We start from the raw sequence: 144,179 nt of genomic DNA, 5'->3' as shown, positions 1-144,179 counted from the left end.
TTTTTACATGGTGTTCCCTGTACTTAGAATAACCTCCTTTTACCCCTCCCACTAGCTTAATAATGTCATTCATCCTTCTGCTCTGAGACTTGACCTCCCTGGAATTAGGTATCTGTTATAAAATGTCTACCATCCAGAGTAGTCTTCTCAGTCCTCCCGAGGTGACTCAAGGTACACCCCCCCAACACCACCACCAAAAACAAAAAGCCTATCTGATGAGTATGGAGAACAAAAATAGAAAGGGGAGCCAGGCGTGGTAGCTCACGCCTGTAATCTCAGTGCTATGGGATGCCAAGGCAGGTGGATCACTTGAGGTCAGGAGTTTGAGACTAGCCCGACCAACGTGGTGAAACCCTGTCTCTACTAAAAATACAAAAATAAGCCTGGCGGTGGTTGCATATGCCTATAATCCCAGCTACTAGGGAGGCTAAGGCAGAAGAATCGCTTGAGCCTGGGAGGCGGAGGTTGTGGTGAGCTGAGATTGTGCCACTGCACTCCAATCTGGGTGACAGAGTGAGACCCTGTCTCAAAAAAAGAAAAATAGAAAGGGGACCCCATTGCTCTCCCACCCTTGTTCTTGGCATGGCATTCTCCAGCTGTGATGTCTGCAGCTAGTAAGAGATATGAGTATTGTGATTGCTCTTCGGGCATTATTTTTCTATGTAAATCCTTGCCAATGCTTCTTCCCAGCCAGGGCAAATAAAAAGAGTTGGATGCAGGGAGCAGGAAGATTGTTGCAATGATAAAAGCCCAACAAGTGACCTGATCTTACCCTCACCTTTGTCCATCAAATGCAAGGCTACTGCTCACTGATCTATCTCTCCCAAGGTTGTAATAATATTAGAAACCACAGCTCATCTTTCATTGACTTTTGAGCCTGACTCAGAAACAGGAGTATAATTATTAATGGCTAAACTACTTTCTCTTATCTTGGGAGAAAAATTTCAGTCATATTAGATATCAAAACATTTTCAGGGCACACGTGCAAGATAATATGTAAATAACACCAGTGAGACATTTAGTTTCATTCTATAGATTTTGGCTACAGGAATTGCCCATTCCATGGTTCAAGAAAATTGCTATTAGTAGAGCTTTCACATACTGAAACCTGTTTTTCTACTGACTTTCATAATGAAATTAGAGATGTTTCTGTAAAGTTATATAATGAAATTATAATAAAATGATACATTTTTAAATTATAATTTTTTAAAAGAATACAAAAGTAGTTTGGAGTTTTTAATACATTTTTTTCTTTGTGAGACAGGGTCTCACTCTGTTACCCAGGTGAACATGGCTCACTGCAGCCTCCACCTCCCTGAGCTCAAGTGATCCTCCTACCTCAGCCTCCAGAGTAGCAGGGACTACAGGCACATGCCACCACGTCCAGCTAATTTTTGTATTTTTTTGTAGAGATGATGTTTCATCATGTTGCCCAGGCTGGTTTCAAACACCTGGGCTCAACCAATCCGCCCACCTCAGCCTCTCAGTGTGCTGGGATTACTGGTATGAGCCACCGTAACTGGCCAAATACACATTTTTAATTACAAAGAAATACATGTTTGTTGTAGAAAAGATGTGGCTAAACAAAAAGAAGAAAATTCTTAAATTCACGGTGTTAATACTTTGTTGTATGCCTCCTAGACTTTTTTTTTTATAGACACATTTGTTTTTATTCATTTTTCATTTTATAGAGATAGGGGTCTCACCATGTTGCCCACACTGGTCTTGAACTCCTGGGCTCAGGCAGTCCTCCCACCTTGGCCTCCCAAAGTGCTAGGATTACAGGCATTAGCCACCTCACCTGGCCCACCCAGATTTATTTAACAAACATTCATACAGTACTTAATATTTGCTAGGCACTATTCTAAACCCTTTACAAATAACTCATTTAGTCTTTTAAGTCATTTTTTCCTTGTAGTGACCCTATGAGCTAGATACCATTAGTAATCCTATTTTAAAGGAACTGAGGCTAAGTTTACACAATAAATGCAGACCTGGATTTGAACTCAGCCAGTAATTGGTAGAACTAATATTCAAATTCAGGCTCTTTAGCCATCCTATCAGGATTGGCTGGGATAAACTATGATAACAAAATCTCTGTGTCTTTACCCAAGAAGGATGTATTTTTCATTCATACCACATATCTGTCCAAATTGCTATGACTACTTCACATTACCATCATAACCATGACTTAGCCTGACTGGTTAGCCTCTACTGGGAACATAGCTGGTCTCCTGGCAAGGGAAAAATTGGCATGGCAAACTACCAGCTAGTTATTGAAGATTCAGCTCAGATGTGATACACATTACTTCCCTTATTTTGTTGTCTAAAATGAGTTATATAGTGCCTCCTGATATTAATAGGGTGGGAATATATAGCTTTATATAATAATATAACATGCCACCCACAATGTAGTTGAAGGAAGAAAGGGAAGGAGAGATGAGGGGAAAAGACAAAAGTAAAAGACCATCGTATATTCCAGTTTGGAAATAGAGTTCTTACATGCCATTGATTTGGTGTAGGGCATTCTCTCTAATCCATCAAAGAGAAGGAAGGCATGTGCTATAGGCATTTCCAGCTATGGTTTTCCCCACCTTATCAGCAGAAGATATGTTCCAAGATCTCTAATAGATGCCTGAATCCTTGAATGGTACTGAACCCTATATATACTGTGTTTCAGTCTGATAACCAAGATGGCTACTAAGTGGCATGGTTAGCTTATGTAGTGTGGATACACTGGACAAAGGGGTGATTCAAGTCCTGGGCTGGACGGAATGGGACAGCACAAGATTTCATCACTCAGAAGCATGAAATTTAAAACTTATGAATTATTTATTTCTGGAATTTTCCAATTAATATTTTCAAACCACAGGTAACTGAAATGGTGGAAAGTGAAACCATGATTGAGAGGGAATTAACTATATTGTTTTGTGAACTTTCACACTTACCTTTAGAAGGTTGGAGAAACATTAAATGGAGTTTCAAATTTGCAAAGTCCATTTCTGACTCATGTATTAAAGTATTTGACCTATAGTACCAAATATTCCGTTAAGAAGGTACAAGTTTACACTCCTACGAGGAATATATGAGTGTTTATTTCCCTAAACCCTTCATCGATACAGGCATTATCAGATATCTCTTTAAATATTGGCCAATTTAGTGGGCAAAGAATGCTATCTTGTATAAAAGTATATGATTGCATACTTTTTCATGTTTTTGCACAATTTATAATCTGAGTTTTCTAGGCAATTATTAATTAATTTATTTAATCAACACATTTATTGAACTTTGAGCCTAGGCATTGCATTTATGTTTCTTACTCATTTTTTACCTGGTACTTTCATCTTTCACATAAATTAATAAAAGTTTACGTGTGGATTAAAGACTTTTTATTACATTATCTTTTTCTGAGTTGGCCTTTATGGAGGAAGGTGTTGTTTTTTTTTAGTTTGCTATTGTAAAGTTTAAAATATATGTCACTTTCTTGTGGTTTCTCAGAAAAAATTCCCCCCCAATTAAAAAATATCTGTATTTTTGAAATTCTAATTCTTTAATAGTTTTAGTTGTTACATTTAAATCTTTAAACTACCAATAATTTCTTCTGGTTGGTAGTTTGAGGTGGAAATCTAATATTCCTTTTGATGTTAGTTACTTTTCAAAATACCATTGTAAAAAAGCCAGATTTGTATCAGATTGATTTGAAGTGCCAGTGCCTTTATTACGTATTAAGTACACCAGGGACTTTCTTCACTTGCATTCTGTTCTTTTATTATTATTATTATTTTAATACTGTAAGTTCTAGGATACATGTGCAGAACGTGCAGGTTACATAGGTATACATGTGCCATGATGGTTTTCTGCACCTATCAACCTATCATCTACATTAGGTATTTTTCCTAATACTATCCCTCCCCTCGCCCCCAACCGCCAAACAGGCCCTGGTGTGTGATGTTCCCCTCTCATGTCCATGTGTTCTCATTGTTCAACTTCCACTTATGAGTGAGAACATGCAGTGTTTGGTTTTCTGTTCCTGTGTTAGTTTGCTGAGAATGATGGTCTCCAGCTTCATCCACGTCCCTGCAAAGGACATGAACTCATTCCTTTTTATGGCTGCATAGTATTCCATGGTGTATATATGTCCAATTTCTTTATCCAGTCTATCATTGATGGACTTTTGGGTTGGTTCCAAGTCTTTGCTATTGTGAATAGTGCTGCAGCAAACATACATGTGCATGTGTCTTTGTAGCAGAATGATTTATAATCCTTTGGGTATATACCCAGTAATGGGATTGCTGGGTCAAATTGTATTTCTGGTTCTAGATTCTTGAGTAATTTGTGGTCCACAATGGTTGAACTAATTTACAATCCCAACAACAGTGTAAAAGTGTTCCTATTTCTCCACATCCTCTCCAGCATCTGTTGTTTCCTGACATTTTAATGATCACCATTCTAACTGGCAAGAGATGGTATCTCATTGTGGTTTTGATTTGCATTTCTCTAATGACCAGCGATGATGAGCTTTTTTTCCATATGTGTGTTGGCCACATAAATGTCTTCTTTTGAGAAGTGTCTGTTCATATTGTTTGCCCACTTTTTGATGAGGTTGTTTATTTTTTTCTTGTAACTTTGTTTAAGTTCCTTGTAGATTCTACCTATTAGCCCTTTGTCAGATGGATAGATTGCAAAAATTTTCTTCCATTCTATAGGTTCCCTGTTCACTCTGACAATAGTATCTTTTGCTGTACAGAAGCTCTTTAGTTTATTTAGATCCCATTTGTCAATTTTGGCTTTTGTTGCCATTGGTGTTGCTATTTTAGTCATGAAGTCTTTGCCCATGCCTGTGTCATAAATGGTATTGCCTAGGTTTTCTTCTAGGGTTTTTATGGTTTTAGGTCTTACATTTAAATCTTTAATCCATCTTGAGTTAATTTTTGTATAAGATGTAAGGAAGGGGTCCAGTTTCAGTTTTCTGTATATGGCTAGCCAGTTTTCCCAACAACATTTATTAAATAGGGAATTATTTTCCCATTGCTTGCTTTTGTTAGGTTTGTCAAATATAAGATGGTTGTAGATGTGTGATGTTGTGTCTGAGGCCTCTGTTCTATTCCATTGGTCTATATATCTGTTTTGATACCAGTACCGTGCTGTTTTGGTTACTGTAGGCTTGTAGTATATTTTGAAGTCAGGTAGCGTGATACCTCCAGCTTTGTTCTTTTTGCTTAGGATTGTCTTGGCTATATAGGCTCTTTTTTGGTTCCATATGAAATTTAAAGTGGTTTTTTCTAATTCTGTGAAGAAAGTCAATGGTAGCTTGATGTTGATAGCACTGAATCTATAAATTACTTTGGGCAGTATGGCCATTTTCACGATATTGATTCTTCCTATCCATGAGCATGGAATGTTTTTCCATTTGTTTGTGTCTTCTCTTATTTACTTGAGCAGTGGTTTGTAGTTCTCCCTGAAGAGGTCCTTCACATCCCTTGTAAGTTGGATTCCTAGGTATTTTATTCTCTTAGTAGCAATTGTGAGTGGGTATTGACTCGTGATTTGGTTCTCTGTCCATTATTGGTGTATAGGAATGCTTGTGATTTCTGCACATTGATTTTGTATCCTACTACTTTGCTGAAGTTGCTTATCTGCTTAAGGAGTTTTGGGGCTGAGACGATGGGATTTTCTAAATATACAATGATGTCATCTGCAAATAGAGACAATTTGACTTCCTCTCTTCCTATTTGAATACATTTCTTTCTCTTGCCTGATTGCCCTGGCCAGAACTTCCAATATTATGTTGAATAGGAGTGGCAAGAGAGGACATCCTTGTCTTGTTCCAGTTTTCAAAGGGAATGCTTCCAGCTTTTGCCTATTCAGTATTATATTGGCTGTGGGTTTGTCATAAATAGCTCTTACTGTTTTGATATATGTTCCATCAATACCTAGTTTATTGAGTGTCCTTAGCCTGAAGGGGTGTTGTTGTATTGAAGGGCTTTTCTGCATCTATTGAGATAATCATGTGGTTTTTGTCATTGGTTCTGTTTATGTGATGGATTACATTTATTGATTTGTGTATGTTGGACCAGCCTTGCATCCCAGGGATAGAGCCGACTTAATCATGGTGGGTAAGCTAAATTTTTAATGTGCTGCTGGATTCGGTGTGCCAGTATTTTATTGAGGATTTTCATATCAATGTTCATCAAGGATATTGGCCTGAAATATTCTTTTTTTGTTGTGTCTCTGCCAGGCTCTGGTATCAGGATTATGCTGGCCTCATAAAATAAGTTATGGAGAAGTCCCTCTTTTTCTATTGTTGGAATAGTTTCAGAAGGAATGGTACCAGCTCCTCTTTGTACCTTTGGTAGAATTCAGCTGTGAATCTGCCTGGACCTGGGCTTTTTTTGGTTGGTAGGCTATTAATTACTGCCTCAATTTCAGAACTTATTACTGGTCTATTCAAGGATTCAACTTCTTCCTGGTTTAGTCTGGGGAGAGTGTATGTGTTCAGGAATTTATCCATTTCTTGTAGATTTTCCAGTTTATTTGCATAGAGGTGTTTATAGTATTCTCTGATGGTAGTTTGTATTTCTGTGGGATCAGTGGTGATATCCTCTTTATCATTTTTTATTGTGTCTATTTGATTCTTCTCTCTTTTCTTCTTTATTCGTCTGGCTAGCAGTCTATCTATTTTGTTAATCTTTTTAAAAAACCAGCTCCTGGATTCATTGATTTTTTTGAAGGGTTTTTTGTGTCTCTATTTCCTTCAGTTCTGCTCTGATCTTAGTTATTTCTTGTCTTCTGCTAGCTTTTGAATGTGTTTGCTCTTGCATCTCTAATTCTTTTAATTTTGATGTTAGGGTGTCGATTTTAGATCTTTCCCGCTTTCTCTTGTGGGCATTTAGTGCTATAAATTTCCCTCTACACACTGCTTTAGCTGTGTCCCAGAGATTCTAGTACATTGTGTCTTTGTTCTCAGTGGTTTCAAAGAACTTATTTATTTCAGCCTTAATTTTATTATGTACCCAGTAGTCATTCAGGAGCAGTTTGTTCAGTTTCCATGTAGTTGTGCTATTTTGAGTGAGTTTCTTAATCCTGAGTTCTAATTCGATTGCGCTGTGGTCTGAGAGACTATTTGTTATGATTTCTATTCCTTTACATTTGCTGAGAAGCATTTTCCTTCCAATTACATGATCAATTTTAGAATAAGTGCTATGTGTTGTTGAGAAGAATGTATATTCTGTTGATTTGGGGTGGAGGGTTCTGTAGATGTCTATTAGTTCCACTTGGTCCAGACCTGAGTTAAAGCCCTGAATATCCTTGTTAATTTTCTGTCTCATTGATCTGGCTAATATTGGTAGCAGAGTGTTAAAGTCTCCAACTATTATTGTGGGAGTCTAATATAGTGTGTCTCCCACTATTATTATGGGAGTCTCAGTCTCTTTGTAGGTCTCTAAGAACTTGCTTTATGAATCTGGGGTGCACCTGTATTGGGTGCATATATGTTTAGGATAGTTAGCTCTTCCTTTTGCATTGATTCCTTTACCGTTATGTAATACCCTTCTTTGTCTTTTTTAATTTTTATCGGTTTAAAGTCTGTTTATCAGAGACGAGGATTGCACCCCAGGCTTTTTTTTTTTTTTTTTTTTTTTTTTGCTTTCCATTTCCTTGGTAAATATACCTCCATCCCTTTATTTTGAGCCTATGTGTGTCTTTGCACGTGAGATGGGTCTCCTGAATACAGCACACCAATGGTTCTTGACTCTTTATCCAATTTGCCAGTCTGTGACTTTTAATTGGGGCATTTAGCCCATTTACATTTAAGGTTAATACTGGTTTTTTTGTTTGTTTCTTTTGTTTTATTTTTTGAGACAGAGTCTCACTCTGTCATAAAGCTGGAGTGCAGTGGTACAATCTCAACTCCCTCTGCTTCCCAGGTTCAAGCAATTCTCCTGCCTCAGCCTCCCAAGAAGCTGGGACTACAGGCACGTGCCACCATGCCCAGCTAATTTTTTTGTATTTTTAGTAGAGATGGGGTTTCACCACGTTGGCCAGGATGATCTCAGTTTCTTGACCTCATGATCCATCTGCCTCAGCCTCCCAAAGTGCTGGGATTACAGGCGTGAGCCACCGCTCCTGGCCAAAGGTTAATATTGTTATGTGAGAATTTGATCCTGTCATCATGATGCTAGCTGGTTAGTTTGCACATTAATTGATGCAGTTTCTTCATTGTCATTGGTCTTTATATTTTGGTATGTTTTTGCAGTGGCTAGTACCAGTTTTCCTTTCCATATTTAGTGCTTCCTTCAGGTGCTCTTTTAAGGTAGGCCTGGTGGTGATAAAATACCTCAGCAATTGCTTGTCTGTAAAGGATTTTATTTCTCCTTATGAAGCTTAGTTTGGCTGGACATGAAATTCTGGATTGAAAATTCTTTTATTTAAGAATGTTGAATGTTGGCCCCCACTCTCTTCTGGCTTGTAGGGTTTCTGCAGAGAGATCAGCTGTTAGTCTGATGGGCTTCCCTTTGTAGGTGACCCAACCTTTATCTCTGGCTGCCCTTAACATTTTTCCCTTTGTTTCAACCTTCATGAATCTGATGATTATGTATCTTGGGGTTGCTCTTCTTGAGGAGTATCTTAGTGGTGTTCTCTGTATTTCTTGAGTTTGAAGGTTGGCCTGTCTTGCTAAGTTGAGGAAGTTCTCTGGGATAATATCCTGAAGTGTGTTTTCCAACTTGGTTCCATTCTCCCCCTTACTTTCAGGTACACCAGTCAAATGTAGGTTTGGTCTTTTCACATAGTCCCATATGTCTTAGAGGATTTGTTCATTCCTTTCATTCTTTTTTCTCTAATCTTGTCTTCACATTTTATTTCATTAAGTTGATCTTAAATCTCTGATATCCTTTCTTCTTCTTGATCGATTCAGCTATTGATACTTTTGTACGCTTCACGAAGTTCTTGTGCTGTGTTTTTCAGCTCCATCAGGTCATTTATGTTCTTCTCTAAACTGGTAATTCTAGTTAGCAATTCCTCTAACGTTTTTTCAAGGTTCTTAGCTTCCTTGCATCTGACTAGAACATGCTTCGTTAGCTCAGAAGAGTTCGTTATTACCCACCTTCTGAAGCCTACTTCTGTTAATTCGTCAAACTCATCCTCTGTCCAGTTTTGTTCCCTTGCTGGGAGGAGTTGTGATCCTTTGGAGGAGAAGAGGCATGCTGGTTTTTCCTCATCTTCATGGATTTATCTACCTTTGGTCTTTGATTCTGAGGACCTTTGGATGGGGTTTTTGTGTGGGTGTCCTTTTTGTTGATGTTGATGTTACTGCTTTCTGTTTGTTAGTTTTCCTTCTAACTGTTAGGTCCATCTGCTGGAGTTTTCTGGAGGTCCTCTCCAGACCCTGTTTGCCTGGGTATCACCAGTGGAGGCTACAGAACAGCAAAGATTGCTCCCTTCTCCTTCCTCTGGAAGCTTCCTCCCAGAGGGGCACCCACCAGATGCCAGCTGAAGCTCTCCTGTATAAGGTGTCTGTTGACCCCTGCTGGGAAGTGTCTCCTAGTGAGGAGGCACAAGGGTCGGTGACCCACTTGAGGAGTCAGTCTGTCCCTTAGCAGAGCTCAAGCACTGTGCTGGGAGATCTGCTGCTCTCTTCAGAGCCAGCAGGCAGGAACATTTAAGTCTGATGAAGCTATGCCCACAGCTGCCCCTTCCCCCAAGTGCTCTGTCCCAGGGAGATAGGAGTTTTATCTATAAGCCCCTGACTAGAGCTTCTCTCTTTCTTTCAGAGATGCCCTCCCCAGAGAGGAGGAATCTAGAGAAGCAGTCTGGCTACAGTGGCTTTGCTGCACTGTGGTGGGCTCTGCTCAGTCTAACCTTCCCTGAGGCTTTGTTTACATTGTGAGGGGAAAACCACGTACTCAGGCCTCAGTAATGATGGACGCCCCTCCCCCATCCAAGCTTGAGTGTTCCAGGTCAACTTCAGACTGCTGTGCTGGCAGCGAGAATTTCCAGCCAGTGGATCTTAGCTTGCTTGGCTCTGTGGGGATGGGACCCACTGAGCAAGACCACTCAGCTCCCTGGCTTCTGTCCCCTTTCCAGGGGAGTGAATGGTTCTGTCTTGCTGGGGTTCTAGGTGCCACTGGGGTATGAAAAAAAAAACTGTAGCTAGCTCAGTGTCTGCCCAAACAGCCACCCAGTTTTGTGCTTGAAACCCAGAGCACTGGTGGTATAGGCACCTGAGGGAATCTCCTGGTGTGTGGGTTGCAAAAACCATGGGAAAATCATCATATCTGGGCTGGAATGCACCGTCCCTCACAGCACAGTCCCTCACAGCTTCCCTTAACAAGAGGAGTTCCCCAACCCCTTGTGCTTCCTGGGTGAGGCGACACCCCACCCTGCTTTTGCTCGCCCTCCATGGGCTGCACCTACCATCTAACCAGTCCCAGTGAGATGAACGGGTACCTCAGCTGGAAATGCAGAAATTACCTGCCTTCTTCATTGATCTCGCTGGGAGCTGCAGACTGGAGCTGTATGTATTCAGCCATCTTGCTGGTGTTTCCCACAGTCTGTTCTTATACCAGAACCACACTCACTCAATTATTGCAGCTTTCTATTAAATTTTTACATCCAGTGGGCTGTTTTCTGTTTGGTAATCATGTTAAGGGTTTTTGAACTGAGATACATAGAAGGTATGAGCTCTCCTGAAATTGTACCAAGTTTTTCAAAAATACAGATGTATGGATTTTCCTGAAGAGATGGACCATAATTTTAATTAGATTCCTAAAATGATCCATGACCCAAAACATTAAATATCACTAACCTAAAGGAAGCAAAAACATTATAATATAATTCAATGTTCTGCAGTAAGAACTTAGCCAAATATTAAAATATTTTCTACCAATATTTACACAAAAAGTTATGTGCTTTTGTAAAACTCCTTTTTCATAGCACTATAGGAAAGCAAGGTTTTGTTCATTTGCTTTCGGTTTTTTGTTTGTTTGCTTGCTTTTAGACATGGTTTATCTGATCTCAATAACAACAGTATAAAATCAAACAAGAAAACAAAATTCAGCAGCAAACAGAAGAGTATATTTAGTGGATGACTCATCTAAAAAGTCTCGAAAATTTCCAGTGAGTCAGATATTGTGTTAGTTGCTGTCACATACAAGAAGAAGCCTTTCCGTCCAACAAAAGTGTTCTCTCCCAGTTACTCTCTATTTCCTCACAATACATTTGTGTATATATTTATTTTGTCTTCCTCACTAGAATGTAAGCTCCAAGCAGTCCATTTTATCCACCATTATACTCTCAGTACTTAATTCGGTGTCAGGTACATGGTAGGAATTCAATAAATACAGAATGAGTAATATATTTTAATCTCTTTCATGTGGGGAATTCTGTTGCTTTGGTTTGTATTGTTTTATTTTGCTTAATGTCCTTAAAATAGACTGAGCAAATCAAATGCTAAAGAACATAAAGGAGTAACAGTTACTGCCTTATGTCATCTGAATAGTTTTTATAAAGAGGATGCTGGTCAATTATATTCCCTGTCCATGAAGAAAAAAGCAAAAGGGCTTTTTTGAGTGAGTTTATGCCGAAGTGAAGAGAGAAGTTTCTCAAAAAATGTTAGTTTGATATTTACCATCATAAATCTGGCCCAGCATAGAGCATGTCTCAAACTAGGTGCTTAATAAATATCTGTTGAATGAGTGATACTGAATGACCATCAAGGGAATAAGACAGTGAAATGTGCAGTCTGTAGGGCATGCCACTTCTCTGTCACTAGTACATCTTTAATAAGAAAAGGGAGGTTAAGGTGATTCCAAGATGGCCGAATAGGAACAGCTGCAGTCTACAGCTCCCAGCCTGAGCGATGCAGAAGACAAATGATCTCTGCATTTCCAACTGAGGTACCAGGTTCATCTCACTGGTGATTGTCAGACAGTGGGTGCAGGCCAGTGGGTGCAGCACACCAAGTGTGAGCCGAAGCAGGGCGAGGCATCGCCTCACCCGGGAAGTGAAAGGGGTCAGGGAATTCCCTTTCCTAGACAAGGAAACGGATGACAGACTGCACCTGGAAAATCGGGACACTCCCACCCTAATAATGCGCTTTTCCAACGGTCTTAGCAAATGGCACACCAGGAGATTATATCCCGCGCCTGGCTCAGACAGTCCTACGCCCACGGAGCCTCGCTCATTGCTAGCACAGCAGTCTGAGGTCAAACTGGAAGGTGGCAGCAAGGCTGGGGGAGGGGTGCCCGCCATTGCTGAGGCTTGAGTAGGTAAAGAAAGAGTCCTGGGAGCTTGAACTGGGTGAAGCCCACCGCAGCTCAAGGACACCTGCCTGCCTCTATAGACTCCACCTCTGGGGGCAGGGCATAGCCAAACAAAATGCAGCAGAAACCTCTGCAGACTTAAATATCCCTGTCTGGCAGCTTTGAAGAGAGTAGTGGTTCTCCCAGCACACAGCTTGAGATCTGAGAACGGACAGACTGCCTCCTCAAGTGGGTCCCTGAACCCCGAGTAGCCTAACTGGGAGACACCCCCCAGTAGGGGCAGACATCTCACACGGCCGGGTACCCCTCTGAGACAAAAATTCCAGAGGAACGATCAGGCAGCAACAGTTGCTGTTCACCAATATTCACTGTTCTGCAGCCTCCGCTGCTGATACCCAGGCAAACAGGGTCTGGAGTGGACCTCCAGCAAACTCCAACAGACCTGCAGCTGAGGGCCCTGACTGTTAGAAGGAAAACTAACAAACAGAAAGAAAATCCACACCAAAACCCCATCTGTACATCACCATCTTCAAAGACCAAAGGTAGATAAAACCACAAAGATGGGGAAAAAACAGAGCAGAAAAACTGAAAATTCTAAAAATCAGAGCGCCTCTCCTCCTCCAAAGGAATGCAGCCCCTCACCAGCAACGGAACAAAACTAGAAGGAAAATGACTTTGACGAGTTGAGAGAACAAGGTGTCAGATGATCAAACTTCTCTGAGCTAAAGGAGGAAGTTCGAACCCATGGCAAAGAAATTAAAAACCTTGAAAAAAGATTAGACGAATGGCTAACTAGAATAACCAATGCAGAGAAGTCCTTAAAGGACCTGATGGAGCTGAAAACCATGGCACGAGAACTACATGACAAAAGCACAAGCTTCAGTAGCTGATTTGATCAACTGGAAGAAAGGGTATCAGTGATTGAAGATCAAATGAACGAAATGAAGCGAGAAGAGAAGTTTAGAGAAAAAAGAATGAAAAGAAACAAACAAAGCCTCCAAGAAATATGAGACTATGTGAAAAGACCAGATCTACATCTGATTGGTGTACCTGAAAGTGACAGGGAGAATGGAACCAAGTTGGAAAACACTCTGCAGGATATTATCCAGGAGAACTTCCCCAATCTAGCAAGGCAGGCCAACATTCAAACTCAGGAAATACAGAGAACACCACAAAGATACTCCTCGAGAAGAGCAACTCCAAGACACATGACTGTCAGATTCACCAAAGTTGAAATGAAGGAAAAAATGTTAAGGGCAGCCACAGAGAAAGGTCGGGGTACCCACAAAGGGAAGCCCATCAGACTAGCAGCTGAACTCTTGGCAGAAATTCTACAAGCCAGAAGAGAGTGGGGGCCAATATTCAACATTCTTAAAGAAAAGAATTTTCAACCCAGAATTTCATATCCTGCCAAACTAAGCTTCATAAGTGAAGGAGAAATAAAATACTTTACAGACAAGCAAATGCTGAGAGATTTTGTCACTCCCAGGCCTGCCCTACAAGAGCTCCTGAAGGAAGCACTAAACATGGAAAGAAGGAACAACCGGTACTAGCCACTGCAAAAACATGCCAAATTGTAAAGACCATCGATGCTAGGAAGAAACCGCATCAGTCAATGAGGAAAATAACCAGCTAACATCATAATGACAGGATCAAATTCACACATAACAATATTAACCTTAATGTAAATGGGCTAAATGCTCCAATTAAAAGACACAGACTGGCAAATTGGATCAAGAGTCAAGACCCATCAGTGTGCTGTATTCAGGAAACCCATCTCACGTGCAGAGACACGCATAGGCTGAAAATAAAGGGATGGAGGAAGATCTACCAAGCAAACGGAAAACAAAAAAAGGGAGGGGTTGCAATCCTAGTCTCTGATAAAATAGACTTTAAACCAACAAAGATCAAAAGAGACAAAGAAGGCCATTATATAATGGTAAAGGGATCAATTCAACAAGAAGAGCTAACTATCCTAAATATATATGCACCAAATACAGGAGCACCCAGATTCATAAAGCAAGTCCTTAGAGACCTACAAAGAGACTTAGACTCCCCCACAATAATAATGGGAGACTTTAACACCCCACTGTCAACAGTAGACAGATCAACGAAACAGAAAGTTAACAAGCATATCCAGGAACTGAACTCAGCTCTGCACCAGGCAGACCTAATAGACATCTACAGAACTCTCCACCCCAAATCAACAGAATATACAATCTTCTCAGCACCACACCACACTTATTCCAAAATTGACAATATAGTTGGAAGTAAAGTACTCCTCAGGAAATGTAAAAGAACAGAAATTATAACAAACTGTCTCAAACCACAGTGCAATCAAACTAGAACTCAGGATTAAGAAACTCACTCAAAACCACTCAACTACATGGAAACTGAACAACCTGCTCCTGAATGACTACTGGGTATGTAACGAAATGAAGGCAGAAATAAAGATGTTCTTTGAAACCAATGTGAACAAAGACACAACATCCCAGAATCTCTGGGACACATTTAAAGCGGTGTGTAGAGGGAAATTTATAGCACTAAATGCCCATAAGAGAGGGCAGGAAAGATCTAAAATTGACACCCTAACACCACAATTAAAAGAACTAGAGAAGCAAGAGCAAACACATTCAAAAGCTAGCAGAAGGCAAGAAATAACTAGGATCAGAGCAGAACTGAAGGAGATAGAGACACAAAAAACCCTTCAAAAAATCAATAAACCCAGGAGCTGGTTTTTTTGAAAAGGTCAACAAAATTGAAAGGCCGCTAGCAAGACTAATAAAGAAGAAAAGAGAGAAGAATCAAATAGATGCAATAAAAAATGAAAAAGGGGATATCACCACCGATCCCACAGAAATACAATCTACCATCAGAGAATACTACAAACACCTCTACGCAAATAAACTAGAAAATCTAGAAGAAATGGATAAATTCCTCAACACATACACCCTCCCAAGACTTAACCAGGAAGAAGTTGAATCTCTGAATAGACGAATAATAACAGGCTCTGAAATTGAGGCAATAATTAATAGCTTACCAACCAAAAAAAGTCCAGGACCAGATGGATTCACAGCCGAATTCTATCAGAGGTACAAGGAGGAGCTGGTACCATTCCTTCTGAAACTATTCCAATCAATAGAAAAAGAGAGAATCCTCCCTAACTCATTTTATGAGGCCAGCATCATCCTGATACCAAAGACTGGCAGAGACACAAGAAAAAAAGAACTTTAGACCAATATCCCTGATAAACATTGATGCAAAAATCCTCAGTAAAATACTAGCAAACTGAATCCAGCAACACATCAAAAAGCTTGTCCACCATGATCAACTGGGCTTCATCCCTGGGATCCAAGGCTGGTTCAACATATGCAAATCAATAAATGTAATCCAGCATATAAACAGAATCAACGATAAAAACCACATGATTATCTCAATAGATGCAGAAAAGGCCTTTGACAAAATTCAACAGCCCTTCATGCTAAAAGCTCTCAATAAACTATGTATTGATGGGACATATCTCAAAATAATAAGAGCTATCTATGACAAACCCACAGCCAATATCATACTGAATGGACAAAAACTGGAAGCATTCCCTTTGAAAACTCACACAAGACGGGGATCCCCTCTCTCACCACTCCTATTCAACATAGTGTTGGAAGTTCTGGTCAGGGCAATCAGTCAGGAGAAGGAAATAAAGGGTATTCGATTAGGAAGAAAGGAAGTCAAATTGTCCCTGTTTGCAGATGACATGATTGTATATTTAGAAAACCCCATCGTCTCAGCTCAAAATCTCCTTAAGCTGATAAGCAACTTCAATAAAGTCTCAGGATACAAAATCAGTGTGCAAAAATCACAAGCATTCTTATACACCAAAAACAGGCAAACAGAGCCAAATCATGAGTGAACTCCCATTCACAATTGCTTCAAAGAGAATAAAATACCTAGGAATCCAACTTACAAGGGATGTGAAGGACCTCTTCAAGGAGAACTACAAACCACTGCTCAACGAAATAAAAGAGGACACAAACAAATGGAAGAACATTCCATGCTCATGGATAGGAAGAATCAATATCATGAAAATGGCCATACTGCCCAAGGTAATTTATAGATTCAGTGCCATCCCCATCAAGCTACCAATGACTTTCTTCACAGCATTGGAAAAAACTACTTTAAAGTTCACATGGAAACAAAAAAGAGCCCGCATTGCCAAGACAATCCTAAGCCAAAAGAACAAAGCTGGAGGCATCACACTACCTGACTTCCAACTATACTACAAGGCTACAATAACCAAAACAGCATGGGTACTGGTACCAAAACAGAGATATAGACCAATGGAACAGAACAGAGCCCTCAGAAATAATGCCACACATCTACAACTATCTGATCTTTGACAAACCTGACAAAAACAAGAAATGGGGAAATGATCCCCGATTTAATAAATGGTGCTGGGAAAACTGGCTAGCCATATGTAGAAAGCTGAAACTGGATCCCTTCCTTACACCTTATACAAAAATTAATGCAAGATGGATTAAAGATTTAAATGTTAGACCTAATAACATAAAAATCCTAGAAGAAAACCTAGACAATACCATTCATGACATAGGCATGGGCAAGGACTTCATGACTAAAACACCAAAAGCAATGGCAACAAAAGCCAAAATTGACAAATCAGATCTAATTAAACTAAAGAGCTTCTTCACAGCAAAAGAAACTACCATCAGAGTGAACAGGAAACCTACAGAATTGGAGAAAATTTTTGCCATCTACTCATCTGACAAATGGCTAATATCCAGAATCTACAAAGAGCTCAGACAAATTTACAAGAAAAAACAAACAACCCCATCAAAAAGTGGGCAAAGTTTATGAACAGACACTTCTCAAAAGAAGACATTTATGCAGCCAAAAGACACGTGAAAAAATGCTCATCATCACTGGCCATTAGAGAAATGCAAATCAAAATCACAGTGAGATACCATCTCACACCAGTCAGAATGGTGATCATTAAAAAGGAAACAACAGGTGCTGGAGAGGACGTGGAGAAATAGGAACAGTTTTACACTGTTGGTGGGACTGTAAACTAGTTCAACCATTGTGGAAGTCAGTGTGGCGATTCCTCAGGGATCTAGAACTAGAAATACCATTTGACCCAGCCGTCCCATTACTGGGTATACACCCAAAGGATTATAAATCATGCTGCTATAAAGACACATGCACATGTATGTTTATTGTGGTACTATTCACAATAGCAAAGACTTGGAACCATCCCAAATGTCCAACAACGATAGACTGGATTAAGAAAATGTGGCACATATATGCCATGGAATACTATGCAGCCATAAAAATGATGAGTTCATGTCCTTTGTAGGGACATGGATGAAGCTGGAAACCATCATTCTCAGCAAACTATCACAAGACCAAAAAACCAAACAGCGCATGTTCTCACTCTTAGGTGGGAATTGAACAATGAGAACACATGGACGCGGTAAGGGGAACATCACACACCAGGCCCTGTTGTGGGGTGGGGGGAGGGGGGAGGGATAGCATTAGGAGATATGCCTAATGTAAATGACGAGTTAATGGGTGCAGCATACCAACATGGCACATGTATACATATGTAACAAACCTGCACGTTGTGCACATGTACCCTAAAACTGAAAGTATAATAATTAAATAAATAAATAAGAAAGAAAAGAGAACCTTGCTCTTCCACATGTCTGATAACTAGGTTCAGTCACAGATCTTTTCTCACCATCTGCTTGTGTTTCAGTCAGAGGGAAAACATATGCAGAGCCTACAGACTAATTTTCCTGCTGGCTGTTTTCTCCTTTACATAGAACAGCTAGCTCAATTATCTGAGAATAATTGATAACTCAGTACAATTTTGGAATGTAGCACATATTTTGTTGAGAACAATAACTTTATCCCTTAAAATGTTCTCAGTAATTAGAAAAAGTAAGCTAGAACTTCTTGGGTGGGCAAGGAAACCCAGCGTAGGATTAAAATTTACCATGGACAATTAAAACCATGGTTTATATACATAAAGAACTGGGAATTGACTATATATAGTAATAAGTGATTTTTATACATATATTTTGTCACTGCAAATTTATAAATGATCATGTCAGTTATTTGATTTAAAACTTTTTCATATTAGATCCCTCACAAATCATCCCGCAACTTACTTTAAAGTTGAATGAGACTAAAAAAACAAGTACATTCTTGAGTATGGAGTGACTGCTCTTTTCTTACTATATTTTGAGTTCAGTACTGCCACAATGCAGAGTGATGTCACTGATACTCTGAGTAGGCTTTTAGCTGACTACGTGGAGGCATGTTTGTTACTGAATTAAGAGCAGCCAGTTGCTTTGGGAAAGTGTGTATGTATTTTGGGAAATGAAAGGGGGTGGTGGGGAGAGAGGAAACAATGCACCTGAATTACTAAAGCTTGATTTTTCCCCCAGTCTTACCATAAGAGAGTATCTTTGGATTATTTCTAGGATTGCACAACTGGAAATAGTTCATGTAACTAAATTGTGAATTTCCAGCATCTTCATTAAACTTCCAAATTTTCTGACAGAATAAAGTCAATCTGATTTTTAAAGATATCCAGAGCAAAAACTTTATCCTCTCTCTCAGTAAATCGTTAGCATATTTTCCATAGCTCACCTCAAGGAAATTCTATTTTAGACAAACTCTTCATGCTATTAATACATTTAAAATGCATCTTAGAAACTAGGCACAGTGTCTCACACCTGTAATTCCAACATTTGGGGAGGCTAAGGCAGGAGGATTGCTTGAGCCCAGGAGTTCAAGACCAACCTGGGCAACATAGCAAGACCTTATCTCTACAAAAAATAAATTAGCCAGCTATGGTGGCACACACCTGTAGAGCCAACTACTTGGGAGGCTGAGGTTAGAGGATTGCTTAAGCCCAGGAATTCGAGGCTGCAGTGCGCTATAATCATGCCACTGAACTCCAGCCTGAGTGACAGAGTGAGAACCTGCATAAATAGATGATAGATGATAGATAGATGATAGATAGATAGATAGATGATAGATAGATAGATAGATAGATAGATGATAGATAGATAGATAGATAGATGATAGATAGATAGATAATTGATAGATAGATGATAGATAGATAGACAGACAGATAGATAGATAATATTGGGAAAAACAAAATGCATCTCTCAGGTGCTTATGTCAATAGAAAGGGACAACAACTATCAACTAAATTCCCTTGCTTTAAATTAGAATGTGCTTCAAAAGTACTATTTTTAACCTGTGTTTTCTTTATTATTGTTTATATAGTAGTGTTAGAATTATCAGACTGAGCAGTCCTAATTTTACTTTTTGAGTCTTATTTCCTACGTCTTCGAATATTTCTAAGGCTATCTACCAAGTCTAGCCCAATTTTCAATTTCTTCTTGGCTATAAATCTTACAGAGCTAGTAAGTGATTTGAACAGAATAATTAAGGTCAATTATTCATTCTCTTAATTACCTAAAACTCTGTAATTCTTGTTGTCTGACAGAGAAGCCCTGCCTTGTTCTTCCTTGTAATAGTCTTGGCTATTCTTGTCCTTTTTCTCTTCCATCTGAAATTAAGATCTGCTCTCCATGTACCATGAAAAAGCCTTTAGGGATTTTTACTGGAGCTGCACTCAATTTAGAGATTAATAGGGAAGAATTGACATCTTCTTAAGTCTTCTTATTCCTGAACATGGTATATATGAACAAGATAGTTCCCTTCAATTCCTACTTTATCATGAACAGATTGCCAATTTTAGTATCTACTGAGGTGATCATCTAGGTTTTCTCCTTTTGGTATCTTTGGTATCTTAGTGAGGGTAATTCCATATATATATATATTCCATATGTGTATATATATATATATATATAAAAAATTTTTTTTGAGGTGGATATACTCTATATAAGGGTGGATCATGACACATCACTGGGACTACAGGTGCCCGCCACCACGTCTGGCTAATTTTTTGCATTTTTAGTAGAGACGGGGTTTCACCATGTTAGCCAGGATGGTCTCAATCTCCTGACCTCATGATCTGCCCGCCTTGGCCTCCCAAAGTGCTGGGATTACAGGCTCCATTAATATATTTTATAATGCTAAATTGTTTTTATATTCCTGGGGAAAAACTTAACTTGCTCAAGAAAAGGTTTTTTCCAGTTACTAACATTTTATTTTTAATTTTAATTTTATTATCTTTGTTCCTAAGTGTGATTGGACTTTCTGATATTATCCTGATCTGTTTTGAATCAAGATTATTCTAGCACCATTAACTGATCTGAAGAATATTTTTTCTATTCCCTGGAACTGCTTTTATAAAACAGGGATAATTTTTCTCAAATGCTTGGTTCACTGGCCTATAAAACCATCTAGCATATTTGGGGATGGGAGAAAACAAGTTACATTTTAAGCTATTTATTAAATTTCCTTAATTGTAATTGGTATATTCAGGTTTTCCATTTCTTCTTGAATCACTTTTCTAAGATGTATTTTTCTAAGACATTGTCTGGGTTGACTTTATTTCTTTATCTAGGCTGGTGATGAAAACTTAAAACAAAAATCTAGGCTTCTATCTGACTTTGAAAAACACCTTGTATTATATTTTGACCCTCTAGCAGTTTGTGTTCTCACCTAATAGTTACGCTGTCTAGACCATATTTTCTAAATTTATTGCCTTGTACAAGTGAATCACCTAACCTTCCTAGAGCCAAGATAAATTATAACTATCTCTTCTTTCTGATCTACCTGGGACTTTTATCCTAATAGATCAGGTGAGTCTGACAGTGTTTATTCTTCATGAAGAGTTGCTGGCAGCTATCAGCAAGGTGCTTGCAAGGTTTTTTCTTCAATGATTTTTAAAGGTACAGACATTTACTGTATAGAATTTATACTCACCTTGCTATAGTTCTTGGAGGCTTTTACTATGAATATCATCAAAAGTGTTTTTCAAGACCAAATTTTAGAAACAGTAATAGAAAATGTACAATAGAATGAAAACTTGAACAGTTTTTTTGAAGAGGCACATGATCCTTAAGAAGATATGGTGGAATGCAAGTCCAGAGTAATTTATACTCAATCCTGTGTTTTCCTATCTCCCAGTCATATATTAAAATGTACTATAAATTTATGTCACTAGTAAGAAGCAGTTATGGATGTCTCTGATGATGTGCCAAAGCAATTGAAAGAAGATTGCCAGTTGCCATCAGATGCAAATTAAAAGATTATTATCAAATGTCATGGGAGAGGAGAAGCATTTCAGGATCTTTTTTTTTTTTTTTTTTTGGTCCCATCCTAGGGATTCCAGAATGAAGGAGCTATAGCAGCAGCTGCTGTTTTACAATGTATTTGTATGGCCTTCACAATGAATTCACTGATTTTTGTAGTCTGGAGAAAATCTTCCTCTCATCTGTGTTTTCCCCAAAGTCACCCTTTACCTCTCCTTCTTGTCCTTTATACATAGCTTTGTCTTATCGCCAAGCTCAGGCTTTTGGAAGAGGAAAAAAAAAGGGGGGGTCATCTTTAAGTTGCTAAATTTGAATTTCTAAATACATTATCCTGTAACAGTCTTATTTTCAATAAGAAGCCATTCATTTCTTTGAGGAGGGGAGTGATGGATGAGTTTATTTTAAGAAATGGGAAAATCCAATGTATTTGAAATCAAGACTTGACCATGTCACAACAAAATAGATGTGGACTATCTCAGGAGGGGCAGGAACTAGTGCTTCTGGATATCTTGCTACCTGTGGCTGAAATAAATGGGCTGATGCAAATTAAAACAGGTAAAAAAATGTGAGTAATGACTAGCAAAACTTTGACCTGTTGGGGATTTTATTAGGCATCAGGGATTATAAAAGCAAAGGAGTAACCTAATGGAGACGGCATATTTTCTACTCAATTCTAATCAACAATCTCTTCTTAATCTTCAGGTTACCTAAACATTACACATATGGTGAAAGCTGAAATTATTAAGAAATAAAGTTTACTTACGTTACTTGAAAATAATTGCAAAGACACAAATGGTCAACATTTACCTTAAATCGTAACTTGCAAATGAAATGCAATTGAATGGGTTTTCTTACTTTCTGCCTCATGCCTTACACTTTTGGTGACTTTTCCACATGAGAAAAATAAATGAAAATAGAAAAATTTAGCTTTCCTACTATAAAATTACTAATTTTTTACCTCACTCTTTGATAACTAGTAACTAGTATATTGCTTTGTGGTACTAGTGTTCACAGCACAAGTGTTTTTTCAACTGTTTTCTTGGGAAAGGCATGCTGCTTTCTGACTGTACAAATCATTTATATGATGCTCAATCTATCATTCTGGATCAAATTGCCTTTGGTCTTTTTATATTACTGCTCTTGAAGAACATAGGGTCCTTGCAATGACATTTGTGCTGCTTGAAGTGGGGACCAATCCTTCTGGGTAACCTTTTATGAAATCACTGAATGGCAGCTTCTAATACTGGTTGTCCTCCTTTAGGCAATGACATTTGAGCTGCTGTGATCTTCATCTTGCAGCATCTCAAAGCCAATTATTCATCCAGGTTTTCAGCAGCATTAGCAATGATTCCTTCTTTTTCTTGCTGACTTTATAAAGTGTATTTTGGCACTCTCAATTAGCCACGTATTCAAAAAGACAAGCTTTGGGTGAATGTTGACTCAGGCTCACACCCATGCTAATGATAGAGGTGCTGTAACTACATAGCCAACTCCCCATAATAAGATGGAATGTACACATAAATTGAAAAATTTATTAATCCTATTATTTTAATCATTAAAGTCAAATTTTCAATTATCCATACTAAATTAAGGGAGCAATTTATAGGTAATCCAAAATATCTTTTTGTATTACTTGCTCTTTGCTTGCAATTTACTACAAGTAATACGATACCTGAGAGGTGGCAATGTAAAAAAGCATATAATTCTTGCAGCTGGGATTTAGTAAAAACATAAAAACTTGTTTGCAACCAAAAAAAACTTGGTTTAGATTTAAAGACAGCCATGGATCTACAAAGCAGTCTATGTATAAAGAATGGAGTATATTTTTAAACATCCACTCTAAATTTTTTTTTTCAGAGAGTTTGCTGGATTAGAGAGTCAGTGGGCGTTCCTTAAATTGTCCACACATCCCTTATCCATTTTCTGCCCAGCTAGTGTCCCCAAGAAGCTGACACTGGGAGGCATCAGTAGAAAATCAGAAGACAGAAGAAATAGAGATACAAGGGTACTACTCCCTGCTCTCTGTGTCCATGAAGATGTCTCTGGCACTCTGTATGTCTTAAGAACTATCTGAGGGGCCTTCCTCTAGGGTTGCAGTTGTCAGGGGCTGCAGTTTCCACCTTTGTCCCTTTACACCCAAAGCAGTTTACGTGCTTCCCATTTTTGCTAGTGTCTTTGCACCCCACCACCTCTTATTCCCTTCACTCAGCCTACACATCTGTCCATTGTCCCTGCATTAAAGTGTTTGCATTTGAACCATGCTATGGTCTGAATATGCCCCCCAAAATTTACATGTTGAAACAATTGCCAATGCAATAGTATTAAGAGGTGGGGACTTTAGGGGGTGATTAAGTCATGAGGGCTTCACACTTGTGTATGGGTTTAAAGCCTTATTTTAAAAAGCTTTGCATAGCATTTGCCCCTTTTGCTTTTCCACCTTTTGTTGCGTAGGAATGCAGCAAGAGGTGCTATCTTGGTAGAAGACAGCACCCCTCACTAGACACCAAACCTACCAGTGCCTTGATTTTGGACTCCTCTGCCTCCAAAACTGTGATAAAATAAGTTTTTGTTCTTTATAAATTTCTCAGTCTTCATATCTTGTTATAGCAGTGAACAGACTAAGACAAGCCACCTGATGTTACTTATTACCTGCTGGAACCCTGATTCCTTCAGAGAAACTAAAAATATATAGACATAAACTGCTTTGATTTTATCTTTTTAATTCTCTATCAGAATTGCCTGGAGAGTATTTTTTAAACACAGGTTACTGGGTTCAATCTCAGTCCTTCTGTAAAGGATGGAGCAGATAGGACTAAGTCTGGTTCATTGATATGGTTTGGGTCTGTGTCCTTGCCCAAAGCTCATGTCAACTTGTAATCACCAGTGTTGAAGGTGGTGCCCGGTGGGAGGTGATGGACTGATGAGGGTGGAGTTCTCATGGTTTAGCACTATCCCCCACTTGGTACTGTATAGTGAGTTATCACGAGATCTGGTTGTTTTAAAAGTATGTAGCACCTCCCCCATCTCTCTCTTCCTTCTGCTCCAGCCATGTAAGACGAGTCTGCTTCCCCTTTCCCTTCTACCATAATTATAAGTTTCCTGAAGCCTCCCCAGAAGCAGAAGCCTGTACAACCTGCAGAACCGTGAGACAATTAAACCTCTTTTCTTTATATATTACCCAGTCTCAGGTATTTCTTTATAGCAGTGCAAGAACAGACTAATACATTCATTCATTATTATGTACTCAGCATTTAACACAAGACCCTACATGGTGTACCCAGCATTTAACCCAAGACCTTCAATAATCATTTTTAAAGCATTGTTTATACATAGTAAAACAAATTAAAGTAGCACAATGAGATTCATAATTGGAAGTAAGATTCTACACAGAATGAATGTATTATATAATTATAATAATATAACACATCAATAATTATATATGACACATATAATAAATTTAATAGTTTTTATATCTACTTAAGTATATAGTTCTGGGCTGATATTAAAACATGGTTAATATTGTGGTGATCACAATATTCAAATCTCAGAATTTGTCAAACAACTCTCGTCTTCTCTATACAGTCTATGTTAGGCAAATAGTAATGAAGTTATTTTTTCTTCCAGAAATCTGAATGAATCAGAATGTCTAAAGGTAGAGTCTAGCAATTTATATTTTTAGAAATTCCTTCGGATGATTCCGATGACCAGTTACTTCCACAAACTCTAATCTGTTACTTACAATGTTAGATCTGGAGGAGCATTTAGCCATAATCTAGTTCTACTACTGTGTTTAGAAATTGACCAACTTTAAGTCTGAGAGATTAAATAACTTGTCATATATAATCGTAATATTTTCACACTTAGCAATACATTTGGGGACAAATGACAAGAAATGAGAAATGGAACTAAAAGAAAAAGTTTTTACCAAAAAAGGCAAAAACTAATCTATAGCCTGGCCTGAAGGACTATGAGAGTTCAGCTCTGTGTAGGCTGCAGGACATTCTAAGGGTGGGCGCACCACAGCTCATGCCCACCCTTAGACCCTTGATCAGGATACTGTCACAAGGTAACTAAGGAGAGTTTCTTCCTTCATGTCCTTTCTTTTCTACAGGCATTCATCCAATTATGCCCAATACTTGAAAAGAAGTATCTATATCGACCTTCTCTTCCATAAGAATTTCTCAAACAACTCTTATCTCCATGCAGCATAAATTAGGCAAATAGTAGTGAAGTCATTTTTTCCTCCTGAAATCTGATAGTAATTTAAAATTCACTTGCAAACATAATATTTTGTGAAAATATGCAAAAAATGTTTAATACCTAACCCTCTTACTTCTGCCTGCATATTAACATGATTAGAAAACATTTGTGCCTAGATATTCATCAGAAAGTAAACATTTAGTCACCTAGCTGATATCACAAAATTATTTTACTCTGTTCAAATGGAATTTGCTGCTGACTACAGTAATTCTTCTATCTTTTAAAAGGAGCTCTGTGGTTACTATCTTCAAAAATATTCAATAGCTCCAAATAAATGTGTTCACATAGTTTTTAAAGTACCAATAAAGTAAAATTTAGTATCTGCAAGAAAATGATCCTCATTCTTTTTTAAATTGTCTTAAAGACTGTAAGTATTAATAGGATTAATAGTAATTTGCATTGATAAAACACTACATGTTAGTTATATGCTGAACATTATGCACAGGGTACCCCATTTATACAAAAAAATGCAAGATACTTAGGCAATTATTATTTGTGAATATTTGTGTGTATATATATATATATACACATACATATATGAGCATAAATTATATTAACATTATAAAAGCATAATACTATGTCAATAGTTACATAATGACATGTATTACATTATATACTATTTATAACTTATTTACTTAAGTATAGACAGAAAATTTCTGGGCAGATTTTAAGACACAGTTAATATTGTAGCAATCACTGGTGTTTGCCCACCCAATAGCCATTCTCCTTCTTTTTTGCCAATAGAACAGAGGATGAGTTATGATTGACCTAAACCAGTCATGGCAATCTTGTTCTCTTTTACCAATGGTGAGTCTAGGTTCTTGCCTGGGGATGAGAGATAAGGAGAAGTTTGCTTACAGCTTCTGGAAAGGATTTCCCACCTCATAAAATACAGACGTATGTGAGCATCCTTCCTGCTTAGAAAATTTTCATTTCACTTGAGGCCTGAGTTCGAGACCAGCCTGGCCAACACGGTGAAACCCCGTCTCTACAAAAAGTACAAAAATTAGCTAGGAATGGTGGCACCTGCCTGTAGTCCCAGCTACTCGGGAGGCTGAGGCATGAGGTGGAGGTTGCAGTGACCCAAGATTGTGCCACTGCACTCCAGCCTGAACGACAGAGCAGGAGCCTGTCTCAAAAAAAAAACACAAAAAAGCAGACATGCGCTTGTTCTCTCTCTAGGGCAATTCACTTAAGAAGAAGAAAACTGCTAGGACCTGGAGCTAGGCTCTGAGAAAATAACAGGGGGAAGAATGTGAGCATCTAGCTCAAATGCTTCTGTGTGTAGTCCTTCAAGAAAGGACTAGGTCTTGATACACTACTTTAGTTATTATATATGTGTTACATTTTGGTTGAGAGGCCATATGAATGTGTTGGTTTTAAATAGTTCCACCCCTGACTCTCCACCTTAATGTACAGATGATGCTGTAGCATACCTATTTTTAGCCCTCACTTTTTACCCAGTTGGCTGTGTATAAATGACCTTGAGGCCTTTCCCCAGTAAGAAAGTCTCCAGAATCCCAAAATGTAAAACTATGTTCCTTTTTACCCTATTTTCAATACTGTCAACCCTAGAATACTCAGAAATAGAATTGTTTGTATGTTGTTATTTTTGTATAATCATACTACAATGTCTGTGAGTTTACTTTAGCTATGATAATTCAAACTGAATGTGAGTTTACTACACAAAGCTCTGTTGCCAATATCTATTTTTCCTCTTTTATAGGAGAAAGTGGGTTGTCCAGTTATAGAAATAGAGTGAGAAAATCACTTCCCTGTCACCCCAGCATGCTCATACATACACATACACTCAAAATGGAGCTTTTAAATTAAATTGTGCTATAACTAATTCAAGCCTACATTTTCTTCCGCCCTAGCAATATGTGCTGTGAATCTGCAGTCTGTGAAACCATCAGGCCACAGGGTGTGGTAGACTGAGCCCAGGCTTTGGAATTAGACAGACCTGAATTAGAAACCAGACTTTGCCGTTTACTAGCTGTGTGACCTTGGGTGAGTTACTTAACCTCTCTCGGTCTCTGGTTCCTCATTGGAAAACCAAGGATAACACCGACCTATAAATTGTTTTTCCTAGAAAAGGAACTTAAAAATTTAGCTTATTTATCCAGCTTCCTTTCATTCCCTCTACAAATAAAGGTCAAAAAATAAGTGTATGCCAAATATGAATGTCCAATCAGACATTATAGATACATTTTCTACCCACTTTGGAAAAATGTTGTCATTCATTAAAAACTATAGTTGGATTTAAAATAAGGTATCCTCAAGTATTAGAGCAATATCAAAAAATACCTAATTTTATTTAGTTTTTGGTTGAATATGACAGCTACTAAATTATACACAAAAGTTTGATATTAAAGGATTCAAACATAAAACACTAATCCAATGATACACTGACATTGAAACTGGATTTCAAAAGAAAAACAATCACATATGCTTCAAACACAGAATACAAAATCAAAATAATAGGTGAAAATTAAAATTTTCTTTTTAACTGAAAAACTTAGAGAAAACATTCTAAGTTTCAAAAGTTTCAAAAATATTTTCAACTATGTACTCAAACAAATGGTTTTTTTGCTTGAATAGAAGGAACCATTAATTTAATAAACTGAAGTAAACAATTTAAAATTTAAGAGACTACATATATTTTAATTTAAAGTGATTCAAACTTTATTAAAATTTGATAACATTATTTTGCTATTACACTATTTTGCTGACAGAGGTAAGTTCTGATCCTGAAATGATAGCCCAGGACAGTTGAAGTCAAGCTAGTTGACCACATCCTTTGATGCCCCCTCTGTCTGGCCATCAAATCTGGGCAGGCTGGGATGTAGCTCTGAACTTTGAATCTGTTTCAGGCAGATGGCAGCAGCAGAAGCTGCTTCTCTAGGAACTTTTTGATCCAGGGCCTGTTCTGATTAGAAGCTTACCCTAACCCAGGTAGGTGAAGGTGTCAGAAGAAAGGTGTCAGTACTCTCTGCTGACTCCTCTGGAAGATTTCACATTGTCTCAGTTAAGCTACATCATAACAGCCATTTTGCTTTAAAATCATATGTTGAGACAGGACACAGTAGCGTTCTTGAAGTCCCAGCTACTCAGGAGTCTGAGGTGGAAGATCACTTGAGCCAAGGAGTTCAAGGTCAGCCTAGGCAACATAGAGAGACCCTGTCTCTAAAACAAAAACAAAAATCAGAAAATCATTTATTGATAATTGTTCATTGCATGCACATGAATTTAATATTCTTTTCCTAATGTGTCACATTCTATTGGTTTTAAATACACAACTTCATTGGTGTTTATCCTAAAAATCTTTGGTTAATGTTCAAATGTGTCACTAAAAGTTTTATTTCAGTTTTAGAACGTCATTTCATTGGTAGAGAGAAACCTATGAGTTTAAACCTCATTTGGTGGGGAATAGTTTATATATATTTAAAATTCCACTTTTCCCTTAAGAAGCTTTTGCCAAAACCTGTTCCAATATGTGAACTTGTCCTTAATATTTAAGATTTTGTGAGGATTCCAGGATACTGAAACACTAAGTCCAGATCGTAGTGATTAGAGAGACATTGTGAGATTTCTTCCCAGTTTTCTTCAAGAACATCCTCTCTTCCTCCCTCAACTATAACATTAGCAGTGAGCCCTTCTTCCTACATTTATATCAAATAAACCCAACACTCTCTGATTAAAAAAAAAGGGGGGGTGAACATCTGACCCATGAGCCAAGTCAGTCTGATTATTTTTCTCTTGAAAATCTGATTCCCCATGGCACTCAACAGTCCTTCCTCTCCTGAATTCCATGAGGAGCATCTGTATAATAAATCCTCCTGTATTTTAAGTGGCCAGAATGAGTTTGTTTCTTCCAACCAAATGAGCTCTAAGGCAGAGTGAAGCCATATTCTGTTAAAAATTCTACATGTCTAACTCTGTCCACAGCAAGGGAGGATTTGATAATGACATCTTTGAAATACTTCCATCCAAGATTTGTGTTCATTCTTTTAAGCTACCGACATTTAAACTTAATGTTAATTACAGTATTGGATTAGATATATACGGCCTTAGAGAAAGTCAGACCATCATATTTTGTAATTCAATTCCTTTATAGAGAGTGAGTTGTAAAATTTATGACTCACTTTACATTTGTCCTACTCTTTTCAAAGTGAAGATGCTTCCTTTTACTTGATGAAGAAGAATGGTAGGAGTTGAGTAACTATGCCTTCTTCATAGCATCTGTTAACATTTACTCCTTTTCCAAGCAGTAGGCCTATTCTTTTCATGCTAATTCTTCTTCCAAGCATTGCTAAATAAGCTCTAGTGTTTTTGTCAAGCCTCAACTAATTTGGTACCCGGCAAAGGACTATTAGTTCATTTACCTTTCAATTTGAGGGATAAGGAATCATTTATCTTTCAATCTAAGGTAAGAGTAAATGAATCTTGAAGGATACAAACAAGTTTCTTTCGAAAAAAATGTGTTAAAAATAATTGTGGCAAATAGATAAATTGGGAATTCACCTCATGGAGAAAATACACATGACTGCACAGGTTCTGAAGAATATCCTTATAGCTAAATGGAATAGCCTAAAATTTCTATGATCATTTGCTTTTTCTTGGCATCTCTAGAACTATGATTTTTCACAGCCAAGGTGTTTTAACGGTCACAAATTAGGATGTTTTCAACTTTGTCCTGGTGGAATTGTCCTGTTTCAGTACAACACACACGTGTTATGCAATAGATATCTGTCAAATATCTGTGAAATTATTTATTGAAAAAAATAAATCTCTCTTCAAGACTATAAAGACATTTGAGCTGATTGCACCAGGGATTGACATGAGTTGAGAGAAATCTCCTGCCTGGCAAGCAGCATTTGGCTCTGCTCCTAGAAGCTAAACCTGGATAGCAAGTCCAGCCAGGCTTTTCTTTTCCTTCTTCTGAATTGGTATGTGCCACTTTCATCCCTATTTCATTAAAAATAATAAACTCTTTATGTCTCTAGTTCAGGTGACTCCCTCCTTCTCCAGAAGCTTCCTAAGGCTTACACTGGCTATTCTGCAAGCAGTATTCATACGTGTTGTTGAAAGACAGGAACCTCTGCTTCCAGCTTCTATTAATATCACAGTAAGAGATAAAGCAAAAACAAAAACAAAAACCCTATGCTGAGAGAGAGAGACTCATGAGAATGCACAAACAGTCCAGCATTCCTTCCTATCTAGATGCTGTGGAAAGAAACAGAAGTACAGACGCTCCATTGCTTTATATTCACATATGTCACAGCATACTCTGTGATCTGGATAATAAATGCTGGAGTTATACTTCCTATGTTAAACTTTACAGGTACTGTTAATTGAATGTCATCTATGTAACAGATGCCGTAGTGATGGCATTACATATTTACTCATTAAATTTTAACAATAACTCTGCAAGACACATATTAGTATTTCTATATAATAGAAGAGGAAACTGAATTTCAGAGAGGGTAAATGATTAGCCAGAGTTCAGCTGGTATTTATGAGTGTGGTTAAATCTGCAATTTGACAGACCCTAAAGTACTGTCCTGCATTAATTTTTTATTAAGTAAGATTGTTCAGAATCACACCATACCCCTAGACATACATTTTGGAAGATGAGATAATACTTCTAAGATGATGTGATTTCTTTGATGAAATTATTTTGCAAATAATTGCAGTTAATAGGCACATTACCAGAGTTAAAGATACTATAATGAAAAACATTAATGTACCAATATCCTCCAACTTCTCAATTTCAATGACTTGTACACTTCAGATTATCTGCACTGGAGACTAAGGTCTTGCTCATACAATAGATCAGATAGCTCAAGCTGTGTATAGAATGGTGTTTAGTTTTTGCCACCTTCAATGGAACAAGTAAAAGTAGTCTTAACTTATATAGATTATGCACAAATATCTTTCCAATAAAGAGGTGTGAGATCTTGGAATTTTACTTGCTATTTTTGTCTAGGGAAAGGCAATCTATTCTATGAGAGACAGATTTTACCTTTTAAACTAGGGGCCCTTAAGGGTGAACTGTTATAAATGTGCAATACCTACATATAGGAAAGCTGGTACAATCAGAAATTTTAAATTTTTTCCTAAGAACAGAAGTTGTATTAAGAAACAGGGAAAAAAGGAGGAGGTTCCAAGATGGCCGAATAGGAACAGCTCCAGTCTACAGCTTCCAGCATGAGTGATGCAGAAGACTGGTGATTTCTGCATTTCCAGCTGAAGTACTGGGTTCATCTCACTGGGGCTTGTCGGACAGTGGGTACAGCCCACAGAGCGTGAGCCAAAGCAGGGCAGGGAATAGCCTCACCTGGAAAGCTAAAGGGGTCAGGGAATTCCCTTTCTTAGCCAAGGGAAGCCATGACAGATGGTACCTGGAAAATTGGGACACTTCCACCCTAATACAGCACTTTTCCAATTGTCTTAGCAAATGGCACACCAGGATATTACATCCTGCGCCTGGCTCAGAGGGTCCCATGCCCACGAAGCCTCGCTCACTGCTAGCACAGCAGCCTGAGATCCAACTGCAAGGTGGCAGTGAGGCTGCGGGAGGGGCGTCTGCCATTGCTGAGGCTTGAGTAGGTAAACAAAGCAGCTGGGAAGCTTGAACTGGGTGGAGCCCACCGCAGCTCAAGGAGGCCTGCCTGCCTCTTTAGACTCTACCTCTGGGGGTAGGGCATAGCTGAACAAAAGGCAGCAGAAATTTCTGCAGACTTAAACATCCCTGTCTGACAGCTTTGAAGAGAGTAGTGGTTCTCCCAGCACAGAGTTTGAGATCTGAGAACGGACAGACTGCCCCCTCAAGTAGGTCCCTGACGCCTGAGTAGCCTAACTGGGAGACACCTCCCAGTAGGGGCTGACTGACACCTCATACAGCTGGGTGCCCCTCTGAGACAAAGCTTCCAGAGGAAGGATTAGGCAGCAACATCTGCCATTCTGCAATATGTGCTGTTCTTCAGCCTCCGCTGGTGATACCCAGGCAAACAGGGTCTGGAGTGGACCTCCAGCAAACTCCAACAGACATGCAGCTGAGGGTCCTGACTGTTAGAAGGAAAACTAACAAACAGAAAGGACATCCACACCAAAACCCCATCTGCATGTCACCATCATCAAAGACAAAGGTAGATAAAACCACAAAGATGAGGAGAAACCAGAACAGAAAGCTGAAAATTCTAAAATTCAGAGCGCCTCTTCTCCTCCAAAGGAATGCAGCTCCTCACCAGCAACAGACCAAAGCTGGATGGAGAATGACAAGTTGAGAGAAGAAGGCTTCAGATGATCGGTAATAACAAACTTCTCCAAGCTAAAGGAGGATGTTCAAATCCATCACAAAGAAGCTAAAAACCTTGAAAAAAGATTAGACGAATGGCTAACTAGAATAAACAGCATAAAGAAGACCATAAATGACCTGATGGAGCTGAAAACCATGGCACGAGAATTACATGATGCATGCACAAGCTTCAGTAGCCGATTCGATCAAGTGGAAGAAAGGGTATCAGTGATTGAAGATCAAATGAACGAAATGAAGTGAGAAGTTTAGAGAAAAAAGAATAAAAAGAAACAAACAAAGTCTCCAAGAAATATGGGACTATGTGAAAAGAACAACTCTACGTCTGATTGGTGTACCTGAAAGTGACGGGGAGAATGGAACCAAGTTGGAAAACACTCCTCAGGATATTATCCAGGAGAACTTCCCCAACCTAGCAAGGCAGGCCAACATTAAAATTCAGGAAATACAGAGAACACCATAAAGATACTTCTCGAGAAGAGCAACTCCAAGACATATAATTGTCAGATCCACCAAAGTTGAAATGAAGGAAAAAATGTTAAGGGCAGCCAGAGAGAAAGGTTGGGTTACTCACAAAGGGAAGCCCATCAGACTAACAGCTGAACTCTTGGCAGAAACTATACCAGCCAGAAAAGAGTGGGGGCCAATATTCAACATTCTTTAAAGAATTTTCAACCCAGAATTTCATATCCAGCCAAACTAAGCTACATAAGTGAAGGAGAAATAAAATCCTTTACAGACAAGCAAATGCTGAGAGATTTTGTAACCACCAGGCCTGCCTTACAAGAGCTCCTGAAGGAAGCACTAAACATAGAAAGGAACAACCGGTACCAGTAACTACAAAAACATGCCAAACTGTAAAGACCATCGATGTTAGGAAGAAACTGCATCAACTAACGAGCAAAATAACCAGCTAACATCACAATGACAGGATCAAATTCACACATAACAATATCAACCTTAAATGTAAATGGGCTAAATGCTCCAATTAAAAGACACAGACTGGCAAGTTGGATAGTCAAGACCCATCAGTGTGCTGTATTTAGGAAACCCATCTCATGTGCAGAGACACACATCAGCTCAAAATAAAGGGATGGAGGAAGATCTACCAAGCAAATGGAAAACAAGAAAAAAGCAGGGGTTGCAATCCTAGTCTCTGATAAAACAAACTTTAAACCAACAAAGATCAAAAGAGACAAAGAAGGCCATTACGTAATGGTAAAGGGATCAATTCAACAAGAAGAGCTAACTATCCTAACTATATATGCACCAAATACAGGAGCACCCAGATTCATAAAGCAAGTCCTTAGAGACCTACAAAGAAACTTAGACTCCCACCCAATAATAATGGGAGATTTTAACATCCCACTGTCAACATTAGACAGATCAACGAGACAGAAAGTTAACAAGCGTATCCAGGAATTGAACTCAGCTCTGCACCAAGCAGACCTAATAGACATCTACAGAACTCTCCACCCCAAATCAACAGAATATACATTCTTCTCAGCACCACATTGCACTCAATCCAAAATTGACCACATAGTTGGAAGTAAAGTACTCCTCAGCAAATGTAAAAGAACAGAAATTATAACAAACTGTCTCTCAGACCACAGTGCAATCAAACTAGAACTCAGGATTAAGAAACTCACTCAAAACCACTCAACTACGTGGAAACTGAACAACCTGCTCCTGAATGACTACAGGGTACATAACGAAATGAAGGCAGAATATAGATGTTCTTCGAAACCAATGAGAACAAAGATACAACATAACAGAACCTCTGGGACACATTGAAAGCAGTGTGTAGAGGGAAATTTATAGCACTAAATGCCCACAAGAGAAAGCAGAAAAGATCTAAAATTAACACCCTAACATCACAATTAAAAGAACTAGAGAAGCAAGAGCAAACACGTTCAAAAGCTAGCAGAAGGCAAGAAATAACTAAGATCAGAGCAGAACTGAAGGAGATAGAGACACAAAAAACCCTTCAAAAAATCAATGAATCCAGGAGCTGGTTTTTTGAAAAGATCAACAAAATTGATAGACCGCTAGCAAGACTCATAAAGAAGAAAAGAGAGAAGAATCAAATGGACGCAATAAAAAATGATAAAGGGGCTATCACTACCGATCCCACAGAAATACAAACTACCATCAGAGAATACTATAAACACCTCTACGCAAATCAACTAGAATATCTAGAAGAAATGGATAAATTCCTGGACATATACACCCTCCTAAGACTAAACCAGGAAGAAGTTGAATCCTTGAATAGAGCAATAACAGGCTCTGAAATTGAGGCAATAATTAATAGCTTACCAACCAAAAAATGTCCAGGACCAGACAGATGCACAGCCGAATTCTGCCAGAGGTACAAAGAGGAGCTGGTACCATTCCTTCTGAAACTATTCCAATCAATAGAAAAAGAGGGAATCCTCCCTAACTCATTTTATGAGGTGAGCATCATCCTGATACCAAAGCCTGGCAGAGAAACAACAAAAAAAGAGAATTTTAGACCAATATCCCTGAGGAACATCGATGCAAACATCCTCAATAAAATACTGGCAAACTGAATCCAGGAGCACATCAAAAAGCTTATCCACCATGATCAAGTGGGCTTCATCCCTGGGATGCAAGGCTGGTTCAACATATGCAAATCAATTCATGTAATCCATCATATAAACAGAACCAAAGGCAAAAACCACTTGATTATCTCAATAGATGCAGAAAAGGCCTTTGACAAAATTCAACAGCATTTCATGCTAAAAACTCTCAGTAAACTAGGTATTGATGGGACGTTTCTCAAAATAATAAGAGCTATTTATGACAAACCTACAGCCAATATCATACTGAATGGACAAAAACTGGAAGCATTCCCTTTGAAAACTGGCACAAAACAGGGATGCCCTCTGTCACCACTCCTATTCAACATAGTGTTGGAAGTTCTGGCCAGGGCAATCAGGCAGGAGAAGGAAATAAAGGGTATTCAATTAGGAAAACAGGAAGTCAAATTGTCCCTGTTTGCAGATGACATGATTGTATATTTAGAAAACCCCATCATCTCAGCCCAAAATCTCCTTAAGCTGATAAGCAACTTCAGCAAAGTCTCAGGATACAAAATCAATATGCAAAAATCACAAGCATTCTTACACACCAATAACAGACAAACAGAGAGCCAAATCATGAGTGAATTCCCATTCACAGTTGCTTCAAAGAGAATAAAATACCTAGGAATCCAACTTACAAGGGATGTGAAGGACCTCTTCAAGGAGAACTACAAACCACTGCTCAACGAAATAAAAGAGGACACAAACAAATGGAAGAACATTCCATGCTCATGGATAGGAAGAATCAATATTGTGAAAATTGCCATACTGCTCGAGGTAATTTATAGATTCAATGCCATCCCCCTCAAGCTACCAATGACTTTCTTCACAGAACTGGAAAAAACTACTTTAAAGTTCATATGGAACCAAAAAGCCCGCATTGCCAAGACAATCCTAAGCCAAAAGAACAAAGCTGGAGGCATCATGCTACCTTACTTCAAACTATACTACAAGGCTACAATAACCAAGACAGCATGGTACTGGTACCAAAATAGAGATATAGACCAATGGAACAGAACAGAGCCCTCAGAAATAACATCACACATCTACAACCATCTGATCTCTGACAAACCTGACAAAAACAATAAATGGGGAAAGGATTCCCTATTTAATAAATGGTGCTGGAAAAACTGGCAAGCCATATGTAGAAAGCGGAAACTGTATCCCTTCCTTACACCTTATACCAAAATTAATTCAAGGTGGGTTAAAGACTTAAATGTTAGACCTAAAACCATAAAAACCCTAGAAGTAAACCTAGGCAATACGATTCAGGACATAGGCATGGACAAGGACTTCATAACTAAAACAATCTACCCATCTGACAAAGGGCTAATATCCAGAATCTACAAAGAACTTAAACAAATTTACAAGAACTTAAAGTATAATAATAACAAAAAATCAAACAACTCCATCAAAAAGTGGGCAAAGGCTATGAACAGACACTTCTCAAAAGAAAACATTTATGCAGCCAACAGACACATGAAAAAATGCTTATCGTCACTGGCCATCAGAGAAATGCAAATCAAAACCACAATGAGATACCATCTCACACCAGTTAGAATGGTGATCATTAAAAAGTCAGGAAACAACAGATGCTGGAGAGGATGTGGAGAAATAGGAACACTTTTACACTGTTGGTGGGACTGTAAACTAGCTCAACCTTTGTGGAAGACAGTGTGGCAATTCCTCAAGGATCTAGAACTAGAAACATCATTTGACCCAGCCATCCCATTACTGGGTATACACCCAAAGGATTATAAATCATGCTGCTATAAAGACACATGCACACATATGTTTATTATGGCACTATTCACAATAGCAAAGACTTGGAACTAGCCCAAATGTCCATCAATGATAGACTGGATTAAGGAAATGTGGCACATATACACCATGGAATACTACTCTGCCATAAAAAAGGATGAGTTCATGTCCTTTGTGAGGACATGGATGAAGCTGGAAACCATCATTCTCAGCAAACTATCACAAGGACAGAAAACCAAACACCGCACATTCTCACTCATAGGTGGGAACTGAACAATGAGGACACTTGGACACAGGATGGGAAACGTCACACACCGTGGCCTGTCGTGGGGTTGGGGGAGGGAAGAAGGATAGCATTAGGAGATATACCTAATGTAAATGATGAGTTAATGGATGCAGCACACCAACGTGGCACATGTATACATATGTAACAAACCTGCACGTTGTGCACACATACCCTAGAACTTAAAGTATAATAATAATAAAAACAAGAAACAGGAAAAAAAGAAAAACTGATAGGAAATACCAAAATAACAAATAAACAACTAAGCTGGAGCCTTGAAATCAAACTCAAATGTTAACAGTTGAGGGACTATGTTTTTATCTTCTGCTTATTGAGTTTATTTTAGTCCTGCTTCTTTCTAAAATGGACTTGGAGAAAATCCTCAAGAAATCACCATATAAAATAAGGCTAATAAAACAGAGAGAAAATCAAGACCAGGGCAAGCAGGGAAAGAACACACATGCTAACCTACCCTAAGTGTTAAAATAATTCTTGTGACAGAATTTAACTCTGAGATTCCTAGCAGTCACTTAAAAAAAAAAAAAAAAAAAGACTTTCTTTTTCAGAGTGATTTTAGGTTCACAACAAAATTGAGCAGAAAGGACAGAATCTTCCCATATACTTTCTGTGCCCTCATGCACAACCTTCCCCGTTATCAACATGGTACATTTGTTATAAATGATGAACCTACATTGCCACATGATTATCACCTGAAGTGCATAGTTTACATTAGGTTCACTCTTGGTGTTGTACATTCTACAAATATATATTGGGTTTTGACAAATATAGAATGACATGTACCTACCATTATAGTATCATACGGAATAGTTCCATTATCCTGAAAATTCTCTGTTTTCCGCCTAGTCATCCCTCTCTCCAACCCTGGGAACCACTGATGGTTTTACCGTTGCCACAGTTTTCTGGAATCCACTTTTAAAAGGAAAGTTTGATATAGTACGTTTAACGAGAAAAGAGAAGACATAATATTTTCTCAAAGAGACAGAATTTTTCGTAGCCCTAAATTCTGTAAGAAAACCTTATGGGATCAAGATGGATGCATCAGATAACATCCACAACAGTCTTTCAGAAGGTACATAGGCAGATCTTATTTGACTATTTCTTGTAAAAAAAAAAAAAAAAAAAAAAAAACAGCTCATAAAAGCTAAAGTCCAACTCAGTAAGAGAAGAGTCTTCCAGGTTCCAAATTTAGCTATAAGAGATTAGCTTGATCAAAGGTTAATACCTGTGAAACCCAGAGGAGTTGGCAATGTATCTCCTATCTAGACTCACTTCCATAAATATCATTTATTTTAACAAGGATTTTTACAAGACTAAAGTTTTGTCAGAAAAATAGGTCTTCTGTGTTGTTTGAGAACAGATGCATGTTTTGGAGTCCAGAAGGGTAGAATGACAATTTATTATGAAAGGTGAAAAGCTTAACTAGTACTTTCTCAATGTAGCAGTGGGATGCAAGGGTGTTTTAGGCAACTTTAAATTAGCACAAATACTTTGATTAAAAACTCAGTTGTGATTAGTGATTCACAACACAACATGCAAGACTGGTTTAGGCACAGAAAATGTTAATGCAAGTGTTTTCAATGGTCTGCCTTGGAAATAGAAAAACCTGAGTAGAGAACCATTGAATTTCCAGCAGGAAAGTCTCCACTTGAGTTAAGCAGGCAACCAATATTTGTTGAGTACTTACTACATGTGTCATGTGTGGGGCTACGTACTTTATGCAATTTACCTAGTTTAACTGGGTGAGTTACATGTTAAGAATTCCCCAGTAAATATATTGACTTGCTGTATGATGAGAATCCTTGACTAAATGGAATTTGAAGAATGATTTTCAAAGAAAATATTTTTTTCAGTAATGTCATAATGTTTAGCTTTTTTCTGACAGTAATTAAATACTAAGTTCACTGGCTTCTTGAAGGACATGGAAAAAAGAAGGCTATGCATTCAATTAAAAGTTTTCACTTTCCTCCTTGGCACACTAGAAAAATACATATTCCAGTTTCTCTTGCAGTTAAGTTGGGGGCCCTGTGACTAGGCAGTGGCAAATGGCAGGCCACAGATCCCCAGGTCTGATTGCCTATGTTCTCTCTCTCCCTTGTCCATGTGTCTACAAAAGAACTCCTAAAAGAGAGAATGATGGAAGGAGCTCAGATCCTTGAGTAGCCGCTTACGGAGAGTTGTTTAGGAGAGCTGTCCAACCTGCATTAAACTTTGCACTATTGCAAGGAATTTTTATTGTGTTAAGCCAAAGATGTTGGGAGTAGTGTGTTACAGGATATAACTAGCTTTACCACTCCTGGTTTTATGATACTAAAAATTTATTGTCAACATAGAATAATCTTCCAATTTTATAAATAAAAACATAAATCAAAAATTAAAAAAGTATCAGATCATTGACACAATTTTTAAAAGGCTGAAAGGTTAAAATATAACTACTTTGTAACACTTGAAACTGCTTTCTTGTTGGTCAGCCATTTCTGCCTATTTCAATTCTTCTTGTGATATTAAAATGGAATTAAAGGTCTATTAAATAAGGTCTTCTATTGTCTTTGGCAAAATTATTTGAAGACAGGTGAGAAACATCCACAGTAATAGCTGTGCCTGAAGCTGTTGATTTCTCATGTGCTACATTAGACCAAAAGATCAATGCTGTATTGGTCCATTTTCACGCTGCTGATAAAGACATAACCTAGACTTGGCAATTTCGAAAACAAAGTGGTTTAATTGGATTTACAGTTCCACATGGCTGGGGAAGCCTCACAATCATGGTGGAAGGCAAGGAAGAGCAAGTCATGTCTTACATGGATGGCACACACAAAAAGGGAGCTTGTGCAGATAAATTCCTGTTTTTAAAACCATCAGATCTCATGAGACTCATTCACTATCATGAGAACAGTACAGGAAAGATCTGCCCCATAATTCAATCACCTCCCACCAGGTTCCTCCCATGACATGTGGGAATTGTGGGAGTTACAATTCAAGATGGGATTTGGGTGGGGACACAGCCAAACCATATCAAATGCTTTCAGTTTGTAAAGAGAAAGCCAGCATAAAATTTTGAAGATCAGTCTTCTGAGTTGGTAATTTTTTCATATTTTTAAATTTTTCATATAGATGTGTATTCACCCATATTTAAGTTACCAATTTTTATAACTATGTAGCTTATTGAATATTCTTATTTTTTCCAATAGGTTTTAAGTGACTATATGGTCTAGTTATATAATCATATCATCTTCAGATAATGAGAACTTGGCCTCTTGCTTTCAAGTATTTATATATATTTCCTTGTCTAATTGCATCAAATAATATTTCCAGGATATTTCAAAATAAAAAATAGTGATATCAGCACCCTCTTCTTGTTCCTGACATGAATAAGAATTCTCCCAAGATTTCACCATTATACAGTATTCTGGCTTTTTGTTTCCAATAGAAATATATCTCAATAGATCCATCTCTCTTCTATGAATAGAGTTTTTGTTTTGTTTTAATCTGGACTATCTAGTGCTGATCATAGAGTCTGTAGCACCCTTATGAGGTCTTCTTAGCTTTAAGTAAACTTTCAGGCTCATGAGACTATCATGGCTACATTTGGCATCTATTTATACAGAAGGATACAGGACAGCCACCACAGTTTGCCAGTGTAGCATCAACTGTGACTCTTTGGTGGAACACTTTACATAGCAGTACAGCTCAGGTGTAAGATGTGACCCACTTTACATGGGTGGGAAACTGTCTTGGCTTAATAGACTCATGCCCCTCTGGAGCGTCTCTTGTGACAACCCCTTAGGCATAGTGCTCAGAGTCCCTTCAGGGGATATGCCCCATAAGAGTCACTGTACACAGGAGATCCAGTGGTTTGCTAACAGGTGTATTTGGTTCTTCCTGTTTAAATGTGGTTTACCAATCAGGGGGCCATTTTAACCAGCAATATAGCAACAGATGTAGCCATGCATAGATAACTAAATATAATTTTTATCAATACATTCTAGATATTCTGTAATTTCAGTTGTTATTTATAATTTTTTTATTTTGACTTGAACACTGAATCTAATCTCATCTCACCTCTAAAGTACTTTGCTTTTGAAGTCATTTTCTCTTTTCAAGACAGTAGAATCAGGCTCTCATCCTCACCATCCCACTAAAACTAGCCTTATCAAGATCATCAGTGATCTCCTTGTCAAGTCTGATGATCACTTCTTAGTCCTGATCTTATTTAACCTTTCTATCTTTGGCTTATAAGACAATATACTTGCTTGAGTTTCCTATTACACCACTATCTCCTCCTTTTCATTTTCCTGGGTTTCTTCCCTACTTAAATTTTGGAACGTCCTTAGTTCTTAGTCCTTAGTTCTCTTAATTAGATTTCTTCTCTCTCCCTCCACTCTCTTCATTCTACATCTACATTCACTGTCTCTCATCCAGTCCCAGGGACTTAAATACTGTTGTGACTAACAATTTACATCTTGAGCCCTAGGCTCTCCGAGTTGCACAGTTGTGCAGCATACTGCCTATTTGACTTCTCCACTTGAATGTCTATAAGGCATCTCACACTTCACTTGTCTGAAGTATAACTTCACATAATAGTGTGTGGTGGCGACTATTAATTGCTCTCTAAATTCTGCTCTTTCTTCTTCCATAGTGATAGAAGGTTGAGTTAATGACTAGGCTATATTTTCCAGTCTCCCTTGCAATTGCATGTGACTATCTGATCTAGTTCTTTCTAGTGAAAGGGAACAGCATTAATAGGTGCTATTTCCTGGCTCTAGTCCTTACGAGAACAAGTGTGCCTCCTCCATACTTTCTTTTCCTCCATCTCACTAGCTAGAATGGTAACTGTTAGAGTGACTGTGAAGGTGAAAGAGTCACTGTCAGGCTGGGACCTGAAAGACCTCATGGAACAGAGCTGTCCACCAACCTGATACACTCACTTCAGACTGTTACATGATGAAGAAATAATTTCTATCTTTTGAAAGTCATTATATTTTGGGTCTCTTTATTGTAGCATTTTAACCTTTCACCTTAACTGACACAGAAATTGGTACCAGAAAAGATGCTGTCTTAATTTAAAACCCTGCATTTTCTTAATGGTCAGGCAAATTTGCAATTAAAGATATAGGTAGGGGGACAGAGCAAAGAGTTTTTTTACTCTGCTTATGATGGGAAGTCATTGGAGGGATTATACAGTTGGATTGTGGTTTTACAAGGCATAACTATAGCTGCTCTGTGTAGGCTAGAAAGCTGGTGATGCTTATGCTATTTCATAAAATTGTTATCTATAATAACTTGGAAGGCACATCACATATCTAAGTCAAAGGAATATAGTTGTAAAAATGAGAATGTTAGCATACTTCACTGTTCTTTGTTGATTTAAGTAAGGTATCATAAGAAAGATGAACTCAGGCAAGAACTGGCTGCTTTGCAAGCAGAAATGGAAGGAAGTGAGAATGTCTGAAATTTAGGGCCTCTCAGGGCTGAAGAAGACAGCTGTTTGTGTGACCCAAATATTAATAAAAATGAAGGGATCCAAGCCTTGTGGCAAGGATCAGAGTAAGGTATCGCCCTCCTAAACAACACTATCATTTCAGCTAGCCTCAAGGCGGCCCTCCATTAAGATGAGAAAGTAAAGTATGGATACCAGTAAGCAAAGAAATAAAGCAGGCTTCAGAACTAGGACTAGAAAAGACTTTGCTGTTATTTCCACAAGCAACTGACTGGAAGCAGTTAGATCAGAAGCCTATTATGGTTTTGAGGAAATCTAGTTGCCACAGAAACCATGAATCTGTTAGCTCCTTAAAGCAATACTCAAGCCTTCAAATTTTTACCAGCAGAAAAGGGGTTGTGAATGATATGCAGCCCCCTAGGAAGGCATTTTCTCTAACTGTCACTTCTGATATGGCTATGGAAAATTATGGACAAGGTAGTTCCTCTAAGAGAAGCAGAGTATCCCAATTGTCTAACCAAGGCACTTTCTGCACTGCCAGAACAGAGAGTCTCCATAATTCTTGCTCAGCTGGGAGTCAAAATTGCTGTGAACAAGCAGCTATGTGTATCTTTCTCTTAATAGGAGCTTGTAAAAGCAGTCATCCTATGCCTGTGCCTCTACTGTGTATGGGGTGTGGGAAGAGGGGGAGCAATATCTTGGTTAATGGTTTGTATGACACCAACTATGAGAAGTCATTCCAGAGCTTGATAGAGAAAACACACCGCTCTACTGTCTGCGTGGACATGGGCTGCATCCCACACCCTCATGTGGCTCTCTCCCTCACTTCATTCAGTCTCTGCTCAAATGTTACTTCCCCAAAGGTGACCAAAGCACTCCATCTACAATCACACCTCCATCATTTTCTATAACCGTAACCTCCCTTTATCCTCTCTTTACTCCTTTTTTCTCTACATAGTCCTTTTGTATTGCTCCCCCACCGGAATGTAAACCCTTTCAGGGCAGGACTTTGTCTTGTTCTTAGCTGAAATCCTAGCACCTAGCTAGAAATGGCCAATACATTATAGGTCCTCAATAAATATTTACTGAAAAGAAAAAAGACTATGAGCTTCTAAATCTTAAAGGTTTGAAGTTGTGTTTGTTTGATTCTATTTTGCTATTTATCTGTATCACATTGTGACCAGTCACAGAAAATTATTTGTGCATGAGAAAATTGAGATTACTACCTGCAAGGTGTCATTACCTGGTAAGAAGCCTAATCAAAAGTTTGTCCTCCTGAAAAAGTAGAGTTATTGCTAAAAGCTAGGTGTTTTGATCTCATTCTTGCTCATTTGTTTTTAAGACTGAGATAATGAAATGTCACTCCCATGGCAACTCCGCCTCTTTTTTGGAATGATCATTGGTGGTCATAGTTGCAGCATAATAACCAGTTAGACCTTGGAAGTCCTTTACAGTCCCCTTATTCCATGATTTAACAAATACTGATATAATCAGCTACCTTTTACTCAAGGGAGAAGCTAAAGTTCACCAGGAAGAATTCAATTTAATCCAATCCATCTATTTAATCTTTGCTGAACTTAAGCTTTGTGCCAGGCATTGTGCTGGGGATAAGGGATATAGTGACAAGACAGACACTGCCCTGGCCCTTCTATTGGTTAGACTAATGTCTCACGGGACCCAGAGTGGTAGGGAGGCAATTACAACACAATACATTAAGAGCTACCTTAGAGCATGCTAAGTGTAATAGAAGTATATAAAACACTAGTCTCAGCCAATCAAAAAGTCAGAAAAGGCTTCCTGGGGGACTGTCGGCTAAATTTAAACTCAAAGGGTAAGGGGAGATTGTCCAAATGAAGAAGGAAGAGGAATGGAGTGTTTTCTAGGCCAAAGCAAATATATGGAAAACAAAAGAAAGACGCATGTAGATGGGGTATTACACTTTTTCCTCCAGTTATTTATCCTGTTTTCATCCACCACTCTTCCTCTTTTCCTTAGATCTCCAGTTTTTTAGCCGTATATTACCCTCTTTCTCCCTAATCATCCATTGCTCCAGTGAGGTTTATTTGTAAATCTAACCCAGGCACCAACTAACTAACCAACAAACAAAAACAGCTAAGGAGTAGCCACTGGAACCTGGAACCATGCCTACACTTACAAAAATTTGATTTTCTGCAGAAAAAATATTTTGACTCCTACGTTTTTGGACTTCATTAGAAGGACCTGAAATGGATGACACCAAGCTGTTTGCCTAAAATAATGTCCCAAGCCTGAATTGGCATGGATCTTTCTTGAGATTAAAATAGAAACTTGTTTTGCTAACTGAAAACAACTTAGAAATCAAAGAGCCATTTAAGTTGAAACCATTATTTTTCCTTTCCTTGAAGAAAATTCCTGTTTTTACACACACTGAATGATCAGGATAGTGAGATCACCCTGCCACAGAACATTCCATTAAAAATTTGAAGTTGTAGAAACCTCAAAAAGAAAATGAAGATGGGGGGAAAACGTTTGTAATGTAGCAAATGAATTGAACAAACATTTGTGAGCACCTACTATGTGCCAGGCAGTGTTATAGGTGATAAAGATACCTGCCTTTGTACAGCTTGCATTCTAGCGGAAAGAAAACATACAAACAAAAAATATGCAAGTTATATAGTAATATAAAAGATGAGTGGTATGGAGAAAAGACAAAGTAGGACAGGCCAAGGATCATCAGAAGGAGGGCAAGTTAGAGGTTTAAACAGGATGGTCATGACTGGCCTCTTCAAAGAGGTGTGACATTTGAGCAAAGACTAAAGGAAGTGAGGGCGTGTGCCATGCAGATATTTGTAGAGGGCAAGTTGCAGTTTTAAATAGGATGATCATGACTGGCCTCCTCGAAGAGGTGACATTTGAGCAAAGACTGAAGGAAGTGAGGCTGTGAGCCATGTAGATATTTGGGTCCAGATAGAGAAAACAGCCAGTCACTGGCCCCAAGGCAGGGGCATGCCTGGAACGTGCAAGAAAGGCAAGGAGGCCATGGACTGGACTGGAGGAAGAGAAATGAGGACATTGAGAGGTACGGGAGATGACAGATGATCACTGCACAAGGCTGTCATTCGAGGTAAGGTTGGGAAGAGGGGTGACTTGATTGGGCTTATGTACATCTTAGGATAATCATGTTTTCATTTGAACACAGTCATTTAGTACAATACTTTTTACTCTGCAACAGCTGAACAATGATTACTTAAAATGGTTTCTAAGTGATCCCCTCAAGATCAGGCACCACAACACTACTAGGCAGTAGCAGCCCTTCCTCTCTGGCAGGCACTCATCCCTAGAGGGGCAGTCCTGTCCTAATGTGCTCGGGAGTTGAGCTGATAGAGACAGAAACAGTCTGCTCATTTCTTCTTCAAAACCCGACTGGAGAGCCAAATATTTCTTTTGGTTAGTTACAAAATAAAAAATATGCCTTTGCCAACTCTGCGGGAAAAGCCAACTCCCAGAGTTTGCCTTCGCTAATTTGTCCAAGTCGTGCTGTGGTTTCAGTAAATGCAGACACTGCTCAGCTCCAGCCCCATAAACCTCTCTGCTCTAGGGCTTCTCCGCCCTCCGGTGAAAGCTACTGCTCGCCCCTGCAGTCACCACCTGTTCGGGCGGAACCTGCGGAGCGTGCACCTACGCTTTGGGCTCCTTTCCTCCTCGACTCCTCCTTTCCTGCTGGGCAGCCTGCTTTCCCTCTCCCAGAAAGGGTTTGCAACTTTTCTCCCAGGCTGGGGCTCGCCCCGCTTGGCTAATCCCCAAGAGCCACTGCCTTCCCGCAGCGCCCCTGCCCCCGAGTTGCCTGCCCCGCTGGGCCCCCGGGAGGAGCCGAGCGCGCTCACCCTTCGCCCCGGGCTGGGAGGGCGGCGAGTCGGGCGCACGCGCACCCCTTGCCTGCCCCTGGCGCCCCTCCTCGCGGGCGGTGCAGCTACCCCTGCAGCGCCTCCTCTAGCTAGAAGGGAGCGGGAGGGGGCTCCGGGCGCCGCGCAGCAGACCTGCTCCGGCCGCGCGCCTCGCCGCTGTCCTCCGGGAGCGGCAGCAGTAGCCCGGGCGGCGAGGGCTGAGGGTTTCTCGAGACTGAGAGAGGCGCCTCCCATCGGCGCCCACCACCCCAACCTGTTCCTCGCGAGCCACTGCGCTGCGCCCCAGGACCCGCTGCCCAACATGGATTTTCTCCTGGCGCTGGTGCTGGTATCCTCGCTCTACCTGCAGGCGGCCGCCGAGTTCGACGGGAGGTGAGCTGGGCCCCGGGGCGCCCTCTCCTCCTTCCCGCGCTAATTTCACACTCACTGTCTTGGGTCACTTTTCCCCGCGGGGTTTCGCGGTCAGAGAGGTGTCTCCCCCATCCAGAAGTTGGGCCACCGCACAGCGTGGCGCGAGGAGAGCGGTCCAGCGGCTCCGAGTGCCCGCCCGAGGCGGAGAGGGCGCGCCCTTGCGAGTCTGGGACCCCAGTCGCGGCCCCCCGAGGGCGACTCGCCCCGGCTCGGGAATTAGGACTGAGGGAGAGGAGCGGCTGGAGCCCGGGATCTCGGCTCTGAGGGCGCGGTTTAGCCACCTACGCCGAGGTGACGCGCGGAACATCCCTTACCCGGGAAACTCCCGCGCCTGAACTAGACGGCTCTTCAGTGGGGAAGCTTCCAGGCGCCTGGAGGGAGGCCCGGCTCGGCTCGGGGCTCTTGGGGCCGCTCACACAGAGGGTGGGCGCGAGTCAGCGACTGGGCTACGGGGGAGATTTGTGGGCCTCCCCATTTGGTTTTCTTGAGGGAAGGAGACTCAAAATGAGGACCGGAGGGTGGGGGCTCCGTGAATGTCAGCATGAGTGTGTGGATGTGTGTGTGAGAGCGCACACACTGCGCCGCTCCTCAGACTCCGGCGAGCCTGACGGCGGCGTGCTGTGACAGGTTCCAACAACCTCGGGCCGCGTCTCCGCTGTCACTCAGCCGGTCCTCCCGCGCTCCGGGGCCGCTCCGGTGTGTGAGAGACACTGGGTCTGTCGGGAGGGTGTGCTCGGTCTCCCTCACGTCCAAGCAATTACAGACTAGGCTCCTCCCGGGTGCAGATGGCTGCTGCGAGAAGAGGTTTTACTCTGGCGCACACCGCCGCCGGGTCGCCTTCCTTCAGCGACCCCTGCCCCCACCCCTCCGTGTAGGTCCCTGCCTAGTCCTAAAGAAAGATGCCGCACCTGTTTTACCTGCAATCTTGGAACGAATCAATTCCACAATTGATTCGCTTTCTTGTACCCGGAGGCGAACGGAGGTGAACCAGTGGAGCGCCAAGAAAAAGCACAGCTCCTTGTTCACTACCTGGTCGGAGGAAATAGAAAGTTCGGGGTTATTTTGTATTTTGGGCCTGGGGGTAGAAATGGCAGGTAAAAGAAAAGGGGAATTGAAAAGATAAGGAGACTTTAAGAAAACGTGATAGCAGCCAGAGTCTAGACCTTTTTATTTTATTTTTAAAAGCAATTCTGTGCTCACATTTGGGTATGTTATGCATTTCTTGCACACATATTTGCAACAAGAAACCCATCACAAGATATGTATATGATGTGAATGCATATAGATAGCTTTTTGTAACTTTAAAAAGATGTCTAAAACAGCAAATTAAAATGTTGATACCCAGAGGAAAAAAGTCATTTAGGTGTGACTCTAAACAAGGAAACAATTTGGTAGATAATGTGTCAACGTGTAATCAGGTGGATAAATCTGTATCCTGAAATTACTTTCTTTAGGCATTATTTACATTAGAGAGGAAAATACTATGAATTGTTGATCTAAGCAAATTTCAAACCACAAGGATACTTGAGATATCAGCTACACTTTAAACTCTCTGGTTTTATTTAGACTTTTTTCTAGTATTTTTTTTGTTTGTTTTTTTGTTTCTGCCACAGTTTTGTCTCAAAAAGAGCTCTGTTACACTTGATTTTTGAGAAACCTTCTTTCTGCTCCTTCCCCCATCCACTTTTTATATGAGGCAGACATTTTTTCTGATTTGACATGTCTTATTTAATACTTTTCAGTTTATGGTGAATCAGTCAAACCTGGCTTTCACCCCAGTAACAGGTGTGGGTCTTTGAGGAATCTGTTTTATTTCAAGCTTCAGAAACTATCCTGTGAGTGGCAGCCTTGAGAATTGTTGGTGTTAGCTGGTGCTATTTGTAGTTAAGAAAGCATCTTTCTCTCCCCTTTTTTCTCCTACCCTTGTGTGTTGCAGGATGGGGTATTTAACTGTCTGAAATTTGACATTAGATCATAGCAGAACTATTTCTGTGAAGGGGTTTTAACCTTAAATTTCTGCAGCCATAAAAGAGTTTGTAGAAAATTGTTGGGTGTGGTTGACATTTTTTCTAAAGTAATAATAAAGAGGAAATTACCTTTCTTCTCAAAAGTGTCCTTATTTATTTTGAATCTTTTTTTTGGTAGGTGGCCCAGGCAAATAATGTCATCGATTGGCCTATGTCGTTATGGTGGGAGGATTGACTGCTGCTGGGGCTGGGCTCGCCAGTCTTGGGGACAGTGTCAGCGTGAGTATCAAGCCTGGGGACTTCAGTTCCCTGGGAGGTGTGGCTTTCCACTTGTTCATGGCTTCACCCCATATATCAGAGGGCTCATTACTGAGGGCTCATTACTTGGCCTCACAGGTCTGACTTGGGGATTTTCAGGTACAGTTCAGACTCCTTATTCTGCTTCTTTCCAACTTAAGCCACCTGTATTACGGCCCAGCTTTGTCATGCACAGAGAGCCACCTTAAATGTTTCTTTTAGCATTTTTCCCCCCAAATCCCCAAATCTGCAGCTCCTTCCTGTTTTTTCACCAGGTTTATTCCTTTTCTCTCTCTCTCTCTCTCTCTCACTCGCTCGCTCGCTCGCTCGCTCCAGGCTAGGAGATGGGGGTAAGATAATGAGTCTAGACCGTATTTACACAAAATAAACTCTGAACCTTAGAGTACTTATATAATCCTCACCATAGCTGTTGTGTAAAGTGGCCCATTTGTAAATCCTTTTTTGAAGTAGGGTTGTATTGACAGTGTTTTAAATGGACCACCCAGTATAATGAAACAAAGCCACTGAAACAACATTATTTGTAAGTTCTATAAGTAACCAACCTCATGTAATAAGTACCAAATCAGAAAACTGATTTTCACCTTTTCTATGACCACAAATGGATATTTTAATGGTAAAATTTGGAGCTACATCAAAAGAGTTTGAGAAATTTAGGAAATTTGTCCCCAGCATTTTATCGTGATCTTAAAATTGTGTCTCACTCCTACAGCAAAAAAATAGTCTTCAAATGATCAAGTACATTTCCAGAGCACCCTTAGAGTGCTTGGGGTGGGGGTAGGGGGCACTTCTGGTAAGATGATGGGAACTGAGTTGGGTTCTACGCTGGGATATATATTTTATTGCTAATGAGGAAGGGGCTTAGAGGAAGAGAGAAGGGTAGTTACGAAGGCTAGACTTGGCATTGGAGAAGCCTGCCTTAGAGATGGGTTGCTAGTGTGAGGAGTCAGGCAAATTTAAGTTCAGGAAAGTTAGGAGTTCCCTCTGCTATTTTAATTTTTGAGGATGCTCGCAATGTCTTCCTTAATTTTGTGAGAGGGACAGTGACAGTCACAGATTGACTCTAATTGCGCATAAAGACCACAATCTCTGGTTGGGAATAGAAAGGTAAAGGAAATGAATGTTTGCCTACCTGGTATGGAATTTGAGAACCAACAGACTCTAATAACCAAAATGTGAAGAAAGGACCCTTCTGTTGGCCCAACACACCTACACATAACCCTCCTGAATGAAAAATGAGTAGTTCTGTACCTACAGTCTCCGGCTGTGCAAATACTTCTGATACTATAGAAGACTAAATTCCACCAGGCACCATTCTTCTTTTTTGATCATCTTCCCTTAAAACAATATTGAATAGACTAACCAGTGAGTGCACAGCAGCTTTGCCTACTTCTTTTGTTTACTGGAAACTGGAGTTACCACCATCTCTCTTTAACAGAATGCCATTGACCCACTGTGCAAAGGGTCTAGCCAAGCAGCTCACACATAGCAGTTAGGCAAACATTCGTTTGCTTCACCTTTTATGTTTATACTTCCAAACTCAAAGTAGTTCCAAGGTTCTCTATGTTACAGTGAAATAAAATTCCTTTCAATTAAAAAGGCACAAATGGTTCTTTACTATTAACATTGACGTCAGCAACGTTGTAAAAATTAGCTCAAAGGTGAATGTTTCCTTCTTTGTATTTTATTTTTCCAGCATCTTAGATGGCCCAAATGTCTCTTGTCAGTTCAGAGTTCTGCCTGTCTTTGTTTTGATATAAACAGGTAGAGGAATGTGGGGCTGAGAAGTCAGCTCGAAGGGGCAGAACAAACCAAAAAGAGGCTGGTCAGATTGAATGAAATATCTCTGAAAACTCCTGATTATTTTAAAGAAAGGCTTTATGAAATTAAAAGTTTTGTCACTACGTTTGTCCAAGAAAATGCCTTGCTATTATATAACAATTCAATCTAATATGATTCCTTATAAAGATTCCAAAGAACTTCTAGCGAATTTAATGTGAAAAATGTTTTTGCCTTTTCGACCTTTAGATAACCATGTAGTTCTTTCCCATAAGGAAGGGCTATTCTCCCTTCCTCATCAGAGGTGCCCTGGTTCTCTTCTTCTCTGAATGATTCACTTTGGAATTTTCCTTCAAAACAGCATAGCAAAACAAAAACTATTCCTATTACTGCATAGATCTTCCCAACTTATCCCATAGAAGGTGTGTTTGTAGGTAGGGAAAGGTGGTGGTACCCTCGTTATATTATTTAACAGATCTTATGCCTTAGTACAGTGACCCTTTGGTGAGTGTTTATTCCATTTGGTTGACCATTTGTGAGATGTTTGATTTAATATTCATGTGAGTCAAATGTACGTATCTGTACAAAACATGCTGCCCTTCATTTTCACTTGCTATCTTCCTATCCATGGACTTGTTTGGAGAAACCAACTAATGTTGCAGGATGCTAAAGCCAGTAAAGCTCTCCTTCTGGCTCACTATGTCTAAGCAGAGCCAGATATAGCTGGGAAACTTTATATCCTTCCCTCTAGGACTGAGGAAGGAAGGATCAGAGATGCTACTCAAATGGGCATAGAAACTGTCCTGCTGCCTCCTGCCTGTACCACCCAACATTCCTGCCTGCTGGGGAAAGCATGACCCATTCCAGAAATAGGCAGGTTGTGTTTTTGTAGTTGTTTTGTAGGTCATACCCTTGGCTTTTTTTTTTTTTTTTTTTGATTCTTTGTTTTGTGTTCTTGACTCCGAAACATCTCTAGCATATTGAAAATTCAACATTTGATTTTCTAACTGTCGTGGGCTTTACTTTTATTGACTATTGATGTGGCTGTTTATTGTCAGGTGAAAATTTTTTAATATGTTCACACACTGATGATTGCATATTTACAGCACACAGCATCTTAAATCACTCAGAGGTTTGTCACAAAATGTGTGTTTCTTGCTCCGTAATTTTTTTGTCATCTTGATGGCATATTTTAATTATGTTGTTATTTCTCTCCTTCTACCAAGTGGAGACCTCTGTAATAAAGATTTTTCAGGGTTGTATATTTCATCTTTAAAAGCTGTGTATACTGTGGAAACAATTGTTAACCAAAAGCACTAGATAATTTAGGATAACTGAGTTCAAGTTCTGACTTTTGTACCTGAATAGCCATCTAACATTTCTCAGCTACAGTTTTCTTATTACACAAGCATATTTCCAAGGTATGTTGAAGCTCTAAACTGCATCTGAAAACTTCCTTAATGTAGAAAAACTATATAGGATCTAAATATTGTATTTTTGTATGGTTGTCCTTCTGTTTACTCGGAGATTTGACTGTATATGTGGCTCATGACAACAGCATTTTTGTTAAAAGCGTTTTATAGAAGTGTGAAGAAAAACTAAAAATACAACCAGTTCCAAGTTTTAACAAAACTATTCCGTTTGGCTGTCATTGAGCAACTTGTGGTTTCTGAAGGAAATGATGTGAATTAGGATGGTTTTGTATCATTTATCCTTAAGAACAGGGAAAATTGAGATGTTTTCTTATGTCTCCGCTGGAGATTTTGGAAAGATGTGAAACCTACACCTACAGCTTGACATTGCTTAGTTAGCTCTGAACCTCATTTCCTGCTGCCTCTTCCATGTAAAGTGAAAATTTTGGATTCTTATCGGCTTCAGATAAACTTACAAGTTAGTGAAACATAGGGACTGAGATATAGTAATTCATTCTGAAGCTATTTGGAGTGGTCAAATAATTTTAGTTAGATGATATATATTACTGGCTAATGATTATGGATATTGGAAATGATGAAAAATTATTGAAGTATTTCTTTCTGCATTTCAAATGAAAAGGCTATTAGTTTGAGCAGAGAATTTTGATTTAGTAAACAAAATATTTAAATTTCATGTTTCATTTCTTACTCCTATCTGGGTTCAGATACTCGGTCTTATAAGTGGAACATGATTTATTTTTGCTCCCTAAACTGGTTATTAACTTCCTGTCCATAATCACAAAACAATATAGATTATATATTTCTTTGATTATTTGGATTTTGAATACTCTCTTTAAAATAATCAAGAGAAAATTAGAGCTGTTAGAATGTTAGAATTTGTTTTGAAGGCCACACATAGTGTTCCCTTCACAGAGAGGTTATACTAGTAAATGCCTTTCTATTTGAGGTCAACAACTGACAACTTCCATTGAACATGAGTTAGTATTTTAAACGTAAAGCAGTTTTTATACCTGTATGCACCCAAGAAGTAACAGGGGCTCTCAAAAGGGGTGGGGATTGTACTGTTTACCTCTGTATTGAAGATTGCTAGCAGAATTCTGGGGCCAGCTTAGTGACGCGGAGTACACTTCATTGTCCTTAGTGTAGTAGCTTCCTCCGCTAATTTTGAGGTGAGAATGCAGAATCTGTTTTTTGTTTGTTTGTTTTTAGGTAGGAATAAAAGCAAGGCAATGAATAATTTTATGATTACTTGCAACACTAGAATCCACAAATCCTTAGGAAGTGAAGTTTTTGATTAAGATTATTTAACTGCCACTTTCCTTGAAAGTTTGTTTAAGAACATCACGTACCTTTGGGTAACTTCAAGTGGTCTTGGAATGCAGATTCCAAAGTAAGATCAGCGTTGAAGAATCTTGACCTTTTCAAACAGGTAATTTGTTAGTATGTGTAGTCTTCAAAGTTAAGTTTCAGAGAAATTGCTTTGCTCTTTTATTATTTTCCCTAATTAGAACTGATCGTTATGTAATACTATTAAGATCTACTAATGTCCTGAGATCCCTTCATAAGCTTAATCTGGCCAGGTCTTAACCTTTATGGATTAGAAATTTTAGTACTTCTTAAGCTAGAAGTCCAGGCCAAGTAAAGGGAAGCACTCTCCTCTCTGCCAGTTCAGCAACTAGATCTGTCCTCAAATACCTGCCACAGGGATATGCTGCTTGAAGTTGCCCACGCATATACACACTGGGACCAAGAAGGCACTTCTGGTGCCAGAAACAACACTGTGTTTGCTTTGTGGACATTTTTGATAAGCTTTCAAAAATGTAGGTGGCTTCTCCCTCACCTCCTGTGTGTAACTTCCAGCATTTCTTTTTGTTGCTTTTTATCTATAGAATTTATGTTCTTTGCATTTTGAGTTAGTTGAATCCACTGTATGCTTTCCAGATGATAATTAGTGAAGCTCAGTGATTGTATGCAGCGTCTTTCAGTGGGTAAGGGAAGATATTCATCACAGAGATGGGCCTTCATCACAGGGGAAATGGAAGGGCAAGGCAGAGGGATTCTGATGGCCTAACCCTCATTATTGCCCCCCACTGCCACATGCAGACACTCTTGTCCCTTTCCCATTGATTTTGTGCAGTGTTTTAAATTTTTCCACCAATCTTTGGAAAATATTAATTTATTCTGTAGGAGAAAATGTATTCATTTCCTTAAATATCCCTCCTCAGAGCAACAAGCATGATTAGTTTTTGGTATACTTTAAAAAATATTTTACCTACTTATGGGTAACTCGCAATAGATCTCTCCCCTATCACCCACTTGTTTTGTACAAACGAAAGCATACTATATACACTGCTTTGTATGCTGCTGCTTTTTCTTAACTGTACATGTTGAAAGGTTTTCTTTATAGACCTTCTTAATTTTTTATTTTCTTTTTTTGAGACAGGGTCTTGCTCTGTCGCCCAGGTTGGAGTGCAGTGGCATAGTCTTGGCTCACCGGAGCCCTTACCTCCTGGGCTCAAGCCATCCTCCCACCTTAGCCTCCTGAGTAGCTGGGACCACAGGTGTGAGCAACCACACCTGGATAATTTTTGTATTTTTTGTAGCGACTGGGTTTTGCCATGTTGCTCAGGCTGGTCTCAAGCTCTGAGCTCAACTGATATGCCCACCTCAGCCTCCCAAAGTGCTGGGATTATAAGCGTGAGCAATCTTGCCCAGCTGCCTCCTTACTTTTTTATGAACTCAGCATTCCATTGTATGGCTATACTGTAATTTATTAGCAAGTCTCTTACTGATGAACATTTTTGTTGATTCTAATCTTTTGCTAACACAAGCAATTCTAAAAAAACTTTGAACATATGTTAAAAATGTTATTTTGCGTGTTCTCAGTGTTTCTGCAAAATAAATTTTTATATGTGGTCAAATGGCAGGTACATTTGTAATTTTTATCAATTGCCCAATGGCTTCTTACTCAGTAGAGAAGATAGTTTAAGGGGAAAGACTGAATGGCAATGCCGACCCAAAGGCTCCAACAATCCCATATCCAGAGTCTAATCTTTCCTTGATTTTGGGATTCTCTGATCCCTTTTCTTTCCCAAGAAATCCCTCTGACAACTCAGTGAATGTCCATCTGCTCCCATCATCTGTTTCCCATCAGACCAGAGGCAATGGGCTGAAGCTAGGAGAATGGAGTGAGATGTGTCCATTTGCCAGGGTCTCCCAATGGCTTCCTGCCTATCATTTACTTGTAAGAAAGAGCCACGCATTCCTTTAGGAATTGCTTAATTCATTGATCTTTTATTATCTTTGTAGTTTAGCCATAATTTTTTTTTTCTTTTAGACGGGGTCTCACTCTGTTGCCCAGGCTGGAGTGCAGTGGCAGGATCTCAGCTCACTGCAACCTCCACCTCCTGGGTTCAAGCAACTCTGCCTCACTCTCAGTAGCTGGGATTACAGGTGTGCACCACCACACCTAGCTAATTTTTGTAATCAACTGATGGAGTTGATATCCAGAGACAAGATACAGAGACTTTGTATCTTGATTTTTAGTAGAGACAGAGTTTCATCGTGTTGGTCTGGCTGGTCTCGAACTCCTGACTTCAGGTAATCCACCCACCTTGGTCTCCCAAAGTGCTGGGATTACAGGCGTAAGACATCACGCCCAGCCATTAGCCATAATTTTTATACCTTTGTATATAGTATGCGTTTTTTTTTTTCTAGACTCATAACCTATTAAGGAGGAATCTGTAGAATTCTGAGATCTGAATACCATTTTGGGGACACCATTTATGATAAAAAGATTTTCAGGAAATATTAAGACATTTTTGTACCAAAATACTTTTTGTAGTGTCCTTAAAACCATAGGGGCATATATTTTCTATTAGTTATTCTAATGCTTATTCCAATTATATACTTAAATTGTCTCCTTTTAAAAAAGTAAGAAATGCATGATTAGGTGAAAAATTAAAAGACACATACTAAGAGCAAGACAGCAGTGAAGGTAAGTATTTCTAACTTTCCTGTTTTCCTGACACCTAGTTCCACCTTCCCACAGGCTACCACTCTTTCCTATTGATCCTTGCAGAGATTTCTTAACATTTTCAAAATTTCCCTTTTTCATAAATGATGGCATGAAGTACAAACGATTCTGTATCTTGATTTTTTTTCATGTAACACTACATTTTGGAAAGCAGTCTTCATCAGTTTATTTAAACCTGACTCATTCTTTTAAATGGCTATACAGTATGCCATTACATGAATGAATGTACTATAATTAATTTAAAAATCCCCTATTTATGTACCTTTGAGTGGTTTTCAATATTGTGTTTTTACATAACATGCTGCAATCAATATCTGCATATATCATCATCACTGATGTATACCTTTAGATATGGCGAACATATCTAAAGACATTTGATTTCTATATTAGTATAGTAATTGAAGAGCTTTCATTTTATTGCTACAAATTTTCTTATGTTAAATATGTAATGTAAAGGAGAGTAAATCATGGCTAATATTACAGAGTAGAAACCTTCTGTTCAGTCGTCTTCTATTTTTGATTCCTTAGAAGATACCTTAAAAGATAAATTAAATTGATTTCTTTATTTCTATTCGTTTATGCCCTATCTTGTTTGGGAAAGTATATAAAGTGGCTTCCAGGAATTCACACAATTAAAATAAGGAAATAGGGGCTACATGGAGGAAAATGGGATTAAAATAAAAATATTAGGAGGAGGGCTTTTCAGATGCAGATATGTAAGCCATAGGATCCTACATATGTCCTACAATTTGGCTATTAGCTTCTGGTAGCCAAAGGTAAAAGATGTTACTGCTGATTTAATTTGTGTTTTTTGTCAGGGAAAAAGCAAACAAGTTATTTGGGAGGAATTATGGTTTTCCTGCATGTAGTTCTGAAGGAAGACTTCACGTGGCCCTTTACAGAGTGGGAGTGAATGATGGAATGGAAGGGGCCACAGCAACATTCCTATCATGAAGCCAGTGGTGGTTTCTGAAAAGCTGTTTCATAGAAGATCTGTCAACATAAGATGAGGCCCTTACTCTAAAAGTACAGTTCACGGAAAGCTGTTCTATACATAGTTTAAGAAGCATTATGTACATAGCTTTCTGACAGTTCAGCTAGATCCAGCCCAGAATATCTAGCTGTGATGGGTGAACTGTGTAGGGCTTTGGATGGACAGCTCTGGATTAGACAAGATAGTTTCATGTTAGAATCACTAACAGCGTTCTGAAGTTTGCTGTATTATTTAACAGATTAAAGGCCAGTTCATTTTGTCTTTCTTTTTTAAGTCTATATATTTTGAAGATCAGTAATCAACTGATTTAGTTGATATCCAGAGACATTGTGAATAGAGCAGGGATAGGGCCCCGCCTAGGCTCCAGTATGAGGAGGATCTGCAAAGAAATTAGTAGGAGATTTTTTGATATCAATTTTGTATCCATTGGATAGCAATATATAAATTCACCACCATTTTGCTATATACTTATTCATTTCCATGCCAATTATGGCTTGGAATAAAGAGGAAAGGCTGTTCCCAGGCATCGTTTACCCTACTGATGCTGATACATGGATATGGGCCAGTGAGCCCAGGAACAACAGAATCCCTGACTGGTGCTTATTTCCCCAAAGTTCCTGATTGCTATAGGTGTTCCAGGGAGTCAAAGTAACCTCAACTGTTTTCTTAATTCACCTGGATTTATAAGGGCTGATTTATGTAAGTTGCTTAGACTTGAACAGACTCAAAGCAGAGTCTGTAGGAAATACTCTGCATATCAACATCCTGTACCCAAACCTAAGTCATCTTTTCACTGGAGTGTTCGGTAGGGCTGATTCTCATGTACTCTTGAAGCCCCAGGCAATAGAACCTGAAATCCTGATGCACATATACCCTAGGATAATTTCTCTCTCAAAAAAAGCAAATAGTGATTTTTAAAAAGATGACTCAATGCATATTCTGAGAGGGCAGCAATCCAGTAAGGGTCACATCTCCTTGGGAGGAACGAAGAGAAGGTCTTCAAATGCCTTTTCTGCAGAGACTAGCGTGAACCAAGAATCTACCTGTCTGAATTGTCACCGTATATCAACGTGGTGGCGAGCTGAGAAAGTTAGCATTGCCAGGGCCAAGGTTTTCTGTCTTCATGGGAACAAACAAATGATCAGTCCTCAAAGATAGTAAAATGTAGCCAAGATAATTTGGCTTGAAAAAAATTCAAAGTGATGTCAGTCACCAACTACAACCATAGAAAAATACTGGTAGCATATTGACGATGCATCCCTGAGAACATGCCAGGGCAAATTGGGGTGCAAAATACACCAGTTATTTAAAAATTGGTATGTTATAAGGTAAAGAATTCAATTAAGTAATATCAAATACAAATAAACTTTTTATTTTAATTCACTAAGACTTCTTTTTAAGTTTTCTGATTTTATTACTTAATTACTACTGATACATAATTAAAGAATTAGGGCCATAATAGAATCCCTAATAAAATTTCTAATAAAGCCAGAATGAAGGAGTATATAACAGGCCAGACATGATAAAGCATTATGATCTGTGGTAAAATAGTGACATCTATTTTTTCATTCTATATTATTTTATAAATTTTCTGAAGAATTTCAGTTTAAACAGCCTGCTGAAATACTGTTAAATCAACCTGTTATTCTTAACTCTGATGGGAGGAAAGAGATATGAATAATCAAAGTGATTTCTTAGCTTTAGAATATAGTTGTTGTTTTGGAGAACAAACTGCTTTATTCCAATTATATTTTATTAGGAGCCTTCATTTTCTGCCATACATTAGCTTTGGTAGATACTAGATGCAGGGGAGTGCAAATTTGAGAATAAGGATTTGGCATGGGTTATTTGCATGTTGAGAGTCAAGATTTAACTAAATTTTAAAACCAAACACTTCATTTGATCAATATATTTTTAACCATTCTGTAGATTAGTAGTATAAATTATCCAGAACTGACGTTACTTGCTATAACATCATCAGATCACAAGATTAGGGTTGCCTTTTGTAGATGTTATTCACTTACTCTGAAATGTTAGGAAATATGTCATCACATTTTAAATTTGTGGTAATATACACAAAAGGAAAACACAACTAGGAATTTTGGATTTATGCTTACTTTGCCAAAAACCATGTTGGTTTTCAAAAACCTTTAGCCTTTTTTTTTTTTTGAGACGGAGTCTTCCTCTGTCACCCAGGCTGTAGTGTAGTGGTGCAATCTCGGCTCACTGCAACCTCTGCCTCCTGGGTTTAAGCGATTCTCCTGCCTCAGTCTCCTGAGTAGCTGGGACTATAGGCGCCCACCACCACACTGACTAATTTTTTGTATTTTTAGCAGAGACAGGGTTTTACCATGTTAGCCAGGATGGTCTCGATCTTCTGACCTCGTGATCTGCCCGCCTCAGCCTCCCAAAGTGCTGGCATTACAGGTGTGAGCCACCGTGCCTGGACTAACCTTATTTTCATAAATCAAAGTTCTTAAATTCAGTTTCTAAGGAAAGCCCCTAAATGGTCAAAGGTGTGTGTTGCTGAATTTCAGAAACAAACTCCATGGATGGACTTTCCAGACATAAACTTCCCACCAAAATATTGTTCCAAAGTGTTTAGTGCCTCCTATTTTATTTTAGTGTTAAGATTTTGTGGGTACTTGGTAATTATCAGCAAAATATTTACATACCAACAAATAGCAAAGCCATTGATAATTAATAGAAAAACAAAATCACAGGTTATGTTTAGTTGTATTTTTTAGTGTATTTCAGTGTTTAGAGTTGATTTTATTTTGCATATACTAACTATGGTAATAGTTTCTACTGGATGGATTATTTCAAGTTTACATGATTATAGAAATATTTTATGATGTTTGACATAGATAATGGTGGTTTCAGGGTCGCTTGTCTCTTGGGTTGAGTTTTTACATCATTGAAGAATTAAAAGATTGTGTCTTGGTGTCTATGTATGGCCAAGAATTAAGACATTCTGATGTACAGTTTCATTTCCTAACTAAGGCAAAAGTGATTTTTGAAACAATTACTTTTTAGGAGAAAAGTATAAAATTATGAAGAAATAATGTGTAGGTTTGCTAAATGTTGTGTTCTTAAATCTCTTGTTGAGGTCTGATGAATTTTTTTATATCTTTAATAGTTCTAAAGTAGTGTACTGAAAGTTGGGATCATCCACGTTGCTACTTAACTTGTTGTCCATAGGGTCTATTGTCCTGGATGTTGGTGTTATAAATGTACAGAGTTAGGTAGTTTTCTGTGAAGAGTTTGCAGGCTAATATCAATGTTTTTGACAATGAAAAATATAGCATCAAAATTAAGGTTGGGGTATGGAGAACTTTCTAGACCTATTGCTTTTTCTAGCTGATGATTAAGGTTGACAGGCAGAAGTACATTGTGTCGTGGAGGACCTTTCCCTTTTATACATGTACCTGGCATTTATCACCTTTAACAAAGTGCATGTGTCACGCTGTGCTGCTTGCTTAAGGGGCTGTATGCCTCCAGTCTGAGTCACATAGTAACTGCATCAGCAGTCTTAGCCTGTAGCATTTTATTATTTCTTTTCAAAGTTTATACTTGGCCTAATATTTAGACATTTTATAATTCTTTACAGTAAATGAAACTATACATGAGAAGATGGGCATACCTTTGGATTAAAAAAAAAAAAAGGCTCAGTTCTTTTAAGTTTCTTATCCTTGATTTTCCTAACACTGTCCAAAGTTCAGGACTGGCTCCAAACCCATAAACCTGTGTTTAGCAAGCAAGAAACATAATCCCCAAATAGTTTAGTTTCTCTGGTTTATGAGTCACAATTTCATAAAATCATCAGAGTGCTTATTAATTCCAACCACATATAGTAAAGTAAAGAACCGCCAGATGAACTGAAGTAAGGGTTCTTAGGCAAGTTGCCGGAGAGAGTTCTAGAGTTCTAAGCTACCTGAGTAGCTTTGCTGAAATGTTGCTTGTATTTGCTACTGTGGCCATTTTATGATGGCCATAGAGCAACAGATTATCAAGAGAAAATGAGACAGATTTTTCAATATTATGTGCTATGAATGAATCCTATTTTAGTGAATCTTTTAATGGGGTTTATACCGCAAAAAAAAAAAAAATGTATGTAAGGCATTTATTTCTGGCAACTTTCATAAAAATTGTTGTGATGGTTGCATATAAAAGTTTCCTTATCCTTCAATAGAGAATAGTTCCCAGAAACTTCCTAGAAGTAATCTTTTCCAGATTTAACATTGCTTTGTCATAAAATGCAGTTTTGTGTAGTTTTAAAATGCAAATTAAAAAATATAGGACATTGGCTAAAATTTTATCTTGAAGTCAGGTATATATTGATACCATAAAACTTACTAGATCTATGTATTTCAAGGCTAATTTATGCCAAGTAGGAAAAATATGACCCAACCTTAAGATACTACAAGGATAAAATAGACTAGACAAAACTGTTTGGCTATTTGGTACTAATACAACTAATTAGAACATAATGATGTTTGCTATTCTTTATTAAGTTGTTTTACCTTTGCTTACAATAATTTAAAGTATTTTTCCTGATAAATTTGATGATTCAAAATTGGCAATTAAAGAATATTAAAGAAACGGTATCCTTTTATATTTTTTTCTTTCTCATATATAACCATAGTCATAACATGTGTGATCCAGAATGTAATATGCTATTTACACTTTGATTTCAGCTGTTTGCTTAGATTGTACCTCGTGTATTTTATTATTCTATTTAAGGAATGTGTCAACATCAAGATATGGTGAGTTCTTTTCAAAATAACAGTAGAAACCCGATCAATATGAAAAAAACAAAAGTCTAGCAAGCAAATGTAATTTGTGTCTTTAAAAATACATAGCAATCATTCTGGATCAATAGTTAAATTATTGCTTCAATTAAATCAAGTTGGACTTAGAATTTTTTCTTCTTATATTACCCAAAGGAAGGCCCCATTCACCTAATTTTAAATTATACAAATAAATATACAATTGTAAATTACAGTGGATATTTAATCCTTTAAAGGCATTAATTTAGAAAAGAAGAATAAAATTATCCCTTTTCTTACCTCTAAAATCTCTAGGTTGATCAAACACTGACCATTATTAGTACCATTTCAAGTTTCTTCCCTTTACTTTCATCAAACTGGGTTATTTATGTATGTTCAAGTGAAATGGCTGTGCTATCATGGTAATTCTTGTTGCTATTGACAACCAAAGCAGCCATGCAAGAAGAAAATGCTGTGGAAGGAAGAAAAAAAATTATATTTCCTCCCCAAAGTTGGAGAGAGAAGGGAACATACAGTATGTAAGAAACAGGTAAGTAAAAAATATATCAATTTTAAAACTATTAGCCTTTCTTACTAATTGATCAAAAGTTTAAATTTTTTCAGATGTGTTTTCCAACTCCAATTTAAATAAAAGGATACTGTCTCTAGGAATCAGAAATTAATATTCTGGAAATGAAAAATTGGATTTGAAAGTACAGCATCACAAAAGTCTGAAATATTTTAATTTAGAATTTGGACTATAGAAGAATAGCATAACTTCAGTTATTGGTTAATATTTTTGTTATGAAATGTTTTTTTATAACAAAATGGTGACTAAAATATTACTATTTTAAACATGTCCTAGATTTTTTTTTTGTTTCAGAAAAGCACTGAAAGTTGAATATGTGTAAGTCTCCGGGAATGTAACAAGTTGATAAATACCCAAGTCCAGCCTCCTTACAGAGAAAAGATCTGGAATTTCTTTTTTTGGACATTTGTTTTGCAGCTTTCTACGTCTTAAGGCAGAGAATAGCCAGGATAAGGTGCCAGCTCAAAGGTTAGATGAACATATTTCTTGAAATAATTTTGGCTAATCTATGTCTTGAAAGGCATACCTTCTAAATAATTTTACAAAGCTATAAACAAAACATTAGTTGTGTTTTTGAATTGCTTCTTTTTAGGAAAACTATATTTCTTAGAGATGTGCTTATTCTATACATAATTATAGTAAATTAATTTTAATTCCATTATTACATTAAACTTTTCCCTTTCAGTTGATAATTCCTTTCTTCTGTTTTATGAATCTAATAAATTGACCTCCATTCTAAGCTAAAGGACAGTTTATGTTTTTAATACTTAAGGAAGCAAATATAAAAACAAAATCCACCAAATGAAATTATTAACACCAGCCTATCATTAACCTGAGGGAATTGTATTTCATATTCATTAATTCTCCATGGAACAATTCAGGTAAGAAATATTTTTATTGTATGAAATATGTTAACAGTTATAATAGCACTTATGAGCATTTATGCTCTTGTTTTAGGTACAAAAAGGGTTCCTTGTTTAAGATAATTTTGGCAGTAAATAATGTCACTTATCACCCTATGACACTTTAGTGGAAAACTTTGGTGAAATATGTGGAATTGTAATGTTTAATTGAATTGATTCTAAGAAGACAATGTTCTTTTTGTTTGTTTGTTTGAAACAGAGTCTTGCTCTGTTGCCCAAGGTGGAGTGCACTGGTGTTATCGCGGCTCACTGCAAACTCCACCTCTTAGGTTCAAGTGATTCTCCAGCCTCAGGCTCCTGAGTAGCTGGGATTACAGGTGCCCACCACAATGCCCGGCTAATTTTTTATTTTTAGTAGAGATGGGGTTTTGCCATGCTGGCCAGGCTGGTCTTGAACTCCTGACCTCAGGTGATCCACCGGCCTCGACCTCCCAAAGTGCTGGGATTACAGGTGTGAGCCACTGCACCCAGCCTGACAATGTTCTTTAAACTGATTGAAGAAACTATCACGTCATGAAAAATGTTTTTAAGGCAGAATTTTAATAAAATATTTGGGAACAAAATTGATAGTACTAGAAATAAAAGTTCAGAAATTTCTTTGTTCAGGGAGACTTAAAGCATATGTATTTTAAAGTTACTAGCAGTTATAGGATTGACTAGTAGAGCTATGGCTTACATTAGGGAGGCAATGCCAAGGAAAGAGTAGAATGTGTGCTTGGCCACCAACATCTGAGTTCAGGAACTGTTCCTATGACTTACCACCTGTGAGAAACTAGATATTTTAACTTTTCTGAGCTGCAATGTTGTAATCTTTAAATCTAACTTTGCAAGATTCTTACTGGTTATAAGGAGGTGGCTTCCACAGTTCTTGACAGATGTTTGCTATTATTAGTGTGTGCTCAATATATACAATACAAATGGAGAACTCTGAGCCGAGTTTTACTAGGATCCATCTTAGGACAGATGGTACAGCACATTTTCAAATGGTTTTGTTTACCATAATCATCTTTTGGAAATAATCAATTGGAAGTAGAACAATTCTTCAGTTATTCACTTCTAAAATGAAAACTTTCATGGGATAGTTGTCTGTGCTTCTGAACCGTTTTTCCCATTTCTCTAATAATATCCATCCATAAACCTCCGAGTGGAACAGTTTTGGTTATCTAACAGTGTCTGCACTTGAGAAATGAATTGAAGGGAGATGGAATCGAATTGTGGAATGTGAGCATTTAGAGTTCCTGTGACTTATCTGATAATTATTTGAGAGCTTACTAGAGGTAAAGAGCTAAGTTAGGTGCTGGGAAGATAAACAAAGGTGAATAAAACCGGGACCCTTACTTTCAAGCAGCTCAATTTAGTAAGATGATTGGCTCTTATTCCTTCTATGATTCTTAAATAGGAAAAAGTTAGGGATAAAGATTTGAGGGAGTTCAGGGAAAGAATCATTTCCTGCTGAGGAGGATCAAGGAAGACTTCATGGACTCAATGGTATTCAGTTGATACTGATAATATATATATATATGTATATTATCAGTATACATAGTATATAGTATCAGTATATACTGATAGTGAGTGACATGAATGCCTAGAGCTTCATTTTACTGGGATGATATCTGCAGTAGTTGGTCCTGGATCATGCAGGTAATAGCTGGCTCTCTGTCTCCATTCTCTCTCTCTCTCTCTCTCTCTCTATATATATATATATAATATATATATAAATAATATAATATATAAAAATAATATATAAATAATATAATACGATATATAATATATATTATATAATTATGCATACATAATATAATATATATTATATATATAGAGAGAGAATAGAGACAGAGAGCCAGCTATTACCTGCATGATCCAGGACCAACTACTGCAGATATCATCCCAGTAAAATGAAGCTCTAGGCATTCATGTCACTCACTATCAGTATTGAGAGCCCACAGAGGAAGGCAACACTGGATAAGAGGCATGTTTTGGTATAGGATTCTGTGAGAGCATATCTTAAGGGGCAGTAGCCCAGACCAGCAGTGATGGAGTGGTGATGGCCCAGCTGAATCCCGAGGGATAAATCAGTCAAGTGAAGAGTATCCTGGGCACACAGAAAAATGCATTTAAAGCTCAGGAGCCAGAGGGAGGAGCACATTCCGAGAACTGTAAGAATCTCAACCCAGCATATGTGGGGTATATGTTTGAAGGGCATCTGATGAGAGATGCCATGGGAGAAGTGGGAAAGGGCTGACTCCTGGAAGGCTTTTGATATCATATTAAATACATTTGCCTTAATCACAAAGTTGTAGAGGAACACTATAAAGATTTTAAGCAGAGAAATTACATAATATTTTAGAGGATAGCTGGTGGTAATGGATCTGATCTAGCACTCAGGTGAATTTAGTTTTGCTTGGAGTGTTTTAACATTTTTTGAAATTCATGTAGTTGTCAGTGTCTCACAGGAGACATGGATATAAGGGTTGGTTCAAAAATCGGTAGGTCTGCATTGCTGCAACGAGTCTATCAGCTGGGGCCTCTTCAGTAACCGGCCCATTTGGAAGAAGTATGTGCCTCATTTCCCTATGGGGCTCATTTCCTTTACTGCAAATGCCTGGGACCTGTAGGAAGTCAACCTGGTGAGAAATTAGGCTTCATTTTAAGTAGTGGTGGTGGGAACAAAGCGAAGGAGAGGGATTGAAAGATACTAAAAAGAAAGGATGGAGAGGCACACAGTGTTAGGGCAGTGGTGGGGCACATGGGCTTGGCAGAAAGACTTGCTGCCACTACAAATTGTGTTTTTGAGAAACTTACCTAAACAGTCTGAGCTACAGCTTCTTTTTTGATAAAATGTAGATAATAGTCCTATCTAGTAGGACTTTTTATGAGGATCAAATGAGGAAACCCAAAGCATTTGACTCAGCAACTGGCTTATATTCACATTCACGTTCAGTAACATGGTGGCTGCAGTATTTGTAATGCTGGTTGTGAAAGGTGAAGAAGATGTAATCAAGATGACTCCCAAGTCTCTAGGACATCATTTGGTGAGCTAGAAAACACAGGAGAAGGTGCAGATAATGATTTCAATTTTGGATGTGTTCAGTTTGAAGTGCTTGTGAGACTTTGAAGTAGAGAGACTTGATATGTGCTTGGATTGCAGAGTGAGATCTGAACAGAACACAGGCTATGATTTTATTTCTTTCCACTATTCTCCTACTCAAACCTTCCTTTTCCTTCGTCAAGTTCAGTCAACATTGATTATTGCCACAACTATCTTCACGGAGGAACAGCTTTAAACAGTACAAGAAGAATGTGGGATAGGTAAAAATCTATGTTCCACATCTGCTGAAATGTTATAGTTTTAAGTTCTTGAAAAAAAATCTTTCCAGTTTACCGTTTTGGCCTACTGTTGTAAGCAACTAATAATTCAACATTTGTTTATATCAAGGGCTGAAAAAAAGTCATCCTCTACAAACATATTTTCCTTTTTTCCCTCTTTTGGTTGCCTTTTTTTGTTTTACATCACCACCACTCCTAACTCTAAGAAAATATTTGACTAAAAGTGAATCATTGTTAGTAGTGAATTCGTACTTTTTTTTTTTTTTTTTTTTTGAGGCATAGTCTCATTCTGTCACCTAGGCTGGAGTACAATGGTGTAATCTCAGCTCACTGCAGCCTCTGCCTGCCAGGTTCAATGGACTCTCCTGCCTCAGCCACCCAAGTGGCTAGGATTATAGGCATGCGCCAACACCCCCATATAATTTTTGTTTTTTTTTTTTTTAGTAGAGACAGGGTTTTGCCATATTGCCCAGGTTGGTCTTGAACTCCTGAGCTCAAGCAATCCACCTACCTTGGCCTTCCAAAGTACTGAGATTACAGGCGTGGGCCACTGTACCCAGCTAAGCACATTTATTTTTTAAGTTTATATTCTGTCCTAATACAATGTATTAAAAATAAGCCCTGCCTCTAGTACTAGCCTAAATGCCACTTTCTCTAGTCTGCTTTCCCGATTTTCACAGCAGGAAATCTTCTGTACTTCCTCTACATATAACACTCGCATGAAGCATATCTCACATTGCCCTACATTGTGATTATTTATGGATCTATATTATTCGTTCTGCTAGACTATTAGTTTCATGAAGGTGGGGATGGTGTCTTATACATCTTTACGCCAGTATAACAACTTCTGCAATGCCTCGTCCAGTTCAGTTCAGTACACTTTTGAAGGTGTAAGAGCTAGTCATTTCTATTTATTAATAAAAGGGATTTTAAAAAGATGGACAAGATGTAATCTTAATAAACATATTGTGGTTTTCAGGAAACAGTTTAATGAGAAAATGAATATATTTGTCTCCCTACCTTATGACCTTATTACATATCATAGATCTTCACTCTTGCTTAAGGTTCTAAAAATAAATCAATTTATGTGCTTGAAAACACATAAAGGTAATCTGATTGTGTCATCTACTGCTTACAGTCCATTGGCTGTTCACAATTATGGGTAGAATCTTGATTATTTGAGTAGAAGCCTTTTCAGGCTGACATTGCCTTATCTGTGGAGGACTGTTTCTTGTTGTAGGCCCAGTCGCAGTGGACGGCCCTTGCGTTTCCAGACTTCTGCTGCTTCGTGCCTGTTGGCTTTTCTTATGCTGCTCAGTCTGAGTCAAAGGCCCTTCGCCCATTCCCATGGTGAATTTCTACTTATCCTTTAAAATTCAGCTCACATTTCCTCTTGAAAGTTTTTCCTGGTATCTTTCCTATTCCTGCCTCCCTGCAGAGAAATGCCTTCTTCTGTATTCTTTTAACACCTTGTACGCCTGTCATGTCTGTCTTTGTCAGGAGACTGTACACTACAGAGCAGGTGCTGTGTATTTAAAGAGCTCAAAGTCCAGTGAGGGAGCTAGATAAGAAAAACAACTCTGAAAATATGGTATAAGATATATATATTTAAAAGTAAACCTGTATATACATATAATTTATGATGAAGTATGCACAGAGGCTTATGAAAGCACTGAAGAGGGTATGAGCTCAGCATGAGGCGTGAAAATCTTGGGGGTGATATAATGGTCAAACTGACAGGTGAAGCCTGTCTAGATATCAGTGTAGCAGACAAGGGGGGAAATGGCATTCCATGTGAAAGTGTGGAGGTACTCAAGAGTGTATTTCTAAGAACTTCAATTAACTGCTGTATTAGTGAATGTGATTGGAAATGAGGCTAATGGGATAGGCAAGGGTCACATCATGAAATGTGGTGCTGAATGCCACGCTGAGTGTTTGAAATAGTATAATGAGCTAAATGAACATGATGAGGAACCAGTGAATGAGTATAAGGAGCAGAATGGCATGCCGAAATCATGGGTTAGGGAGGTCCCTCTAACAACATTTCAGGACTGGATTGAAGTCCACAATGTTGGACACAGAAAGACTGTTGTGCCATCACTTACATGACCAATCTCTTATTGTTGGACATTTAAGTTGTTTTCAAATTTCTGTTTAGGGTTCTTCATCAGATAAATTTGGAATAATTATCATTTTCTTTAGAAAACAAATAAGCAAACTAAAAACACCTGAAGGTCAAAATGACAAATCTCTGACATTGTATTAGTCGAGGCCCAGTAACAACATTGATTTAATTTTTAAACTAATTAATGTATACTTTAACTCATGTATCAGTGACTCTTTTAAACATAGAGATTTTGGTTGCTAAAAAAGGTGATGATGGTTACATTAAAATTTTCTGGCCTTTTGTGATGATTCTTTAGCAAACCTGCTCAAAATTACAGTATCAGATATTTTAAAAAATGGTAATTTTCAACTGAAAGAAATACTGTAATATATTTCATCATATTCTATGAATTCTTACACTATGAAAGGTATCTTTTATTTATCTTTCAGATATCTATTACGTTTCCTTTTTGAAAGAATTTTTTCTAGCTCTACATCTTTTCCAAACCTTTTTGACTTTCCTAAACCTATGTAATTAATCATTGCCTCTTCTGTGTCCTTAACATGCATCTGTTATCAGGACATCTCTGCTTACTTCTGTTTCTCCTTACTGGACTTACCTGCCTGAGGCTGAGAACTTGCTCTCCTATTCATTTTTATATCCCCAATTTTTAATATCATGTCTTAGACACTGGGGCATTTCCTCCTTGTCATACTTATAATCTCATCATAATTAGCATTTTATTGAGCTCCTACTAATGAGATGGGTACTGTTCTAAGTACTTTATGTGGGTTTTCTCATTTAATCCTCCCAATAAACCTGTGAGTAAGCTCTCTATGAATCTTGTGAGTTTACTGTTTTTTAAATAAAAAATGTCAATGAGAGCAGAGAGAAGCTGGGTAATCTGTATAGGTTGCACATTTCGCGAGTGGTAGAGCTGGGATCCCAGCAGTCTAACTCCAGCATCTATGCTTGTAAACCTTTCTCTAAATTACATTGAAAAGTTAACAACTACTCACAAGTTAAATAATAGCTGTCTATGTATTCATGTTATTGTACTCCTTTTTATATATTTCTTCCATGTTTTTTATTAAAAAAATTTTAAATCCACAGAAGAGTTGAAGCAATAGGAACAGTAAATACCCATATATCCTTATTGTTAACGTTTTACACATTTTTTTCTCTCTCTTCCTTCCCCACCCCACCCTTCTCTCTTTCTCCCTCAACCATTTTTTAGTAACTTACAGACCTAATGACACTTCATGTCTAAACACTTCAGCATTCATCTCCAGAGAGCAAGGACATTTACTTACAAACCACAATATCATTTCACACTTAAAAAATTTAGTATCGATATAATAATGCTATGTAATAAACAATCCATATTTAGATTTCCCTAATTGTCCCAATAATGGTTTTTATGGATTTTTTCTTTTTGATCCAGATCCAATTAAGAATCAAACACTGCATTTAGTTGACATTCCTCTTTAATTTAATTGCTTTAAAACAATCTACCACTTTTGTTGGTTTGTTTGCTTCTTGACAATGATATTTTTGAAGAGTCCATATCAATTGCTTGGTAGAATCTACCACAATCTAAATTTGTCTGTTGTTTCTGCATCATTTGATTACAACTAAATTTATTTGTAACAGCATTATATAGATGATCATCTGTTATGATATTCCTTGTGCACATATGTTGATTTGTCCTACTATTGGTGATATTAAGTTTGATCACTTGATGAAGTGGTATCCATCAGATTTCTCTACTGAAAGGCACCTTTTTTTATTTGTAATTAGTAAGTAACCTGTGGGGTAATACATTCACACTGTTTTGATACCCTGTTCCCCAACAAACTTTCACTTGGTGAAAGTTTTAACATCTATGGATAATCTTTCCTCAAATTAATTATTTCAATGATGATTGTAAAGTTCTGTTTTTCAAATTTTGCCATTCCTTCTACATGTTAGTAGGCATTGTTCTTTAAAGAGGAGCTCAGTCTTCTTCCTTTTTAGAATCACTTTGGAACCATAGATTCTTTTTTTATTCAATTGTTATCAATAACTACCATTATTCTTCTTGATGCTCAGACAATCCCAAATCTAGTCAGTGGAACTCCTCCAAGCCAGCTTGTATTCTTTTCACATGTCTCTACCATTCTTTGAGTACTTAATTGGTTTTTGCAACAGAAAACTTATTCTAGCCTCCCTCCCCTAGCCCTCATTCCTTTTATTATTTATTTTCTTTAGAAAACAAATTAGGGAATGAAATATTTAGAAACAAAGATCCAGGTGCTACTATGGGCATTGCTACTGTTACTCTACTAAAAAAAAAACAAAAAACAAAAAAAAACAAAAACAAAAAACAAAAAACTTCACATTTCCAAATAAATAGTAACACTTTTTAATGTGTTCTTAAAGTCTTATTTGGCATTAATCTAAATTCCACCTAGCACAATGAAAACAGAAAGAGAAAATTAAAATTTCACGTCAACTGAAAACAACAATAGTGCTCAGAGGATTTTTTAAGTGAAAAGGGATAGTGCTTAATTATGACAAATAAAAGCTAACTTGAGATGCACATATGCAGATGCAGCCACTTATTTTGGTGGGGGACACTTCAGGAATTAAAATTTAAATAGCAAGAGATCAAATAGATACTTGATAAATCTGTCTGAATTGGATGTTCCCAGACACAAAAATATAATGAGTTATTGACAGCTCTTGGGAGACAACATTATAAAGACTGGACACTTTATTTATTTTAACTTTATGTCCTAAATTACCATTGAGTAATTGACATTGGTATTTGACTATGGTTTGTGGTTAAGTTCTTAATTGCAATAATGTTAAATAAAATGCGAAGCCCAAAGCAAACAACAACAAAAATTATAGCAATACTTCAACAGAGATAACAATAATATGCTGCATCAATTGTTCAGAATCCAGCATCTACATAAAACAAGCAACGGGATAATGAAATTATTTTCTTTTCAAATATTCTGGCAGAGTTACTTTAGTTTTCTTAAGTTATAGATTGTGGTCTTAACTGCAACTTTTCCCTCCTTTTAAGAAGTATTTAAGTTATTTAAATGTTACTTAAATACTTTTATGTTTTTAATCATTATTAACATTCTCTACCCCTCTCATCCTTTCCTGCTTAGTATTTTGTTATAATCTCACTCTCCCCACTTCCAGATGCACTTAAAAATGCTGGACTTTCTGATCTTTTTCTGACCACCAGAAGAACTAGTGGATTGAGCATGGAACTGGGATAAGACATTTTTCCTGAAATTGGTCAAGTCACTTAATCTTTTGCATTTTTACTTGTTTACTTGTAAAATGAAGATAGTGTCTGCCTCTCTCCTGCCTTATATGGATATCATGAGGATAAATTCAGTCAGTCATATGAAATGGTTTTGAGTTCTGTATTCATGAGGGAGGGCATTTAATGTGTCTTAGAGTGATAACAATCAGAGGCATTATTATTCAGTTTTTACTGCAGCAGGAATTTAGATTTGACCATCAGATAATTGACACTATAGTACAGGGTATTAGGAAAGCTGGAAAGATGTTTTCCCCTGGAGATCTTGGACAGTAGGATTCTTTCATCTAGGTTTTGTTCTGCTCATGATATGCAATGGCTCGGGGCACTTTTCAGAGGACCACTGTAAAATTTCCCTCCATTCCACCCAGGTCCTATTAATATAGTAGTGAGTTGTTTCATATTGCTTTCAGCGACTTTCCCTTTTCCAAGGCCAATTACCATTTGAAAAAGTCATTCCCTGTCATATTTTCTTGTTCTCCTCAAATGAGTTTGTCCGTATTTGAATTCTGTGAAGCTTGTTGGGTGTAATAACAGCTTTTTGAAGTCTTCCAGTTTCATATCTATTTGTTCTTCTGCCCTACCCTTGCATGTTTCTCTGTCCCCTTCTTTTATGTGAACATAACCTGGAGGACAAGGTTTTTTGTTCTGTTTTTAGTGGTGCCATGTCTGCATAATAACATGATATAGATTGAAAAAATGACAAATGATTCTTGGAATTCTAAAGATAATCTTATTTCTATTGAGAAAATCTTTCTCAAGTTACTAACTACCATTGAGATTGGGTTGGCTTTTGCCTTGTTACTTTTCAGAGCCTCTATCTGCTTGGGCATCTCAAAATATCCTTAGTTTTCAAATGTTGGCACTTTACTCCCAGCATAATTACCTTACATAAGAAACATTATAGGACTGATGTGGGAGTTTACTTTTCTCATAACTTATTTGATAATCACTGCTTATATTAGAGTTAGAAACTATTGTCCAACTCTCAGAGACCCAGTTACGTCACTTAAGATGGATTTTTTTTTTTTTTGAGACCAAGTCTCACTCTGTCGCCCAAGCTGGAGTGCAGTGGTGCAGTCTCAGCTCACTGCAACCTCCGCCTCCCAGGTTCAAATGATTCTCCTGCCTCAGCCTCCCGAGTAGCTGGGATTACAGGCGCCCACCACCACACCCGGCTAGTTTTTTGTAGAGATAGCGTTTTACCATGTTGGCCAGGCTGGTCACAAACTCCTAGGATGGATTTTTAAGACTAAAATTTTAGATTGCAATCAAACAGAAGAGGCTTGGACATGTGACATTGAAGAGCTATGTTTGTTTTGCCAGTTGAAACTTGTTTCTTTTTCTAGTTAAAACAATGACTTAGAGGTTATTTTGAGGGCACTTTGGAGATTATGCTACAGGAATGCTAGAGAGCAAATTTTGAGTGTGATTGCCCATTTGGACTTAATTCTGGAAACTGATTTTGGGGGAAAATGTCTATTATTCGTTGGTTATCTGTGATTTTTACCTGGACTTTATTTAAGCTTTATTAATTTGCTAAACCATATTTGGATGCTAGTGATAGCAGACCATCAAATACGGCCCAAACTTCTTGTTCTGATCCACACGAAGGTCAGAGAAGCAATGCTGCCTTTTCTGATAGCCAGTAGCACCAGCAGGCACGTTGTTTACTCCAAACAAGAATATACTCTACTTTTAATATTTTTGAAGACCACTGAAAATGGATCATTTATGCTTTTTTATTTTTTTGATAAGGAAGGGATGACCTACTATTCACATAGTAATGCAGTTTGCTGAAAAGGTTGGTTTTTGCTGACCTCTGAGAGCTCACATTACAGTAGAGTGTGTTATTGGAAGGTGGGCCAGTTTATACAGAGATTGGGAATTATTTTTCTCTAGTTTTGAAATGGTTATGCACTTTCTAATCTAGTTATTTAGATGTAGAAATAAAGTTTTTTTTTACATTCCCCTGAGTATATGGTATTGTGGGTATAAAATAAATTTGACAAGTTTTATTTCTGTACTAGGATCTACTCATAACACTTCTATCCTAAATTTGTATCAAAAGGAAACCTTTGCTGGCTTGATAATAAACACAGACTAAGTCCAGATTCCACAGCCTAGTGATCAAGGAAAGTCAGGAATTGTATTTAGCTACAAGTAACGTGACACAAAGAACAGTGCCCTAAATTGCTAGGATGGTGATTTAGGGTTAATATTATGACTTCTTGCTCTATCCTCTTTCCATTCTCAAGATCGCCTCATGGTCATAAAGAGGCCACTGTGGTTGAGTCATGACACGCACGTTCTAGGCAAGAATACAGAACAAGCCATGCTCTTCAGCCCCCTTTTTACACAGCATTCCAAGGCCCCACCCCATCACTTCTGCTTTCATCCCATTTAGCCAGAATTTAGTCATTTGGCTGCCCATATCTGCCGAGGAGAATAGGGAATATAGTTTTCCATTACTAACTCATCCCCCACTCAAAAAAATAAAAATTTTAAAAGCCATTCTATATTAAAGCAGAAGGGAAAGAGATATTGGTAAGAATCCAGCTGGCCTTTTATGATCTGTCTCAGCCTTTCTTTTGATTTCATCTGCTGTTTTAAGCACTTTACACTGTAGCCCCACAAGAACACTTTGCACTCACTAAGAAGCAGTTCCCCTTACTGCCCCCACCACTTTGCTTATATTCTGAAAGTCTTTTGTCTCCTATTCCACTGCTCTAACCTCTAACACACTGCCTCTAACACACCGACCTGCAGTTGTAGTTATTACACACCCTCCTTCATTCTTTCACCTCTCTATCACAGCCCTTGTTGTGGTTTGGCCAATATATTTTAGTTCCATAGCTAAATTTTCATACCCTCTGTGACTCTCTAATCCCCTGCCACACTTGCCTACTATAATACATTATATATATATATAACAAATGTTTGATACATATTTATTGAATTCCATTCCAGAACTAATGCCAGCAAGATAACTTTGTGCTATATAGGAGAATATCTTTTTGTGCAACAGTTTCCAAAGGGTTTTCTTTTTCTAAGAAGAAAGAAATTGATTATATCAACTTTATGAGTATCCTACCACATTTAATAGACATTGGCTAATCTAAGGGTTCTTGGTTACTTCACTGAATAGCCTATCAGATGGAAGTGCAAACAACAGTTTGTTTTGAAATAGGACTCCCTAAACATGGAAGAAACATTAACAGTCTTGGCCTGTTGGAATGTGTGCATTTGATGTGCCCAAGATTAGGGCACGCTGTGTGAGAACAAATAACAAAAAAGGGAGAGGAAACAATAAAAACTTTGTTCCTATAAAGCACCTGAAAGTACTATAAATTGATGGTTATTAAGCCAGTCAGGGGGGTCCAAAAGCTACAGCCTGGGGGCCTCAAGTTCAATTGTTTTATAAAGTGTCCTAAATAAATTTTTTGTTTTCAAGTGGTATTTTTAAAACTATTTCTTCATGCTTTGAGAGAGTTTTCCAAATTCCAATTATTTTAAGGGGTTATTTCCTGGACTTGCACTTAACTATTTTGAGACGTTTACATTTTTTTCAATATGACATTCTATGTGCCTCAGTGATAGATGGTTATTCAGGTTGCACGTATATATAAATGTTAAGATTTATGGAAGATCATCTTTTTAGATTAAAAAGAATTTTTTTAAGCTGGTATTTCTTGGTGGTAGGGCCTAGAAGTTATGTAGAGTGACTTATTTTAAACTGCGTATAAACCATCCGCCTACTGTACAGTTGGCTAAAGAGTAATATTAGAAGGCCCTCCTGGACAGTTCATTTCATTTCATGGATATGAACACAATTGTTTCCCTTTGAATTTAATGCCATGTTTAAAATCAGATTTTAGGAATTTTCCAAGGGCATTTCGCTATCATTTACACTCTGCTTGTGTTTTCTTTCTGCAGTCTTTTACATTAAATACCTCCTACACAGCACTGTCTAAGGATTTGTGGTGGTACAGGGACCAGTTGGGATGACAAACAGGCAAGGAAGGCCTGAAAGTAAAATTAGCAAAGAGGCCCTGTGGAATGGAAGGTGAAGGAAGGGTTAGTGACAGTTGGGGGAGGAAAGGTAGAAAAAAAAATAACATGCACATCAGTTTCGCAGGAGTATTAGAGTCTTAAAGGAAACAATGTTTGATAATTATCAGAGAGGAAACTGAGAGCATAGAGGATATCCCAGAATGGAGAACAGCATGGGTTAAAATGGGTAGGAACAGGTGTCAGGAGCTTCAAAATTTGGGGTCATTGTTGAGTCCATTCCCCTTGGTCTTCAAGGACTGTCTGCTCTTCACTCAATGATTATTGAAGCTCATTTCTTCCTGTCACCAACACAAATCATACCTTCTTCATGTCAGACCTAAACTGTTTCACTGGCCTTGCAACTGTTCTCTCTGCCTCTAAACTCTTTCCAGTCCATCCAACATACCATCACCAGAGCTTTGATAAGATTCCCAGAGCTTTGATTTTTATCAGGCAGTTATGATGATAAATGTATGGAAACTTACCATTTCCTAGAGCTAAAGTGCATGTTTCTCATTCTGAAATGTAGAGAACATAATCATCTCATACCACTCACCTGATTGTTTCTCACTCTTCCTCCACCATTTACCCATCTCTTCAGCTTAATGAGCCCCCTGTGTGTCTCCTAACTAAACAGCGGCTAACTTGGCTGTGAAATATTCTTCTCCTTGGGTAGTCTGCTCCCTTCTCTGTCTACTCATGCTTCAAGATTCAACATAAGCCTCCTCTATGAGGCTTTCTGCACGAATGTATATGGATTTGCTTGTGTAATGATTTGTTCATAGATTTCATATTGCTGATAAATAAATATTGTTTTGAATAAGAAACATGGTTTTGTATTTTATCTCGATTGTAGACTCCTTGAGACCAGTACCATGCTATACAATTATTTTTCATCTATTATAATGTCTGGCATAGGGACATGCACATATTTGGTACAGAACAAGGTTTCCGAGTCTGGCACAATGACATTTTGGGCTGGAAAATTTGTTGTGGCGGGTTGTCTGAACATTTTAGGATGTTTAGCAGCATCCTTGGCGCCTATCCACCAGATACCAGTAGTATCCTCTCCCTAGTGTGACAACCAAAAATGTCTCCAGACATTTCCAAATTTCCACAGGGGTAAAATGTGCCCCCCAGTTGAGAATCATTGATAGAGAATAAACAGAATAAATTCCAATTAAACAGTGAAAATATTTGAGTGATATTTACAGCATTTCAAAGCCTTGAGAAAGTGGAACTCAGTTGATGGAAAAGAGTGAATGTCAAACTGAGAACGTCCTGTTTGCTATGTTAGGGCATAGAAAGGCCATTATAGATGAAAAGCAGTTGTAATGAATCTTAGAGTTAAGAAAGATCAAGATACAGAAATATCCTTGAATTGAAGTTCCAAAACAATGTTGTTTTGGTTTTTGTTTCATTTTGAATCATTTCATACTTAGGAATACCATTTCTAGTAAAATGAATAGTTTATGTTTAGTTAGAAATTTATCTGTATTTCATACATACTTAGTACTTTTGGACTAAGAACTGCTATTTGAAGTATATTTGAGAGAATGAGTTTGAAATTGTGGGTGCAGGACATTGTAAAGTTTTAACTATGAATAAATATCAGTTATGCTTATGCATAGTTTTACCTAGTTTTTCTTTTATTTGACTATTTGAGTATTGTCCTTGAATTTAAATTTTTTTTCAGCCCCAACTGATACACACACATACACACATATACATACATAACACTTGTGTGTGTGGTAGCTTACAGAGTGTTTATAGGAAACTGATTTTGTATACTTTGGCTACTTTGCTGTAAGTTCTAGTTTTGTTTCTATTATTAAACTAGCACACGACATCAGTGCTATATGACTGGTGTTTTGTTGACCTAGAAGTAATGCATGCCATCTTCTTTTCACAGCTGTGTGCCAACCACGATGCAAACACGGTGAATGTATTGGGCCAAACAAGTGCAAGTGTCATCCTGGATATGCTGGAAAAACCTGTAATCAAGGTAGGAAAACAGTCTGACATAAATACACAATCAAAGACACCTCTATCACTCCCAAATTAAAAATATTCTTATCTCAAACTACTTTCCATAGCTGTTTTTCCAAAATATGTGAGCTGCCATTTTGCTGATAAATAAAAATATATTAATGATAAATATTGTAGAATTTCTTTTATCAAAGGACAATTAAACAAATTGTATCCTCTTATTCTCTGATAGTAATTAAAATGTATTTTGAAGAAAAGAATCACTGCATCAGTAATTTAGAAGCCTTCTGGTACTCCTTGTTCTTTCACTAACTAGTTGGAAATCCTTGGCCAAATAATTAACCACTCAGACCCCAGGTACTGCTTCCCTTTAACGCCAAAGTCAGGTAGGGGATTTGATTTGAAATTTGGAGTTTCCTCCTAACTCTGAGCCCTTTGATTCGTGATTAAATCTCCCTTCAACTACTGACCAGTTTGGAATGTTTCCATGATAAATAAGAATGATTAATTTAGCAAGCACTTTTTAAAAAAATCAGCATCAGTTGTTTATAAAAGCAAATATTTATTCAACACTCATAGTGCCCCAGGTATTTTATATATATCATCCATTTTTATATTTACAACAACATTAGGAAGTAGAGCATTATTTATTATAATTAAGGTATAATCTATTAATTATTAGTCCATTTTTTATTTGGAGAGACTGAGGCATAGGAATATTAAGTGTCTTGCTCAGGTTCACAGAGTTAGTAAAAGAGCTAGCATGTCAACTTAGAGCTATGGCATATATAATCCATATTTTTTCTACTATACTAGTTTTGGATGAAAAAAATATATTTGGAAATGTGATCCTCAAACTCATGCTACAAAGTCAGACAAGGCTTGTCTTGTTAATTAAATTCAGTTAAAAATTTCCATTATTGGCCTGGCGTGGTGGCTCACGCCTATAATCCCAGCACTTTGGGTAGCCAAGGCGGGTGGATCACCTGAGGTTGGGAGTTCAAGACCAGCCTGGCCAACGTGGAGAAACCCCATCTCTACTAAAAATACAAAATTAGCTGCGTGTGGTGGCTCATGCTTGTAATCCCAGCTGCTCAAGAAGTTGAGGCAGCAGAATCACTTGAACCCAGGAGGCAGATGTTGCGGTGAGCCGAGATTGCACCATTGCACTCCAGCCTGGGCAACAAGAGCGAAACTCTGTCTCAAAAAAAAAAAAAAAAAAAATTCACTATTAGGAATTAAACTAAAGAAAGATTAGGGTTAGATTTCACTAAATAGATAAGAGTCAAAAATAAAAAAGATGAGTCAATTTTTACTTATTTCTTAAATTATACTCCCTATCATCTTAAATGTCAGGTGAAATAATGATATGGTGTCTAACTATCCCTTACATACTTACTTGACCTCATCTGATATAGAAATGATATTGCTGAAATACTACTGTTCTTCAGTGTCTGATACTTATTCCAAGATACTCCTTGAGGTATGTCATGTAAACTAGTGATTTATAGACACAGTTTTTTTTTCACTATTTATTTTTATTTTTTTAATTTTACTTTAAGTTCTGGGATACATGTGGAGAACGTGCAGCTTTGTTACAAAGGTATACATGTGCCTTGGTGATTTGCTGCACCTATCAACCCGTCATCTAGGTTTTAAGCCCTGCATGCATTAGGTATTTGTCCTAATGCTCTCCGCTCTCTCTCCCCTTACCCCTATCCCCCGACAGTTCCCCTCCCTGCGTCCATGTGTTCTCATTGTTCAACTCCCACTTATGAATGAGAATATGCGGTGTTTAGTTTTCTGTTCCTGTGTTAAAACACAGTTTTTACAATCATCCAGAACATTGATTTTTGAAAACATATTCAAAATGGTGGTTCGTGAACCATCAGATGAAATTATTCATGAACCATCACATGAAATCCACACTAGCAAAAATGACATGTCCCAATGGTAGAAGCTGCTATTCTAAAGTGTGTTCTTGTATTATCTGCTATTTGATTTAGAACTGATTTTCCCAATGCTTGTTTTCTCTCTTATAATACTCTTTTTAACTTGAAATTTACCAAACATACCTGCATAATCTTTTTAAATAAGTGGTGCTCTTATTATCTCAGTTTGCTTTTTAAAAAAATCCACTTGATTTTTCTTCCCCAGCATAAGTTTACAGGTAGTAGTGTGTTAGGTTCTGGCTATTGAATGCCAGTGTTCATCTTAGAATCTCAGTATACTTTTTTTTAAAGTGGTGAACATAAGCCCTCAGAGGTTTCATTACTATGTCAGCACTGTAAAATATTGTTGTCAAAATGTGAGGATATAAAATATAAAGAAGACGATTAAAATAAGTCACTTTTGAGATTGCAGAGAAATTCATTTAAATTTCTTTTCAGGAGCTGCATCAACTTTAACATGCCTTAAAGACACGCTAAAACTATTATTGAAACAAGGGTTCATCACTGGATAACTCTTATTTTCAGAAAACCAGTTTAACATGTACTTTTTTTTCCTGTAACACATACCTATTTCTCTAAAGAAAAAATCAAATGTATCAAGTTAAAATCTTGCTCCCCAAAACTATATTCCTTAAAGAGAAGAGGATTTGATTAGTAGCAAAATGGGATTTTACACCTGCAAAAATAGAGCTGACACTGAAAATGTAATTTCAAGTCCCGTTTTGAAAATAAAACTATAGTTTAAAATAAACTTTGGTGTTTTAATCATCTCTTATTTTGCCCTCCTCACAAAAAAGCAGTGTGGTAGGTTCCTGATGGCAAGGTTTATGCTCCTTGAGAGCAGAAATCCTTTTTGTTGTCTCTCTGATTTCTAAGTTCCTGAAAACTATTATTAAAGTGACTTGCACATGGTAAATGCACACTAAATGTGTTAAATAAATGACAGTTTCATCTAATGGTTCTTAGTCCTGAACACTGTGGAAACTTGAAAGGGCGCCACCAGTTCTTGGTACAGCATCTTAGAGAGTCTCTGCATCCATAGACTGAGGGCCCTGTCAGGATCAGGGAAGCTGCCATGTGTGGCCTGGTTGAGTGTGAGAGCTGCCTAGAGACTCCCGTAAAAGTTGTTAGAGAAAATTGTTGATAGTGCCTACATAGCAGATTAACTTAAACTGTTTTCATTCAGGCCCACACATTTTAATACAGTAGAAAATGTGCTTCATAGATAAGAGAAATCAAATAGGCTCCTTTTTTCTCGAGGAGAGAAATGTCAAAAAGAAGTAAATTTGAGATAACTTTACAGAACTGGAAATCAGCTTTTGATTAAAAGTAGCTTTTGGTATATGAGAAGTATTCACTGAGAATTTTGTAGCGAGTTATGTACTTTTAAGAAATAACCCCCGGAAACTCGTATCATGGTGTAAACAGCTTGAATAAACAAGTGCTTAACCAGTGCCTTTAGAGCTGCCTGGGAAACAGCCAGAATACCAGGGCAAGCTGCATTTTGGAACTGGTTTAATTTAGTAGCCTTGCCACAGGCTTAGTGTGATCTGCTTTTGGGGGCTTGATCTTCCCCACTAAGTCATTTTCTGGATTTGTTACACCTAGAACTGTTACGAAATTACAGGCTTGGTCTGATCATAAACATAATATACTCTATAAGGCACATGTTACCTTTCAAAGCAAATGAAATTCTAACCTGAATTCTGGCAAGATTCTTTGATCATTTGCTTCCTTTACTTTTACTTTTATTTATGCATATTTCCCTCCTCCTTGAGTTTCTGTACCAATACAAACCTCTTTTTCCCCCAGCCAGAAAAAAAAAATTATTATAGATAATAATCTTTTTATAACTTTTCCATTGGGGAATGATTTTTAGTATGTAAATATATCATTGCATATTCTCAGAAATCAAAGACATTCTTAGGAATTTACAGTGTACTTTGTAATAATTTCAGAAGAAAATATTTATAAATGTCAATTCCCAATGTTTTAGCATGGTTTATGTTTCATAGGTTGAATTCTTTATCATAAGGAAAGAATTGGAGTCTTTTAGGTCAGAACCAGATACTAATTTTGTGGACTAGTTACATCTGAAAGTTGACTGCTTTGCTAAGCACAAAAATCTAAGGGCTTTAACCCTAATATTAAGGTGGTTACCTACTGCCTTAGGTATGAAAGATGTATGGTTCCAGCCGAGCGCCGTGGCTCTAGCCTGTAATCCCAGCACTTTGGAAGGCAGAGGTGGGCATACCACGAGGTCAGGAGATCGAGACCATCCTAGCTAACAGGGTGAAACCCCATCTCTACTAAAAATACAAAAAAAAAAAAAATTAGCCAGGCATGGTGGCAGGCGCCTGTAGTTCCAGCTACTCGGGAGGCTGTGGCAGGAGAATGTTGTGAACCTGGGAGGCAGAGCTTGCAGTGAGCCAAGATCGAGCAGCTGCACTCCAGCCTGGGCAACAGAGCGAGACTCTATCTAAAAAAAAAAAAAAAAAAAAAGGAAGATGTATGGTTTCAACTCCCAAAACCAATATTTATTTGATTTGGACATTTAACTGGCTATTAATAACATAATGGTGTTGAAACAGAACGTGATTGTTAAGTCTCAACTCTCTACTTCGAGTCTCACCAATAATGGCAACAGTTAACATTTTTTTGCATAAAGCTTCTTACGTATGTTCTAGAAGCATAATTTCTTACATTTAAATGATAATATTGACGATCTATTATGCTGTTATTTAAATAAAATCTTTATGCAAATCATACATTTGTGCATAATTTTGGAGTATTTTAAACTACTATTGTACAATGTGATAGTGTAGGGAAAAAAATCTTAAGTTGGTCGTTTACGACTTCAGTGTCCTTAAATAGAGCAGGTGGATTATAATCAATATTTGTATAATTTGTTTTTGTTTTCTTCCTTCTGTTTATGACTAAATAATACTTTTAAAAATGATGATCTCTTGTTTGGAGTTTTTTAAAAAATTGTATGACGAAGGATTGTTCATTTATAATGTGTGTGTTGTCCTTGGGAAACAAGATGACAGTGATACATTTTTAAGAAAATTAAAATAAAAGAAAAGAGAAACCAGAAGAACCAGAAACTATTGTTTATAAAGTATCTAATGCATTCTTTTTAAACTCCACCAACTGTATGTAATTGTTTAATATATACTTGTAAAGATTTTTAGGGCTAAAATTGACATCAGTTCAAAGTTGACTCTTATTACCTTCTTCCTGGTGCGAAGACAAGCACATCCCAGCTCCTCTTGACCAAGGCAGTGAACAGCCTCTTTTCCAACCCCTGGATCACCAAGCCACAAGTTTGCCTTCAAGGGGTGAGCGTGCATTGTCCCAGGTGGTCTGCTCTTCCCACCTGCATGGCTTCCTGCAGTTATGTCACTTCTTGCAAATGTTCTGAAGACTAGCCCAGGAGTGTCCAGCCTTCAGCCCTGAGCATGTACAGCAAGCAGCAGGAATTGCCACCTGGTACTGATTCTCTGTGCTCTGAAAAGCATGGAGCTCTACTGTTCTTTTAATGCATCGAGTATCATTGCTTTTCTTTTTCTTTTCTGAATTTTGAAATATTTTCTAAAAACAGATAGCAAAACAACTTTTTTCATATGTAGGCAAATTCAGGAGTTCCAAAGCAACTGAAATTGGGGGTTTGATGCCTTTTGCCAAGTAGATTTTAGAAATCAAGTCCTCTTCCCTACTCTTGAGGTATAGAGTTTTAGGTTACCTGAAAATCAAAGCATACGTTAGTGACCTTCTTTTGATATACATTGTGTAACATCAGATAGCCTAAGTTCTGGTTCCAAGAGGACACTTAGTTGCTATTTGATTATAAGCAAGTCATTAACCAATCAGTAACAGGGAGACAGTAATTCCTGCCCTATTTACCTGTGGGGTTGGCGTAAGAATAGAAGCACCAAAAATATTAATGTCTTCATCATGCTGGAAAGCTTTGTAGGAAAATAATGTGGTAGCATAATTTTACAGGTCCTCTTCTAGGACATTTTATCTCTAACCCATTCATAGGTTTAAGAACTTAGAATAACTGAATTAAAATAGTTGGAATTATTAATCATTGTCTCTGCTGAGAAGAAATTTGATGCATTTGTATATTTTCTGCACAAGGAATTAGGGCAAAAGAATTAATTTCGGTCCTTAATAATTTAAAAACTAAAGTTTTGGTAGTTGACGTATTGACATCTGTTTGCCTGTGACATTGCCCGATTTAAGCACCAAAGCAGGGAGAAAGTCTAAATGTGTTAAAACAAATGAAAGTTTATTTAAGAAAAAAATCCATTGAGTTAGTTATCTTACTCAATGATCTCTTCCAGATTTTTCAAGCTACTTTTCAGTGCCTGCATGCTAATAAAATTTCTGTTTTCCTGAAGTTTAATAATAATGCTATGCAGCTTGCATTTCCGTTCTGGACCAGTTCCCTTCTCCCTCTCCTTCTCCCATCCAAGCTCCTGAATCCACCAACCTACTGAAATGTATTCCTGACAGTAGTAGATGCACTTTAAGACTTGTATACATAATAATTGAAGCAGTTAAATGTAAGTGGTTTATTGTAAAGTTCTATCCTTTAGTATAAGATAAGCACATGAAAGAATTCATAAAATTTTTTATTTTCCTATTTTATAGATTTTCCTTATATATATATTATAAACCTCCAGAGAAAAAGGAAGATAAGTAAATTTAAAATAAAAACACCAAAGTTTTATTTCCAGGTTCTTTTATCAACTTTTAAGATTTATTTGAGACAGTATGATCAATGACTTCATTTTGTTCTGCTTATTATTGTAGGAGTATTTACTATAATTTGGAAGTAATTTATTTTTGAATTTCTTGCTTAATTGAATGATATCCAATAGATTGTGATCATGAATATAGCATTTATAGAAAGCAGCACATATTAACTTACTTAATATGGCACTAGGTCAATGAGACAAGAAGGTAACATAATTAAAGACAAGTAACTCTTAAGAAAACTGAGGACAAAAAGGCTTCTCACCAGGACACCAGATGCATTTAATCTTTTGAAGCTCTGTACTTTAGGAAAAGTCTGATATTTGGCAAATTTTGATAAACATGGATGACTATGGAATCCTATTTTATAGTATCTGAAGTGGCTTTCGTAAGGGTCATTGTGAAGTTTTTAGGAGACACCTGCCTGTGGCAGATGGGGCAATGATGGCAGTCACTAGGGATATTAACACCAGTCAGCTGTCAGGGAATGTCATCCAGACCATCAACAGCTGGTAGAGTACAGCTTTCTCAATTGCTTTCCATGTTTTGGATACTTATATGCCCGTTAATAACAGGTAAAATAGCCAATACGTCATTTCCACATTTACCCATTGAATGTTGAATGTTTTCTTCCTTTCACATATTATTTCATACAGTCCAGATTTTTTTTTGGACTCATGACAGCATATTGGCTTTTCTTTCCTTTCAGTTTCATGATTCTTAACCCCAAAGTGCTTTTGCCATGGGAACAGAAGGATAAATTTGGGTCAAAGCCATTCTCTAAAACCACCAGCAGCTCCAGTCCAGATTATGAATACTACCATAGCAATCCTAAGGGGCCCTTTACTGGCCCAGACTGGAGCCAAATTGTAGAAGAGCTGCCCCAACTGGGCTTCAGGTTTAGTTCAGGGACATAGTGTCTGAAGAAATTTCCATCAGCATAAATACTCCTTGTTTATGAGCTGCCTGAAACTGTAAACACCGAATCCATTCCCATCAGGAACTCACAAAAGTTTGTTATGTTTTGAAAATAAACCTAGGGATACTTAACTGAGATGTGAAGAAAAATCCATCAGTATCCTTTTCTCGAGATGAAGGTTTTGATTTTACTGTGCTATTTTGTGGTTTTGTTCTATTTTTGTTTAGTGCAGAAAAATATTTAATATTGCACAAAGCCTTTCTCTAACACTATATTTGGTTTTAAATGCTATTACTGTAATATCAAAAAGATTTATCAAAGACAGGTGTGACTCTGCAGGACCATATTAGGAACAGTCATTAACTCCTCTTAGAAGATCAGAAAAGTTTCCCTCTCATTTTTAGTAAATACTGAAATACAAAGTAGAAGAATATGGGAAGGGTAGAAAATTTCTTTCTCAGTCATTCTTCCTTGATTTTTTGCTTCAATTAACAGAGGGAGAAAACATTTTTGATACTGTAATCTGTGTGGCGCTTTCTGTGAGGAAATTTTTTTTTGAAATATTTGAAAACATGATTTTGTTTTAAAAACCCTTAACTAGTCAAGAGACAATAAAGTAGAAAATTGAAGAAAGCATAGGAGATGACAACAGTATTTGGTTTATTTATTTAACCTTTCCAGGATTTGCCCAGCTTGGGTTCTGCTTACAGTTGCATTCAGGGCAGGTAAAAGACCTACTTGGAAAATCAGTAAGATATGAAAATTTTTTTAGATGTAATAATTATTTGGTGGTTTTAAAACATAATGGAACTTGGTGATTTAGTTAAATGAAATATACAGATTTCTAATAAATGAGCATATCAGATTGAAATAGATTTGAAAACAATTTTGTAACTAGACATATTATCTATAGATCTTATTCAATGACATGGATTAATAGATAATTAAATTATACTAAATGAGTACTTATGCTGGTGGTTCCAGACAAACATGTGGTCACATTTCTTTTTAATGAAGCATATATTTTGGGCATTACTATTTCAATGTTTATTTGTCATTATGAGTTTTATGTTCACTTGAGGCAGTGTTTAATTTAGGTTAAAACCTTTTCATAATGTAAAATTTATTGATTCATTTCATATTGATGCTTAAACCAATAAACCTAAAATACATGACAGTCTATTACGTTTTATCCATTAGTACTTCCATATGCCTTTTTAAACTGCGGAATAAATGAAAATATGTGGTGGGTTTTTTAAAGTTCATTTTGTGACTTGATTGCATTACTAAAGTAGGAAACTGAAGTTTCTTCTTTAATGTGAAATCATATAAAATCTACCAGATTGAACAAGAAAATCTACAGTATTGATCACTCTTAATTTATTTCATTCTTATCCTCTGAAAATATAGCCTATATAGCCTTCCTTTGGGAAGGTCAAAGCAGTCAAATGTTTTAAAATCTGTATACCTCCCGTAAAGTAAAATATTCTCAAAGTCCAAGCCTTAAGGAGGCCAATGCCTTATCCATTTAAAGTAAAATATTCTCATGTAATATGTTCTTTAAACAGAGAAAGGAAGACATTGAACAAATAGGGTTACATTGTCAGGATTGAATCTAGCAATAGAACCCAGATATTTTGAGAATATTGGCAAACAGTTGTTAGCTGATAGAGCATCTCTGCCCATGAGGACGTTAGTAAGCTGCTGTTTCTAGGGATAATAAGGTAGGCACCTGTTGTTGAGAATTTTCCTAACTGGCCTTTATAAACAGAGATCCATAAAGGTCATGGCGACTCCTGGCTGCCCCTAGTGTATCCTACCTTCAAATTAATACTGCATGAACAGGATCTATCTCTTATGTAAATGACAGTTACTGTAGCTTGACCTATTTTTCTCTTTCATTTTTTAATATAGAAAAGAATTTTAGATGGCTTACATTAGTGCTGAGGTTTTGTAATTTTTCTGCTTCAACCCACATTGTTTTCAGATCTAAATGAGTGTGGCCTGAAGCCTCGGCCCTGTAAGCACAGGTGCATGAACACTTACGGCAGCTACAAGTGCTACTGTCTCAACGGATATATGCTTATGCCGGATGGTTCCTGCTCAAGTATGTTAAGAATCTTAACTGTTTTATAAGTGCTTTGGGCTTGTTTCTGTTGTGCTCTGGGAGCTTGCTTTTGTGAAAATGGCCTCCGGGGTTCTCCTAAACAAGATGTGTGTGTGTGTTTATACGTGTGCCTGAGGAATTGAAAATCAAAATAAGAGGCACCGTTTTCGATGTATAATACTCTTCTATCACAGGTGCCAATATTAAATTGATTAGGAAATGGTATTTAGAATAAGAATTACAGAACTAAGTATGTTTTCTAATGTTTTTTAAACATGTTTACGCCTGTCTTCTATCTGGGCATAGAAGAACGATTCCAGGTTAAAAAAAAAAAAAAAAAAAAAAAAAAAAGAACACTACTGACTATTTAGGGACTACTCAGACAGAATCCATCAGGTCTGTTTCGTGATTTTAAATCATTCATAAATATTTTCTTCATTTTTATATTTCATTATAAAAGCCTTTAGGCTTTTATAGAATTTTAGACTCTAATAATAGTCTAAGACTTCTAAAAAACAATTTCAAATAAAAAATAAATGAATAAGATACCAGAAAAGTAGAATTCATGTTTATAAGGAAGAAATGCATGTTTTCACCATCATTTGGATGTATAAGATGGACTATGCCCTAAAATTCTCCATAGGCTGACCCTTGAATTGAGGTATTCATATGATATCCAACAATTAATGACTTGATTTTTATTTTTACTGAATTATCATTTAACTGAGTTGCATAAAATAAAGTTAGCTAATTTTATTTAACATTGCATAAGTATAGCATGGAACTTTTTGGAATTAAGTGAATACATGTTTAACATTGTGCAACTCAATGGGAAATCTGCTGTTCCCCTAGAGAAATTTCATGGGCAGTTGAGACAGTTACTTGGATGATTAGTTAAGAATAGCGCTTAGCTTGAGTAATCTGGGAAAATACCTCAATTCTTCACTTTCCTTGGCCACTGGAAAAATTTCCAGATAATCTGTGTATGATAGTTTTATATTTGTCTTTTAATGCTTTCTTTCCTTCCCCCTTTTACTTTCTTTAGATGTTTGATAGTTAAGGCCTCTTTGTCTTCATTGTTGTTCAGTGTCACTGATTTCAGGACAAGTGAAAAAACATAGCTATTTCCGTTACAGATTTTGTTTTCTACCTGTCTGAGTCAGCCAGTCACTCTCTTTCCAGGTGCCCTGACCTGCTCCATGGCAAACTGTCAGTATGGCTGTGATGTTGTTAAAGGACAAATACGGTGCCAGTGCCCCTCCCCTGGCCTGCAGCTGGCTCCTGATGGGAGGACCTGTGTAGGTGAGTTGTAAAATCAAGCATCTCTGTCAGCAGCCTCTGTAGGATAAAGGGAGAAAGTGAAAGGTGATAGGAATAAGGAAAAAAAAGGCAATTACTTACATCAGGTAATTAGCTATCCTTCAGAAGATGTCAGACATCTCAGAAGAGGACATCTCTGTGAATGGATAATGGGAGCCTTGTTTTTTAAAAAATGAGAAATAGGAGGAGGCCTCAGGCAGAGGGAACCCTATGTGCAAAGGCTCTGCAGTTCAGAGGAGCACAATGTTTAGGGAAACGAGAAGAGCTCAGTATTCCTAGAATGTAAGCGGCAAGGGTGAGCAATGAGTGATGAAGCTGAATAGGTAGACAGGGTTAGATTTTATGTGTTGTTCTTCAGGCCGCAGATTTTTTTCTGGTAAATTAGGAAGGCAGTGTAGGATTGAGAGTCTGGACTTTGGTTTTAAACCTGGCTCTTCCATGTACTAGATATGTAACCTTAGGCAAGAGACTTTGTTTCTTTGAGCCTGGGTCTTCTTATCTTTAAAATGGAAATAACACCACATAGAACTGGTAGGAAGATTGAATGAGGTCATGGATGCAAAGAGCTTAGCACAATACCTAGCATGTAATAAGCCTTGAATGCATGGAAGTGTTTGGTGATTAGAGTTATTTACTGAGTACTTTCCATACTCCAGACACTGTGCTGAGTGCTAGGATATATAGCAGTGGACTAAGCAGACAGGATTTTGATCCCCACAAAGCTGACATGCTAATGGGGGAGACAGAAAAGAAACAAATACCCCATAAAATTACAGACAACGCCAAGTGTTAGCATGAGGTATTGAGAGAAAAACAGAATGTGTCTATTAGCCTTAAGGTAAGACCTGTATCATTAGCCATGTGAAGAAACAGCCAAGCAGCTGAAGACATTGCAGGGCACTGCAGTGAGAGAGAGGTTGGCCTGTGTGAGGTTTTTCAAGGAAGAAGGTCCATGTAGCTCAAGTACAGGGTGTGAGTATGAGGGGTGGTGGCTTGAGATATAATGGGTGAAGTAGGTGAGGGTGATTTGTTGCAGGGCCTTCAAGGACACAGGGGAGGAATGTGGGTTTAATTCAAAGTGCAAGTAGAAATAGTTAAAAGATTTTGAGCATAGTAATTGTCTGATTGTATGTTTTAATGGAATCATTTTGACAGTTGGGTTGGATATGCTTTGGAGGGGGTAAGTAACAGCAAAAGGAGCTGTTTTGAGGCTTTTGTAACAGTCTAACCCAAGGGATGGTGGCTTCAAATAGGGTAGTGGTGGTGGATTAAGAGAAAAGTAGACAGATTCAAATAATTTTTTTTTAGAGGTAGAATTAACTGGACTTGATGATTTGGGAGTTAAAGGAAAGAGGGTTGTTTCTAGTTCAAGAATGACTCATGTTTCTAGTTTAAGCAACTTGGTAGATACAGATGCAGTATGTGCTAATATAGAGAGTGCAAGAAAATAATAACTTGGCTTAGAAGGATGAGTTGAAATTTGGATATGTGGAATTTATGTTGCCTGTATGGGCAACCAGCTGGATACCGTTTATGATGAGCTACTATATGCCAGGCAACCGTTTGTAGTCAGTTATTTATTTTGAAACCTACTCTGTCTTAACATACCCTTGCTCTTCCTAAAATGCCATTGACTTATGTTTCTAGATGTTGATGAATGTGCTACAGGACGAGCCTCCTGCCCTAGATTTAGGCAATGTGTCAACACTTTTGGGAGCTACATCTGCAAGTGTCATAAAGGCTTCGATCTCATGTATATTGGAGGCAAATACCAATGTCATGGTAATGAAACCCAACCATTGCTTTGTGTTGTTTCTTCCTAGAGCACTGAAAGGTCTCAATTGTGATGATGGCTGGAATGTCAGGGGCAGGGGAGAGTACTGGCATTAAGTTAAACCAACAGACATCCAGTTCAACCACTGGTAGTTCTCAGTCTACATGTATTTTATTTCTTCTGTTTATCTGCCAATTTTATGTAGATCATCACATTGCCAAAAAAAATCATTTTTGAAACTGTATATATTTTTCATGTCATCATATTTATTTCCTAAATAAGCCTCTTCTTTTCCTACTTTCTGATGCAGACGTAGACGAATGCTCACTTGGTCAGTATCAGTGCAGCAGCTTTGCTCGATGTTATAACATACATGGGTCCTACAAGTGCAAATGTAAAGAAGGATACCAGGGTGATGGACTGACTTGTGTGTGTGAGTAGTACTTGTCTCTCAGCTTTAAATTCTAGCAGGAAATACAGGATTACACAAAGGCCATTGCTAGGGAAAATAAGGAATAAAATTATCAAAGAAGTATAATTGTCATAATTGGTTATATTTGTCTTTGATTTCCACAAACAATAAAATCACTTGCTCAGGTACTTGTAAAAACTAAGGACTCAGTAATACACCATAATCTTAAGAGTATTTTGATCTCTTCACTGAAATCTCTCAATATTTTCTTTTTAGCTAAAAAGAAATTTTTGAGTACTCCCTGAGAATTTGCTTTTGTTAAAATCAGAAATCATGTCTGCCATTAGCGTTAGATTTTGATGGTAGGATAATCTGGATGTAATCTACATTTTTTTCCCTCTGTTTTATGCCTCCTAACTCTACTATTAAAAAATCATTCCTGGCCAGGCACAGTGGCTCATGCCTGTAATCCTAGCACTTTCGGAGGCCATAGCAGCAGGATTGTTTGAGAGTAGGAGTTCAAGAGCAGCCTGGGCAACATAGTGAGACCCTGTCTCTACAAAAAAAAATTTTAAAATTATCCAGGTGCAGTACGCATACCTGTAGTCCCAGCTACTCAGGAGGCTGAGGTGCTAGGATCACTTGAGCCTGGGATCTTAAGACTGCCATGACCCCAGTGAGCTGTGACCATGCCACTGCACTCCAGCTTGGGCGGGAGAGCGAGACCTGTCTCAAAAGAAAGAAAAAGCCACTCCCATATTTATTTCCTCTACATTCAGAACTGTTTTGCTTTTAAATTTTTTTATAAGTTTTATTTGGAGTAGTGGTTATGTAATAGATAAACATGAAAAAAACCCAAAAGTCATAATTTAACATATATTTCATGTAACAGAGGATAATTTTTTAAATTTCCTCAGTGAAATATTTACTGAAAACCATGGTGCATAAAATCATGGAGATTAAAGGGTTTTTAAAGAGTCATGTAGTCATTCCCTGTCTGGAGTGTATCATTCCAGGCAGATTAAATATTGATTCTTTTTGGTGAAGATTATCAAGGAAAAAGATTTCGCAGATGATCTTTGCAACCTCTGAAAATGTCTATTTAAAAGCAGTTGTATCTATCAGTAAAGGGGAAGAAAAACTGACCGTAAAACAATATGTAGAACATTTACTCAAACTGTATTTATGCAAATTGAATTTATATAAAGTGTGGATAAGAAAAGTATTTGTCTTTAGACAATTCTGGACACAATTTTATAATATACATGTAGCATAGGGATACAACATAGATTCTAACTGTGCATTTCTTATATTAAAAAAAGTTAGAATGTCTCTGCATTTTAAAAATTCTCATTGGTTGTTGTCTGTTTCCACTGCACAAATATTTAAAATGTTTTTATGTTGCAAATAATACATATTCATTGTGGAAACACACCAATATATTTGTTACATACATCCAAAGGATGAATATATGAATATGTATGTATGTGTTTTTTTAATATCTATGTATAGACACACACATATATTTGTTATTTGGAAAATAGTATGACTTACAGTAGGTAATATTCTAAATGTGAAAAATGATACTAGTTGTCATTAGATGTTTTTATGTGTCTGTCAGTATAATGCTTCACTTTTTAGGGAGGAATGGTTACATACTAATTTAAGTCTTTGACTCTTTCAGATATCCCAAAAGTTATGATTGAACCTTCAGGTCCAATTCATGTACCAAAGGGAAATGGTACAATTTTAAAGGGTGACGGAGGACATAATAATTGGATTCCTGATGTTGGAAGTACTTGGTGGCCTCCGAAGACACCATATATTCCTCCTATCATTACCAACAGGCCTACTTCTAAGCCGACAACAAGACCTACACCAAAGCCAATACCAATTCCTACTCCACCACCACCACCACCCCTGCCAACAGAGCTCAGAACACCTCTACCACCTACAACCCCAGAAAGGCCAACCACCAGACTGACAACTATAGCACCAGCTGCCAGTACACCTCCAGGAGGAATTACAGTTGACAACAGGGTACAGACAGACCCTCAGAAACCCAGAGGAGATGTGTTCAGTAAGTCTAATAAATGTTAGCACATTTTCAACAGGCTCTTTATAATGACTTTTCAACCACAGGCCATGCCTTGAATAAGAATGAAACTTGTAAGAAGAACTAGCTATGTAAAGTCATATGTCCCTATTGACAAATATTGTAAAGAGCTGCATAAAGAGTCAGTCTAATTGGGCAAGTAAGAAAGAATGTATGTAGCAATGGAAGGAGTATCACAAAGTCATATGGTAGATGACAGCTCTTAGCCAGTATGGGAATTCTGACATAGTTGGATTTACTTGAAAACTCTCAGAGGTGGGGAACTTAACTGTATTCCATGCTATGTTACTTTTAATCCAACCCTTCATTCATCCAGTCAGTGAACATTTTTGAATGTCTTTAGAGTGTCAAGGAGGCCTTGTATTAGTTATTGGGTTTATGTAAAGATAAAACAGAAAAGGTCACAGTCTGGTGGGAAAGATGGTTACTCAGAAGATACCAGTGGTAGTATGTTAGTGAAAGAGATCTGTGTAGGACACTATGGGAGGAGAATGAAGGGATACCTCATCAGTCTTTGGGCGGGGAATATTCAGAGAGGGCTTCCTGAGTGAAACGGGGCAAAGTGGATGAGGAAAGGAAGATATTATAGTTAACAGGGACAGCCCAACAAATGCAAAGAAGTAGGAAGCAGTGTAATAGGCAGTAGACTGCCAGTAAATTGGAGGGTCATGTCAAGGACAGATGAGAGAAGCTGGACAGATACCCCTTGGATTGCTGTAAACTGATAGTTAGACCTACACTGGGGCTGGATTAGATCAAAGACTCCCAGATTCTTAGCAGGTGACTAGGTAAAGAGTAGCACCACCAATGGAGATAGAGGATTCAGGAAGAGAAGCAAGTTTTGAAGGAGGAAAAGGTTGTTAATTTATTACCAGACCAAAGTTTGCATTTTATAACTTTCATCTGTTCCTCATATTTATCTGTTTGTCCTGTCACTTCACTTATTCTTAGTTACCTTTGCATTCACTCTTCCCGTCTCCTCCTTTATACATTACCAGTTTATTTTGTTCCTTTTCTCATTCCTCTATGATGAAGCTAAAGTTTGTGCCTTTTATATTGAATACCTTTATAACTTTTCATCAGGTGAAAAAAATACTGACATTTATTATTCTTTAAAGGGGAACATTGGGAGGCTGAGGCGGACCGATCGCTTGAGCCTAGGAGGTTAATGCTGCAGTAAGCTGTGACTGTGCCACTGTACTGCAGCCTGAGTGACAGAGTGGGACACCATCTCAAAAAAATGAATAAATAAATAAAATAATAAAGGGGATATCAGAGCTGCATTTTGCTTGTATGTGACTCTCAATTAAATTTTCTCCTCTGGGTAATTGTCCATTTAAAGAAAGATCAAAATTCTCTAATTCTGATATAGTCATGTATATTTTGGATAATCAATATAATTTTTAGGGAAATTAGATGGTAGCTCTCAGAATATACATTTTATATGTGCATAACTATTTTCTGAAATTTATGTTTGTGTAATTTTCTCCTCACCCCTTCTCTCCATCTCAGATACTGTCTTTTTCTCCCTATTACTCTCCTTTTTAAATTCTCATCTCATTGTGATCATACAATGGGATTTTTAATTTATGAGTGCTTAAGTAATTATGGTATTTATATTATTTTGCTGCCTTAGGATAACAGGGAAATTTGGCTATTTAATGTAAGATGATATGCTAAATATTTTTTTCATTATGATGAAAGAATACATCTTTCTGAGAATTTTAAAAAATACTTTCTCTTTTTAAAATGTTTCTCTTTATGTCCAGTATTCCCCTCTATGCCAATACATATATGAATTAAAAATGACATTGAAGTTCACCAATAAAATTTAGTGTGATAAAATTGGGGAAATACAGAGTTCCAATGATGTTTGGGAGCATTCATTATAAGAGAGTGTGATCTTAAAGACATGCTCTGGGAAAGCATTGCCTTGATCAAATGCCAAGGCTGTTGCATGCCACAGATAGCATTGCTGCCTTTAGAAACTCCTGCCAAAAATTAAATTCCACTCTCATTTCATCTTCAGCGATAGCTGCTTATTAAGTCTAGCATGTGTGAGAATGCTTTAGATGCTTTTTGACTTGCTGTCTCGTGGTTATAGCATATATTCTAAATAAGGCAAGGGCTCTAAGTTTTTAATTCAGGACAAATAACCAGTGTCTATTCACTGTGAAAACAGAAAGGAACCTTAGTACTATTTCAGTTCAACACCATTTCTTTACTGAATATTTTCTTCACTTCTGGCATAACTTCTTAAACCATCCTTATTCTCCACAGGTCTGAGAGAATAATTTAGCTCACCTCATTTCATAAATTTTTAGGTGACGTTAATTATGGCCACTATTTGGCAGTCTCCTTCAAATAGCCCTCCACTTTGTGTTTTTGTTTACATTGAAAGATATTTTAAAATTAATTTTTAATTGACAGATAATAACTGAATATATTTATGGGGTATAAAAGATTTCTTTTAATGGAAGAGGTTGTGAAAGAGAGCTTTTCCTTATAATGTATGTGCGTTGTTGCCCTGAGAAAAGACTGTAAAGAGGCCGGGCGCGGTGGCTCACACCTGTAATCCCAGCACTTTGGGAGGCCGAGGCAGGCGGATCACGAGGTCAGGAGATCGAGACCACGGTGAAACCCCGTCTCTACTAAAAATACAAAAAATTAGCTGGGCGCAGTGGCGGGCACCTGTAGTCCCAGCTACTCGGGAGGCTGAGGCAGGAGAATGTCGTGAACCTGGGAGGCGGACCTTGCACTGCACTCCAGCCTGGGTGACAGAGCGAGATTCCGTCTCAAAAAAAAAAAAAAAAAAAAAAAAGACTGTAAAGATATTCTAAAAGAAAATCAAGGAAGAAAAAAATTATAACAAGAACACATCTTCAGCCCAGACCTCTCCCCCAAACTCTAGACCTGTATATCAGCTGACTGCTTAACCTATCCAGTTGGATGAAAATAGATGTCTCAAATTCAACATGTATAGAATTGTTCCTCTTCTTCCCTTAAACATCCTCTACTCTCAGCCTTTCTTATCCCAGGTAATGGGACCTCTATCACCTGTTGCTAAGGTCTAATAATGTGGATTCATCCTTAATTACTCTTTTCATACATACAGCCAATATGTAAGGAAATCCTGTTAGCTCTACCTTCAAATTATATTTAAGTGTGACCATTTCTCACCACCTCCAGTGCTACCACCCTGGCCCAAGTCATCTATCCCCTGGAATACAGGCCCAAAATCCTTTATCCAAATGACCTGTGGAATATAGCATTTTTTAGATTTTAGAAAACAAGGTACACATACTATATAGTACACACTGAAGTAGTGAAACATATTGATTTTCCTCTAGTGTTTTTACTGTGAACATATCAATGTTAAGGAAAGGAAAATGATATTAACTCAGAGATGATGTCTCACAGCATATATTTACTAGCTTGCACAAATTTTTTAATGTTAGCAAGATTTAAGGCAAATTTTTTACTTATATTTTAATTGGATCCTATGATGATTATTAAAGAAAAAAGTAGCTATCTCTAGAAAGTATAAATCGAGCTCTTGGCAAATGTGAGCAAAACCAGAAATCAGGGCTGGGTGCGGTGGCTCACGCTTGTAATCCCAGCACATTGGGAGGCCAAGGCAGGCGGATCACGAGGTCAGGAGATCGAGACCACGGTGAAACCCCGTCTCTACTAAAAATACAAAAAAAATTAGCCGGGCATGGTGGCAGGCGCCTGTAGTCCCAGCTACTCGGAGAGGCTGAGGCAGGAGAATGGCGTGAACCCGGGAGGCGGAGCTTGCAGTGAGCCGAGATTGCGCCACTGCACTCCAGCCTGGGCGACAGAGCGAGACTCCGTCTCAAAAAAAAAAAAAACAAAAAACCAGAAATCAGATTTTTTTAAAGTTACGTGTACATTTGTCTATAGAGTTATAATTAAAAGTATTGTGCTCATAGCCAGTCTGTGATCTGGGGCATATTATTATATCTTCCTATGCCTTAAAACAATGTTTCCTGTAAGTATAAACAAAGTACCATTGACACTGCAGTATTTGTCCATTTGCTACTTCCAAAAGAAAGGGGTACAAAACAGAAAAGTTATTTAAACTTTAAGCAGTTGGTTAGATATGGTAGTTATAATGAACTTTGGTATTTTAATATGGGGCTTAAAAATTTTCCTCTAAACCAACATTAATTATCTAAGTGTGATATCTTTAGGAGGTCTTTGTTAAGTCCTCCCAATTATATCCAGCATCTCCAAAGGCGACTGAGGTCCCTTCTAATAACTCATCTATCAGGGGAACCCACCCCCAATATTTTAACGTAGGTTCTTTCTATTTTCCATAAGTGTCGGCTGGCTGAGAAATAAAGAGAAAGAATACAAAGAGAGGAATTTTACAGCTGGGTCTCCAGGGATGACATCACATATCAGTAGGACCGTGATGCCTACCTGACCTGCAAAACCAGCAAGTTTTATTAAGGATTTCAAAAGGGGAGGGGGTACAAGAACAGGGAGTAGTTCATAAGATCACATGCTTCAAAGGGCAAAAAGGAGAACAAAGATCACACGCTTCTGAGGAAACAGGACAAGGGCAAAATCACAAACTCCTGATAAGGGTCCAGCAAAGATCACAAGGCAAAGGGCAAAAGCAGAATTACTGATAAGGGTCTATGTTCAGCCGTGCACATATTGTCTTGATAAACATCTTAAACAACAGAAAACAGGTTTGAGAGCAGAGAACTGGTCTGACCTCAAATTTACCAGGGTGGAGTTTCCCAATCCTAGTAAGCCTGAGGGTACTGCAAGAGACCAGGGCGTATTTCAGTCATTATCTCAACCGCATAAGACAGACACTCCCAGAGCAGCCGTTTATAGACCTCCCCCAGGAATGCACTCCTTCCCCAGGGTATTAACTATTAATATTCCTCGCTAGGAAAAGAATTTAGCAATATCTTCCTACTTGCATGTCCGTTTATAGGCTCTTTGCAGGAAGAAAAATATGGCTGTATTTTGCCTGACCCCGCAGTCAGTCAGACCTTATGGTTGTCTTCCCTTGTTCCCTAAAATCGCTGTTATTGTGTTCTTTTTCAAGGTGCACTGATTTCATATTGTTCAAACACACATGTTTTACAACCAATTTGTACAGTTAACACAATTGTAGTGGTCCTGAGGTGACGTACATCCTCAGCTTACGAAGATAATAGGATTAAGAGATTAAGACAGGTATAAGAAATTGTAAGAGTATTATTTGGGAACTGATAAATGTCCATGAAATCTTCACAATTTATGTTCCTCTGCCACAGGTCCGGCTGGTCCCTCCATTTGGGGTCCCTGACGTCCCACAACACTCCTCCCACCACTGGAGCATTTTTCCTTATATTTAACCTAAATTTATGAAACTACAGTTTATGCCTTTTTAATATTGTCAGATACTCAGGGTTAATGGACACAGTTGTTCATTGTCTCCAGATCCCATACTCCATGTACTCAAAGACACTTTCAGGAGATGACTCACTCTTTCTTCGTTGGGCCCAATAATTTATATTTTATTAATCTTTTCTTAGAAATGCTTTTTTTCAACCCACTTAGCAATCTTTCTGACTGGTCCTTTGAACATTATTTTCCAAATCTGTCACAAATGATGAAGTCAAAGATACATAATAGTCAAATCTGACCCAATACTGATCGCGGGGGGATTTCTTGTAACATGTTTTGTAATCTAAATAATTTCTCCTTGTTGCAAAGTAGAGATTTATGGGGCAGCTATTTAATCTCCAGATGTTTTTTCCTCAAATGGCCACATAGTGGGCACTCAAAAATATTTGTTGAATGGAATGAAATGGAATTTTATATTGGATTTAATTTTTTTCATTCTAAGTAATCCTTCATATGCTTAACTAGCTAAATTTTACTTGTTGGTTCTGATATTCCTTCCCCAAATAAACAAAGTTAATTCAGATTTTGGGTTTTTTTAATTATCCTGGTACAGTTTAGTATAGCCATTGAAAATATTCTCTAGAAAATTCTAAGTCTAATATACTTCTAAATTTTAAGCATGACACTGAGAAATAGTGAAAAGCATAGAAAAGGAATATGAAAATAGCGTTGAAACATTTGGAATTAAGGGGTTTTAACTACTACTAAAGATAGAATATACTGAACCAGAAAACCTAGTCTTGATTTCTACCTCTATTTATGAGGTACGTGACTTTGAACTAGTATGAGTATTTATGAGGTACGTGACTTTGGAAGTTACTGTGCTTTCCACCTCAATTTTTTCATCTGTAAAATTGAGGGAATATTCCCAGCTTTCCTTTCTCATAGAGTAGCTTCAAAGATCAGAGATAAGGGATCTAGTGTTTGTGAATTCTGAGTTACTATGAAATGTAAAAGATTACTGTGTTTTGTTTATCACTGTAAATAACCTTGATGGGGAGAACTTATGTGATTAAGGTTGCAACTTTTTATGTGTGATTTGAAATATTAAACATATTTTTAAAATAATTTTTTTGAAACAGTCTCACTCTGTCACCCAGGCTGCTGCAGCTTCAATCTCTCAGGCTCAAGTGATCCTCCTGCCTCAGCCTCCCAAGTAGCTGGGTGGCTATTTATTTTTATTTTTTGTGGATGTGAGTTCTTACTGTGTTGCCCAGGCTGGTCTCCAACTCCTGAGCTCAAGGAATCCTCCCACCTTGGCCTCCCCAAGTGCTGGGATTCTAGGCATCAACCACTGCACCCAGCCTAAAAACAATTTTAGCTTGAGGGACCCTAGGTTTTTTTAGGTTATATGACTAGAAATATAAGATGTATTTACAGGGCTAATCCAGTGGGCATGATTTGAGCAACACTAAAGTTATCTGATATAGCATAAAATTCTTGTTCTTTCATTAATGAGACAGACTTGTGCTTCTCAAAGTGTGTTTTGTAGAGCATTTTTTCTCTGAAATATTACACAATTGTATGCATTAAAAAGTTCTAAGGTCAAATACATTTAAGAAATCCTAGGTTTAGCTAAGTTAAATAGGTTTCTTAACTGTAGGACTTCTCAATACTCTAATGTGCTAACAATATTGCATATCTCTAAGAGAGGCATATAATGTATCTTTTCCCAAGTTGTTTTAACCATGGGATTATTTGAGTCTTGGGATTAGAGTTTACTGGAATCAACTTTAGGTCAGGCTGGGCTAAACTAGGAAGTATGGAGACCACACTCCACAAAACCCAGTATCCCTCACTAGTTAGCTGTCATTGTCTGGTTTTTGAGACTAGTGGGTTGATCTTGGATTTAGGAATGAGGGTTTGGGAGGGCAGAAAGGTGCTGCATAAACTTAGCCAGAAAAGCAGCCATAAGTGGTGGTATGCCTGTATGGACACCATAGGTTTGCTGCAGGGGATTGTTAAAAAGCCACTTTTCAAAGACAAAACTCTGGTATCAGAGGGGTAGGAGCTATCCTAGAGCAAAGAAACTCAGAAAAACTTTCTGCAGAACCCAAAGTAAAGGAAGTTAGGGGGACATGCTTTCTGTTCTAGCAATATATAATGAAAATCTTATATAACTATTAACTATGTTTTTTGGAAAATATTTAATAATTTTGGAAAATACCCATGTTACAAAAATGTTACCTGAAAAGTACAAAGCTGTACCTGCCATTTGACTCCAACTAGATATAAAATATATGTCTGCATATGTCTGGATGTATGTAAAAGTCTGGAAGGAAAAAGACCAAAATAGTAACCATGAGTATATCCTGTTTATGATATTTTGGGCGATTTTCATTGTCTTTTTGTTGTCTTTTTGCAGTAATTTTTAAACTATTCAACTGCACTATCATTGATAACAGTAATTCATTATATCATTAATTCCTTCAGAGAGGGGGCAGAGTAACAGAACCCCACTCTTCTCAGCAGGAAAGTGAGGATTCTGATTCTTAATCATGTTTATTTTATTTTGGACATACTGAGTTTTAAAAATTCATTGAAGGTTTTATTAACTTCTATTTTTAACCTTTCAGATTTTCCTTTACAATTGAATGTGATAGATATGTCCAATTTTAGCTAGGAAATTTGTATTACGAGAGGGAATATAACATCACTTGGATCAGGGAACAGATTTTTTTTTCCCCAGTGTTGTCAGAAGCCCATTTTAACTAAAATAACATAGGATGTTTATTAACTAAAATAACATAGGATGCTTATCTTAAGATGTAGATTCCTAATCCTTATGACACATTTACTAAATCAGACTTACTAGGGAAAGTATCTCTCAGTCTTTATCTTTATTTATTTATTATTTATTTATTTTTATTTATTATTTTTTGAGACACAGGCTCACTCTGTTACCCAGGCTGGAGTGCAGTGGCACAATCTTGGCTCACTGCAACCTAAGTGATTATTGTGCCCCAGCCTCCTGAGTAGCTGGGATTACAGGTGTGCACCACCACACCCAGCTAATTTTTTTTGTAATTTTAATAGAGACAGGGATTCACATCTGAGTAGACATACTTAGTCCCCAACACTCAGCTTTTTATTCAACCAGCCATGAGCTGGATGTGAACATGACAGACCCAGTAGGGTTCCAATGCCTGACAACCTGCACCTGTCAGGAAGAGCCCCCTCCTTTCCTGCTCCCTTGCAACACATGGTTATTTTAATAGAGACAGGGTTTCACCATGTTGCCCAGGCTGGTCTTGAACTTCTGGCCTCAAGCAATCCACCTGCCTTAGCCACCCAAAGTGCTGGGATTACAGGCGTGAGGCACTGTGCCTGGCTGTTCTCAGTCTTTAATGTGTACACAAATTACAAGGGGATCTCGTTAAAATGAAGACTGACTCAGTGTGTCTGGAGTAGGACCAGAGACTGCGTTTCTAACAAACACAGGTAATGTTTCTGATCTGCAGTCCCCACTTTGGATAGCAGGGCTCTTTCTAAAGCATAATGGCAGCTCCAACCCAGCAGAACCATATTCTGGATGGAGTCAGAACTAGCCAAATGTAGCCTATTTAAAATATAGCAATTGTGCCTAGGCATGTGTCCACCTGACTCACGTAAAATAAAAAGAAAAGGCGTTAATAGAAGCCAGATTATAGAACATAATGTTATTAATATGTATCAGGTGCTCTTATGAGTGGCCATATCAGAGAACCAGCCTCATTGTTGCTGTTATTACGAAACATGAGAATGTGCTGCAATTCCAAGTACCAAGCAGTAAGAAGAAAATTGTTTTCTTTTACTGATTGTTGCATGTTGTCCTGAGGTTTTTCCCCTCATCTCTCTTCTACAGATTTTACAGAGTCTGTGGCTAGTTCAATCACATTGTTCTTAGTCATGGAAATATTATGGTCTTTCTGATTCTGTGTAGTGATAAGTAAAAAGATTGTTTCTGCTGAGGGGTGAAAAGGTCTTCAAAGTAGTTTGCTTTCTTCTAAATAGTAAGACCTGCAGAGACCCTGAGAAGATGCCTTGATATCTCCTTGAAAATTAAATTTCTGCTAGTGTTTTGAAGGAGCAAATTGTCACTTCTCACAGGTTAGGATCTGGTGCTGTGAATTCTGAAAGTTTTCAAAATTTTTGATTTATATTTTAATTAGATCCTATGGTAGCTAGTAAAGAAAATATCATTCTCTCCAAAACGTATAAATGGGCCCTTGGTGATTGTGACCAAAGTCAGAAGTCAGATTTGTTTTTTTTAAGTTACATGCACACTTGTCAATAGAGTTATAATTTACAAGTATTGTGCTCATTGCCAGTATGTAATTTGGGGTGTATCACTAAATTTTCCTGTGCCTTTGTTTTCTTATCTGTAAGTCAGGGACAGTAATAGTATCTACCTCATTGGGCTGTTGTGAGAATTAGATGCAGGGATACCTATAAAACTTTTACTGTAGTGCTTGGCACATAGTAATAACTTAATACATATTAGCTATTACTGCTACTATTGACGTTGAATTCATTTACATAGTAATGATAACATTTCCTACTTAATTCATAAAAAGACAGCCTATGCTGTTTTCTAGTTCTGAGTTTATATGTTTCTCATGCTTTTTATTATGGTTCATTACAATTTTAATGTTATTTTTAACTAACTAGATCCTTTTGAAACAAATGGGTTTGCAAGTGTGAGCTGTTAGGTGCACAGAGAAAAATGAAAATAGAAACTTGCTATTTTATTCTAGGCTTGTTACCAAATATTTAGGATACTGTGTTTTATTTAGGTGTTTATAGTCTCATTAGACAGTTGTGATTTTAAAATAGAGACCACATCATCTCAACTTCTTTACTGTGAAAATAATGACAATAGTCTTTTCAGAGATGAATCTGTCTAGATGGGAAATTTACATGATTGATCTGATTGATCTGATGAGAAATTTGATCTGATTGATCTGATGAGAAAGTTACATGATTGATCTGCCCATCCAGCCTGGCAGCAGAGCAAGACTCTATCTCCAAAATAAGATAAAATAATATGAGAAGTAGTTTCCCCAGAAAGTCTGATTTAGTAAATGTACCAAAAGGATTTAGAAATCTACATCATAAATAAACATTTTATGTTATTTTAGTTCAGACCCTATTTTAGTTCAGACTTCCTATGGGATAAAAACTTCCATTCTTTCTTTAAATAGATTCTTTTGGCTTGAGTGCATTTACACCTGTCCCCAACAGCTGGTGGGCTTCTGCTCACCCTAGACAGTGTTTATGCTGCACTCAGTCCAAGCAGCCCTTATCAGAGAGTCTATTTACCACTTGCATTCTGGTGCGAAGGACTCATTCCTGGCAGAGCCTAACCTTCATGGGAACCTTTGGCTTAGAAGAGAGGAGAAGGGGAGGCCGAGGCAGGTGGATCACTAGGTCAGGAGTTCAAGACCAGCCTGGCCAACATGGTGAAACCCTGTCTCTACTAAAAATACAAAAATTAGCCAGGCGTAGTGGTGCATACCTGGAATCCCAGCTACTCAGGAGGCTGAGACAGGAGAATTGCTTGAACCTGGGAGGCAGAGATTGTAGTGACCCAAGATCATGCCTCTGCACTCCAGCCTGGGTGACACAGCAAGACTCTGTCTCAAAAGAAAAAAAATTATCCTGTCTCCAGGCAGTGCCTCTGAGTCTTTCTTAAACTTTATTAAAAGTTCCTACAATACATAAAGGAGAAATAGGTGTGTCACAAAAATTGGGCTCATTGTTGATTAGCAATGTCTATGCTCCACCTTTCACCAGAGATTTAACTTTTTTGTCAATTTTGCTCTTTACTGTCAGCCCAAAGCTGTCTGTGGAACTTTGTAGATTCTTCCTATGGGATGAAAGCTTTGACAAACAAGGTCTTATTTCTGTGAGTCCAACAACCCTTTTCTTTTGGCTTATAATGAATAGATGGCTAAAACTTTTCTCTAACATGGTTAAAGAAATTTCAGAAACTAATTTCCAGCCCTTCTATTTGCTTTTCTCTCTGATCACTTAAAATTATGATGCATATGTCCTGCATCTGGAGAGAGAATAGGGGGAGAGAGAGACAGGGAGAGGAGGAGAGACCATCTCATAAAACCCTTGTCATTCATCCCTACCCTCCAATCTGTGTCTCCAAAAGTCTCTAGGTTTTGCCACCAGAAACAGCCTTCAGAATATTAGAATAATTACATAAGTACCATTCTCTTCAATGAACCAAACTCCTAAGCACAGAAGTAATTTAAGACAGTGTTATCTTTAATCATTTAGTCCAACAACAAATGCCAGAACTGGCCTGGGTAATGCCATAGGAACCACCTCGTTTCCTATGAAACAGAAAGAGAATTTGCAAACCTACCTTTACTAAATAATGCTTACATTTTGCTATAGTTACTCTTGGCAAGAAGTTGAGCAGTGGGAGGTGTATATGATAATATTTACATTTATGCTCTGTGCTTACTCTTAATGTTTTCTGGGTAAAAGTATACAATTGACTATTTGGGAAACTTCATTTGTGAACACAGGTTATATATGATCACATCCCTGGGGAAAATACATATTTAGTAGAAAGTGCCTGGCCAGCATTTCTTACAAGGACTTTCCTGTTCCTTTTTGTGGCTGATTTTACCCCTGACTTCAGGGCCCAGTAGCCATTAGAAAGTACTGTGCTCCTCAGCCCAGTCCAACCATGCCTTTATCCAGCTGTCACTTGCTTCAGTACCTGTACATTCCCTTTCTTTTAGTTTATGCAGAAGGCTGTAAGAAGCAACAGGCAAGACATATCTTTTGGTAGGTAAAACATGGACCAATTGTATAAAGATTCTGGGGACATTTTCTAAAAATATATGAACATTCATGGTTGATGTTAATTTTAGTCATAATTGCCCTATGACACCCACTCTCACCTTCTTCCCGTTCATTCTCCAAGCTACTACCAGAATGGTCATTTCGGCATGCAAACCTGATCTTGGCACTCCTCTGTTAATCCTTCAGAGGCTGCCAGTTTCCACCAGGATAATGTCCAAAATATTTACAAGGCTTTAAAAGCTCCTGCACACTCTACCTCTATCTCCAATTCGATTTGATGCCCTTCCTCCTGCACCTTCTTCCTGCCTCCCTCCCCCCATAAGGTCTGCAGCGATTCTGATGTTTCAGTCCCCTCTCTTCATTCTCCAGAGCCATAGCTCATAGTACTTCTTCTTATGTCATAGAGAAAGCATCACTTCTCAGAGATTTTTATGACGTGTATCCTCCCCAGCCTAGCTTAGCCAGTCCCTCACTCCCCACTCCCATACTCACTAGCATCCTCTGCTTCTTTAAAGCACACATTACCTGGGGAAATTGTTAAAAATCTGCCTTCACTTCTAGAATGTAGATCCCATGAAGGCAAGAGTATGCCCAATGCTTTATAACAAGCTCTTAGCCCATGCTTTGTATAGCTGATGCTCAGTTTCTTGACTGATTGCATAAATGAGTGGACGGAGTAGAAGGAGGCAGGATGCATGGACAGATGGTGGAGGAATTGTATTCCTAGCACTTCTCTGATTCTTTTTTAGTTTCTAAATTTATACCATTCTAATTCTAAGAATTAATGGTTCAACTACAGAGAATAGCAGCTATGCATTTGTTTTTATGAAATATGTATATTGTGTATTTAAGTTGAATATTAGCCAAAGTATGAAGCAGGGAAAGAACAATTAGAAAAATCATGTACCAATGTCTATCCTGGTTATAGTTCATTTTTGGACAAGGCTAGTCATTCATTTTAATTAACATTTTCTGCATCGATCAAAATAGCTCCCTTGAAATCAAAGAAAAATGTTTGAATTTTACAAACATATTTCAATTTCATAGCCTTGCATTCAACAAGTATCAAGTCTATTCTAAGTTCTCTTTGAGTAACCAAAATACAAATAACAGACATGTAATTGCTATTTATATGTGATCTAACAGAATCCTCTTTTATTTACATGTTTTAGGTAAGTTTTTTATTCATATTTATATTTTTTCTTTTTACAAACCTAAAAACGTAGAATTATAAAAAAAGTGAACCAACACAAATGAAAAAAATGTCATTTCTAATACTTAGATTACCACTATTAGCATATTGGCATATTGGTGTATTTATCCCTCTTTAGTCCTTTTTTTTGGTTTGTTTTTCTTGTACATGATTGTGATAATAACATAATACTCCTTGAATGATTTGTTCTGCTACTTATTTCACTTAATATTTTCACATAAACTCTAAAGTGTATCAGGGAGTGGGTAGTGTTTTTTCTCTGGATACTTCAGTGGGATGCCCTTAGTAATCCCATACTGGTATGTGTGAGGAAGGAAAATTAGTTAAATAATTTGGTATGGCTATAGAGTAGAGCACACAAAATTGTAAGAACCAATAGCTTCTGAGCACTTCTGGTCTCTGAATTCCTTGGAGTGTTTCCCAGTGGATTGTAATGAAGGTATACATGATCATCTGCTGCTAAATTAAATGGTTCTTGGAAACCAAGTACATGTAATATTAATAAACCATCTGACATTTTACAAGTTGTTACATGACTAATTCTGTGTGTTGCCATCTTCTAACTGTATGATCTAATCTCTTCCTTTCTCTTCAACCTCATCCCATGCCGCTTTCTTCATTTCTCAACATCCTCCAGCCATTGTGAACTCCTTTCTCTAAATTTTCCAAGCACTTTCTTTGTACTTGCTGCCTGAAATCCTCCCTCTTCCCCAACCCCAATGCTATGCTTTTTGCTCGGAAAGTTTCATTCTTCCCCTTTCAGTTTAAATTGTGCTTCCTCAGAGAGGACCTCTTGATCTCCCTTTTTATAAAACAGGCTCCCAGTGCCAGGAAACCTTTACATCAAGACTCGATTTGCCATTTGATAGTCCTTCATCTGGGAGGGAAAAAAAAGGCGGGGTGGGGGAGCTTGAAAAACTGTCATAATGTCCCTGGAATATGGTACTTTTAAGAGTTGAGCCTATTCCATTTTGGAGATGATTTATATAAGTTACAACAAAAGAAGGGCACAAAAACATGATTGTTCTATGGAGTTTTTATAACTTTCTGTCACAAGAAAGAAAGCACGCTTGCCTACAATTTTGTAATATTTCTAGTAAATAAAAGAGGCACTCACCCTCTCAGAGCACCAAATAAGGAAAGTGTAATTGGATGTCATTGCTGTCAGTCATCTGGGCTATAAAAGAGAGAGTGGGGTTGCCTCATCCCTGGGCATCCATAGTCAGCTGTGTCCCTAGAGCTTCTCTTCTTTCATTGCTGCCCAGCTGGGTATATTGCAAGTATGGATTATAAGAGGGGAAGGGACTTCACTGTTTTAACGTTTGAAAGAAAAAGGAAAAAACTCAGAAGTAGTAAGCTAAAAACAACTTGTGCAAATATTATGGGATTATTACTTAATTTTAAGAATTTTTGCTAAAAACAATAGGAACATCATTGAAAAAAGAGCCCCTTTGAGTGATGACTGTTTCATAGTGTTCTACATCTCCTACTCCCTGCCTTATGAAAATAAAGCTAATTAATTGAAGTTCTGGCAAAGAGAAGGGAGTATTCCTTGGCCTTTGACCAAGAATTCCCCTCACCACCATGAACATTCCCACGCATTTCCCCACCAGTTACTCTCCATGATGTCTTCCTTCCTAACTCTTACCAAAATCTCAAATTACAGCACTCGTTTATCTCCATATTTAAAGTCTGCTTCTCCCATTAGAATTCAAGCCATGTAAGATCCAGACCCTCAGTCTTGTCTACCCTGTTCACCCTGTCTCCTTAGTGCCCGCCACAGTGGTTGGCATCTGCTTGGCCATCAAATATACACTAATTGAATAAATAAATCAATGATTTAAAGAAATCAATTATTTTGTTAAAGTAGATTCTTATGCTTTGTCCCACTTGTGTCCTTTGAGGAAAAGTGTTGAAATACTACATGGGGTTCTAACAGAATCTTTGCATTCACTTAGTAAACACTTATTGAGTGCCTGTCACCAGGTCAAGCCCTGGAAATGCCGCCCAAATAAGACATGGTTGATGCCCTCCAGGACCTCAGAGACTAGCAGAGGGACAGACACATGTGTGTAAATAGCTGCAATTCTTTATGAAAGTGTGTAATAGGGGCTTATAAGCATGAACTCTTGAGGTACAAGAGGGAAGAATTTGATTCTGCCTGGGGCAGAATCACTCCACAGAGGCAGTGTTATTTATGCTGGGCCTTGAAGGAAGAGGAGATTTTTGGCAGGTTAATTAGCAGGAAAGAGAGCATTGGGTCTGAGATGTGAAAATGAATGGCATGTTTGGACAGCATTGTGTATTTTGGTGGGGTAGATTGTAAACTCTAGCCCAAGAAGTTTGAGTTTGATCTTAAAGGAGCCAGGGAAACTGTTTAAGCAAGGGAGGCCATGGTAGGAAATGTATGTTAGAGTGCAACAATGTGCAGAGTTCATTGGGGTGGGGAGTAGATGCTGTGATTAGAAACCAAACCATTCACTTCCATCATAGGTATTTTCAGTTAAAACAACCTTAATTTAAAGATCATAATAATGTATCTTTTGTAGAGATGAACTTTAGAATTTCATAGAGATGAATAGTTGGCTAGAAATTCGTTGCTCTATTAAAATGTATTTTCCAGATAAAGACTTTTTAAGTTATTTTTGTTGAATTTTAGAAACTTTTGAAAATCATTTTTAAAAAATGTACCCAGATCAATGTTGCAGTATAAATCACTGAAGAACAAAATTTGTGAATCTTCATGTGAGATATAATTAAATATTTTGGATTCGTCCAGATGAATAAAATGACTAGGTCTTTTCCTCCTGCCCTTGTTAAAAGTAATGCCTCTTTATCAATACCTCACACACAAAAAAAACTCAAAACCTTTCTCTTGCAGTTCCACGGCAACCTTCAAATGACTTGTTTGAAATATTTGAAATAGAAAGAGGAGTCAGTGCAGATGATGAAGCAAAGGATGATCCAGGTGACACTTATACTCTTAGTGCCATCATAATGACATTTTATTGTTTCTCTCCATGAAAATAACTTTGAAATGTAGATTGTTTGGACCATTTGGGAAAATTATACCTGTTTTCTTTAACAACTCAGATTTTCTTTGTAGTTAAATCAGTTGAGCAAAAATAATTATGAATCATCATTTTCTTTTAAAAAATATATTAAAGTAGCACTTAAACTGTAAAAAGGAAATCATATTTTATAAGTGATGATGTAACATGGTTATAATTTGGCAACACTTGTGTGTTCCATTTTTACAGATGATGCACTATTGTGCTGAGAAAAGATTAATGTAATTTCCCTTTGGTCTCGTGGAAAGAAGCTCTGGTTATATTGATAGGAGAGAACACTTGTTGTCTAGATACCCCTAGTTCATAGATTCATTTGTTGTTTTTTGTTGATTTTCTGATCCACTCATCTTTCTGGTTATTTCCTTGTAGGTGTTCTGGTACACAGTTGTAATTTTGACCATGGACTTTGTGGATGGATCAGGGAGAAAGACAATGACTTGCACTGGGAACCAATCAGGGACCCAGCAGGTAAAACCATTTCATTTAACTTTTCCTGGTACACATTTCAATGTGATACTATCTGAAGACTCCACTGCTGCTAACCAAGTCTACTGTAACACATCTCTGTATTTACTTGATAAAGACGGTCAAAAAGGACCATGCCTAGCATTTATATTTCATTTCTTTGAGAGAGTTAAATTTGTTAGCTATCAACTAGCACTATATTATGGGAGACAAGTAGTTAATTAAAAGGTCAGCTAATTTCTCTCAAAAAGCTTGATAAATAAAATATTTAGGTTAATTCTTGCAAATAATTCTCAAGTTATTTGTAGCACCCATTCCCAAGAATAAAAGAAGTAATATAGTGATATATCAGCCATGGTAATAGATATTCCCCAGTTGTTTTTTCTTTGTTTTTCTTTTTTTTTTTTTTTTAAGATTTGAGTGGTAGTAGAAGGACACAGTGGAAATTTCTATAAAGTTGTGATTATCCCTCTGAAAAAACTTCACTCTAACTTGGGTGCTGAAGGAAATGGTTACAAATCACCACCACTCATTTTATAACAAAAGGTAGATTTAGAGATAGTTCCTTGGAAATCAACAGAGTTTTAAATTGCACAATTCCTATTAATCTGAAGTTTTAGTACTCATAAGTCATCTTTTCTTCTAGATTCAAGATAGCTTTTCTCCCCTCAGTAGTTAAATCTTTTTTTTTTTTTTTTTTTTTGAGATGGAGTCTTGCTCTGTTGCCCAGGCTAGAGTGCAGTGGCACGATCTCAGCTCACTGCAACCTCTGCCTCCTGGGTTCAATCAATTCTCCTGCCTCAGCCTCCCAAGTAGCTGGGACTACAGGCATGTGCCACCATGCCCAGCTAATTTTTTGTAAGTTTTAGTAGAGACTGGGTTTCACCCTGTTAGCCAGGATGGTCTCGATCTCCTGACCTCATGATCTGCCCGCCTCGGCCTCCCAAAGTGCTGGGATTACAGGCGTGAGCCACCACGCCCGGCCAGTAGTTAAATCTTTTATGGATGAGGCCTACTTAATGGAAGGGTGAGGAGTTTGGTTTCATTTTTTTTCCTTTTTATACTCCTGATTCTAGATTTTAAGAAGATACAGAATGTGAAGGAAAAGCGTGTTATTTCATTTATTTTAAAAGCCTAGTTCTTGAATACCATACCAGGTAAGAGCACCAAACACAGAAAAGTTAACCTGAGAGAGCTCATGATATCTTAAATCAGCTTTTCTGAAACTTCACTGTGATTGCAGAGCAGCTGAGGGCCTCATTAAAATACAGGCTTTCATGCATTTCTAGCAGGCTCCCTGAAGATCTCTATGGTGGTCCTCAATGCACATTTTGAGTAACAAGGTATTAAAAAATTAGTCCAAAAATATATTCATTACATCCCCTAAGTTTGAAATAGAGATATACTTAAAAATTAAAATGTGAAGTAAATTCCTAAAAATAGGAATATTCGATAAATTCAAATTGGTTCCTACATTTCTTTTAGTTGTAAAAGACAATATCATTTAGTGCCTCACACACAGTACTCTCAGTCATTCTTGCATTACTGTCTTACTCATTTAAAGTTAACTCTGAGCAGAACAGCATTATGATTAATGTCACAGATTCTGTGAATAAGAGAGAAACCAACATATCTACATATGTGTGTGTGTGTGTGTGTATATATACAATATAAAATACCTATGACAGTCCTAGCTTATTTAAAATCTCATCAATTTTATTTAATTGTAGCAATTTACACTCCTACCAACAGTATTTGAAAACCATCCCCAACAGATATTATAAAAGTATTTTTTTAAATCTCTACCAATCTTATAGGTGAAAAGGAATCTCTTTTAATTTTACTTTCCATTTCTTTTATTGTGAAAAGTTGAAAATGTTTTATCATTCACTCGAGAAGCAAGTAATATTGTCTTTATTTCACAAAGGAAATACTGACACCCAGAGAAGTTATCTGTTTCCTAAGGCCACAGAGCTAGAGAGTGGTGGAATTAAGTCCAAACCACTCTGTACTACTCATGCAGGCTCCTAGACAGTTCAATACTCAGAACATCTGCAGCATTATTGTGTTTTTGACTGTACCACAGGCTGGCCTCAGTAGGTGTGCATGTGGTAGTGTGCATGATCTGATTAGCAGATCACAGACCTGTAGATTAGACTGACTGACCACTGACCTGGAGTAGTTTGCTACAGTAGGAGGGATCTTTGACAGTCATGTATGATACAACGGTGAATAATATTTACGGTCATAATGAATGATTCCTTCAAGTAAGGTACATTGGGGAGAGTAATTCATGCTAAACGTTTAACAGGAGAATTCACTGCACTTCTATGTAAACAATCTATGTAAAATACTTGATTTTTAGAATTTAAACACTGTATTTTAGAACCAATTTGGTCCTTTTCAACATATTTTTATTATGCATTATATTTGTAAATATTTAAATTTGTTGTGACCCAAATCTCCCTTTCCCTCTGATGGAAAAATGAGAAGAAGTTTAGAAATTAGAATGGTAGGCAAAGAAATTTGAAATCGTTATTGGACTGTGTTAGTACAGAGCAAACTGAAAGGAAGAGAAGCCTGCTTGAGTGATTGGATAACTCATGATGATTGGCTATGGTCCCTGGAGGGTGCTTTTCTAGAATTGGTCCAAGTTTTTACCAAGAACTTAGATAAATAGGACATTGAACTTAATATTGAAGATAAACTGACCAAAGTACGGTTGACTCAAATCTGGAGAGGAAAGACTATGTGTGCTGATACAACCAGCATTCGAAAGATTAGATTAATGGGTCACAATTAAGAAGGTGAAATGTAATGGGGTTGAGTCTAAGTTATGGCTTATAGTCTAGAAACCAGTCACACATCTGAGTGAGGGGGAAGACGTGACATGTCACTAAGGGTAGAAGACTTTAGAGTTATAGTGTGTAATGAAATCAATCTAAGCAAACCTTGTGATGTTGCAGCCAGAAATATGGACCATCTCTATAGAAATATGGTATGTTTCAAGAATGAAAAATCCACTTTGGTTAAGTGGTGAATCCACTTTTGAGAATTCTTTTTTTCTAATATGACAAGAACAGAGTTGGTCACTTAGAAGAGGATGACCTGCATGGAAAGGTATCTCCAACCTTGTGAAAAACAGGCAAAGGAACCGTAACGTTTAGCCTGGAGAAGAAATGATGCATCAGGGTTCCTTTTCAAATAATTGACTAGGGTTAGAGTTGTTCTCTCACCAAAAGGGGATGAGAATAGGATTAATGGGTAAAAAATACAGGGAGATTCATTTTGGCTCACTCTCATCTAAAAAGAGAACAGGCTGACATGGAAAGAGTGAGTTATCTTAGTGGAAGCATTTGACTGGGTGACATATGGCAAGATATTGTTAAAAGATTTTGAGCATCAGATAAAAGTTGGATTAGAAAACCTTTAGACCAGTTCTGAGAGCCTGATTCAGAATGGAATGTGGAAATAGTCCCAAGAAATTCAGTGAGCAGGGTTCTAGCTTGGAAAGAAGGATGGGAAGACCAAAAGATGGCAGAGAGTTGGAAGGTAGGATATGTGAGGATGGAATTGCAGAATATATTTTTAAAATATGTTGAGATAATTATAACCCAGCACTGATGGGAAAATACTAATAAAGCTTACCTTTTCATGGCTTTTTCTTCTAGGAAATTCAGGCAGATGGAGTGTGTGTGTGTATGTGTGTGTGTGTGTGTGTGTGTGTGTATCGCATGTGAAGGCCAGAGAAGAATATGAAAAATCGGCTAGACACAGTGGCTCACCCCTGTAATCCCAGCACTTTGGGAGGCTGAGGCAGGTGGATCACCTGAGGTCAGGAGTTGAAGACCAGCCTGGCCAACATAGTGAAACCCCATCTTTACTAAAAATACAAAAATTAGCCAGGCGTGGTGGCAGGCACCTGTAGTCCCAGCTACTCAGTAGGCTGAGGCAGGAGAATCACTTGAGCCTGGGAGGCAGAGCTTGCAGTGAGCTGAGATCACACCACTGTACTCCAGCCTGGGTGACAAAGCAAGACTCCGTCAAAAAAAAAAATAATAATAATTTCTGTGTATTATTGTAATTACCAAGCGAATTATTTACCTATTTCTATCTACATTATACCACTTGTAAAAGAATATGTGTTTGCATATCCAATTATGGATGATTTTAATGATGTGCAGTTCTAATCCAAGATCCATATTTGTAAATATTCTTATATGTTAATATTTCTAAGAAAACTCAAAACTCACAACCTTAAGAAATAGCTGCAAAATAAGTGCATTTGCTAGCTGCCTTTCATGGTGCTATTAGGTTTTATCACATTCAGTCACAGTGAGATGTGAAATTAACAATGCCTCTAAGAAATGGAAAATTGTGCTGCTGACAGACATGGTGATATGCTGCAGGTATGTAGCTGTGGCCCTGGGGACACACCCTTCTCCTGTGTGTGTCAAAGCTAGAACTAAGGCCCTTTTCCTGGAACCTTGATCTCTGGAGAACAAGGATTAAAGGCAGCTGACTCAGCACTCTGTCTGCCACAGATAGCTACAAGGAATTTGCTTACATATGTATCAAGTATGCCAGCATGTACATACAAGTATGTCTATTTCAGCATTAAAACATTATTTTAAAATACACATAAATGTAAAATAAATCAACAATATAAGTGAAAGCTTTCTACCATCCCTGACTCCCATTCACCACCTGGCAAGATGCAGCCAGTTTCTTGATTATGTTCTCAGAGAGATATTTTTGGATACAATGGCATTCTCTTCTGTGCCTTGCCTTTGTCACTTATTGATACTACCTTAAGAGTTAACAGGAAGAACATGGACTTTGAAGCCAGAATACCTGGTCTGGAACCCAGCACCACCACATACTAGCTTTGACCTTGAGCAAGTTACTTAAATGGGGATAATAAGTACTATCCACTAAACATAGGTAAGGCATTTCAAGCAGTGCCTCACCCAGAGTTACCACTAAAATAGTATTAGCCATTGTGGCTGAAGCATGTCCCCTGTCAGTACATACAGAACACCCTCATTCTGATTTATGGCTGGCTGCTATTCCATTACTCATCAGACGTACCACAATGTATTTAGCCAGCCCTCCACAGAGGAACATAAGTTGTTTCAAGACTTTAGGTAGTTCAGACGATAGTGCAGTGAATAACCCTATACGTTCATTATTTAATATATGTTAGACTGTATCTGTAGAATAAATTCCTAAACGTGGAATTGCTATGTCAAAAGATAATTTATATTTTGAATTTTGATAGATTTTATTAAATTGCCCTTTATAAAGGTTGTAGCAATTTACACTTTTGCCTACAATATTTGAAAACCATCCCCAATATATTATAAAAGTATTTTCAAAATCTTTGCCAATATTATAGGTTAAAAGGAATCTTTTAATTTTACTTTACATTTCTTTTATTGTGAAAAGTTGATCACATTTTCATATATTTGTCATTTTTTTCTGTGATGTTCTTTATTTTTCTTTAGTATTTTTATTGATTTTTGAAAGTTTTCTATACAAAAAGAAAAATTATCCTTTTTTAATGTGTTGCAAATGTTTAAAAACATTTTTGTTTGTCTATTTTATGGTATTTTTATCTTAACATGCAAATTTGGAAACTTAAATGTTCTTCATTAAGAAATTGGCTAAATGGTTATTGGCATACTTGCAGCAGTGCAAAGTGTATTTGCTACCATAGAAAAATGGTTATACAAGAAGCAACTTACAACACTGCAAATATAGTATTCCTTTTTTTAAAAAAAGTTCATATTCATGTGCATTTATGTGAATGTATTACATAAGAAAAGTTCAGAAGTCAAAACCTTCACAAATACCTCTAGATTTTGTAAATTGAAAATTTAAAGGCACCAACCACTACAGAATTAAAAATAAATAAACTAACATTTTATAATCCAACTTTCTGGTCAAGTTTTGCAGCATCTTTTATTTACCCTCCCTCCCCAAAATTCTTCAGATATTGTGATACTGTAAACTGAATGAATGTTTAATATAATTGTATATTTATCACCAGAATTATGAAATCAGAAGTGGAAATTTCAATAGGTAACTTGCTTGACACTGAATCAATTTTTCCCTTAATGTTCCAACTTGTATCATTTCCTTTATTACAAAGGGCACGAATTCTTCAAGGCAAAAGAAAAAAAAAACCAGCAAAAGCAAAACCTGGTGCACATAGAGTAGCTCTACAGAGGAAGAACAATCAAAACCTCATTTATCATGTTGTAAATTTTAGAGTTTTAAATGCATATGCAAAGAATACCTTGGTGTGTTAAGTTGTCTTGTTTGCAGGTAGTGTCTGGCAGAATGGTATCAGTGTACATTCCACAGAGACTTAATCCTTGTTTTCTCGAAACTTGCAGGTTAACTGTAATAACCTTATATCTTAGTCTTAACCAGAGTACCTGTGATGATTCAAAAGCTGACTTATAGTGAGACATTTAAAATCCATGTAAATATTTTGGCCCAAGATATTGTTTGGATTAGTTTGTGGAGGAAGGGGACAAGGGAAGTGGGAGAAAGATTAAGACATTATGTATTTTTAGTGATTCAAGTACATGAATCAAGGATCTATTTCCCTGCAGTTTTTTGCATATCCTTGGAACATCATTCATTGATTCAAACATCCTTAAACACCTTCTACCTGCTAGCAGGGTAACACAGAGGTTTGGGGGAAACTTTGGTTCAGACTTTTAAGTTGTTCACAACCTGCTGGGGAGCCCTTAGCACAGAGGCTGGCACATAGTAAGTGCACAGAAATCACCTGTGACCTATAGAGCTCTGACAGGACTTGTTAGAGAAGAAGACACTGGAATAAAAAGATAATACCAAATTTTATCATGTCTTGTATAAATTAAGCATAAGAAAGAGATGATAGTTTATATCTGTTAACTGAAAACTAAATGGGATTTCTACCAAAATAGATACACATGATACACATGTTCAACATTCCAACCATTTTTCTATGGAAAAACCAGTGTTGAAACATACAGTGTGTTTTCAGATAAAACAGCCTGAGGGAATGTCATTTGTACATGGATCAAGTTTCAAAATACTACTTGCAACTTTCTCTCTCTTGAGAAGCAGCACCCCCCACTTCACTGCTGCTTAACCATTTTTTTTTTTTAATGCAGTTTCCTTAACAACAGAGGGAAGAAAATTCTAGCCCTAGGGATCTGAGAACATCATCAAAGTAGTCTATCTAAAGTGAAAGTTTTTATTAATATTTGTGTTCATGTATATATAATAGGACATATTTATAGAATAGATATGATATAGATTTGTTTTACTATAAAAATGTTTTAAATGGCTTACCTCCAAATAAAATTGAAGCCCCAGGAAGACGTATAGGGTTTCCTGAATACCTCTGTATCTTCCTGGTGTTAGATTTACGCCAGTGTGAGAAGCACTGCCAACTCTGATTTTTTTTTTTTTAAAAACCTTTACATTTAGAGATTTTTTTTTTAAGTTGGGGGAGGAGAGAATAAGCAGATATAGGGCCCTTTAAATCACCATCTGCTTTACTGTCCAGAGGTTAATTATCCACCAGAAAATTCTCCCTGGAAATTTAGGGTCAGTTTTACCAAACCACCAAGCCAGATCGGCAGGAGTGTTGGACAATGTTATAAATTGGTGAGGGTCACAAGGTGGTGAATGTGTATATGTTGTTGTATGCCTGTATGTCTGATCATATTCCATTGGAAATATTCATAGTGTTTGGTTACTAATTATTGTGTGTCTCTGGCATTACTTCTACTTTCCATGAGCAAAGTAAGTGAATGTTTTCTGTAAACACATACCATATAACTTAAGACAGGCATACAAATAAGTCATATTTTTCTTCTTCAAAAATCTGGAATTCTTTACAAAGAAAACAAAAAAAAAACTAAAACTCCTGTCCATGCTGCTTGTTCTAGAAAGGGATATTGGCACATTCACACAGCCCTGCTTTTCCCATTCCAGGTGGACAATATCTGACAGTGTCGGCAGCCAAAGCCCCAGGGGAAAAAGCCGCACGCTTGGTGCTACCTCTCGGCCGCCTCATGCATTCAGGGGACCTGTGCCTGTCATTCAGGCACAAGGTGACAGGGTTGCACTCTGGCACACTCCAGGTGTTTGTGAGAAAACACGGTGCCCACGGAGCAGCCCTGTGGGGAAGAAATGGTGGCCATGGCTGGAGGCAAACACAGATCACCTTGCGAGGGGCTGACATCAAGACGGTAAGTAGATCCACAAAGGAGGCAGGACCTGGGACGTTTTCCTTTCATGGGAGAACTCTGGGATCTGAATTTGAAGAAGCCTTGCTGTGTGAATTCAGGCTCAGATAAAGGTTTGGGTTTTTTTCTGGGCCTGATGACTACATTCAGTGTCTCTTTCTGAAACCGCTTTCTGCTTCTTCATCCTTCTTCATTGCAATCTGTGATCACCACCTCTCCCTAACCCTGGTAAAGATCCAGCTTTTTTTTAATGGAAAAAAAAAAATCTAGGAATAGAAAAGTTTTTTGTTTTTTTAAAGTTGATCAACAGAAACTTCCAAGGGTGGGGTGGTGAGCTTAATTGTTCCTGCTTTCCCTTTCCTTTTAATTCCTTATATTTCAAACTTTTACTACCATAAATTACCCAGGAGATGGTTCTTTTTTCTTTTTTGAAATGTTTCTTTCAAGTTCAAATTTTTTTCTTTGTTTCAGAGATCACAGTTAAGCAGCCTAGGGTGGGAATTCAGAACTACAATTGGAAAGCACTAGTATTCAGGACAGGATGTGGGAAGTGCTTTGATGGAATATATAAATTTGATCTTAAGTAATCAAGATATCGGTAGCAAAAAAATGGTCTACGGCATCCCAACAAAATCACGAATGCATTTGGGAAAATGTCATCTTTATGCTGGTGCTTATGAAACTTGCTGCTGGGAGATACCTATGCTTATATATAGGTATAGTTTATAAGAAACTATTTTAGAAAGAAAAGATAGATTCCATTAATACAGTTTTTATCAGAGTACTTGGATTTTGTTTAATTCTTACATATTTTTTCTTAAAACTTTTCTCAGTATTTTTATTGTTTAGAGAAATAGGATAATAAATCATTTTAAATCAGCACTCAGGTTTTCTCTTGTTTTATAAGGAGCAAGTATGCTCTATAGAAAATACAATGTAAGAATAATAGAAGTTTTTGGTTTTTACACAGGCAAAACAACAGTGTGATTGGATTATGGTGTTTGATTCTATTCCATTTTCAGCAAGAAAGGGATGTTAACCAAAAAGGAACTAAGAAACATCTAAGATAGGCTGCGTGATTATGATCTTTCAGATCTTTGGCTCCTAATATCTGTTCCTTTATATTCTATCACACTCTTCTTCTAACTTTGGTAATCCTTGACGAAAGTGTCCACCTTATAAACAATCCTAAATCGAATTGGTCTATAGCTTAGAATGGCTTTTTAAAGAGTAATTGATTCTGAGTAATGTGGTCTGATGAACAGTTTGATGATTTCAGTTTCTACTGAAAGAGAAGCTTCAGTGATACTGGCAAGTATATTCTGTTTTTTGCCTCCTGCAAAATAAGTTTAAAATTGGTTTGGGGGAAGGTTTGCCTTTATTTTTGCTAAATAAGGAGGCATTAGAAAGGGGCAGAGGAAGCTTGACTGGTGTGTGCATTCTCTCCCTAGGTCATCTTCAAAGGTGAAAAAAGGCGTGGTCACACTGGGGAGATTGGATTGGATGATGTGAGCTTGAAAAAAGGCCACTGCTCTGAAGAACGCCAACAACTCCAGAACTAGCAATGAACTCCTATGTTGCTCTATCCTCTTTTTCCAATTCTCATCTTCTCTCCTCTTCTCCCTTTTATCAGGCCTAGGAGAAGAGTGGGTCAGTGGGTCAGAAGGAAGTCTATTTGGTGACCCAGGTTTTGCTGGCCTGCTTTTGTGCAATCCCAATGAACAGTGATACCCTCCTTGAAATACAGGGCCATCGTAGACACATCAAAGCCATCTGTGGGTGTTGCCTTCTATCCTGTGTCTCTTTCAGGAAGGCATTCAGCATGCGTGACCCATACCATCCTCCATCCTGATTACAAGGTGCTCCTTGTAGTAAATTATGGGAGTGAGTTATGGGAGCAGTTTTTAAAAGAAATCTTTGCAAATGGCCATGATGTTATCTGTTCGGTGTTGTACCATGAGTAGTATTGACTTCCCTTGAGATATGATGTACAATGTGCTTGTGAAATTGACTTACCCTCTTCATTTAAGTTAGTTCTGGCCTGACCTGAACTCTGACTTTTACTGCCATTCACTTTATAAAATAAGGGTGTGTAACATATCAAGATACATTTATTTTTATCTGGTTTTTTTTTCCTGTTAAAGACAATTATGTAGAGTGGGCACGTAATCCCTCCTTAGTAGTATTGTGTTTTGTGTAAATGTGCTATTGATATTAAGTATTTACGTGTTCCAAATATTTACAGACTGTAGTTGCAAGGTAAAGGGCAGCTCGTGATCTCAAGTTAAAAAATACATGGTGAAATGTCGTCCGGTTCCATGACGTTATATTGGCAGCAGTAGGAAATTGGCAGAAGTGTTGGGTTGTGGTAGCGGAGTGATGAATTTTTTTTTTAATGACCTTGGGTTTGATCTCTGCAAAGGATAGGAAACCTTTAGGAAGACAAGAAACTGCAGTTAATTTAAAACTGTCACTGTTTCAAGTTACACTTTAAAACCACAGCTTTTACCATCATAACATGGCTCTGGTAATATGTAGGAAGCTTTATGAAAGTTTTTATTGATTCAGGAAAAGGATCCTGTTTATTAAAGCAGAGTGAGAGGAAGCATAGGAGAAACTCCATCGGAACAGATTTTCACACAATGTTTTAAATTGATATAAGTTTAGGCAGTTGTAGTTCATAACTTATGTTGCTCATGTTGTGTTATGTCAGGATGGGATAGGAAGCAAATCCCATGCTCAGAGGCATGGGATGTGTTGGAATGGGATTTACACACACTGGAGGAGCAGGGCAAGTTGGAATTCTAAGATCCATGAACCCCCAACTGTATTTCCTCCCTGCATATTTTACCAATATATTAAAAAACAATGTAACTTTTAAAAGGCATCATTCCTGAGGTTTGTCTTAATTTCTGATTAAGTAATCAAAATATTTTCTGCTGTTTTTGCCAGGAATCACAAAGATGATTAAAGGGTTGGAAAAAAAGATCTATGATGAAAAATTAAAGGAACTGGGATTATTCAGCCTGGAGAAGAGAAGACTGAGGGGCAAACCATTGATGGTTTTCAAGTATATGAAGGGTTGGCACAGAGAGGATGGCGACCAGCTGTTCTCCATATGCACTAAGAATAGAACAAGAGGAAACTGGCTTAGACTAGAGTATAAGGGAGCATTTCTTGGCAGGGGCCATTGTTAGAATACTTCATAAAAAAAGAAGTGTGAAAATCTCAGTATCTCTCTTTCTAAAAAATTAGATAAAAATTTATCTATTTAAGATGGTTAAAGATGTTCTTACCCAAGGTAAAGTAACAAATTATGGAATTTCCCAAAAGATGTTTTGATCCTACTAGTAGTATGCAGTGAAAATCTTTAGAACTAAGTAATTTGGACAAGGCTTAATTTAGGCATTTCCCTCTTGACCTCCTAATGGAGAGGGATTGAAAGGGGAAGAGCCCACCAAATGCTGAGCTCACTGAAATATCTCTGCCTTATGGCAATCCTAGCACTATTAAAGAAAAAAGGAAACTATTTATTCCAAATGAGAGTATGATGGACAGATATTTTAGTATCTCAGTAATGTCCTAGTGTGACGGTGGTTTTAAATGTTTCTTCATAGTAAACATATAAGCCTTTCATTTGTTCAATGGATGATGTTTCCGATTTTTTTTTTTTAAAGAGATCCTTCAAGGAACACAATTCAGATAGATTTTCATCTGGTGCATTCTCTCTGCTTCATATATGACAAGTTATCTTGGCTGCTGAGAAAGAGTGCCCTGCCCCACACCAGCAGACCTTTCCTTCACCTCATCAGTATGATTCAGTTTCTCTTACCAATTTGACTCTCCCAGGTTCCACAGAACAGTAATATTTTTTGAACAATAGGTACAATAGAAGGTCTTCTGTCATTTAACCTGGTAAAGGCAGGGCTGGAGGGGGAAAATAAATCATTAAGCCTTTGAGTAACGGCAGAATATATGGCTGTAGATCCATTTTTAATGGTTCATTTCCTTTATGGTCATATAACTGCACAGCTGAAGATGAAAGGGGAAAATAAATGAAAATTTTACTTTTCGGTGCCAATGATACATTGCACTAAACTGATGGAAGAAGTTATCCAAAGTACTGTATAACATCTTGTTTATTATTTAATGTTTTCTAAAATAAAAAATGTTAGTGGTTTTCCAAATGGCCTAATAAAAACAATTATTTGTAAATAAAAACACTGTTAGTAATATCAGTTGTCTATTCTTGTTTTTTGAGTTTTGTTTTTTTTGACTTGGAAAAAAGCATTGAGGTAGTTAAATGATGTTTCACAAAAGTCATAGTAGAATCCCTTTTACTGTTTGGATGGTGGGAACAGAGACATTGCCTGTGGTATTACACTTTCTAGGTTATAAAACATGAGACACTTTTTTTTATCAGCATGAACAGGGAAAGAGATCAGATCACTATAATCCATGCCATGCCTTAGTAAATTGCTTTAGTTATGTTTTATTATCATTTCGTTGTAAACATTTGCTTTAAATTTTTTTTTTTCTTTTTTTTGAGACAAGGTCTCTCTCTGTCTCCCAGGTTGCAGTGCAGTGGTGCAATCATAGCTCACTGCAGCCTCAAACTCCTGGGCTCAAGCAATCCTCTGGCCTCAGCCTCCCAAGTAGCTGGGACTACAGGCACATGCCACTACTAGACCTGGCTAATTTTTTATATTTAAAATTTTTTTTTTTGTAGAGACAGGGTCTTGTTATGTTGCCCAGGCTGGTCTTCAACTCCCAGCTTCAAGCTATCCTCTCGCCTCACCTTCCCAAAGTGCTTGGGATTACAGGTGTGAGCTACTGTGCCCAGCTGCTTTCAATTCTATTATGGAAAGGCAGATTAAGCTATAAGTAAATATACAAATATGTGAATTGTAAGTGAAAAGTTTTTTTAACTGTAATTTTGTTAATTCGTAACACTTTACTCATAGTCTAATAACCTTTCCTGATGGAGAAAACAACTACAATAAAGAAAAATTTTTAAATTATACAAGAATAAAAATTAGTCCTCATGCAGAATTATAGAGAATATACTCAATAGTTTCTCTCCTTCCAATATGCAGAGAACTCTTAGCTGGGGACATAAAATCTTCGATAAATACATAATTCAAGCAAAAAGTAAGGAATAACTTATCTCAGAGATCCTTCATAATCATCCCTCAGAGATTGAGAAAGTTCAGGTTTTCTCAGCATGTTAATTAAGAAGTTAAACCTCTTCTGAAACCTGTTTGAGGTTGTGGGTTGGGAGGAGCAGATAATGATGAGATTCCAGGTTATAGTTCATCGATTTAGTCAGCAGATTTTCAAATACCCATGTCTTAGGAAAGGGAGGGGGGCTCTAGGGTCCGACAGTGGGAGATTTCCCCTTTCAGTGTTTCAATCTCGAGAAGGAGGTGGACATTTATCAAAGTCATATAAATTAATGCAAAATTGCTGTTCTGAATAAATAGTTGGTGTTTTGAAGGTTCTGGAAGCATGGTGGATTTCAAGACTCTCACCCATTGCTTTTCATTTTAAGGTGCATGGGAAGCACCTGGAATCTTGTTAAAATGCAGCTTTTGATTTAATGGATCTGGAGTGAGGCTTGAGATGCTGCATTTCTAACCAGTTCCCAGGTGATGCCTATGCTGCTTGTCCTGGTTCCACAATTTAAGTAACAAGGCTTTAATGGTAAGTGTACTGAGGGAGATTAGGGCCTTCATCTTCATTAACATTCACGACTGGAAGGCCTGAAGGCCCGTAGTTGCAAGATCTGGATTCGTAAAAATTTACGAAGTCCCAGTGTATTTTTTTTCTTTCAAAAAACTTCTTTTCTGAGCATGGAATATTTAAACTTGCCCACCTGGTGCAGAAAATTGCTTTTTAAACAACTGGCAGGGCCTTTGGAATAAGGAAGTTATAATTGAGGACACTTAAATATAAGTGAGGCAGTGATCCAGGAAGCCTGTATTTTAGAAGACAAAGTGATATTCATGAATTGGAGAGCGTTGCTTTTCAGGGCTCCAGGACTCAGAAACTTGAAAGCAATCTGAAATTCCAGTAGAGGTGAGTTCCAATTTGATTTTTCTGGGATTAATTCATTTAAAAGCTAAAAACTGAGCCCTCACTCATAACCTGATATGTAATTTCAGGGAGTATAGATGACCGACCCTGGAGGCTCTGTTCTGTTGTTTCATGCATATCTTTATTTTCTAGACCAAGCCCCTCTCTGGTGTTTGGGATCTGCTTGCAGACACTCATGATTTGTAGGGTCATCCAAAGCAGTTTTCTCACCTGCAGGCAGTTTTCATCTTCAGGGGACATTTGGTAATGCATAGAAACATTTTTGGTTGTCACAATGCGGGGGTGCTATTGGTATCTATTTAGATATGTTTCCAAATGTCTCATAAAGCACAGGACAGCTCCACACAATGAAGAATAATCTGGCTTCGAATGATAATGCTGTGATCGAAATCAATGATTTCCAAAGAGTAGTCCCCAAACTAGCCGCCTCAGTACTGGAAACATGCTAGAAATGCAAATTCTTGGCCTCCATGTCCATCCAACAGCATCAGAAACTTGAGGTGGAGCCCCTGCAATCTGGGTACAACAAGTACTCCAGGTAACTTTGATGTGCCTTCGTTTAAGATTCTTTCCTTATTAATGTTTTCTGTTTTTCATCATCTATCTAGAAAGAGTGACTTACATGAGACCAATTTTCCAGTGCCTTGCTACCACTGCTATTTCACTCCCTAACTCTGAACTAACATCACTATTCTACCAAAATTGCTCTTTTGAAGGCTGCTTATTAACTTGTATAATTGTGTATAAGTTCCAATGTTTAATCCACATGTATCATTACATAAGCAGCATTTGGAAGTGATGAGCACATCTGATGTTCCTTGATATCCTCTTCTCCCTTGGCTTCCTTGAGCCACATTCCCACATTTCCAACTGTTTACTGGAAAGGTGCAAGGAGATGCCATAAAAAGAGCTCCAAACAATATTAATTACAGCTTATTATTAATCTACCCCTCTTCCTCCCCGAAGCCTGCTTGACCTTGCTAATTCCTTCCTTCTTTGAATAAAAGCACTAACATCAATTTCATTAACCTTTGAAATTTGTCACTGGTTTTCTGTTTTTATTTTTATTTTATTTTTATTTCTTCAAATCATTGACAAATTCTAACTGTTCTGCCTCTGAAATAGTTTTCCCCCAGCCCACCAACCAAAAATGCAAAAATACGGGAGAACATTTTTTTAAATTTTAAAGAGAATGGATTTTTCCCTGATGATTTGATTCACCAGGTGTTTTAAATGATTGGTCAATAGCACTGCTCTCCTGCATGTTTCTTGCAGTGCTATTCACCATAGCCAAGATATGGAATCAACCTAAACTATCAACAGATGAATGGGTAAGGAAAATGCTGTCCATACACACAATAGAGAACTATTCAGCCATTAAAAAGAGTGAAATGTTGTCATTCATGGCAACATGGATAAGCATGGTGGACTTATGTTAAAAAGGAAGAGAAAGAAGTATCACATGTTCTCACTAATGTGGGAACTAAAAAAATGAGCTCATGGAAGGAGAGAGTGGAATTGTTCATATTTGAAGCTGGGAAATAGAAAAACATTGGTTAACAAACACAAAATTATAGCTAGACAGGAAAAATGGGTTCTAGTATCCTACAGTACTACAGGGTGAATATAGTTAATAATTTATTGTATATGTTCAAAAAGCTAGAGGAGAGGATTTTGAATGTTCCCAACAGAAAGAAATAAGAAATGCTTGATGTGATGGATAGCCTAACTGTCCTGATTTGATCATTACACATTGTATACATGTATCAAAATATCACTCCTGTGCTCCATAATATGTATAATTATTATGTGTCACCTAAAATTAATAGGGGAAAAATAGTACTGATGCATCCTCTCTCATGAAGTTGTCTTCTTTTGCATCCAGAAGCCATAGATCAAGCTTGTCAATCTGCCTGTGGCCCAGGATGGCTTTGAACTTGGCCAACACTGATTCATAAACTTTCTTAAAACATTGAGTTTTTTTTGTGATTTTATTTTATTTTTACTTTTTTAGCTCATCAGCTATCATTAGTGTTAGTGTGTTTTATGTGTGGCCTAAAACAGTTTCTTCCAATGTGGCCCAGAGAAGCCAAATGTCTATGGCCTTGGACACCCCTGCCATAGATGTAGAGCAGAAGTTTTGTATGTATTTTCATATGTATTTTTGTAAGCTCCTTCAAATCTATTATTAAATAATATAATTTTTAAAGAAAAAATTTGGTTATTGCAGGGTTGAACTCACTGTCAAATTATCTGAAAAGCAGACAAGTAGCAGAGAGCAGAAAGCTTAACATATTTAGTAATAAATTTAAAAATATCCATTTTCTTTTTTAAAGAAAGCAAATGCACAGCCATGAGCTGCACTTTCCAGGCTTATCAGTCAGAATGTAGTCAGTGGACCAGTAGTGCGAGCACCACCTGGGAATCATGGGCCCACCTTAGGCCTAATGAAGTAAATACCATTTAATATCTCATTTAACCTCATTTGATGAAAATGATTTCCTCATTTGACTGTAGTGCTTTCATGTAGGTAGTAAGTCCCTAATTTTATAGAACATGGAATATGAGAGTCATTGAGTTAACCAACTTTCCAAAGGTCACTTGGGTAGTAGGTACCAGTGCTGGGATTCAACCTGGGGTCTGATTTAAAAGTTTTTCTAATCTATGCAGAACAGTAGTGGCAAGTCATAAGAACTCTGCAGGAGTGTGGGGTAAAGTCAGGAACAGAAAAAAGGACCCAGGGAACTCAGTGAACATCTTTGCAAATGCACAGAAGTCATAAATACTTACTGTAGAATATTGAGAAAATTTTAAAAGAAGGAAGAAAGGAAGGAGGAGGGGAAGACAGAAAACCTATTATACCTCAATCTGGAAATAGTCATTGCTGACACTTTGGTATATATACTCTCAGATTTTTTCCTTTATTTAAACCTATCCAAATGTACATGTAAAGGCTTATAACTAACAAGGCTTCATGAATAGCTTGTGATAGTGAATACATCTCATGAGATCTGATGGTTTTATAAAGGGCAGTTCCCCCGCACACACCCTTTTGCCTGCCATCATGTAAGACATGCCTTTGCTCCTCCTTTGCCTTCCACCATGATTGTGAGGCCTCCCCAGCCATGTGGAACTGTGAGTCCATTAAACCTCTTTTTCTTTATAAATGACCCAGTCTCAGGTATGTCTTTATTAGCAGTGTGAGAGCAGACTAATACAAACTTGCCTCTACTCTTCATTTTAATGGCTGCATAGTATTCTATTGAAAGGATTAACTATAAACATTAAACTGTTTCTCTGGGACTTTGGACTGCCTCTGTAGCCAGGCCTTTTAGGGATTCCAGAAGACTAATTATGCTGCAGGAAATGATTCACGATCTATTTGTAATAGCTGGCTCTTTCCTTTCCTCACTCGCTCCAGTGAACCATGGAAGCATTCCCCAGGGGCCTGGTGTTAGCTTCCCAGAAAAGCCAGGCCTGAGTACTTGGTCAGCCTTTGGAAATAGAAATAGAGCAGAAACATTCCAATAGGAATCTTCCTAGATTCAAAAACATTTCATTTTAAAACAACAGAAGAAAAAGGGCAACAAAATTTCCCGCTTCCTCCCAGCTCTTCAGTGAGCCATTGGAAGGGGAGGAAGCAAAGCGCAGTCATGGAAGCTGCTGAGTTTGCATCATAGTTGAGCTCATTGTGCCATTCTTAAGTTTTTGGTAATTAAAGCATTATAACATTGAGGCTAAAGTTAAAGTTTAGATGCCTTTGGATAACTCAGCTTCATTCTGGAAGCCTACCATAGAAGGCAGAATACCTGTAAGCCAAATTGGAGATAGAATTGTCCCTGTTTGCAGATGACATGATTGTATATTTGCATAATATGTGAAAACAAAATAAGGAAAAACAAAAACGAAAACCCTTGCTTTAATCTGCTTGGAAATGTGTAGAGTTTTAGCCTTGACAGTGCTCAGCCAACAAAAGAGGGATTTTTCAACAGAGTTTCAAGTGGTTTGGAAGGGAGATTTGTCCCCTTCCTGTGGGGTTCCTATAGTGAGCTTTCCTTGTACATTCTCAGTCCATGACATACATCACCTCCTGGCTCTGGCTTTGTGTCCTTTAGCTCTTCTCAGCACACATGGCTGGCTGGTGTCAAAGTTTAGAGGCCTGTATGGAAAACTCAGCTTAGGGATCTAACTCTTCCATCAGTGAGGATTCTTTCCCACTGATTCAGATTTAAGTGCTTCTAGACAACACTTTAGCAGGCAGTCCTTCCTTTTTTTTTTTTTTTTTTTTTTTGACAGGGTCTTCTGCTGTCAGCCAGGCTGCAGTGAAGATTATGACTCACTGCAGCTTCACCCTCCTGGGCTCAAGCAATCCTCCCACTTCAGCCTCCCAACTATTTGGGACTATAGGTGCATGCCACCACACCCAAACTAATTTTTGTATTTTTTGTAGAGATGAGATTTTGCCATGTTGCCCAGGCTGGTCTCAAACTCCTGAGCTCGGCCCATCTTGGCATCCCAAAGTGTTGGGATTATGGGTATGAGCAGCACACCACCCTGCCAAGCAGTCCTTCCTAATCAGTTGGAGCTAGGATTAAACACTGAGACCCATTAGCCATTCTAGAGCTGCAGCTGGTACTTTGATATACAAAACAACACTCTACATAGTTATATGGCTCTTTCAAAGGATCCCAACCTCTTGTGCCAACCTCTAGCACTCTTTTTGATTCAGAGAACTGATCCCAGTCAGTTCACTCCATTCTCCCTCATATTATATAGTTTGATTTTCCACAAGCAGAGCAGATGCCTCTTTACAAATCCAAGGTGCTGGTTTTCTTTTTTTTTAAATTTTTTTAAATTATGCTTTAAGTTCTAGGGTACATGTACACACTGTGCAGGTTTGTTACCTATGTATACATGTGCCATGTTAGTGTACCATGCTATTTTGGTTACTGTAGCCTTGTAGTATAGTTTGAAGTCAGGTAGCATGATGCCTCCAGCTTTGTTCTTTTGGCTTAGGATTGTCTTGGCAATGAGGGTACTTTTTGGTTCCATATGAGCTTTAAAGTAGTTTTTTCCAATTCTGCGAAGAAAGTCATTGGTAGTTTGATGGGGATGGCATTAAATCTATAAATTACCTTGGCCAGTATGGCCATTTTCATGATATTGATTCTTGCTACCCATGAGCATGGAATGTTCTTCCATTTGTGTGTATCCTCTTTTATTTCCTGGAGCAGTGGTTTGTAGTTCTCCTTGAAGAGGTCCTTCACATCCCTCGTAAGTTGGATTCCTAGGTATTTTATTCTCTTTGAAGCAATTGTGAATGGGAGTTCACTCATGATTTGGCTCTCTGTTTGTCTGTTATTGGTGTATAGGAATGCTTGTGATTTTTGCACATTGATTTTGTATGCTGAGACTTTGCTGAAGTTACTTATCAGCTTAAGGAGATTTTGAGCTGAGATGATGGGGTTTTCTAAATATACAATCATGTCATCTGCAAACAGGGACGATTTGACTTCCTCTTTTCCTAATTGAATACTCTTTGTTTCCTTCTCCTGCCTGATTGCCCTGGCCAGAACTTCCAACACTATGTTGAATAGGAGTGATGAGAGGGGGCATCCCTCTCTTGTGCTAGTTTTCAAAGGGAATGCTTCTAGTTTTTGCCCATTCAGTATGATATTGGCTGTGGGTTTGTCATAAATAGCTCTTATTATTTTGAGATACGTCCCATCAATACCTAGTTTATTGAGAGTTTTTAGCATGAAGGGCTGTTGAATTTTGTCAAAGGCCTTTTCTGCATCTATTGAGATAATCATGTGGTTTTTATCTTTGGTTCTGTTTATATGCTGGATTACATTTATTGATTTGTGTATGTTGAACCAGCCTTGCATCCCAGGGATGAAGCCCACTTGATTGTGGTGGATAAGCTTTGTGATGTGCTGCTGGATTCAGTTTGCCAGTATTTTATTCAGGATTTTCGCATGGATGTTCATCAGGGATATTGGTCTAAAATTCTCTTTATTTGTTGTGTCTCTGCCAGTCTTTGGCCTCATAAAATGAGTTAGGGAGGATTCCCTCTTTTTCTATTGATTGGAATAGTTTCAGAAGGAATGGTACCAGCTCCCACTTGTACCACTGGTAGAATTTGGCTGTGAATCCACGTAGTCATGGAGTTGTTTTGGTTAGTAGGCTCTTAATTATTGCCTCAATTTCAGAGCCTGTTATTGGTCTATTCAGGGATTCAAATTCTTCTTGGTTTAGTCTTGGCAGGGTATGTGTGTCCAGGAATTTGTCCATTTCTTCTAGATTTTCTGGTTTATTTGCATAGAGGTGTTTATAGTATTCTCTGATGGTAGTTTGTATTTCTGTGGGATCGGTGGTGATATCCCCTTTATCATTTTTTATTGTGTCTATTTGGTTCTTCTCTCTTTTCTTCTTTATTAGTCTTGCTAGTGGTCTATCAATTTTGTTGATCTTTTCAAAAAACCAGCTCCTGGATTCATTGATTTTTTGAATGGTTTTTGTGTCTTCATCTCCTTCAGTTCTGCTCTGATCTTAGTTATTTCTTGCCTTCTGCTGGCTTTTGAATGTGTTTTCTCTTGCTTCTCTAGTTCTTTTAATTGTGATGTTAGGGTGTCAATTTTAGATCTTTCTTGCTTTCTCTTGTGGGCATTTAGTGCTATAAATTTCCCTGTACACACTGCTTTAAGTGTGTCCCAGAGATTCTGGTATGTTGTGTCTTTGTTCTCATTGGTTTCAAAGAACATCTTTATTTCTGCCTTCATTTTGTTATGTACCCAGTAGTCATTCAGGAGCAGGTTGTTCAGTTTCCATGTAGTTGAGTGGTTTTGAGTGAGTTTCTTAATCCTGAGTTCTAGTTTGATTGCACTGTGGTCTGCAAGACAGTTTATTATGATTTCTGTTCTTTTACATTTGCTGAGGAGTACTTTACTTCCAACTATGTGGTCAATTTTGGAATAAGTGTGATGTAGTGCTGAGAAGAGTGTATATTCTGTTGATTTGGGCTGGAGAGTTCTGTAGATGTGTATTAGGTTCGCTTGGTGCAGAGCGGAGTTCAATTCCTGGATATCCTTGTTAACTTTCTGTCTCATTGATCTGTCTAATGTTGACAGTGGGGTGTTAAAGTCTCTCATTATTATTGTGTGGGAGTCTAAGTCTCTTTGTAGGTCCCTGAGGACTTGCTTTATGAATCTAGGTGCTCCTGTATTTGGTGCATATATACTTAGGATAGTTAGCTCTTCTTGTTGAATTGATCCCTTTACCATTATGTAATGGCCTTCTTTGTCTCTTTTGATCTTTGTTGGTTTAAAGTCTGTTTTATCAGAGACTAGAATTACAACCCCTGCTATTTTTTGTTTTCCATTTGCTTGGTAGGTCTTCCTCCATCCCTTTATTTTCAGCCTATGTGTGTCTCTGCATGTGAGATGGGTCTCCTGAATACCGCACACTGATGGGTCTTGACTCTTGATCCAATTTGCCAGTCTGTGTCTTTTAATCGGAGCATTTAGCCCATTTACATTTAAGGTTAATATTGTTATGTGTGAATTTGATCCTGCCATTATGATATTAGCTGGTTATTTTGCTCGTTAGTTGATGCAGTTTCTTCCTAGCATAGATGGTCTTTACAATTTGGCATGTTTTTGCAGTGGCTGATACTGGTTGTTCCTTTCCATGCTTAGTGCTTCCTTCAGGAGCTCTTGTAAGGCAGGCCTGGTGGTTACAAAATCTCTCAGCATTTGCTTGTCTGTAAAGGATTTTATTTCTCCTTCACTTATGCAGCTTAGTTTGGCTGGATATGAAATTCTGGGTTGAAAATTCTTTAAGAATGTTGAATATTGGCCCCCACTCTCTTCTGGCTTGTAGAGTTTCTGCCGAGAGATCAGCTGTTAGTCTGATGGGCTTCCCTTTGTGGGTAACCCAACCTTTCTCTCTGGCTGCTCTTAACATTTTTTCCTTCATTTCAACTTTGGCGGATCTGACAATTATGTGTCTTGGAGTTGCTCTTCTCAAGGAGTATCTTTGCGGCATTCTCTGTATTTCCTGAATTTGAATGTTGGCCTGCCTTGCTGTGTTTGGGAAGTTCTCCTGGATAATATCCTGAGGAGTGTTTTCCAACTTGGTTCCATTCTCCCTGTCACTTTCAGGTACACTAATCAGATACAGATTTGGTCTTTTCACATATTCCCATATTTCTTGGAGGCTTTGTTCATTTCTTTTTATTCTTTTGTCTCTAAACTTCTCTTCTCTCTTCATTTCATTCATTTGATCTTCAATCACTGATACCCTTTCTTCCCCTTGATTGAATCAGCTACTGAAGCTCATGCATGCATCACATAGTTCTTGTGGCATGGTTTTCAGCTCCATCAGGTCATTTAAGGTCTTCTCTATGCTGTTTATTCTAGTTAGCCATTCTTCTAATCTTTTTTCAAGGTTTTTAGCTTCTTTGCGATGGGTTCAAACATCCTCCTTTAGCTTGGAGAAGTTTGTTATAACCGATCATCTGAAGCCTTCTTCTCTCAACTTGTCAAAGTCATTCTCTGTCCAGCTTTGTTCCGTTGCTAGTGAGGAGCTGCATTCCTTTGGAGGAGAAGAGGTGCTCTGATTTTTAGAATTTTCAGCTTTTCTGCTCTGGTTTCTCCCCATCTTTGTGGTTTTATCTACCTTTGGTCTTTGATGTTGGTGACATACAGATGGGTTTTTGGTGTGGATGTCCTTTCTGTTTGTTAGTTTTCCTTCTAACACTCAGGACCCTCAGCTGCAGGTCTGTTGGCGTTTGCTGGAGGTCCACTCCAGACCTGTTTGCCTGGGTATCACCAGCAGAGCCTGCAGAACAGCAAATATTGCAGAACGGAAAATGTTGCTGCCTGATCCTTCCTCTGGAAGCTTCGTCTCAGATGGGCACCCGGCGGTATGAGGTGTCAGTCAGCCCCTACTGGGAGGTGCCTCCCAGTAGGCTACTTGGGGTCAGGGACCCACTTGAGAAGGCAGTCTGTCCGTTCTCAGATCTCAAACTCCGTACTGGGAGAACAACTACTCTCTTCAAAGCTGTCAGACAGGGACATTTAAGTCTGCAGAAGTTTCTGCTGCCTTTTGTTCAGCTATGCCCAGCTCCCAGAGGTGGAGTCTACAGAGTCAGGCAGGCCTCCTTGAGCTGTGGTGGGCTCCACCCAGTTCGAGCTTCCAGGCCACTTTGTTTACCTACTCAAGCCTCGGCAATGGTGGGCGGCCCTCCCCCAGCCTCACTGCCACCTCGCAGTTCAATCTCAGACTGCTGTGCTAGCAATGAGCGAGGCTCCGTGGGCATGGGACCCTCTGAGCCAGGCACAGGATATAATCTCCTGGTGTGCCGTTTACTAAGACCATTGGAAAAGTGCAGTATTAGGGTGGGAGTGCCCTGATTTTCCAGGTACCATTTGTCATGGCTGCCCTTGGCTAGGAAAGGGAATTCCCCGACCCCTTGTGCTTCCTGGGTAAGGCGATGCTTTGCCCTGCTTCAGCTCACACTCTGTGGGCTTCTGGCAAGCCCCAGTGAGATGAACCCAGTACCTCAGTTGGAAATGCAGAAATCACCCGTCTTCTGTGTCACTGACGCTGGGAGCTATAGACTGGAGCTGTTCCTATTCAGCCATATTGGAACTGCCTGGTGCTGGTTTTCATTTGGAAATTGAATGCAACCAAGTTCTGTAATACATCTACTCTCAGGTTAGGAAAAAAATGTGGCTATTTGTTCTCCCACAGAGGAGTGAGGGATTCAGTTCTCTTGGGCTTGTGTGTCTCTCTGTCATTGCCATGGGCTGCACTGTTCACAGCTGTTCTCAGCTGTGTTGGATTGTTCCAAAGGACCTCCTGCTCTGGCAGCACACTAACCTGGAGAAGTCATGCTTGAGAGGCAGACACAAAACAGGGTAAAGAAAATTTGCACTTTAAGCAGTTTTCTGTTCTCTGTTGAACTTCTTCACCCCCATCATTTTAGTTGCTAACAAATAATAAGAAAAAAACATAACCTTTGAAGTTCTGGAGTTTTTTGAATAATTTTTTTCTTTTTCTTTTTAGTTGACACTTGTACATATTTATGGGATACAGAATGGTATTTCAATATGTGTATACAATGTGTAATGATCAAATCAGGGTAATTAGCATAGCCATCACCTGAAACATTTATCATTACTTTGTCTTGTGAGCATTCAAAAATTCTCTCTTCTAGCTTTTTGAGACTATACAATAAATTATAGTTTACCCTCCAGTACTGCAGAACACCAGAGCTCACTCCTCCTACCTAGCTGCAATTTTGTATTAACCAAACTCTGCCCATCCTCCCCTCCTCCGTACCCTTCCCAGCTTCTTCTTTTTTTTTTTTTTCTTTTTTTTTTGAGATGGAATCTCACTCTGTCAGCCAGGCTGGAGTGCAGTGGCATGATCTCAGCTTATTGCAACCTCCACCTCCCAGGTTCAAGTGATTCTCTTGCCTCAGCTTCCTGAGTAGCTGGGATTACAGGCGTGTGCCACCATGTCTGGCTAATTTTTTTGTATTTTTAGTAGAGATGGGGTTTCACCATGTTGGTCAGGCTGGTCTCGAACTCCTGACCTCGTGATCTGCCCACCTCAGCCTCCCAAAGTGCCCAGCTTCTAATACCCGCAATTCTACTCTCACTGTTCATGGCCTCAAATTTGTTTTTTAGCTCCCACATATGAGTGAGAACATGTAATATTTATCTTTCTGTCCCTGGCTTATTTCTGAGCCTCAGTTTTTAAGAAGTCTGTTCTTTATTTTAAGGAATGAGAAAGATGTACCTACTGTTTCTGCATTTGTATTATGGCTAATGTTTAAAGGTATCTTTTTGGTCTAATAAGAAGTATGTGGGAAATGGACTTTTTCCAATATCATTTGATAGCTTGATGAGAACGTATTGTAGAGACTCTATTGTTCTGGCCTTTAAAGGAATAGAGAGTTCTGCATCTCCAAGGTATGCTTTTCTACAAGACCACGAAGGCCTTCTAAATGCCCAACCTTGCTACAGTCTATGTGGTGAATAGGTACTTTTTTGAGTTTGACACGGGCATTATTCTAACTGTAATTTTAGATATTTACACCATCATCTACTCATTTGACTCCTTCATGGATTTCCTTATAGATAGCCTCTGAGACAAGTGACTGAATACCCTATATTCGAAATCCACTATAGGAGATTGATTACATTAGTTTTCTGTTGCTACCTAACAATATTTCCACAAACAGTAGTTTAAAATAACATACATTTATTATCTCATGGTTTCTGTGAGTTAAGAGTCTGGGTGGGCATGGTGTCACTAGATTCTCTGCTTCAGGGTCTTCCAAGGCTGTAATCAAGGTATCAGCCAGGGCTGTGGCCTCATCCAAGACTCAACTGTGGAAGGATCCACATCCAAGTTCAGGCAGTTGTTGGCATAATTCAATTCCTTGCATCTGACTCATTTTCTTGCTGGCCAGAGGCTGCCCTCAACTCCTTGAAGCCTCCCACAGTTCCTTGCTGCATGGGATTCCCCAACAGGACCACTTGTTTCCTCAGTGCCAGAAAAGAAAAGATCCCAGCAAGATGGGTTCTAAAATCATACATGGCATATGCATATAGTCATGTACATGTCATACTATGGTCCATTTAAATACATCTGATTTGTATATAAAAAAGTATCTTCAGTTCTGCCCTAAAATATTCTTAAATATGATCTGTGTTTGAAGTATCTGAATGGGAGTCAATAACTTAGAATCCTTCCTCTAACTCCTCTAAGATCATGAGAAACTTTCTCTGTATATGATGCATTTCCACAGGGCTATGATAATCCTGGGAGGAATACTTTGCAAGATACTGTTTCCACTTTGATATGCTAGCGTTTACCCCATATTCAAAAGCAAATGTCCCTCTATTCATATTTTTATGATATCACTGAGGAACTGGCTGCCATAAATTTTCTCCTTAAATGAGTCACACTTGTATGCAAAGAATACCAAGTTATTTTTATTAAAATGTTAAGTCTCAAGGTATTTTTAAAAATAGCATTAATGGGGGGTTTGGTCAAGTGTGCACTGGTATTCTTAACAAGTCTGTATCTTGTCAAGTTGGTTCCAACTTGATTAAGCCAAGAAGATTAGCCAGCTGTCCTAAACAAGTTCTTTTTTGCTCCAAAGTTGGTGTGGCCTTGTTAGAACAACCCTGGAAAGGCCTTTTAAGACTCACTGTTAAATACTGGCTTGATTCCCACCCTCCTGTTCTGCTATAGAAAACCTGTGATTTCCTCGGGCATGAAGGAAATCCTCCCATTACAGGGAGTGGTTGGCAACTCCTGATATGAGGTCACTGGCTATTTTGTCCCAAGTGTAAGATTCCCTTTGACCTGGCAATGCCACCTCTAAACTCCCAGCATTTTCAAAGGAGATGAAAAATGCCTTATTGAAAACTGGGTTAATGTAGTTGTTTTGGTTAATTTAAAACCTGAACAAATCAAATAATGAAGATGTGATCTTAGTTTATATCTAATGAAGCCCTTAATTGTTCCAATAAACAAGTATTAGTCATTTAAAAAAAATTCTATTCTCAACAAACCTCATAAAATGTATATTTCTGAGTGAGTAGTTGTGACTTGAGAATGCCAGCCATTCCCCTCTTTTACTCTTTCTATAACCTAAGTGTGTTTTGGTCAGAGTGCATAATGTTTAGTCATTTCAAAAAATGTCAACAAGATAATGGATACTTCAGTCCCTAACTTACCTATCAATATATTTCCTATTTCTAATGTTTCCTTCTAACCTTACACCCTTGCTCCCTGCCCATTTTCTCTTCCTTGCCATTCTCATTTTTCCCTAGTCTTCCCATTGGTTCCTTGTTCTTACAACTCTTGTATGTGTATACAGATGGGGGTTCAGAATGGGGAAGGGTGGTGAGTGCTGTTTCCCCTTTCCCTGGATTCCCACCAGCTCATGAATTTCAGAACTTCTACCTTCCCTGAAGGATCAGGGAAGTTGCTGCATTCTCTCTCCTCTCTTGGGTGAGATGTCCAGGTGTCAGGTCACACTCTTGGTCTATGAGTCCCAACTGAGTGAAGCTAATGGAGCCTTCCTTCTGGCTCTCTCAGCCGCATGCAGTCTCATGGTTTCCTCCATCTTGTAAACCCTCAGAAAAGACTTTGTCCCTGGAAGGGGGAGGGTGGTGAAATTCTGTAATCATCCAGCTATTCTGGCTAAGAACGTCTCTTGGGTCAAGGGTGGGATGGGAGCAAGCTTATTGAATTGGATGCCCCAGGGCCAAAGGAAATGATATGATGCCTTTACCCATCTTGGGTAAAGGTCCAGGCCTTTGCAATCTTGCTTTAGCAGTGATACAACTGGCATTTTGGTCTCTGACTGGGTCTTTTTCAGTTTATTCCTGATCCAGAGGAGAGATGGGTGCTGTGAATTAATGTCCTCAAATGACAATAACGAGCATCAAGCTGGCTCTGCTCTCCCTTTTCCCTCACAGGGAAGCAGAACTGAGGGAAGCAAGTGGGAGTTTTGTGGGCAGCAGAGCTTGTGAGCAACTTCATGGGGCCTGATCAGGAAGGCAGACAAAGAGCCGGATGTCCTGTGAAATGAGGGCACTTGGGATGTGGGCCACCAGGCCAAGTTTAGTTCTTCCTGCTTTCAGCCAAGCACAGGAGCTAGGCCAAAGCTCTGGTGGAGACTCTGGGCAGGAAGCCAGGCCTCTGAAACCTGCTAAAACAGGCCTGGTGAGTATCCAGGGCACAGCATGAGAGAATCAAAAGGTGGACATCCTCAGTGAGTCATGCTGACAGAAAAGGACAGCTGGTCATGATCCCCGAGGGAGCCAGATCTGACTCAGCTTCAGTGCTGTGGTCTCCAGTGTATTTGAGGTAGGAGCAAAACTGGGCCCCTAACTTGTCATGTACTCTAAATTAAGAGTCATGACTTTGACCAACTCAGACTTCAGTAAGGTAACCACTTTCTACATTGGAACTCAAAGATTCCATTAAAAAGATGGAAAAGGAACCTAGATGACTAGGAAAATGGTATGGCCAGTGGCCTGATGTAGAGAACTGATTATCTACACAGAATCTAAAACATCCTGTTCCACCCAAAGTGTGCATCACAAAGAACTCCCCTCCAACCTCCTGTTAGCATTTGCCTCGGTTTTAGCTCAGCCAAGGTAATATTCTTGTGCAAGCAGAGAAGGAAAGGTGAGTCTATATCATTTTCCTTTTGGTGATGGGAGCAAGCTTATTTAACAGAATGCCCCAGGCCCAAAGGAATTGATATATGTGCCTCAGGACTTCTGTGAGGCCGCTATAAGCTCCCAGAGCATCGGTAGAATAGCTGGGCCCTGTTGCCATGAGAGTGTCATCTCGAGCAGCAGCCGCACTCCTGCAGAACCTACAGTTTGAACTCTGTCTCTGTGGTCCGGTCCGTTCTTCTGTAGAACTGTGTTTGCCTCGGGGTGTATCAGGTAGAGTGAGGGAGAAGCAGCTGCAGGGGCTGACACTGCCCCTACTGGCACTGACTCTGCCTGATGGTACCTCATCCCCATCCTTCTTCATGTCCTCCTGGCTCATGGGCCCAAGAGTCCTCTTATTATCCACTTTATCACAGGTTTTTCCCCACAACCCATTAATGGTCAGCTCTGCCAATTGCCAGCTGTAACCTTGGGCAAATTAGTCAGCCTCTGTGACTCTCAGCTTCTTTTTCCTAAAATAAGAGATACAAAACTTCCTCTCAGGGTTTATGTGCAGATCAATTTGAGGAGTGTAACATTCGTATAGCACTTAACATAGCACCTAGCCACGAGAGGCATTCAATAAATAGGAAGCCATTTTTCTTATTAGCAGCATTATTAAGATTAATAATAAATGGAATTATATTTGTAATAACAATAGTAATGTACCATTAATAATAGTAATAACTATTATTATTACTTGTGGCTCATTTAGGTTGGCTAATGTTCATATATTCGTAATACACACATATATGTATGTATTCCAACACATACACTCCAGTTTCTGACTCCAAACACCTAATACTTTGAATATCTGGCACTTATTTTATGACACATAGCACACCTATATCATGTATAAAATATACCTGTTATTTCCAGAGCAACAGGATCAACATACAGTGAAAATTCATTCCTACAGCTAGTTTGGAAATAAAAGAGCAGCGTTTGGGTTTTTATCCTCTGTTTTCATAGTGCGATCATTTGGGGAACAAACAAATGGGCATGTCCAGTCATCTCACCTAGATATACACAGATCAACCCAGGAAAGAACTGGGGATTCTCTAGGATGAAGGAAGCCATGTAAGTGGAAATGGGCTCATGAGGCACATTCTTGAATCCACTTCAAGAAAGAGGTCTCGGACAAAGAAACTCACTGGTTAGTGGTTACAAGACCATGACCATTCACCTTTGAAGTAAGAGAATCTTAGAATACCTGTGAGTCAGAAGGCATGGGGAATTCAAACCCCATCTGGGACAACAGGACTCAGATTCCTAAAGAGCATAAACCTCTGGCATCCAAACTAAAATTATTAATTAACCAATAGGACAAGACACAGTTTTGGGAACGAGTTTAGACATTTTTCATGTTCTTTGAATCTAGAAAATGTAATACAGAGACAAAGCCAATGAACCCAACACATGCCAAGAACCAGGGAAAATTAGAAAACCACAAAAGCACACAAATAACTGTTTATTGAGTGTTCCCTATGGGCCAAGCAGTTGACACATTGTCTTATTTAAGTTTCACAACAATTTTATGGAGAAATATCATTTTGCGCATTCTATTGATGAGAGAACTAAGGCCTGGAGAGTTTAAACAGCTTGGTCAGAGTCACTAACGTACTAGTTAGTAAGCAGCAGGTGGGCTCGGAAATTCACACTCTTCCCGATAACCCACGTGCTGCTTTGCTGATTGTTATATCAGCACCATTACTGCAAAAGGCAGCTGCGCCTGCGTACAGACAGCACCATTTTAAAGCACAGTAATCAGAGTGGCTGGCGAAAGGTGGGGTCACATGGACAGAACTTTCAAATGCACTCCTTAGGATTGTCTCCTCTTAGAAATCCTGTGATTCGTTCCTTGAACCATGTTTTCCATGAGCATTTATGTCTTGTTGACCAGCAACCCATCAACCATATTTCGAAACAATACCTGGGCACCCTGACAAGCTGATACTTTTAAAGCAACAATACTAAATACTTTTCAGTTTAAATACATCTTTAATTGACAGTATATTTACTATCAATTAATTTATTTACTTTTTATATTTAAAATATAGTTTTCTGAGCCCAGATTCCAAAATTCCAGTAACAAAAGTGGCTTCAACAAATAAAGCCACCACTCACGAATCCTATGTGCCAGGAATCAAGTGAAATACTATTCATCAAACTTATTCCCACGACCATGCTACAAGGTATTATTGTCCACACCTCTTCTATAGATGAGGAAATGAACTAATGCTCAGAGAGTTTGAATAAGTTGTCCAAAGTCACATAGAGAGTGTGTAACCAGAAATCAAACCCGAACTATGTGTTCTACAAGACTGGCCACATTGCAGGGCTTTGTTTAGAATGTGTAGTTATCTTCATAGGTGAAGAGAAGACCCTCCTGCAATGGAAATAGATCCAGAGTCTGGGAGCATTTCTCCTGATAATTGAAAAATTTCCTAAGGAAAGGTTTTGCCTCATACAGGGGCTGATTCTTCTGACTGCCACACTCTTAGAGTGGAAAATGTGGTTATTAATGAAGCATGAAATGGTGAGATGATTATAAAGAGATACCATCAGTTTACTCCTGCCAGTCCTGGGTCATGTCCAACAAGCATATGTCCTCAGGATACACCCCGTCCTCCCGGAAACAGCACAGCAACCGGTTCATAGGCACGGGGAGTGAGCAGGTTTGGGTTCATCTCCAAATTGTTACGTTGTGCAAGTTTCAGTCAACTTTGTTCACCTCCCAGTGTTTTTCCATGTCACAGGAATAACACCACCTCTCTTACATCCATCCACCAGGCAATTAATAACTATTTAAAACATTCAATTAATAACTATTTAAAACATTCGCTCACTTGCTTACATAGGAGCAAGCTGAAGTGTAGCAAGATGCACTAAGAATAAGGATTATTCTTCTTACTGTTTTATAGAGGAGAAAGTTTGGGGCCAGAGAGGTTAAGTAAATTGCCCAAGGTCACACAGTTAGTGGCCTATGAAACTGACTGACGCCAGAGCCCAGATGCGAACATGGCCTCTAGTGAATTCCTGCCACAGATTGGACTAGCAGCTGAGCCATTCAGCTTCCCTTTCCAAGCTCTTCGCTGTGATTATACTGCTTCTCTCTCTGAGACGTTCTCTCTCTTTTTTCTAATATACCTCTGTGACAATATTACACCCATACGATTACTATGTATTGAAGAAGTTGCTGCCAAGGTGCGTGCTGTGGGACATAGACTGACTGAGCTCTGGTACTGGCAGGAGCCCACAAGTCCGACTTTTTTCAGATGGCTCTGACTGCAGCTTGCTTTTGAGTTCCTAGCCTCTGTCACTTCAGTAAGAGTGAAACACATCTTTTATAGCACAACGGCCTTCCTGCAGAATGTGTCCTCCAGGAGAAAGCTGAAGCAACCCACTCACACCTGAATACTGCACAGTGGCTCATGCAGCATGGCTGGTTGTCTGCAGCAGTAAAAAAATGTCACCTGAGGTGCACAAACAGCTCCTGGTGGAGTGAATCTTCACTTCTATCTCACCCTGAGGTCACTTTTGGGCATTTGTTGGCAGACATTTGTAGACTGCTTCCCTACTTTCCATTTTCCTTAATGTAGACAACAGAAGCCTGTGGCTAATTGGGTGGAACTCTCCTTTCTCCACTCCCTGAGAGTGATTTGGCTGAAGCTGTCCCCACCCTAGGTCCTGCCCTGCTTAGCTTAAGCTGATTAATTTGTAGTTAGTGGTTCAGGCACAAGCAGGTGACACAGACTCAAGCCCCGTGGAGCATTCCCCTTGCTCTGGTGACTGGTCTAAATGTTGGCCCTCCTCTCAAGCTGGTCAAAACCAAGTAGACCCCAATTATTGCTAAAAAAGTTATCAGAGGCTTTCCTTCCCTTGACGGTGTGGGGTGAGGGTGGCAGCACCTGCCCCCACCAGGAGAGTATCTGATGCTGTTATGAGAAGTTTGGAGCCTGAGGATAGATTTGACCCCATGGAAAACAGAGAGCTATAGAGAGAACCTCAGTCCTTGGAGACATGGGTGAGCCATTGGATCAAGCCTCACTGGAAGCTGGAATTGTCTCTTGGCATTTTAGTTACATGGAGCAGTAAAGTGTACCAGAGGCCTAAGCCAAC

At 38.1% G+C, this 144,179-nt stretch overlaps 2 protein-coding genes across 3 annotated transcripts in view; both read left to right on the top strand.

Annotated features, from left to right (window-relative positions):
- GSTCD (glutathione S-transferase C-terminal domain containing) overlaps positions 1–27,727 on the top strand; it is a 166,607-nt gene extending 138,880 nt beyond the window's left edge. The window contains exons 13-14 of the transcript XR_009211340.1: positions 26,519–26,581; positions 27,652–27,727. The gene's annotated coding sequence lies outside the window, so the exon portion shown is untranslated. The remainder of the gene's footprint in view (positions 1–26,518; positions 26,582–27,651) is intronic.
- A 19,642-nt stretch (positions 27,728–47,369) lies between these two features.
- NPNT (nephronectin) lies at positions 47,370–121,289 on the top strand. Of its 2 annotated transcripts, none has more exons than XM_032172807.2 (13): positions 47,370–47,453; positions 49,638–49,738; positions 79,022–79,114; positions 84,302–84,391; positions 88,721–88,840; positions 90,023–90,142; positions 91,808–91,942; positions 92,245–92,367; positions 94,031–94,426; positions 110,797–110,883; positions 111,356–111,454; positions 119,453–119,709; positions 121,158–121,289. In XM_032172807.2, exons 1-13 carry the CDS (start codon positions 47,383–47,385, stop codon positions 121,266–121,268), a joined length of 1,803 nt encoding a protein of 600 aa, XP_032028698.1. In that variant the 5' UTR covers positions 47,370–47,382; the 3' UTR covers positions 121,269–121,289. The 2 variants fall into 2 exon arrangements, with proteins under 2 accessions (XP_032028698.1, XP_032028777.1); XM_032172886.2 differs by lacking the exon at positions 84,302–84,391 and adding an exon at positions 63,792–63,842.
- The last annotated feature ends 22,890 nt before the right edge of the window (positions 121,290–144,179 follow it).

The sequence above is a fragment of the Hylobates moloch genome, unplaced genomic scaffold, assembly GCF_009828535.3.
Source record: "Hylobates moloch isolate HMO894 unplaced genomic scaffold, HMol_V3 SCAFFOLD_2, whole genome shotgun sequence".
Classification (NCBI taxonomy): domain Eukaryota; kingdom Metazoa; phylum Chordata; class Mammalia; order Primates; family Hylobatidae; genus Hylobates; species Hylobates moloch.
This window is presented reverse-complemented; position numbering and strand designations above follow the sequence as displayed.

Bases quoted from the DNA above. Each gene is read 5' to 3' on its own strand.
- NPNT (XM_032172807.2), top strand. From the start codon at position 47,383: ATGGATTTTCTCCTGGCGCTGGTGCTGGTATCCTCGCTCTACCTGCAG. The intron at 94,427-110,796 runs GTAAGTCTAATA...TTTCTCTTGCAG, and splicing joins ACCCAGAGGAGATGTGTTCA to TTCCACGGCAACCTTCAAAT. The intron at 111,455-119,452 runs GTAAAACCATTT...TTCCCATTCCAG, and splicing joins ACCAATCAGGGACCCAGCAG to GTGGACAATATCTGACAGTG.